This window comes from Ascaphus truei, chromosome 7 (genome assembly GCF_040206685.1).
Source record: "Ascaphus truei isolate aAscTru1 chromosome 7, aAscTru1.hap1, whole genome shotgun sequence".
Classification (NCBI taxonomy): Eukaryota; Metazoa; Chordata; class Amphibia; order Anura; family Ascaphidae; genus Ascaphus; species Ascaphus truei.
Window position 1 is genome coordinate 6255663 of NC_134489.1, and position 131834 is coordinate 6387496.

The following is a 131834-nucleotide window of genomic DNA, read 5'->3' on the forward strand; positions in this document are numbered from 1 at the left end:
CTTCTCGGCAGAGAGTAGCTGTACTCACGTTACTGCCCTGATTCCGGTGTGCTGCAATGGGGAGGAAACTCAGCTGCTCCTTTGCGTCCCGTCCCGGCGGCAGGATACAAAAAGGTAGGTGAAGGGACTCTGAGCACTGCTCGATAGTATCAGGCTGGAGGCAACGTGCAATGAAAAGACTTTATTGTGGCATGACAGCCTAAATTAAAAGGACATGAAAGACAATCCTCTGACGCGTTTCGTCTTGCGACTTTATCAAAGAGTGATTGGTGGCAGCTAGATACACATTTTAAATAGTCCTGAGTTCCCGCGCGAGGGTGGGAGTACCCACCCCCCTATGACGTAGTCCCCACAGGTGATGCAGTACGTACATAATGAAGGAGTCAGCTCTCATAGCACAATGACGAGGATTAACTCATATGCTACTGGTGGACAATGAAAAAACCAAAATAAAGTGTAACACTGAAACTGAGTAATATACAGAAATGCTAATAGTGATATAACCACTCAGGCTCAAAATGGACACATTCATCTATTGGACAGTGTAACACTTATATAAAAAAGTAACAAAATATCAATAAAGATATTGTGTTCTCAGGACAGAGTTAAACATATTGTTCTATTTAAAAATAGCACTCTAGCTGCCACAGCAAACTCGCATATGGGAGACAAATAGTATTACAAAACAGATAAAAACATAACATATAAAGAAATAGATCAAAAATAGAATCTAATATAGAAATATATCTAACTATTATAAGTATACAATTCATAATAATATAAAAAAAAAGGTGAAAATACTAACTATAGACTAATCTATGACTACATTAAAAATCAATATACACCTAATGTGTTCATTGAATGACATATATAATGGCACCAAATATATACAGAATTCCATGTCTATTAAAACAGGAGTAGTAGATAGGAAACGATTTTAGGAGATATATAAAGTACTAGAATTGCAGTTTTGGAGGTTTCAAGCATAACCTTATATACCACCAATGTATATTAGATACTGCAGATATAGATATGTGTATTTAATAACCTATAATTATGTTCATTAATCGCTTTGTATAGTAACATTAATAAAATATATTTAGCAACATTAATCCGCAGTGGTTTATTATAGTAGCAGTAAGAACCCATTCATGATTTTGAAAGATACACAATCTAGTATAAAGTATATATGATATCTTGTAAATATTCATTTAAAATTATGGGGTCTTTGAATTATGGCGAAGTCTACAAAAAATGGGCCAGCTCCCAATCCACATTGATACCTTGTGGGTGGATGCTGTCCGTACAAAAGATCCAAGACATCTCTTTCTGATTTAGAATTTTAAGTCTATCTCCGCCTCTTTTTATAACGGGCACATGTTCAAGGCCAGTAAAGGAAAAGCCATTTATGCCCCCTAGGTGACATGAGGAAAAGTGTCGAGGAACCGGATGTAATAAATCCTTTTTCTTTATCAGGCGCACATGTTCTTGAATTCTTATTTTTAAATGTCTTATTGTGCGCCCAATATAAGTCTTATTACACCCACATCTAATCATATAGACTACATAGCTGCTGTTGCAATTAATGAACGTCTGTATTGTCTTTGATGTTTTGGGTTTAAGGCATTCAATCTTTTTGGAGGGTTTAGCGTATTTACAAATATTGCATTGTCCACACTGGAAAAAGCCTTTAGGAATATTACTTATCCCCCCTAGACTTTGAGACGAGAAAAGACTAGGTGACAAATGTGTCGCAAGTGATTTGGCTCTGCGAAAGACCAATTTTGGCCTTTTTTCTGTAATGTTTTTTAAATCAGGGTCCAGCTTGAGGGTGCCCCAGTGTTTCTCAATGATTGTCCGAATATTTTTTGATTGGCCACTCTGTTGTGTGAGGAACAGTGGTGCAGGTTTGTGTTTGTCCCTCCTCCACTTGTCCTTCTCGCTAATGTTAATGGAAAGAAGATCTTCTCTTGACATAGTTTTTACCAGGGTGTAGGTCTCTATAAGATCTTTTTCTAAATAACCCCTATTCTTAAACCTGGTAATCAATTTATGGGCCGCTCTTCAAAGTTGTCGTCAGTTGAGCAGAGCCTCCTAAGGCGCATGAATTGTCCCTTGGGTATTCCTTTTTTTAGAGGTAATGCATGGTTGCTGTTAGCCATAAGGTAAGTATTCCTAGAGTTGGGCTTTCTGTACACATCAGTCTGTATCTCTCCCTTAATGTCGATATAAATAAGAAGGTCTAAGTAATGAATATGGTGAATATTGTGCTCATAGGTGAAGTGTAGATTATAATCATTAGAATTTAGAGTCTGGATGAAAAGATCCAGAGTACGTGCATCACCCTCCCAAATAAAAAACAGATCATCGATATAGCGTCGATAAAACAGAATGTGTTGCCTAAACAAATTCAAATCACCATACATAAAACGTGATTCCCAAAATCCCATAAACAGATTCGCATAGGAAGGTGCAAAAGATGTGCCCATAGCGGTGCCTGCGAGTTGTAAATAATATTGTGCATCATAGCAGAAGTAGTTATGTGTGAGTAAAAAAGTGATAGCTTCAATGAGAAAGACACACAGTGCAGGGGAGAGATCAGATCTATTCAAAAAATGTTGAGCAGCCTCGATGCCTTGTCTATGGTCAATGATGGAGTACAAAGATTGCACATCCATCGTTACCCATATACAATTGGTATTCCATTTAATCGTTTTAAGGTCTTCAATCAAATTTCTGGAGTCTTTAATGAACGATGGTAGACTTAGCACCAGGGGCTGCAAAAAGAAATCAACATAACGTGATAAAGCATCTCCCAAAGATCCAATACCCGACACAATTGGCCTACCTGGAGACTGTGTCAGGGATTTATGGATCTTTGGGAGATGATAAAAAATGGGTATAACTGGATTTGGTGTGTACAGAAAGCCCAACTCTTTAGGATCAAGGAAATAGAGAACTTCCCCCAATTCAAGATGGGATTTTAATTGTTCAAGGAACTTACGTGTGGGATCAGCCTTTAGTTTTTTTATAAGAAGACTCATCTCCCAGTTGCCTTAGTGATTCTTTATTATAATCCTCAGAGGACTGAACGACAATCGCCCCCCCTTTATCTGCTTTTTTGATAATAAGGGATTTGTCTTTTTGGAGCTTTGTAAGTTCTTGTCTTTCAGACCTCGTCAGATTATCCACCCATGGGCGATCAATGACAATTTGTTTTTTTCATTGTCCACCAGCAGCATATGAGTTAATCCTCGTCATTGTGCTATATGAGAGCTGACTCCTTCATTATGTACGTACTGCATCACCTGTGGGGACTACGTCATAGGGGGGTGGGTACTCCCACCCTCGCGCGGGAACTCAGGACTATTTAAAATGTGTAACTAGTTGCCACCAATCACTCTTTGATAGAGTCGCAAGACGAAACGTGTCAGAGGATTGTCTTTCATGTCCTTTCAATTTAGGCTCTCATGCCACAATAAAGTCTTTTCATTACACGTTGCCTCCAGCCTGATACTATGAGCAGTGCTCAGAGTCCCTTCACCTACCTTTTGGTAGTTAGTACCCTGTAGACGGACGTTCACAGAGGTACACAATTGGAGACTTTATAAGGGGAAATTATAATAGGCTTTATTGTGCCTTTTCCTTTTCATCAGGAAATCATCAAAACACACGGGGGGGGGACGACAAAGCTTCTATTCACTTGGGAGTATCTCTAGTGAATATACCATGCAATTAATTCACAACTCCATAAGTCAAGCATGTCTCACAGCCCCAAAATATATAGCATGAAATAAGCAGATATAAGCAGTCTCTTAATTATGAAAGTCTTATCTGTTTCTTGCTGTAGAGTAAGCTTCTATGCTCTCCTGGAACCGCACCCGTGCGTGCACAGAAAATATCAGCATCCAGGTTTAGAAGTCTTATTTGGTGTCTTGCAATCAGCTATGCTGGGCAGAGCTCAAGACCGGTCAGCTCCAGAGATGTGTGTTCTCTTGGTCAGACTCTCCTGGGAGTCTCAAGAACACTCCTCTGTCTCTCCAAAGGTCAGCTCTCATTGAGAGCTAAGGAGTCACTTCCTGTCTCAACAGACAGGCTTTTGTAAGCAATCAGGCAGGTGGTGTTTATTAATTGACTACCAGCAGTTAACCACCACACTGCCAGATTAGAGGCACATTACTTGAACAGGGATTACTCCCCTGTTACATACCTCCCCTATTTGTGGGAAGCTCGGGCTTGCCACGGCAAAGCCCATCCTTCCACTCTCATTCTAGATATCTCAGTGACTTGAATGAGAGTGGATGGAGGAAGACAACCCTCAGTCCTGTTGGGATTGGAGCCCTTTCTCCAGTTTATTTGTGTCTCCTCCTGAAGGTTTTTGAGATCAGCACCCCTCAGTCGCTCGAGGAGGACTTTCTCCAAGTATAGTCTTTTTTCTACGTGCGCGGTAATGAGATTTCCCTTGCGTCGGGTGCTCGTCTTATTGTAGGCATACTGTATGGCAGCAGTTGCAGAGCGTTTAAAAACAGCCCTTTTCCCACTCAATGGGGTTGCTAGTTCAGCCCCTTTTAGATTAAGTTACAATTCCACACCCACTTCCAGAGAATGTCCCATCTTTTCAGCTTCATCAGCTAAGGATTCTTCTGGTTTTAATTCAGCACGTGTACCTTCTTTTGTTGCCTGCTGGGTGGCTGAAGGTTTTGCTAGTGCTTGTTTAGGTGGTTCAAATTTTGCAACCTTGTCTTTCAGATGAGCGGTATTCCCAGTTCTCACTGTACCCTTGTCTTCATGGGTTTTTGAGGCTGTGGCACACTGACGCTTAGTCAGGGTCAAATATTGTCCTTGTAGGACTGTAATCTTATCCGCGAGAGATCCCTGTTTTTTGAGTGCGTCTTGCAAGTCTCTTCTCAGGGAATTTATCTGCATGCTTTGCTTTCTCTGAGCCTGCCTCCACATTTTTATTGCATTGTGGAGCACTATGAACATCTTTGCTTGGGCCGCAGTTACTTGTTTCAGTTTCTGGACCTTCTTGTGCTCCCTTTTGTGCCATGTCACCTGGGTTCTAAGCTTGGCTTTTAGCGTTGCTTTGGTGATGCTCAGGGTAGCCTTTAGTTTCTCATGCTGCTTTGCGGGGACATACTGGGTCATCAGATGTTCCTGCAGCACTTGAATTTCTTTAGCAGCCTGCAGCTTTTCTTCCTGCAGCGTTTGCTGCTTCTCCTCAACATACTGGAGGTGTGTACGCAGACCTTGCAGTTGGTTCTGCAGTCGGTGCTCTGCTTCAAACTTTTCCTTGACTTCTTCTGTCAACTGAAAATTTTCTTCTTTCAGTTTTAAGTTTTCACTTTTTAATCTTGAATTTTCTCTTTTTTTAGTCTCTGTATTCTTCAGGGCTTCTTTGCAGTCCTCCTTCCATTTACGCACATCTGCTTTGAGAATGACACTCTCCTGGCATGAGACTTCCTTCTCTAGGTTGAGGGTCTGAAGCTCCTTCTGAGGACTTTGAGATCTGTATCAAGATTACCAATAGTTTCTTTAGGAATGTCCAGCTCCTCAGTGAGACTGTGTAGTTCCTTTCTGGAAACTTCCAGGTCTGTGCGGCAGCTGTTGGTCTCATGATGTGAGGCATCAAGCTCTATACGAAGAGTGTGAACCTCTTGCTGGAAGACTGTCATCTGCTTCAGTGCCTCCTCATACTTCCGCTTTAGCGTAGCCACCATTTTATCCGATTGGCTCTGCTTTTCATCCATGGCGGAAATAGTAGCATTTGCAGTATCTAGCTCAGTCTTGAGATCCTCCAATTCGGTCTTGGCCGCAGAGTAAATTGCGAGCACAGTCTTCTGTAGCTCAGCATTATTTTTTCTCTCCCTTTCCAATTCTTCACAGAGCAGATCACAGTCATGCCTGGCAATTTTCAGGGCGTCTTCAGGGCTGGTCAAGGGATCGTCACTCACTGGTTCCGGCTCCACTTCCCTGGGATGGTTGGTTGAGGGTTCCTCACTGTTGGCACCGGACAGACACTTCTTTGGGGTACACGACTTCTGCCTTGGGCCCTCTGGATATTCGGTTAACCGCGGGACGAATTCTCCATTTTCTCTAGGCTGCAGGGCAACTCGGTCCCCCTTTTCCTCCACAGGATCTGCGGATGTGTCTGTTCCTTCCACGGTAAGTGAAGAACTGCTTTTCTTTTTCCGCCGTTTTGATTTGGATGACACCGTCCCTTCAGGGATATTGGGGTCTCCATCTTCATTTGAAAATTTAGCGGCTTCATTATATACGCCAGGCTTTTCTTGCAGTTGCTTTAGCTGACAGAAATATTGGGTGATCTGCTGCTCCCGCTCTGTCTCCTGCTGATCATATTCGTCAAAGGAAGCAGTCTTTTCTGTTCGTGCCGAGTTCAGGCACCCCCACCATTCTTGGGGTGTTTTGTGGGTGTGACTCAGTTTGGGTTCCCCGTAAGAGATGTCTTCCTCTTTATTGGACTGGATGGGCCACTCTTCCGTGGGGTAGGGTTCATTACAGGAACGCTGCATCTTGTCCTCCATTTTTAGGCAATCAGGTGTAATTTTCTTCCTGACCTCAGGAGGCACTATTGCAGCTGTTGCCACTGTATTTGCTAGAACCCCCAATTGTGGTAGTCCTACAGATGGGCATATTTTGCTTGTAGAGGTCGTAGCTCTCACAGGCATCTCTGTAGACTTTCTTTCTTGGGAATTTTTTTTTTTCAATATCAGCAGTACTGTGCATGCATTTTCTCTTTTCAGGTATACAATATGTGCAGTTGCTAGGTAAAAAAAAGTCTATTTGCTCTACACCATTTACTTGCTAGATGCAATTCCTCCGCTTCATCAACAGAATTTGGTTTTCTGCCTGAGTTCAGTAATTTTCAGTCTCATCTTTGGGTATTATGGCATTCACACTTCACACTTTGGGTGTCTATTTTTGCTCCCAAGCTATATATAGGCACACTTTTTTACTTGCAGAAAAGAAAACATTCTTTCATTCCAGGCAGGGTGACTCAACACTCAGCATTTGTTTGTTAAAAATTCCCCTGCTTCAGCACAGTCTTGTATCAATTTTCACACTTTTCTGCATATACTCCATTCACAGCTGGTAGCCCTATGTGGTGTGGCAACCTTTATTTGCAAAATCAGTACCACTCGTGGGTCACCATCTGTATTCACTGCTTCAGTGAAACTTTTGAAAACAACAAACACCTATCCCTTTTTAAGGGCCGACTCACTTCTTGAACCCTGACTATGGCTGGAAGGCAAAACCCCTATTTCAATGACCATATTACACTTTGTGATAGGCAAAATAAGGTTTAGCTACTTCAGCAGTCTTTCTCCTCTGGGATTGGGGCAAAGAGTCCATCTGTGGTTTTGTAAGTTTCAGTGCAGTGTGGTTTCAGTGGTGTGTCCCTTTAACTCTGATCTCTGCTGCATGAAGTTTTTTTTCCTAAGTTGCTTGTAGACAAAATGCATAAAAAAAAATTCACATAAAAATCTCCGGTCCTTTTTAACTACAAAGACACCTCTTGTCCCTCCTCAAACACCATATGTAGACAGACGTTCAAAGAGGTACACAATTGGAGACTTTATAAGGTGAAATTATAATAGGCTTTATTGTGCCTTTTCCTTTCCATCAGGAAATCATCCAAACACAGGGGGGGGGGGGGGGGGACAAAGCTTCTATTCACTTGGGAGTATCTCTAGTGAAAATACCATGCAATTAATTCACAACTCCATAAGTCAAGCATGTCTCGCAGTCCCAAAACATATAGCATGAAATAAGCAGATATAAGCAGTCTCTTAATTATGAAAGTCTTATCTGTTTCTTGCTGTAGAGTAAGCTTCTATGCTCTCCTGGAACCGCACCCGTGCGTGCACAGAAAATATCAGCATCCAGGTCTAGAAGTCTTATTTGGTGTCTTGCAATCAGCTATGCTGGGCAGAGCTCAAGACCGGTCAGCTCCAGAGATGTGTGTTCTCTTGGTCAGACTCTCCTGGGAGTCTCAAGAACACTCCTCTGTCTCTCCAAAGGTCAGCTCTCATTCAGAGCTAAGGAGTCACTTCCTATCTCAACAGACAGGCTTTTGTAAGCAATCAGGCAGGTGGTGTTTATTAATTGACTACCAGCAGTTAACCACCACACTGCCAGATTAGAGGCACATTACTTGAACAGGGATTACTCCCCTGTTACATACCCCCTATGTCTCTGGAGTGAGCAGTGATGTAGGGCAGCGAGGAAATTCTCCCTCTGCCCCTTACTCCCAGCTGATCGCTCTCTATGCATCACTTAACGTGATGTCAGACTTCTTCTGAGGTTCGGGCACTACCCCACTTGGATAATATGGGCTGGGAGTATGAGAGAAGAAAAGGCCACCATAGGAGAGTGCAGCCACTGTAGCAGAGTCAGAATCAGAAAGCCAGGTTTCAGTTTGAGCAAGGAAATTTAAAGAGAGGTATAGAGGTCATGCAGAAAAAGGACTTTGTAATATTTGATTTAACTATAGTACACTAATCTTGGCATGATCTCAATTTTTAACCATCTCTTTCTGCTGAGGTTTTATTTGGAAATGTAACCCCTTCATGACTGAAGTATTCGGATATTAAATTAATAGACAAATAAAATCTGGGGCAGATTTTAGTAACTCATGATAAAGTCTTTCCCGGTAAGAGCAGTGAATACATGAGTTTCTCAGTGAAGGTCGTGGAGGAAAATATATTAAGAGCAAATAAAGCATGTTGTATGTTCTGGGGAACCTTCTGTGACAAAAAGAAAATAAACTCGCAGATCAAGAAGTGTTCACTGTATTAGTACACAGTAAACCTTATTTTATAGTTGATAGTCGTGGGTGCACGCTGACCCTGCAGTCAAAATGTATATTTTGTTTTATGTATTTTTTAAATGCTTTTCAATGGACAAAAGTCCAATTAGGCACATTTGGCTGAGGACTATTGCCTATTACCGTAGGGGCGGGGACTCTTGTTTGGGGTATGGAGGGAAGGTGGGTGAGGGGGTTATGCAGTGTGGGTGATGGGGGCACTCTCCCCAACATGGTTGATTAGGCCTCCCGGGGATAGAGGGGCGGTGGGAGGGGTTAACCTTTTCATTACCTTAGCGGTTAACCACTAAGGTAATAAGTGCTCATACCAGTAGTAGCTCCCTCCCCCTGGCTTTCTTTAAAAGCAGACCACTTCTAGTTCTTGGTTGACAGTTTTATGTTCCTTGTGAAGCACATTTGAGATACCTGTGAGATGCTAATAGCTAGATTAGGTACATGTGTGAGCAGTGTGCAGCTCAAAGGTATGATGTGACAGCACTTCTACCAATCAGCTGTTCTAGCTCACACTGCCAGAGCTGTGGCCTAGAAAAGCAGTGGCTGTGGGCACCTCAGGTGCGCTTCTTTTTCAGCAGAGGCATGTGTCTCTAATTTATTTGGAGGGATGTTTGAAGGGGTATACTGTATATACAACTGGAGGTACTGCTAAATTTGAAAGTCTTTCTCTCTCGGATTTGGTCAAAACAATCCATGGAATTCCGGGGAACAATTTTGAACAGTTATGCACAGCTCTACTAACCAGATACTAATGTGTTAATATATGTGAAGTATGTCGGGTGGTATGGTCAAAAGGAACAGGGGCAAATAAGGATTACACCTGTCAAGGAAGACCTAGAGCCATAAGAACAAGAGGGACTTGAGCGTGGGTCCAAATGATCTGTAGCCAGGCCAAAATGGAGTATGTTTAATAGGAAAAAAATGATAGATCAGATGCGGCTGGAGAAGTAGAAAGCATGGTGTTAAGTGAGGAGAAAGCTGTATGAGGGAGTTGGAGCAAAAGGAGAAAAAGAGATGGAAGGAAGTGAAATATTTTACTGTTCCTGGATGTTAGTGTGATGGTAGGGGGTAGCTGGCCTTCATTAATAAAGGTCATGCCTGGCTGGCTGCCTCGGTGAAAGCCTTTGTTCCAGCTAGACATTGAGGAACATACCCAGCAGGGGGTATGAGGCTAGCCAGGAAAATGGTTGCTGGGTTTCAAACTCATAGGCATGATTCCCATTGGCTGCACGATCACAATCCATGCTCTAATTGGCTGCCAGTCCCCTCAATGTAATAGATATGCATCAAGCCCTATATAAGGGAGAGCAGTGTTGTAGATAAGGCCTTTTTGTTGGAGATTTGAAAAGATAAGGAGAGAGAGGCTATGTGAGCCTGTGTGGACCATGCTGGAACTGCTAGCGGGCTTTCTAAAGGTGCTACACAAACGCAGATAGGCACTGGAGAAGGTCAGCCAGCATGGAAAGCTAGAGTCTTACGGAGGCTGGAAATAGAAGGCTCAGGGTAAGCTCATCCAAGCGGACGCCCTGCACCTAGGAAAGCCTAGATTTTTCCTGCAGACCCAAAGTAAGTGTGTATTTCTATGTATTTTGTATTTCATTGTGTGTACGTGGGTTTATCCGAATAAACCTAATTTTATTCCACCATCTTGTTTTGTTTATTGAATGATCCCAAAATATAAATGTGTTAAATGTCCTGGTCTCCTGTGACAGGTAGTCCTTAAAATTCTAGATTAAAGATTGGGTAGCAAGCAGTGTCTGATTTCCCATTAGGCCCGTTGGGACTGGGCTGGCCAAATTTTGGGGCACAAAAATTTCTGCCCCCATATGCTATTGCCGCACTCTCGGATCTATCGGACCTAATGGGTATGCACATGTCTGTGTCAGCCACCACCTTTCTGCCGCCCTCCTGCTCTTTTGGAATCCCAGCGTGAAATAACGCAGCGGACGTCACAAACGTTGCGTCAAACTGCGTCTCATTGCCATGGCAACGTGAGATTTCCACTCCAAATCGCTTCGCCACAAAACGTTGGCAAGAAGATGCTGAGAAGCTGACGATGAGTGGCGAGACAGCACTTTTCAGGCTTAGTGTGGGTAGTGGGGTTGGGTGAAGGTGGTATTTTGCCTTTGGTGGAGGTTTAGGCCTTGTGGGGGTGTGTGCGGGTGGAGTTAACGTTAGCGTTTAATACCGCTAAGGTAATGAAGAGGTTAACCTCTCCCACTACCCACCCGGTAGATCTAAACACCCATCCTTGGGGCTACTTCCACCTCCACTATCCACAATACACAAAAATACAAACAACAGCCCTACTACCCACCTCCTAGGCCCACAATAACCATAACAATATTTAATAAACACCAATAAACAACCCACCCCGTGCCCCCACATAAAACCATGATTTAACTTTTTAAACACAGGATTAATACCCCAGGCCCGCGGGGGTCCCTGGGTAGTCCCCACAGGTGTCCGCAGGCCCCACAGTGCACCCCGGGGGGTTCCCATGGGTGTCTGGGGGCTCTTGGGTGGTCTCCGCTAGGCTCCGTGGGCCTCCAGGTGGTCCCTGTGGGTGTCTGGGAGTCCCCAGGTCATCCCTACGGGTGTCTGGAGGCCTTCTGGTGGTCCCCGTGGGTCCCCTGGCCCCCCACAGTGGTGGGGCCCCCGGTTCTTCCCCGCAGGTGTCTGTGGGTCCTCAGGTCATCCCCATGGGCATCCAGGGGTCCTCGGGCGGTCCCCATGGGTCACCGCTGGCCTGCGGTACCATTCCTATGTATAAAACATATAAACATGGCCTACATTTCAATAAATACACCTCCCCCCCAACAAACACATACAGTATAGTAATGGGCAAAATAACTATTATCCAGATATGGATAATAGATTAATTGCACATTATTAAACACAAGATTAATCAGCCAGCATAAATAAAGTAAATAAAAACAATTCTCATCCAAATCTGAATATGGACATGGGACATCAGGGGAACAAAGATATATACCCTCACTTTTTGGTCAAAAAAACCACCAAGGACAAGGCACCCAAAGAGACGAGGGCGCTGTCTCAAAAAGAAAGAAATATACCTAGATTCACCAGATAATGTGATCAATATTTCTGGGGTTCCTCTTTCAGGGAGTGAGATATTATTATTAAACAAAGGATTAAACTTTGCTCCCTTTGAAAATTTCAAATTGTTTAATACAATTATTGATTTACAATGTTTTGTTAGAAAGTTGGTATTAAAAATGTTTTTTCACAGAGATGTACAAATTGAGGATCCAGAGTCAGACAACTCTCTCTCACATACTCCTTCTGAGGTTTTACAGATCTTGGATCAATCCACTTTGGAATCTCATTCCACAGCGGATGAGCTAACTTCATTTCGTGAACTATGCACGTTACATGACATGAATAGTCTATTGGACGAGCAAACCACAGATGAGGGGGCTGACTCTGTTTCTTCATTTTTGGTTGGATCTAGAGATTCAGGATTAAAGAGTAGATCAAATTTTTATCCTTCCTATATGAAGGGTCCCCATATAGTGACATTTGAAAAGTTGGTTGAGAGGGATCTGTTACTGTTAGCTAAGGGTTACAATTTCACCCCCAATTCCGGCTATAATTTGACAAAGGAAGAACAGTGTAGTATTAAAAGTTTGATGAAAAATAAAAACTTGGTCATAAACAATGCCGACAAAGGGGGTGCCATTGTCATCCAGAATAATGTGAAGTACAGAACTGAAGCCCTTAGACAATTACAAGATAAGGGTTCATATATGGTATTGAAATCTGATCCTACAGAGATATTTTTGTCACAAATTAAAAACATTCTAGATTTCGGAGTAATTCTGCAGGTGCTGAGTGAGAAAGAAAGAAGCTTTCTCTATGTTGATCATCCAATTATCCCCATTTTTCACCATCTCCCAAAGATCCATAAATCTCTAGTTGACCCTCCCGATCGACCGATAATTTCGGGAATTGGATCTTTGGGAGATGGTTTGTCCAGATACATTGATATTTTTTACAGCCACAGGTCAACATACTTCCGTCATACCTTCGGGACTCCACTGATTTGCTTAATTCACATTCAGGTTTCACTTGGTCTCCTAATTTATTATGGGTTACCTTAGATGTCACTTCTCTTTACACAATCATTGATCACGCACTTGGTATCACAGCAGTCCAACACTTTTTAAATCATTCACATTTGTCACTTGCTCAATCCACTTTTATCATTGAATCTATTTTATTTTTATTAACACATAATTATTTCCTTTTTGATACACTTTTTTACTTACAGACACGCGGCACAGCAATGGGCACTTCATTCGCACCATCATATGCAAATTTATTCATGGGATATTGGGAATTTATTCACATTTTTAGTTCTGTTAATCCTTTCCGTAATAACTTAATTTTTTATCGTAGATTTATAGATGACCTGTTTATGATTTGGGAAGGTGACACAAGGTCACTGACGGAGTTTGTGGACCATATAAATAATAATGATTATAATTTACATTTTATATTCTCTTACGATGCTCACAAAATTGAATATCTGGACTTATTATTATATATTGACTCCAATCAGTGTATACAATCAGATATACTTAGGAAAATTAATTCAAGAAATACATTCTTAAAAGCAAATACAGTAGTGGTCACCCAAAGCCTTTAAATAGAGGCCTTCCAAAAGCACAATTTTTAAGACTTAGACGTATATGTTCAGAAGAAGATCATTATATAGAACAATCTAAGAAATTGGCCTCTAGCTTCCGATTTAGGGGATACAATGAGTGTGATCTCCAGAAGGTTTTGAATATGCTTATCATACCCCACGTACAGAATTATTAAAAAAACGTAAAAAAAACAAAGAAAGTATTGGTAAAACACCTTTATACTTTGTCACTCAGCACAGCAGACAAGCAAACTCAATTCGTACTATTGTGTCTAGACATTGGGATGTCTTGAGTTTGGACAACAAGTTAAAACCATATATTGAAAACCTGCCCAAATTTGTTTTTAAGAAAGCAAAGACTTTGTCAGGCTATGTTTCACCAAGCATATATGCTAATCCCTTGAAAAAAACCAGAGGTTTTACTTCGCCCAGAGGTTTCTTTAAATGTGGTTTTTGCAAGGTATGTACCTTTGCAAAACCCATTAAAGCAATACAATCTAAAGTCAACAAAGACAAAATAAAGATCAAGAGCTTCATTACATGTAATACCAATTTTGTAATCTACATTTTAACATGTGGTTGCAGAAAGAGCTACATAGGAAGAACAATACGCCCATTAAAAAATCGTATAATGGAGCATATTAGAAGTATAAAAAATAAAGACCAGAGATTGCCGGTAGCTAGACACTTTATAGAATGCCCAATGGGCAATTTAGATCTGTTTACTTTTAGTGGGATAGATCATATCCCACTTTCAATTCGACGAGGTAACCGACAGAACATCCTTAATCAAAGGGAAATGTTCTGGATATTTACAATGGACACCATGTCATGAAAAAAGGAATTAATGTAGACTGGGAGATAAAGCATTTTCTTTAAAGTATCTCCCTATGGTGTCTTCCTCCAGGCATTCTCTGTTCTGCTATTTCTGTATATCACTACTGTTATTTTGACTTTGTTATGATACTTTGACTTCGATATGAAATCTGTGGTTTAAGATCATTATTCATCCATGATCAAATGTATATATAAGTTTATTCCATCTCTGTAAAATGTAGCTCTTACCTTATGTGAAACAACGTAAAAACTTATTAAGAGCAATTTACCAACATACTAACATAAGGTCCTAATCCTTATAAACTAATGTTAAAATGTTATAGTTTAGATACTAATTGGATACATTCTTCTAGTGGTTCTGTTTTCAAAGCATGAATAGCTAAACATTGGTTAACATAAATATGTAGATACAATTTGATTTTTTTGATTTTGGGTCAATATGTTTAACCCATTGGACATTGAAAGAAGAAACAAAACCCATATTGTTGTATATTACTATTTTATTGATCATTATTTTTTGTTCCTTTTTGTCCCTTGTCTGTGTATTTTTCTTGTCTTTTCCCAAACTTTCTCTTTGGAATAATCTCATTGAATCTGTAATAACGACAAAAAACTGTACAATTTAAGATCATTAGATAACTAGCAATTATGTTATGTTGGGTACAAGTATACATATATGCTGTCCAAATTGTCCAACTACACTTGTGTTTAAATACATGAATGTTTGATTTGATCTAGTCAGTATAGAACCTTAAAATTATATGTGATATTTAATTATTTGACAGAAACATTTATGAGATTTGTTGTTCTATACATTTCATCCCCCTGCTATTACTTGGTTTTAACTAATCATTGCATCTTTTTTGCAATAGTTTTATACATTTTTCTTTTGTATTTTTTTCGCTTCCTTAGTAGGTAGAGGTTAATTATGCCTCTTTTAGCATATAATATTGTTAACCTACCTCCCTCTAAGGTTCATGTGATTATAGTTTACAGTGTTAATTAGTTATGTAATTGATAATAAATGTTTGTTTTTACATGTGTCATTAGTGCCTTTGCTCCTAGCAGTGAATCATCATGGGTGCGTTCATTCTCACCAGGTGTGCAGACCCCCGTCTCACATCATGGGAGGTTGAGCAGGCACCGGGAGAATGACGTCACTTCCGGGTGAATCCACTACTTTAGGATGCACGGCAGCTAGTAATCCTCACTCTTTGAAAAAGCCCTCAGGGTGAAACGCGTAAGAGTTGCGGGGGGTGCCTTCCCCTCTCTCTTTTTTAACTTCCATGATGCAATAAAGAATTTTCTATGCCCAGCCTCTGCTATTTGTTGTGTGGCCATGCCCGCTGTTTTTTTCCTCCCCGGTGAGGATTCCCTGTTTGTACTTTCATACAGCCTGGTGCACGCAAGAACCAAGATAAAGCCGGATGAACTGTGAAGACACGTGTGAGTTATTTCATTTATTACCTTTGGAGCATCCCAGGTATTGTGGGTCATATAGCAGCGGGACTTGTATGGGGTCTGGGTGGGTTTCAGGACCTCTCCCAGACAACCCTTCAAAGTCACCGCTAGAACCACATTCCAACTAGGGGTTTATTTATTCATATGCTCCTGTATACAGTTGTTCTTCCGGATAAAGCAACATATGTTTATTATTCAGGTGGAAATCAGCTCTGCAGCACTGGTTAATTGGGGAAGCAGTACCCCCTAATATTCTCTCCAGTATGTAAATATGCTAAGGGTGAATGAGCTGCGGGTATTTTCCATCCTGTACTTCAAAGAGCCCCTGCTAAGTGGGATACTCTGAGTCTAGTGAAGTACAGGGTTGAAAATCCTCAGAGATTCCAAGTGTGAAAATCCCATGAAATAAACCCCTTTATTAAACAGTATGCAATGTAAATACAATACAAATATGTCTAAATACTCGCGCTTGCAAAATTAGGCTGCGTCCACGCTGCTGCTGAGAGGGGTGACATCACTAACTCTCCAAGCAAGAGCACAGGGTATCCTGCATAATTTTGCGAGCACGAGAGGGAGGGGGGGGAGGGGGAGGGGGAGGCATGGATTGGGGCTATTTTTGTGTGTGTTTGTGTGGCTGTGTGTGTGTATTGACTGCTGCTGAGCGCGCTTCAAAGTCAATTTTCTTCCCACCTCAAGCGCCACACACACACACACACACACACAATCCCAACACACACACACTCAATCAATCAAAAGTCACACCCAATCAATCACAACACACACACACACACACACACAATCACAGCACACACAGACACAACACATAATCATAAGTCACACACTTTCATCTGGGGGAGGAAGTACTACTGTAAGCCTGCTCCGGTCCCCCATGCTGCTGAAAACTGTGGCGGGTAACACAGGAGGAGGAGGAGATGTCTGTGTGCAGGGAAGGAAAGCCCCACCTCCGCAGCAAGGTCCCGCTCCCGCAGCGAGCCACAGCACAGAAAAGCAGCAGCACAGAGCTTTTGCCCACCAGGGCACAATTCTGTCTGCCCCCAGCTTTCACCGCACGCAGCCTGCGCCCCCTAAATAATCTTGCGCCCCCCAGTTTGCGCATCGCTGGCCTAGGAGGTGGGTAGTGGGGCTGTTGTGAGTGTTTGTGTTTATTGTGTGAGCAGCGGTGGGTGAAGGGGTTATTAGCCCCAAGGATGGGTGTTTAGGCCTTCTGGGTAGTAGCGGGATGGGTTAACCCCTTAGTTACCTTAGCGGTATTAATAAAGGGGTAAGTCTACCCGCAAGCCCCCCGCAAGGCCTAAACACCCATCAAGGACCAAATCCCACCTTCACCCACCCCCGCTACCCACAATAAACATGGCACTGGTGGTTAACCCCTTAACTTCCTAATGAAGCTACTTTAATGTAATTTTTATTAATAGTGTGTGGGGGCAGGGGGTCTCCACAGCTGAACAACTTTGATTTGGGCCTCAGGTACCCCCTGCTTTCTGAGATACAGGCCCCGTTATGGGGTACCTTTATCTCCTATGCATTTATATGTCCCGTGTCACGTGACCGTGGAAATCAAATGCATAGTAGATACCGGCACCCCATAAAGGGGCCTGTATCTCGGGAAGCAGGGGGTCCCCGGACCTGAAATCAAAGCGGCTCTGCTCCAGAGACCCCCTGCTCATCTATACTAGTCATACAATTTAAATTAAAAATATTTTTTTACGCAGAGATTTACGTCTCTCTCTCTCTCTGCAGAGAAACAACTCGCCGGGCTAGCCCTTTTCGGAGGGCAGATCATCTCGGCGCCGGCTACTTTCCATTTGTTGAAATGTTGCTATCACTGGTATTCGGGGTTTCTGCATACCGTGATAGCAACGCTGTCAAAAATGGCGATTAAAAAACCATAGTGATTTTTTTTATGGGACTTCAGTGCCTGAGGCCCACATTACTTAAAATCTATGTTTTTGGTGCCTGAGACACAGGGAGATAAGGTGATTTACCCAAGGTCACAAGGAGCCAACGCTGGGAATTGAACCAGGTTCCCCTGCTCCAAACTCAGTGTCAGTTAGTCTTTACTCACTGAGCTGCTCCTTCTCCTTGAAATGCTGCATTAGGGCTTACAGCTTGAAAAAGTATCGGGAACCACTAACCTCATTTCTATCACCAACACATTGTTCCAAATATTATTATATGGCTGCACCCTGTATTAGGGATAAGGTGAAATGCCACTCTTACACTCTTCCTGACTAGGATTTTCAGCAAACCTCAGCTGGGTCTGGCATCGCTTTTTAGGTCAACATATCTGATTTAAGGCAAACTGGATTTAAAGGGTTTGTTTTCTTATTAATGTCTGTTTAATCTCCAGATGGAGGCTGTAAAACACTAATCCTCTTCAATTATTATCAACAGGTTCCACACAGTGATGTAACTGCATCGCCGGATGAGGGATGAACCCTTATACTGCCAGTGGAGCTGGCAATGCATTGCACAGTATCTGTTAAATTACTCCATTGCCGAACGTGACGTACAGTATACACAGCACAGTTCAAGCATGGGCAGCACACGTACAGTACAGGCAAGAGCAGTGCCAACCTCCCCATCACACACACACACACACACACACACACACACACACACACACACACACACACACACACACACACACACACACACACACACATATTTCTATATAGCCATGACTGGTCTTGGCTATCTTTCTGCCTCCCTGTCATGTAAGCCCTAGTAGATACAGGCAGTGACAGGCTATCCTGATGGGTTACCCCCTCTCATGCTGCCTCTCTGAGTGACTGGGGTGGGGGTGAATTGGGTCTGTGTATAACCAATCATGGTGCAGACTCTGTGTCTTCCTCCTTTGTGACTTTTGGGAGGAAGTGTTCCAAATTGTATTCAGTCCAGCTCAGCCCCTCCTGGGGTTGAGTCATGCCTTCAGCTTCTCCTGGAGCTGAGTGCAGCCCAAGATCTGTGCAGAGCACAAGGCTCCAATATTGCAAGAAGGCCAGCACCATCCAGAGGACTGGAACTCATTCTCAAATATGGCTCTTGGTGGTCTAGGACCAGACCACCCCCACGGAAGAGACTGTCCTTGAGGTGGACATCCTATGCGGATCATTGTTGGGTCTGTGTACCCCATCGCAGGATGCAGTGCACCCGGGTGGGGCACACGGCAGGTACCTCAGGCACAAGTGCACCAATATACACTATAGTGGCAGTGCTGACCACATATAAGGGTGAGGGGTTATATCCTTGTGGACACTAAAGTGGTTGGGTGCCCGAGGGCCCCATTAAGTACTGTGGGGACTGTGAAGAAGTGTGTGGGACACTGGGCGAGTGGTTACGGCCATGCGAGGCCTGGTGGGTTGGCTGTAACCAGTAGCCATATTATCATTCTGTAGTAAAGTTGTTATTTTATGTTTTACCCATTTGTGTGGTTATTATATAAGTATATGTATATAGGTCCTGTAACGGGTAATTCCACACAGTAGAATCCGTTACAGGTGGAGGCGCTGAAGAACACCATAGCAGTTACACCCCAGGCTCCCTGCAGCGGAGGCTCAGACCTCCTGTGAGCCACAGGTATTGCACCACACACACCATAGCCACACATTCTCCTAGGAGGTGGGGGAAAGTGTGCTACACACGCATCACAACACTTGTAGCTTAGGCAAGATCTTCCAGAGGGGGGGGAAAGCAGCACTACATCTACATAATGACATGCATACACCACGCAGGTACAGCGAAGACAGTGGCAGTGCCAGCCTCCCCCTCACACACAGGAAGGGGAGGAGCTGAGAGCCAAGATATCGGCAGACCCTGGAGGAGGGAGAGGAGTGGGAACCAGGTCTCAAGCTAATCTGAATGCGGATAAGAAAGTTTCCCTGGAAGCTAAAGTGCAGAAATGTTTGCAAAAGAAAGAGTCAGAAAATATGGAAAAAGAGATGAATGAAAATGTTGGACAGAAAGAGGCTGAAATGGAGAATACTGAAAGTACTCAGAACCAGACGGGTAAGAGAACTGCGGCTAAACCCTGCTCAAGGTCTAATGAAGCCAGGAGTAAAAGGCAGGCAGAACATGAGAAAAGGAGACTTGGGGTCACAGAAATTGTTATCCCACAAATTTGTAAGGACGTACACACTAATGCACAGACAACTGCAGCTACACCTGAGACGGAGACCCCGCAAGCAACTGCACCTGACACAGTGACCCCGCAAACATCTGCACCTGAGACAGTGACCCCGCAAACATCTGCACCTGAGACAGTGACCCCGCAAACATCTGCACCTGACACAGTGACCCTCCTGCATACAACTGTACCTGACGCAGTAACCCTGTATACAACTGTACCTGACACAGTGGCCCTGTATGCAACTACCTGATACAGAAACTCTGCATGACACGGAGACACTACAAGCAGCTGAGGGGAGCAGACAGGTGCAGGAATTAGCAGCCACACCCAAGGTAGACACGCAGCAAACAGCCCAGGTTGAGAGCCTGAATAATGCTTTTTTGCTAAGGAGGATACCAGGAGGCTTTTCCTCACCCTCAACCAAATACAGCTACATAAAGAAAAGAGTACAAGAATTCAAGATACTAGACACTCTGATGTAAGTGTGTCTCCTTTCATTCAGCAGTATTTTTCATCTCTCCATTGATCTCCTACCACCCCCAATCACCCCCCCCCTCACAAATCAAACGAAGAGTTGTGTATAATCACTGTGTTGGTCCCTTACTGTGGTCCCCTCTCTTCTCTCCTTTACCTATATATCTAAAACGCCGTGGAGCCACAAGCAGAACAACGCGCCGGAGGACCCCCCTTTTTCTACACCTGAGACAGAGCAGCAAACAGCCCAGGCACAGGAAGAAGTGTCTGAAGTCGAAATGGCTGAAGCAGTGGAGAACGCTGAAGCAGTAGAGGCATTTGAGGCACAAGAAATGGAGATTCCTAAAATGGGAGAAAAATCCATACAGCCTGCAGCAGCAGCAGCAGCATCAAAACCCTTAGCAGAAACAGGAGCGGCAAAGGCAAAGTCCTTAGATGAAGCAGGAACTGCAGCAAAACCAACAGGAGCGGCTGAGCCAGCTCCCCAACAGCAGTCAGCATGGAGTACAAGACGCCCAGGTACATCTTATTTGTCATTTGATGATGCCAGAAAGCGCAGGAACGTAGTCAGACTGCATTATTGGGGGGATATGGTTCTTATACCGGACAGATTTGTTGTAGGAAAAGACTTGATAAAAGTTTCTCTTGGCTTCCAACCCAGTGAGGTGTATGCTTTGTTACATGCTCCTAATAGCAGAAACTATGAAGTCAGCTTTAAGACACCAGAAGGGCTAGAAAAATTCTGGTTTCGTTACAGAGAAGTGAAGGATAATCCTGAATGGGAATTCTTTAAAGTTATTCAAGTATCTCGCCCTGTGACCGTGGAAGTGAATATTATCTTTGATATTGAGACTGTAGCGGTAGAAGATATATGTTTTTGGCTACAAAGACAGTGCGATGTTCTGTCCGGTCCAGTGAAAAATATGGATGCTGAAGGTTTCTGGAATGGGGGCTACAAGTTTAAAGTTAAGCTCAGATACACACACAATGTGGCATGTCACCTCCCAAACGCCATATATATTGGAAGGGATCGCGGGCGATGTTTTATTGGGGACAGCCTAAAAAGTGTTTCAAATGTGATTCCCCAAGGCACTTAAGCTCAGCGTGACAAAATCAGGTGCACTTTATGTGGTTCTATTGGTCATCACAGCTTTGAGTGTGACAAGAAAGATTGCCCAGAAGCCGAACACAACCATTATGGGCAGAATGACAGAGTCATCAGAAAGTCTTCAACTTACACCTGTAGAAGAGGTTTTAAAGTCTCTGGGTCTAAGATATGCGCTTCCAGCCCAAAGGGGGTCAGACGGAGAACACAGGAGCGATCTGAGTTTTGTACCAAACACAGAGAATTCTACTCAGGAAGGTGATGTAGCCCGCAAGGATGGCGGCGAACCCTGAAAAGATGGCGGCGAACCCTGCAAAGATGGCGGCGAACCCTGCAAAGATGGCGGTGAACCCTGCAAAGATGGCGGCAAACCGTGCAAAGATGGCGGCGAACCCTGCAAAGATGGCGGTGAACCGCGCAAAGATGGCGGCGAACCTCGCAAAGATGGCGATAATGAATGGGAAACAATAACAAGTAAAAACAAGACTGCCCTAACCAGCTCAGCTAGAAAGAAAACTACAGAAACTGTCCAAGAAGAGATCTCGCAGCACAATACCTATGAGGTATTGGAGGAAAAGAGTTGGGGTGAAAAGATGGATTACGCAGACCCCGATATGTCAGACAGTCAGACCTCGCATCGGTCTGGATCTATTCAGGACATTGAGATGGCCGGACCATCAAATAAGAGAAATCTGCCATCAGAGAGTCCCCCCGGGAGAAAGAAAATGGTCAAAAAGAAAAATGGTGCAAAAAAGAAAAAAAAAAGGGGGGTGGTGATTCACTAAATGTGCCAAAGTGCCCCTCTCCGCTGAAGGCGGCAACTAATTAATGTGTATAGTATTAAGGGAAAAAGATACAGACTCAAGTCTTTTCTAGTCTAAAGGACATTAAGAATTAGATTTTCTTTTTGCAGGAAACTTGCTTGATTACTTTGTGTTATTTATCTATCAGTAAAGTGTATATTGTTTATCTATCAGATGTAAAGTGTATATAGCAGGGGGAATCTGAGAGGTTGGAGAGATGCATTTAGATATCTTTGAAAAGGGAATCTCTGTAAGATAAATGTATTGTTTATGTCATTTTCTGGATGCTATTCTGTAAGTATTGTGTGTATTTGTAAATATTTGTATTTTGTATTTAAAATAAAAAAGATTCCCCTCACACAGATTGCTACACAATGTATACACTTCACAAATACTGGGCACACAGCTGCAGGGCAAATTATTCATACTGTACATTTAGCAAAATGTAGGAATTTTTGAATTTCTTGAAACAGGAAAAATATGCAAATATCTGACAGTTTTGTCCAAAATGTACAGTAGTTACCTGTACACCACATGGAGAGATACCTGTGAATACACCTGCCATACTGTGGAAATAATGTAATTGTAATAATTTTGTATATTTCACAGATTGTACTGTGCTTAGGAATTTGTTGGCAGTGTAGTAATAATTGATAATAATACAGGTGTAATCCTCCCTGCCCGGCTCCTAAGGCCTTTACATCAGTTGACTATGTACATGGCTTTGCTCATTTTCTCATACCTTTTCATGGTGCTGGTTCTACGCAGGCTGGGTGTAAATATGCAGATGTTATAAGGAAAGGCACCAGGAACTTTTATAGCACAAACAGAAGTTTTATTAACAGTCATTGATAATGCTTTTCACATGAAGACATTCGTTACAATATACACTTTAACTGATGAACCACCATGTGTGTACTCTTGAATTCTTCCCTAGGTAATTCTTACTCTCTCATGCTAGGGAGGTGCGTTGTTGCTGTTATCTTAAGTGGCCATCTTCTGCGTAGCTTTCGTGACTCTGTCTCAATTGGGTCCCATTTTAGGATTCCTTTATTATCATTAACTGTGGGATCTCTATCCTGGTGCAAGGTACTTCATGCCTCTTTTAAGTACTCTGTTTTGGAGACAACAGGAGGCCTCTCAGCAGGGCTGCTCCGATTAGGTCTCAGGGCTAAAATTTGGATAACTCTGAATAGAACATAGGCTTCCCCTTTGGGAACCTGTAAGCTTTGGTATTTCCATGGCCATGGATGCTAACTTGATGAGACACTTTCCCAAAATACAGTACAAAGCAACAAACAGGGATGGACTTCACATAGACATTAACTGGTGGGTCTAACTCATTCGCTAGGGAAGTACTTATGCTTGTTTCCCTTAGTACTGGTTAGATTGGCAATCTCCTGCATAGCTTCAGTAATTCCCTACATCAAGTGGACCTATGGTGGAATCCCACTCTATCTTCAGGGATCAGTATCCTATCACTCTGTATACTGCCTACCTAATCCACACACATGGGATCGGGAGTTTGCTGAGGTCCTTCCAGTTGAGCCTATCCAATTATGTTCTTTAGCTTCAACTCTGAGAACTCCCTCCTGAGAGCTTGTTTACTCCTTTTCTGGCAAGAGAACAATCTTGGGCCATTGCTATGGGCTCTAACTATGTATGGTATGTTCCTTAACAGAAAACAATAAAGGTGACAGGATATTTTTACTGCACATATCTATACACAGGAACATATTTGCATTACTAACAGTGAGGCTCCTCCCACTGTCACTCCCAGGAACCTGAATTCTAGAACTTCCGGTCTCCTTACTGCATATGTAGCTTGATAGTGATGTCACTAGTTACCACCCATAATGTGGGCTTGGCTTATTTTCCCCGAAGTCACTCTATGACATGCGATGGAAGAGGGGCATTACTTGCATGAGCCACACTGTTAACCCCCCTTATGGCCGTTAACTTACATAGTGGTCCATAGGGGGTGGTGGGTGGTCTAGAAAGGTAGTAACAAAACTGTCAAATTAAACTTTCCTTGCAGAAAGATCACAGGGAAACAAAGAAAAAATATAAAAAAAATAGTCAGCACTTTTTGTTTTATTTTAATCAACTTCTAGTTAAATACAATAATGGTACAATATTTATTTCACCCCATCTGACAGTGAAGGGGTTAAGCGAATATCCTTATCTCCCTTCATTTAGTAATATCGCAGAAGATCTCTCTCCGGAGTGGTACAGAAGGGTAAGAATAACTGCTAAGGTGTTAGTGGCGGGGAAGGGCGGACAGACAGTACTTGCGAGGGAGGTGACCAGCGCTGCTGGGCTGGGGAGTTAGGTCAATTTCCTCGGAGGGTCCAGTGCAGGTCAGGTTAAACTTCTGCAGAATGGAGGTGAAGAAGATGAAGAGCTCCATACGAGCCAGACCCTCACCAAGACACATGCGCTTCCCTGAAGGAGGTGGAGAGAGGGTAAGGCTCAGATTGGATAATTTGCTAGGCCGATCTCCATAAAAGCAATCATATTGGCTTATTAATTATTGCAGGCAGTAAAAGCGATTTGATTTACTGATTTGACATACTGAAAGCAGCAAAAGATATCTGATTGAATGCTTGCTCAGGTAAAATGCACTATGTGATCATATTGTCTGAATAAAGATAGAACACAGTAAAAGCAATGTGATTGGCTGATATAGCAGACTAATGCACAGAGAGTGATCTGATGGACTGAATCAGCAGATACACGGCAGGAGAAGAGATAGGCAGAAACGAGCTCCTGCTGACATATATTAAATAAAGTTAAAGGAATCTGAAAGGCCAATTCAGCAAACAATGCAATTCTACCACGCTAGATGACAGTAGAGTCACAGAATATAACAATTTACATGTACTGTAGGCTATAACACCTTCTAATGCTACATTAAAACATATCACAAGCTATTATTAACCTACACATTATATATAATATAAAATACATACTGTACTTATACAAAATATACTGGTACAACATATTATAAGATATACTTGTACAATATATTATAAGATATACCTGTAAAACATACATATATATATACATATATATACATATTTTGCCCCCCCCGCCCTGCCCTTTGCCTCCCCTGCCCCTCCCTGCCCTTTGCCCCTCCCTGCCCTTTGCCCCCCCCGCCCCTCCCTGCCCTTTGCCCCCCTGCCCTTTGCCCTCCCCGCCCCTCCCCCCCGCCCTTCCACTCCATGCCCCCTGCCCTTCCACGCCCGGGCAACGCCGGGTATATCAGCTAGTATATATATATATATATATACATATATATATATATAAATGTAAATACAACTGTATGCTCATCTGCATGTCTTAGGCAGGTCTGCAACCCCGCCTTTCCTCATTATCACCTAGCACACAGCACTTCCACTGCAGCAATGGATTCTGGGAAATGACATGCAAATGAGCACACAGTGCCTATATATATATATATATATATATATATATATATATATATATACACACAACTGTATGCTCATCTGCATGTCTTAGGCAGGTCTGCAACCCCGCCTTTCCCCATTATCACCCAGCACACAGCACTTCCACTGCAGCAAGGGATTCTGGGAAATGACATGCAAATGAGCACACAGTGCATATATATATATATATATATATATATATATATATATATATATATATATATATATATATATATATATGTAGCCAGGTCCCCGGTTGGTCTTTCCCCTGCCGCGCTCACCTCGCTGTGGTCAGGAGCAGGCAAGCCGGTTGCGGCTGCTAGCGGTGCACTCGAATTGCGGGGGCCGCCATGTTGGAATTGCGCACGCATGCGCATTGTGTCAGGCGATGCGGGGGCCCTCAGAGAAGTCGCGCATGCGCAGAAGCAAGCGCGCAAACGCCAGCCTATCAGACAGAGGCTCTAGGAGGGAACTACAATTCCCATGAGCCTTAGCTGAGTCACATGACAGTAGATAGCCAATAGGGCTGAAGAGTTGCCTGCTAACAGGATAGGAATGTGAGTCACTGGGAGCACGTTGGCAGTCAGGACCAGGAAGAGCTAGGGGTAGGAGGTGAGTGCACGGGTCCATGACCCACTGCATTAGGCCAGCAGCCCCTAGGCCCCAGTTAGGCCCTGAGCCACCATATAGGTTGTTGTGCTTCAGGGACAGGCCCCAAGTTAGGGACTCTGCCCCTTCAGTATTGCACAGTGATAGTGAGGGACACAGCAGACGCTGTGCTTCCCGTGCTGAGGCTTGCGATCAGGCCTACTCCACTGAGGGAGCAGGACTGTACTCCGGGTGGACTGCCCTGACGGAGCACCGTCGTATTGGTACCGGACGTCGCCAGAAGGTCGTCGTCGGATCCTTTTTGAAGATCTTTGAACGCCCAGGTGCCGTCGCACTGGGCAGGTATTGTTACGCACGTGCACCACACGAGTACTCGCACATAGTGGCAGCGCTGACCACGTGACAAGGGGGGTTATGCTGTGGACACGGTGTGGGGGTACACGGTGGTGGGTGCGGGGTTACGTTATATTTTACCCCAGTGATAGTATTGAATGTGATATGTATAGAGTATAAGTTATGCGCGCATGTTTAGTAAAGCCAGTCCTGTTTTACACAAGTGTGTTTATCATGATTGTTTCCTGTGAGGGACTCCTCCCACTCTGTTGGGATCCCTCTCAGGTGGAGGCGCTGCACCATATTCGTAAGTGTGACACCCCAGGGCTCTCTGTGGCAGAGGCTCAGGCTCCTGTGAGCCGACAGGTGACACGAGCATTAGTAGTTACTGTATTTCTAGGACACACACACACACACACACACACACACACACACACACACACACACACACACACACACACACACACACACACACACACACACACACACACACACACACACACACACATACACACACACATCCATACATTTCAGGGACGGTAGCGGTGGGAAATCTTTGTTTTCCCCGTCTCCCCCGCTGTCGGCCAGATGCACGCTCACTGCTAGCGTGGTCCTATTATAGAAAGGCTGAGTAACCTCAGCCATCTATAACTGCCGTGTGCGCGCACGGCGCAGCAAGCGCTCCCTCTATAGAACAGCCCTTAGACAGGTCTGCACACCTGCCTTTCAACCATTATCAAACAGCATACAGTGCTCCCACTGCAGCAAGGGATTTTGGGAAATGACATGCAAATGAGCACACGTGTCACCTTTTGCCGGGAAAATCCATACACATGGAGCCCATTTAAGCAGATGCATTGGCGTTCACACAGCTTTTAAGCACAGCGTGGGACTAGCAAAGCCAGTCAAACCACTCACAAACATGTTTCAACCTTGATGGGTATCATCAGTGTGAGGTTGGTTTATATTTGCTTTGCAATATTTCCAGGCAGGGTAGGTTTACCATTACATTTTAAGTTATAGTAGGTGAAAAAGGCAACAACAACAAAATTTCACCGTTAGCATATAGCCAATAAAAAATATCACTTGTGAGCACATTCACATGTCTTAGACAGGTCTGCAACCCTGCCTTTCAACCATTATCGCCTAGCATACAGTGCTCCCACTGCAGCATGGGAATATATATATATATATATATATATATATATATATATATATATATATATAATAAAAAAATGAATAGATGATACCGTTCTGTGGCTAACGAAATGCTTTTATTTGTGCGAGCTTTCGAGATACACTGATCTCTTCTTCCGGCGATGGTACATTGAATAAAGCAAGCAAGGATAAACATAAAAACAGTGCATATACTGTAGGAATATATATACAGCCCAACTCCATTATAGCGCGGTCCTCGGGAGCCACCCGATCCGACCGCGCATTTACTGGGGTCGAGCTAATTTTAAAAAAAATGGCCGCCGGGTGCCCTTTCGGGGGGAGGGGGGAGGAGGGAGGAAGAGGTGGAGTGAGGCGCCGGCAGCCCTACACGTCCCCAAGCAGCCACCGTAACTCCCCTGCACTTGAATAAGCAGCCTCACTTCCCCCCCCCCAGCCCCGCTCCAATCCCCCCCAGCCCCGCTCTCATCCCCCCCTCCCACTAGCCCGCTCCGCTCACAGCTCCGATCACAGCCCCGCTCCTATCACAGCTCCGCTCTGATCACAGCCCTGCTCGCCCCGCTCCAATCACCCCCCCACCAGCCCACTCTAATCACCCCCTGCAAGCCCCGTTCCGATGCCAGCCCCGCTCCGATCCCCCTCCCCGCCAGCCCCGCTCCGATCTCAGGAGCCGACACCAAAGGTAGGGAGAGGTAGGGGGGGCTGTGTGTGTTGTGAGTGTGGTGTGTGCAGTGTGCTGTGTGCTTGGAGTGTGTGTTGTGAGTGTGTGCAGTGTGCTTGGAGTGTGTGTGTGCAGTGTGCTGTGAGTGTGTGCAGTGAGTGTGTGCAGTGTGCTGTGAGTGTATGCAGTGTGCTGTGAGTGCATGCAGTGTGCTGTGAGTGCATGCAGTGCGCTGTGAGTGTGTGCAGGGTGCTGGTGCTGTGAATGTGTGCAGTGGGCAGTGAGTGTATGCAGTATGCAGTGTGTGTGCTGTGAGTGTGTGCAGTGAGTGCTTGCAGTGTGCAGTGTGCAGTGTGCAGTGTGCAGTAAAAAATTATTTAAAATTTTTTTTATTATTTTTATTTTTATATTTGGGGTCCATGCTCAAACCACGTTATAAGCGATCTGCGTTATAGCGGATCGCGCTATAACGGGGTTGAGCTGTACAAAGGGGCCCCAGCACGCAAATAGATACAATAGACAATTGTCAATTTGAATAAGTCAATAAAGGTGTATTTGGCTAAATTTGTAGCAGCTGTACAATATACCCAAATGCAGGTTCTGGAGATCACATCTCGTGAAACAACAACTACAGGCCTCTATATCCTGTTGAACAAGGGAGATATAGGTCTCAATGGCATGATTATTGGTACGAGGATTAAAAGTACTCCGGTTCTTGCATTCTGTGGTGAGAGTGTGAAATAACATGTTCTCCTCATTGTCCATAGCCTGACCTACGCTCGCTGGAGGGTGTGAGGCAAAAAATCCTTTAATACGTAGTGATCTAAAAAAAACTTTGCAAGGTCTATATTCAGGTCTAGTGGATCAGTTTGGGCAATAGGAACACAGGATAGTCCCTTATTTAATACTCTATTCTGATCAGGGGAGAGGATGGTATCAGAAATATTTACCACATGTTCTGGGAGCGGGTCTGCATGCCACTCCTTGGCTGTCCTCTTGTGGTGGTGCTTCCTCCCTGCCCTCCTCCTCGGCCTCGTGTTCCCCTTGGTCTCCTTTGTTCTAAAGAAGGGGGGACCCTGCCTATGGAGGAGTCGGTCTCCATGGAGTCTGTGGCTTTCTGTGTTTGGTATGATCTTGTGGCTGAGGAAGGACCGTGAGGTCCGAAACGTCGCTTCTTTTTTCCTATGATTACCCCTGATGCTTGTGTTGCTTTATTAAATTTAAAATTTTGAACTGGTGAGTGCTGCAGATTTTTTGTGTTAGGAGCCTTTCTATTTCTGCTGCTGGATGGTGTTCCTGACCGCACCGCGAGCACCATGATCAGATAAGTTGATTTCCATTTTATTTCCCCTGTTGAGTGCCCTGAATATTTTTATATATATATATATATATATATATATATATATATATATATATATATATATAGTGCAGAATAAATTAGTTCTTCAGTATTCGGTGATACCTTTTTTAATTGGACTAACAATTTATGTCATAGGACAAGCTTTCGAGAGTTATCCTCTCTTCTTCAGGTAAAGCAATACTGATATACAAAGGGTTCAATGGCTAAAACAGTGTGGAGAGAGGGAAAAAAAAAACAACAGATATTTACTATAGATAAGGTGGGGTGTTAAGTGTTGATATCAAAAACGTAGAAGAGGAGTAGAGCACTGCCAGAAATATAAAAAAATCAAAAAAAGGGCCGGTTGCAAAATAGATTATTTATTAGGCATATAAGCCAAAAAAAGAACAAACACACTAACGTTTAAAAACTCTAACGCGTTTCCCGCCGTGGAGGCGCTTTATCAAAGAGTACTTAGGCTCTGTTCACGTCGGATTATATAATGGTCAGAGGTAAGTATACGCCCACAATTAAGTGAATGTTAATGGTATATGCAATCAGCTGATACCCCATGTAAGCAAAAGATCTCAATTTAGAAAGGCGCCCTAACCTCTGCACATGATACAAATCCGGTGGAGCTCAACAATATATCACAGTTGACATGTAAACAAATATAAAAACAGAAGACTAATGCCTATACAAAAACAAAACGATCTCCAAAAGAATCAAACATATCTATTGATGAAAATACTATATCTACTTAAAGAATGTGTATATATATGTATAAAAAATGTGTATAACAAATTATGAGTATAAAATAATAAATATTTTGCCTTATTTTAAAGAAAGCCAAGTATAAGTGTAATATGTTATCTAATTAGAGAAAAACGAAAATGTTAATGTATATGTGTAATAAATGTGCCAATAACAAAATAATAAAATATATATATATATAATGAAATACTATGTGTATAAATATGTAATATATGTATGTGAGATAATATGAAAAAAATCATAAATAATAAACATTAGTCTTAGAAGTATATAACAAAAAATGTGCAATAAAACCAAAAGATTAAAAAACCCTGATGTAACATATGATGTATTATATAATAGTCACCAATGTGTAGTGGTAATATACCAAAATAAACGATAAATGCTAATAATATTTAATCATAATGTAATAATTATTCAGATTGAAAAAATATATATAAAAAGTATATATATATATAAAAAGTATATGTAAATATATATATTAGTAGAAAAATGAATCCACCAAAAGTACAGTACAATAGAAGAAAAAAATGTGTGATGCTCTCAAGACAATTATGTAGTTTGAAAATTGTTATAATGAAATGGAAGACAACCTGTTGATATATATGTCCTATTGGATCAGGTAAACAGCTATCCCACAAGGCAATGAGGTAAGGATAGTTACCGGTTGATGATCCCTGGAAATGTGATTGAGGCAAAGCTGGAACGGACTCACTTGGGAAAGCAGATTCCACGATGAAAAGAAAGTCCTTGTAGATGTCCAGCACCTCCAGGTTGCATGTGCCTCCGTTGTGGAAATCTTCACAGACAGGGAGAGGGAAAAAAACGGAGCACTATCTCCAATGCTGTAAAAAACAGCCAATAAACCACAGGGTATGCGTTCCCAAAATAAAGCTATTTAATGGCTCAAGAATCAGTTACAAAACACACCAACGCGTTTCAGACCTTAGTGGTCCTTTATCAAGGTGAATACACAATTTCTAAAGAGAGTGTGATTTATACTTACCCCAAAGCCGCGCGGACCAGTCGCGAAGACTTCCGGGTGCGTCACGTGTCTCGGGTGCTAACCCCGCGACCTGCGACGTCATCCCGTCGGTTGCTGCAGTGGGGGTGCATAGCCGCATCAGGCGCGCGACGTCACTACGCATAGGCTCGTGTGGGGGGAGCAAGGCGTCTGTGTAACTGTCCACAAGAACTGCCAGTGCTCCTCCTCCCTCCGCCTAGATGTTACGGTGCGCGTGACGTCACCACGCCGCGCGCGTGACGTAAACACGTCACAATGCATCCCATTGCTAAGCAACTAGGTCCCCTCGGCTCTGGGGAGGCACAATACAATAGAAACAACTTTATTAACATAGACAATAACACTCTCCAATCTACAGTGAAAATAAAAACAAGAAAAGACAATAAAAAATGATTAAAACATAATGATAATTTAAAAAAAAAAAAAAAACAGCATATCATGAAGGCAATTGATCCATATATGATCAATCCATGACTGAGTGACAACCTTGGAGAAAATAATTTCAATTCGATCTTAATGAATTTGTGTAATGTTTGTAGTGTAGGTGTCAGAAACTTTTGTGGTTAATAGTATGTCTTGGCATAAGCAGCTTAACATTACCATAATATAAGTTCTGAACCTATGAGAGAATGAGACTGAATTAAGGATTGCAAACCAGTTACATAACGAATGATTATTTAAATACACATATAGAGATGAAATCTTTTACGGCTATATATTCTATATTGTATATGTAATTGCGATATCCATGGTTTGCAACTAGATGAACTTCATAATCTGTGCACGTGCTGCTAACAAATATTCAAACACACAATATGTTAGAAAGAGGGGTACATCTCCAGTGGGCAAACAGAACTTAAGTATCGAATAGAAGAGAACCTATATCCCAGTCTGAATTTAGACCATGCGGGATACGGGTTTGAAGGGTAAATATCCAGTAAAGCTCTCTTCTATTCAAAATACTTAATCTGTTGCCCCCTCTAATTGGGTTCGGCACATGCTCAATGCCCATGAAGGACATGTTGCTAGAATCGCCCATGCTACAATTACTAAAATGTAGGGATACAGGATGGTTAATATCTTTTTTTATAATCAACCTTAAGTGTTCAAGGATGCGAACCTTGAGATTTCTTATAGTCCTTCCTATATATTGTTTGCCGCACCCGCAGCTTAACAAATACACTACATAAGTGGTATCGCAATTAATGAATGAATTTATATGATATCTTTTACCTGTTTGTTTAGAACAAAAATCTGTCTTGCTATTCATATGTTTACATATCTTACATTTAGAGCAAACATAACTGCCCTTAGGTAATTTAACCGTTGGATTCTTGGTGGATTCAAATAGGCTTCTAGAGACATGGTTGGCAATAGTTTTGGCCTTCCTGAAGACTATTCGTGGTCCTTCCTCGTAGATGGATTGTAACATTGGATCTGCTGCTAAGACCCCCCAATGTTTCTTAACTATAGCTTTGATATTATTGGCTTGGTTATTGTGTTGTAGTACAAGAAACGGGGAGTTTGGATATATTTTTGATTTCTTGGGGACCCTGTCCAATAAATTGGACCTTTCCATGTTAACAACCTCTATAAAGGCTTTGTCTAAATCCTTTAACTGGTAGCCCCTGGCTTCAAACCTCTGCATCAGATCCTGGGATTGTTTGATAAAATCATCGTGATTGGTACAAATTCTTCTCAGTCTAATGAGTTGACTTTTTGGTATGCTTTTGATCAACGATTTTGGGTGGCAGCTGTCAGCACGCAAAAATGTGTTACGTGAATTTAATTTGCGATAAACCGTAGTGATAATATTTTTGTGCATATCAACAGAAAGTAATAAATCTAAAAAGTGAATGTGATAAAGATTGTGATTGGAGGTGAAATTTAAATTAAATTCATTTTTGTTGAGATAATCAATGAATAAAGTGAGAGAGTGCTCATCCCCATTCCAAATGAAAATCAGGTCATCAATATAACGCCTGTAAAAAGTGATAAAGTGTCTAAAGGGATTTCTATCTCCAAACACATGGATCGCCTCCCACCAACCTAAAAATAGATTCGCGTAGGAGGGGGCAAAACTTGTACCCATAGCGGTACCACGTGTTTGGAGATAGAAATCCCCATCAAACATAAAATAATTATGAGTGAGTAAAAATTGAATAGCATTAAGAATAAATGTGCTCTGTGCTGGTGAAAGATCTGATTGCTGTAAATAAAACCTGACAGCTGCCAACCCATGATCGTGTGCTATAACTGTGTAAAGGGACGTAATGTCCAAACTTACCCAGATGAAATTTGTTTCCCATCTGATGGAGTTGAGTTGAACCATGAGGTCCCCACTGTCTTTAATGTATGACGGTAACTGTTGCACGATTACCTGCAAAAAATGATTAACATATTTAGAAACACCATCTCCCAAAGATCCAATACTGGAGACAATTGGCCTCCCAGGAGGGGAGACCAATGTCTTGTGGATCTTTGGGAGATGGTGAAAGATGGGGATGATAGGATACGGACGGAATAAGAATTCCAACTCGTTGGCATCGAGGGCGCCGAGAATGGAACCTTCATCGAGGAGGTTCCTAAGTTCTTTAATGAACATTGTTGTAGGATCTCCTCGTAGCTGAATATAGGAGGTATTATCATTTAATTGGCGAAGTGCCTCTGTCCTATAATCTGACTTATTTAATACAACAATTGCCCCTCCTTTATCTGCCCCCTTGATGACCAAGGAGTTGTTAGCCCTCAGTGCCTTAATAGCCAATCTTTCACCCTGGGAGAGATTGTCTAACTGGTGATAGAGTGGCATGATTGAAAAAGAATAACCCTTGGCTAAAAGAGTTAAGTCACGTTCAATGAGTTGCTCAAATGTATTTAGGCAATTGCCCTTCATATGTAGAGGATAAAACACAGATTTTTTCTTTAACCCTGAAGGCCGTCTACCTAAAAAGGTGGATGGATCATCAGAGTCATCCATATTTTCAACAATTAGTTCTTTCATATCCTGTACACAACAGTTCTCATAGAAACTTAAAGACTTATTCTTAGCAAAAAAAAAAAAAATAAAAAAAAAATATATCCAAACTCCCCGTTTCTTGTACTACAACACAATAACCAAGCCAATAATATCAAAGCTATAGTTAAGAAACATTGGGGGGTCTTAGCAGCAGATCCAATGTTACAATCCATCTACGAGGAAGGACCACGAATAGTCTTCAGGAAGGCCAAAACTATTGCCAACCATGTCTCTAGAAGCCTATTTGAATCCACCAAGAATCCAACGGTTAAATTACCTAAGGGCAGTTATGTTTGCTCTAAATGTAAGATATGTAAACATATGAATAGCAAGACAGATTTTTGTTCTAAACAAACAGGTAAAAGATATCATATAAATTCATTCATTAATTGCGATACCACTTATGTAGTGTATTTGTTAAGCTGCGGGTGCGGCAAACAATATATAGGAAGGACTATAAGAAATCTCAAGGTTCGCATCCTTGAACACTTAAGGTTGATTATAAAAAAAGATATTAACCATCCTGTATCCCTACATTTTAGTAATTGTAGCATGGGCGATTCTAGCAACATGTCCTTCATGGGCATTGAGCATGTGCCGAACCCAATTAGAGGGGGCAACAGATTAAGTATTTTGAATAGAAGAGAGCTTTACTGGATATTTACCCTTCAAACCCGTATCCCGCATGGTCTAAATTCAGACTGGGATATAGGTTCTCTTCTATTCGATACTTAAGTTCTGTTTGCCCACTGGAGATGTACCCCTCTTTCTAACATATTGTGTGTTTGAATATTTGTTAGCAGCACGTGCACAGATTATGAAGTTCATCTAGTTGCAAACCATGGATATCGCAATTACATATACAATATAGAATATATAGCCGTAAAAGATTTCATCTCTATATGTGTATTTAAATAATCATTCGTTATGTAACTGGTTTGCAATCCTTAATTCAGTCTCATTCTCTCATAGGTTCAGAACTTATATTATGGTAATGTTAAGCTGCTTATGCCAAGACATACTATTAACCACAAAAGTTTCTGACACCTACACTACAAACATTACACAAATTCATTAAGATCGAATTGAAATTATTTTCTCCAAGGTTGTCACTCAGTCATGGATTGATCATATATGGATCAATTGCCTTCATGATATGCTGTTTTTTTTTTTTTTAAATTATCATTATGTTTTAATCATTTTTTATTGTCTTTTCTTGTTTTTATTTTCACTGTAGATTGGAGAGTGTTATTGTCTATGTTAATAAAGTTGTTTCTATTGTATTGTGCCTCCCCAGAGCCGAGGGGACCTAGTTGCTTAGCAATGGGATGCATTGTGACGTGTTTACGTCACGCGCGCGGCGTGGTGACGTCACGCGCACCGTAACATCTAGGCGGAGGGAGGAGGAGCACTGGCAGTTCTTGTGGACAGTTACACAGACGCCTTGCTCCCCCCACACGAGCCTATGCGTAGTGACGTCGCGCGCCTGATGCGGCTATGCACCCCCACTGCAGCAACCGACGGGATGACGTCGCAGGTCGCGGGGTTAGCACCCGAGACACGTGACGCACCCAGAAGTCTTCGCGACTGGTCCGCGCGGCTTTGGGGTAAGTATAAATCACACTCTCTTTAGAAATTGTGTATTCACCTTGATAAAGGACCACTAAGGTCTGAAACGCGTTGGTGTGTTTTGTAACTGATTCTTGAGCCATTAAATAGCTTTATTTTGGGAACGCATACCCTGTGGTTTATTGGCTGTTTTTTACAGCATTGGAGATAGTGCTCCGTTTTTTTCCCTCTCCCTGTCTGAAAAGTACAGTACATAAAGAACTGATATCATGATATGATGACATATCTTTAAGTATAAATCAGAGACAATAAATGGTAAAGGATATGTAGATATAAACAGCCATATAGGCAAAATATACAATTATAATTATATTCAAATGAAAACATAATAAAACATTTAAATGAGAACATAAACATAGAACAAATCTTCAAACAGATACATTAAAGATATATATAAACTAAATACATGTATAAAAAAAATAATGAATTTGAATAACAAAGAAAACAAAAACTATTATATATGCATAATATTATAAAAAATGCTTCAATTCCCAGTCAACGTTGATGCCTGAGGGTTGCATAGTGTCTAAACTATACATCCAGAACATTTCTTTCCTGTTCAACATGCCCAACCTATCTCCTCCCCTAGTTGGGGCATGTATATGGTCTATCCCTGAGAACGTGAAGTTTTTAATAGTCCCCTGTGGGCAATTGGAAAAATGTCTAGAGACCGGATGTAATTGGTCTTTTTTATTTATCGCACGGACATGTTCCATAATTCTGTTCTTGAGGGGTCTTATGATGCGACCCACATAACCCTTCTCACACCCACATCTTAGAAATTGATATTTAGGAAGGCTAAATCGCTGGGTACATTCCTCTCCCCTAGTTTGTTTGACTCAAAAACAAATTTCAATAGGATAAAAAATATACCAAAGGGTTTTTACCCATGTGGACACTGTGGGATTTGTAAGTTTGCTAAAAAAAGAAAAAAACTTAATTGTATAAACCTCAAAAGAGAGCAAACTATACACACCTTCATCAATTGTAATTCTAGTTACACTGTATATCTTCTAAGATGTGGGTGTGAGAAGGGTTATGTGGGTCGCACCATAAGACCCCTCAAGAACAGAATTATGGAACATGTCCGTGCGATAAATAAAAAAGACCAATTACATCCGGTCTCTAGACATTTTTCCAATTGCCCACAGGGGACTATTAAAAACTTCACGTTCTCAGGGATAGACCATATACATGCCCCAACTAGGGGAGGAGATAGGTTGGGCATGTTGAACAGGAAAGAAATGTTCTAGATGTATAGTTTAGACACTATGCAACCCTCAGGCATCAACGTTGACTGGGAATTGAAGCATTTTTTTATAATATTATGCATATATAATAGTTTTTGTTTTCTTTGTTATTCAAATTCATTATTTTTTTTATACATGTATTTAGTTTATATATATCTTTAATGTATCTGTTTGAAGATTTGTTCTATGTTTATGTTCTCATTTAAATGTTTTATTATTATGTTTTTATTTGAATATAATTATAATTGTATATTTTGCCTATATGGCTGTTTATATCTACATATCCTTTACCATTTATTGTCTCTGATTTATACTTAAAGATATGTCATCATATCATGATATCAGTTCTTTATGTACTGTACTTTTGGTGGATTAGTTTTTCTACTAATATATATATTTACATATACTTTTTATATATATATATACTTTTTATATATATTTTTTCAATCTGAATAATTATTACTTAATGATTAAATATTATTAGCATTTATCGTTTATTTTGGTATATTACCACTACACATTGGTGACTATTATATAATACATCATGGGGCCTATGCAGAGAGCAGCGCTATTTCGAAATTCGCCATTTTTTGGAGAAAATCGTGCAGAAAACAGCAGAAAATGGAGATTTCCGAAAAACGCGCCAATTTTTCTTTTCTATTTGTAAAACTCGCCTCGCGGCTGGCGAGAACCTCAATCTCGCCAGTTTTAAAAATATCCTAATGCAGAGAGCCGCTAAAATGGCGCGATTGTCTCCTTTTTGCCTCGCCAGAAAAAATTGGCAAGAAGCGGCCGCTCGCGGCCATTACAAAGGGAAAAAAAAGGCGCGAATTTGTGTTTTCACGTTTCTGAAGCGCGCATCTCGCCAATTTAAACTCGCCACACGCATCCATGTTAAACATAGCAGAATTCGCACTTTTCTGCATATGGAGAATAAAACTCTCCAAAAAAGCTACTTTTTAATAAATTCGCCATTTTTCAAATTCGCTGCTCTCTGCATAGGCCCCCATATGTTACATCAGGGTTTTTTAATCTTTTGGTTTTATTGCACATTTTTTGTTATATACTTCTAAGACTAATGTTTATTATTTATGATTTTTTTCATATTATCTCACATACATATATTACATATTTATACACATAGTATTTCATTATATATATATATATTTTTTATTATTTTGTTATTGGCACATTTATTACACATATACATTAACATTTTCGTTTTTCTCTAATTAGATAACATATTACACTTATACTTGGCTTTCTTTAAAATAAGGCAAAATATTTATTATTTTATACTCATAATTTGTTATACACATTTTTTATACATATATATACACATTCTTTTAGTAAATATAGTATTTTCATCAATAGATATGTTTGATTCTTTTGGATATCGTTTTGTTTTTGTATAGGCATTAGTCTTCTGTTTTTATATTTGTTTACATGTCAACTGTGATATATTGTTGAGCTCCACCGGATTTGTATCATGTGCAGAGGTTAGGGCGCCTTTCTAAATTGAGATCTTTTGCTTACATGGGGTATCAGCTGATTGCATATACCATTAACATTCACTTAATTGTGGGCGTATACTTACCTCTGACCATTATATAATCCGACGTGAACAGAGCCTAAGTACTCTTTGATAAAGCGCCTCCACGGCGGGAAACGCGTCAGAGTTTTTAAACGTTAGTGTGTTTGTTCTTTTTTTGGCTTATATGCCTAATAAATAATCTATTTTGCAACCGGCCCTTTTTTTGATTTTTTATATTTCTGGCAGTGCTCTACTCCTCTTCTACGTTTTTGATTTCTTACCCTAGTATTGCAGCACGCCACGGCATTCTTATTGCGGATCAGCTGTGAACACCAAGAGGATTTCCTCTCTCCTAGCTGCGGAGAGTCTGGGGATTAGCCAGTGTGTAGCCGATAACCGTTCCCCTCACCTGCACCGGGAAGTAACTCCACTGACGGACATCTGACGGAGGAGTGGATAGTCCTGTCTTCTCTACCATCAGCCATCACCTACCCCTCCGACAGCTACGGCCCGGTACTCCGGAGGACATCCATCTGGCACCCGGCAAGACGGCGGGAGACTCTGCTTGCAGGTCTCCATTTCCATCTGCCAGTCCCCACATACCGGGTTGCCGCACGTACGGCTGAGGAGGTTTTTACCCCATCATACATCTTCGGGGGGGGTGTGTTCGATCGGCGCGGTGAGATCTTTCCTACGGCTTCATACAGGTGAGGTGGGGGTATTCAGGCACACACACACCATCGGCATACCCACCAGACACTCGGATACAACGCTTTATTCTTCTATGTTTTATGCCGTTTTTCTAAATATACTGATATATATTTTTTGAATTATTTATGGACTTCCTTGCATAGTTAGAGCATCACCAGAGGGTTCTCTCCCTAATTTTTTCACTCATTAAGTGTTGATATGCATAGCAATCCGGTCTTTCAGCATCCTGGAGGTTTTACCCACATAGCATAATCCACATTATCATCTGATGATGTACACACGTATCTAGATTCACAATTTAAAAAATAGTTAATTTTGATGGGGGTACCTCTATGTGGATGAGCAAAAGATTTCCCCAAGAGGAGATACTGGCAATTAATGCAACCCTTACATTTTTGTACGCCGTGTACTTTTGTCAACCAAGTTGTAGGTGACATATATGTTTCCACAGGATGCAATAAGGACAGTGAATCTCCCAAACTTGGTCCTCTCTTATAACAGAAAAGGGGTGGTGCTGAAAAATATTTCCCAATTTTTCTGTCATTGGCTAAGATGCCAATTACTTCTGATACTGTTCTGTATCAATCTCGACGATGTACTGTAAGTAGAGACCACATTAAATCGATCCAGCTCCTGTTGTCTAATAGACGGCGTCAGAAGTTCTTCCCGGGTTGGAATTTTTGCCTTCTTAAGGGCCTGTTGAGAATCGGTCTGCCATCTCTATTAGTGCAGTGTCCACCTCCAATGGATTACTTGTGATGCGTCTTGCCCTCAGCATTTGGGAATATGGAAGACCTTTCTTCAAAATTGACGGGTGGTGGCTACCTGCATCCAGTAAGGTGTTCCTGTCCGTCGGTTTATTAAAAACACGTGTGCCAGGGGGCGTGGCTAAGAGGCGGAGCGTGCTGGTCGCAGTCTGCTCTGCTCCTCAGTAATCCACAAACAAACCAGGGAAAGACCCTCGAGATCGGGGGGAAAAGCACCCCAAAACACTTCCCAAAGACTGGTACAACCTATAGTACCTTTGGGCTCCCTCGATTGAAGCCGGATCTGGCTCCGTGACCGCTAGATCGTTCGCGGGTCCCCCCTCTGCCTCCAAGAAAAATCCAAGATGGCCGCCGGGACCAGGAGGCGGCACTAGTATCTGCCGATACAAACTCCCAAACAGAAGGATGTAAGGGGGATCCCGTGCTATACTGCACCGGAGGTGCGCTGCGGTAGGCGAGGGGGTCGTTGCTCCTCTCAAATCATCCCGGCATGCCCATGCTCTGCCGGGGCCGGATGCCGGCAGCCATCTTGGTCCACCCAGCCTGCATAAACAGTGCTGAGGGGCGGCCGGCGGCAATCTCGGTCCAGTCACAGCACACAAACTGCATTTGATTAAAGAAAAGTCAGACAAACTGAAAGCAAAAGAGCTAGAAGAAAGTGTCAATAAAATCACTCACCCTCCCCTACAACTTACCCTTATTGTGAGCACCAATATCTTTTATAAACTTCCCACTGGGCCTAGTACAGTCTATAAAATCTGCCCATATAAGAGGGGGTTGATCAAAGTGTCAAGGAACAAAGGCTCAACTAAATCAAGCAAAGATCTGCTAACAATCTTTCCTCCAAGTAAACCCTACTCTGAGCCCTGCTACCCCCTTTAAATTGCCCACTGGGCCCAGTGCAGGCTTAGCCCAGATGAGAAAGAAGGGACCAAATTATCAAGGAATAAAGGCTCAACCCAAAATCAAATAAAGAAATGTAAACAATGTGTGTGTGATCGGGACATTTTAAGAATGAGGGGGCTCATCTCAATTTAACATCCTTCTGTTTATACCACTCCAACAAACCCTGCTCTACTTTTAGCAAAAATTGACTGACTAACAACAAATATGCTGCCCTCTAAACAACAAAAAAAAACAGCGGTCCAACGCGAGGCATCCCTCTTCTTCAAAAAACAAAGCTCCAAAGACCAAGAAGCATCTACCGCAGGCGGAGACGCAGATTCAGAACCAGATTCTGGAGAAGAGACGGACGCTCCACTTACCCGCAAAAAAAATATGGTGTTTGTTCAAGAAATAAAAAGCTCTTTCCACTCTGAGATGCAGAGTTTCCGCCGCAGCATCAGGGAGGAGATTGCCTCCATAGGAGACCACATCGTGGACCTGGAGGAGAAGGTGGATAACACCGCCCATGCACAAGAGACCCAAGCGCAAGAAATTGAAGAATTAAAAACTCAAGTTAAAACAATTTTTGAAAAACTGGAAGATACGGAGAACCGGTCAAGACGCAATAACCTGTGGATCAGAGGTATCCCGGAAGAAGTGGACAACACCCAATTGGACGCATACCTCACTTGGCTTTTCATGTCCCTGTTACCCGAAACATCGGATGAAAAACTTCAGATGGACAGAGCACATAGGCTTCCTAGACCGAAAGGCCTAGACCCAGCAAAGCCACGAGACGTGATCACACGCCTACACTACTTCCGTATTAAAGAGGAAATATTGAGAGCCGCTAGAACCACCCCAAAGATAGAGCAGATAGACCACTCCTCATCTTTCTGGACTTGGCTGAAATCACGCTGAATAAGCGGAGAATGTTTGCGCAGATCACCAACTCTCTGCGGAACAATAAAATCCGCTATCGCTGGGGTTTCCCGTGCAAAATATTGTTCACTTACCAAGAGACGATGTACATTCTACTCTCACCAGAAGAAGGTGAGGAAAAACTACGATCATTGGGCCTACTCGAACCAGAGGATCCGGAGGCCTCTCAAAGGCCTCGTCATTCACCTATGACACAACGCCAGGCATGGGTGAAAACACCAACCTCTAGGCAAACAAAGACCCAACCCACTTGAAGAACTAGAGCTGGACACTTACTTAACACCCATTTAAGATGGCAGATAAGCCAAAACAAGGTCTGGACTTAAGGTACTAATCGAGGCATGGCCCACTCCAGTAACCCACCTAAAAACTAGCCAACGGTTGCGGTACCTGGAACACATCGACCAACTCGATCAAGCCACAACGACCACGACAACCTGCACATCAAGAAGTTACCGAGTTTTTAGTTTCTACGTTTCTAGAACGTACAAGTCCCAAAATCTAGGTTATTTCCTTGTTCATTGTGAAACTGTTCTCCCAAGTTACCCACAAGTTTGAGACATTCAAAGTTTGATAATCAGTTTGAACTAACCCGAACACTTAAAGGGACTGATTTACAATGTTTGTTTGGAACTGTTTTCTAGATAAAAGTGTACTTGTAATATAAGTCTATATGTTGTCTATAATAGAATTAGGCTCCCAAAGTTCAGCTACTAATTCTTTATTACAGGCTAAAATTTTAAAGGTTACGTTTTAGGTAACTTTTTCCATATTATTTATCCCTCTCCCCCTTTAGACTACGAATGCAGAGTCTGCTAAACTATAGCTGCCAGCCAACCCTACTTAATGCTTCTAAAATTGAGAAAGGATATGTTGATGTAAACAGTTATAACGTTCAATGCCCCCCATTCTTGCTTTTATTTCCCTGATGTGTAAGATCTAAACAAAGGAGCACTGCGGCGTCGAGCCGCTGGGCCACCACCCGCCCCCGTCATGTTCATTTAACCTGTGAGTGTGAGAGACTCGCACCATGGGTCCCACTATGGCTGGTCTCCCCAAACAATGTTTGGATGCCGGGGTCCTCGGTTTACCCCTCCCCTCCCTCTCTATCCCTCCCCTCCTTCTCTATCCCTCCCCTCCTCCAAGTTTTGCAAGCATTTGCCACTACTATGTAATAACATGTATATCTCTCGTTGTATATGTTCTCATACCAGATCGTTTCCGAAGACGGATGTACCGACTCTTCAACTATATGTAAGTTATCACTCTGTTCATTTGTATTATAGAAACTTGAACCACCACCATGCCGATTAATATAATATCCCAAAACACCAAGGGCTTAAACACCCCCCGAAAGAGACGTATTGCCCTTTCGGAAGCCAAAAGACTGGCAGGAGATATAATTTTGCTACAAGAAACTCATTTGAAAAAGGAGGATCAGTCACTGCTGTTCAGCAATGACTACCCCCTAGTCTACCACTCATCAGCTCCCACGAAAAAAAATGGCGTAGCTACACTTTTCCATAAAAATTTAAACTTCAAAATAGATAAAATTAAAACTGATCTCGCTGGGAGAATTCAAATTATCACAGGGTCACTGGACTCCACTGATATAACAATATTCAACACTTATGCCCCTAATGAAAATCAAGAATCCTTTTTCCAGGAACTAACAAATTTAATTCTCTCTGTCCAGAAAGGCCTTTTAATTTTAGCAGGAGATCTAAATGTAATTATGGACCCAAATTTAGATAAATCTCCCAGTCCCGCCCCGCCACAAAAAATAGTTCCCTCTACTCGGGGACTTTTATCTATGACCAAGGATCTATTGTTGGTAGACTCCTGGAGATTAGTTACTAGCAATGTAAAGGATTTCTCCTTTTTCTCTCACCCCCATAATAGCTATTCTCGAATTGACTATATCCTAATAGACCAACAAATTAGCGATAATATTTCCTCAGCAGTAATTGCCCCCTCTGCTTGGTCAGACCACTCTACGCTTATAACCAAATTGGCTGGCCTCACTTCCAAAAATAAATCAAGGTCGTGGTCCTTGAATGAATCCCTACTACTGAACCCACAAAATCTCCAACTAATAGAAAAAGAACTGGCCCAATACTTTGAATTAAACAATACCCCAGAGGTTTCCTCTTTTACCGTTTGGGAGGCCCACAAATCAGTGATAAAAGGCAAACTGATTGCCCTGGCTTCTCAGAAAAAAAAAAGAAAAAACAAAACAAATTGAAACACTAACACAAAAACTATCAGAACTAGAATTTATTCACAAATCAAATCCATCTCGGAAAAATTACAGGCAGATAATCTCAGTGAGGGGAGAACTAAACCTTTTGTTGGTGTCAAACGCAGAAAGAGCTATAAGATGGAGCCAACAGAAATACTATGAAAAAAGTAATAAAGCAGATAGAATGCTGGCACGCAACTAAAGCAAAAACAAGCTAAAGCTAAAATCCATAACATCCACACTAAAAATGGTTCAGTATCCCACAATCCCAAAATTATAAGCGACGCATTTAAGGACTATTACACATCCCTATACAACTTACCAGGCCCAATGGGAGACTCGGCTAAAAACAAAAGAGCAATAAAGATCCGAAATTATCTTAGCAGAATGCCGACTCCCCACTCTAGATCCGAACGATATTATAAACCTCGAAAAAACTATAGAGCCCCTGGAAATTATGGAAGCCATAAAATCCCTGAAAATTGGGAAGGCCCCTGGTCCGGATGGATTTTCTAATTTTTATTACAAGAAATATTCCACAATGCTCCTCCCATTTCTTACCAAAGTATTTAATGAGATGCTACTAGGCCTTCCCCCTCCTAGGGATATGCTTCGCGCTACAATAGTGGTAATACCAAAAGAGGGGAAAGATCCTCTGCTGTGCTCTGGCTACAGACCTATTTCATTGTTAAATACTGATCTAAAACTTTATGCAAAGATCTTAGCCAACAGATTCAATAATATCCTCCCTAAACTGGTTCATCCGGACCAGGTGGGGTTCGTCCTGGGCAGACAAGCCCTTGACAACACTAGGAGGTCAGTGAATCTAATACACGTAGCACAAAACACAAAGTGCCCATCTCTATTACTCTCTTTAGACGCAGAAAAAGCGTTCGATCGATTAGACTGGCAGTTTATGTCAGCCACGCTTTCGCAGATGGGATTCACAGCCAAAATACTAAATAGCATAAACACACTATACTCCACTCCAAAGGCCACGGTGAGGACTAACAACTCCTTATCTGATCCCTTTTCAATATCAAATGGAACTAGACAGGGTTGTCCGCTCTCACCTCTGTTGTTTGCCTTAGCCATAGAACCATTAGCATACCGGATAAGGATGAACCCCAATATTGCGGGTATTCCTGTTGGCCAGGAAGAATTCAAAATAGCTCTTTTTGCAGGTGATATACTATTGACGCTCTCAAAGCCTCTCACATCCCTCCCTAACCTTTTTCATGATCTATCAGAATTCGGCTCCCTTTCAGGTTATAAAATTAATCATTCCAAATCCATGGCCCTTAGCTTAAATCTCCCTAAAGAATTAGTAAAATTACTCCAACTAAATTTCGACTTTAAATGGAATTCGAACCATATTAAATATCTAGGGGTCCAATTAACAAAAGATTACTCGACTTTATACAACGCAAATTTTAAACCCTTTTTCGACCAGATAGCTAAGGATTTAACCACTTGGAATCCATATATAATATCCTGATTTGGGAGAATAACCACCATTAAAATGAATATTCTACCTAGACTCCTCTATCTCTTCCAAACTCTCCTGGTTAAAATCTGTCAGAAAGACCTAAATAATATACAGAAGAAAATTTTGAAGTTTTTCTGGCAAAATAGGCGACCCAGAGTTCGTAAAGATATTCTTTATAAATCCAAATCAGAAGGAGGCTGTTACGCCGGTGCTGCCCGCAGACCAGACCCGTCCCTTGAGCTGAAGGGGGAAGTGGTAATACACGCACCCGCAGCAAAGGGAGCGTGTCCGGAGTGTGGTATGAAGCGTTGCCAGACCAGGTGTAGTAAGGTAATACTAGTAGTAATACTTGCCGGTACCGGTTGTAGAGATAGAGTGAAGGATGCCTTACCGAAGTCAGGGAGTGGAGAGTAGAGATAGGTCGTAGTCCAAGCCGTGTTCAAGGGGTTACCAGAGTGAGCGTTATCCAAGGAGTGCCGAGATCGAGAGCCAGAGGGGGTAGTCGTACAAGCCGCGTCAGAACCTGTGAAAACACTGAGAGAATCCCGAAGTACTTCCATACAGAGACTATGTCGAGCAAAGACTGAGAGCAGAGAGGTCCAATTAGGAACGGAGGTGGGACAGGAAGAGCTACAGGGAGACACTGCAGATTGGTGCAGGCATAACAGGCCAGGTGGGTCTCCCGAACTTACAAAACTACTATAGATCTGCACAGCTAGGGCAACTCATTAGCTGGCATTCAAACCCTACCAAAAGGAGGTGGGTCGAGATAGAGGACCTGATTTGTTCCCCATGTAAAATAAAAAGGCTTCTCTGGCTCAACAAAAAGTCTAGACCACCTGAGATCTACAAGAACCAGGTGATATCCTTTACCTGTAATCTCTGGGATTCCCTCAAAACCAAATTCCAACTAGCCGATTCCCCTTCCCTTATGCAACCACTTTTCTCGGACCCCTCCCTTCCTTTTTACACAGGAAACCCGCACTCCCATACCTGGATTCAAAAAGGACTCACAAGAGTCAAGGATATCCTCACTCAAGGGAAAGTCCCCCCCATTTGCTTCACTACAAACAAACCATGATATCCCCTTCTCTGAATTCTTCAGATTTCTTCAGGTTAGGCACTATATCCAATCAATTTACAAGCCAAGTCAACCCCATACTTTAACTCTGTATGAGGACTGGTGTCTACACCAGCCCCACACAAAGGGCATTATCTCCAGAATTTATCACAGTTTACCCCCGATAACTATATGGTATCCTGGGAAAAGGATCTTAACGTCTGTATAGATCTCGATACCTGGACAGACATCTGGGAAGCTGCTTCCAAAAATTCATTTTGCGTTGTAATTAATGAGAATATTTACAAGTTAATATTCAGATGGTATATGACTCCTGCCAGGTTGCACTCTTTTCTTCCAGGCGTTTCCCCTCTGTGCTGGCGTGGTTGTGCTGAAGAGGGGAATATACTGCACATATTCTGGTCATGCCCCAAAATCCAACAAACATGGATGGAAATGTTCACCTTAATACACAAGATACTAGAAATCTCTGTCCCACACGACCCAGTATATATGTTACTAGGAAAACCAATGGCTAATATCTCCAAAAAAAAAGCTAGAGTAATATCCTAAATTTTAAACGCTACACGGTGTACAATCGCCAAAAATTGGAAACAACCGGCCCCCCCATCCTTAAATCAAATAAACAACAACATTTGGCATACAGTCTATATGGAAAAACTCTCAGCCTATCTGAACGGCTTTACCTCACAATTCTCTGATATTTGGGCTCCTTGGTTCCGCCATGCAGGTATAGCCCCATATATAGACTAGAATACTTTGAACAGTGATACATGTGGTATTTAAATTGTTGAATACAGTGCGATATTGGTACAAATGCTATCCCTTCCCCCCCCCTCCCCGATCTCCCTCTTCTCTATTGTTCCACAACCAGTTTATTTGTATTACTGTATCCCCCTATTCTTTTGTGTAGTATGTTGTGTTTATCTTATTTTGTATGTTTGAAAATGCTCAATAAAAAATTTAAGTAACAAAAAAAAAAAAAAAACACGTGTGCCAAGTTTGCCATTATTAAGAAAAACGACAGTGTCCAAGAATGTGATTTGTATAGGGCTATGGCATTCCATGAACCTAATGGTAGACGGTATCTCCTTAATATGGGCTACAAACTCTAGTAAATTTTTCTCAGATCCCTCCCAAAGCATGAATATTTCATCAATGTATCTCTTATAGTGTATAATACATGAGGAGTGTGGTGCATCAGTGAGAAGGTGAGTTTTTTCATAAGCATCCATAAAGAGATTTGCGTACGATGGGGCCATATTTGACCCCATCGCCGTCCCCATTAGTTGTAGATAGTATGACCTCTCAAACTTAAAGAAGTTTTTGTGTAGAATCAATTCTATTAAGACCACAAGAAATTCTGCAGGTGGTCCAAGCGGAATGGGATGTGTTCCAAGTAAATCCCTGATAACATCAACTCCATCCTGGTGGGGAATATTTGTGTATAAACTCGAGACGTCTAGAGTGACCAATAGAATGCCTGTCAGATCATGTTTGATCTCTGCCTGTTGGTTGATGAAGCTGGTGGTATCCTGCGTATATGATGTCATCTCATGTACTAATGGCTGCAGTAAATAATCCACATATTGTGAGAGAGGGTGGCATAGGGATCCCCATGCTGAAATTATAGGTCTCCCAGGCGGTGAAGTCAAGGACTTGTGTGTCTTCGGTAATGAGTACATAACAGGTATTTTCGGAAAATCCTGTGTGAGAAATTTTGCAGTTTCTTCTGAAATCCAAACATTATTGGTACCCATCCTAATGATTGAATCTATTTAATTTTTATAGATGTTAGTGGGGTCTGAAGGCAATTTCTTATAATGTCTTGTGTTGTTCAGGTGCATTCAAATTTAATCTCTATAGTTTTTGTAAGACATCACTACTATACCATCCCCCTTGTCAGCGGCTTTTATGATGATGTCTTTATTTGATTTGAGTGATCTTAAAGCATTCTTTTCTTCTCTAGACAAGTTGTAAAAGCTAGTCTTATGACTTTTGACCGCTTGTCTAGTCTCTTTCTCAGCAAACCCATAAAAGTTGTGATGTTTATGATTAACCACATGTGGGTCAAAGTTACTACAGTACTAGGTTTGAATTTATTAATTTTCCAACTCCAAAGGTTGATACGTGGATTCCAGCCTTGCATCAGTTTGACTAAAGAAATCCTTAAGCCTCAAGCGACGATTTAACTTATATATCCACCTCCCAACTGAAGGACTCCTGTATATAAGTGGGAACGTATGAAAGGCCTTTATTAAGTACTGATGTTTCTGCTGGGGTCAGTGTATATGAGGAAATATTGTGTATCACTGTTTCTGACCCTTCGCCACTGTAGTCGCTGTCTTTGACTTGCTCGAGCGTGGCAGGAATCTTTGGTTTCCGCCACCCCCTCCTGGTCTGTCTCCAATGTGTGAGTCGGGTATCAGGGGGTTTTGATGACTGACACTGGCGGGCCCTAACAAAGTGCTAGTGGTGGCGGTATTATCTTGCGAATCTGATGTGTCGCTAGTATTATATCTAGCCCCACCTGCTGCTGCTTTCCTAGAACGTGAGACTTTCCTCCTCTGTCTAGATTCACCGGTGTCATTAATACCCAAGAACCATTTATAGACCTTATTCTCTTTGTAGAATAGTTTAACTTGTTGCAACTTATCCCTCTTGTACTTAATGAGACCTTCACGGTAATTATCCGTAATAGTTTGAATTTTATCCAACCAATTAGTGGTTGTATCTGCAGCCATGATATCCCCACTTCTGTCTTCAATGTCTTTCATATACTTTTTAATTTTAGTCAGTTCTTTAGTGGATTGTTCTATAACCAAAATTGTTAAGTCGAATGAGCATTTGTTTAAAATAGCCACCCATTTTCTACAAAAATCCGGGCCGCTCCGGCCAATAGTTGGTTGGTTTTTGATGCAGAAGCCATGGGGTAACAGTTTTTCTTTATGGTAATGCGATAGTGTCACGGCATGTAAATAAAAATCAATTTCTCTTTTTTTAAGCTTAGTGAGGTCATTAAACACATCTACTGGTTTGTCCGGGCCGAAAATAGTATCCACAGTCTCATTGTATCTAATATGTGAAATCTCTTCTTCAGTATAGCCCATAGTCTCTGAGATATTAGCAAAAATATTAGACATATCTGCATATTCCTCCATGTCTGTATTTGTCAACGTTATACAGTATCAATCCAAGATGCATAAAAAACTAATATTCCAAAATAAGCAGCCAAGTGATTCCATTGCCAATTCCAAGAATCCAATTCCAAGGATCAGGCTATATCTTGCAAAGAGATTGTTAGTTTAAGTCTCAATAGTTAAGTCAGCTGTAGTTTCTCTACACATTTTGCAGTTCTTTGATCTGCTTCATCAGGAGTGACTGAGACGGAAACTAACAAAGCTGTTTGTAAGAGCTCGCCTGCTCCTTGGAGAGACTAGGTCCTGCAGTAAGGCTCTGCCCAGTGACATCATCAAACTGCGCCGCAGACGAGACCAGGCAGGGTGGAGAGGCACCGACACTGGCGAATACAGGACTCCCTCCACTCTGCAAAAGTGCCCCTGATGGACCCCACAACAAGCTCCAACACGGGTGCACCCAATAGTGAGGAGTGACACCGTCATTGAAGGATCCAAGTTTTCCCTTCAAGCTCCAGACAAGCGAACAAAGCAAGCAGTAACTGCGGCTCAAATACCTAGATTCTTGCACAAAGAAGTCACCATTTAAGACTCTCCCTTGAGTGCATTACTTTTCAACCCTACATACTTTTACATGTTTTTACCTCTACTGAGATTAAAAACTGTTCTATTTTATGATGCCTTTGTTTTCTGCGCTTCTATGGTCCAATATATACAGTAGATTCCTCCCATTGAGGTGACACAGAAGATCCCTCACATAAGATGCTGCAACTTCGGACCAAGCAGACACTTTTATCTCCTTGTTTGGACTTGATTCTTTACTGGACATTTTCAGTACACACTCCACTGAAGCTCATTCTATTAATGATATATATTAATTATATATTATATATATATATATATATAACATAAAGCAAGGAACAGCAGGCACTCTGTCAAGATAGTCAATAAAGTGGGTGAAAATCCTATATTGTATGATAGGCAATACGATACCGTGGTGAGAAGAAATCACAGGCAGCACTCCAATGGGTGGTCAAAATAATATATTGTAGTTTTACAAGAAACCATACAATGGTGTCTTGTTCAACTACAATATATTATTTTGACCACCCATTGGAGTGCTGCCTGTGATTTTGTCTCACCACAGTATCGTATCGTATTGTATATATATATATACACATATACATAAAGTTGGATGACAACTAGCACACATACTGCAAAAAATCCAGATGTTTGTTCCATAGAAAATAATATATACAGTTTACCAGATGGTGATCCAGCAAAAAGAAACAGCACTCAAGGGATGACTTCAGATGTTGTATTAGAGATGTAGACACTCAGAACGCCAACATTTCGATTCCACAAACGGAACCTTCCTCAGCCCTCAGCCCTCAGGAAGGTTCCGTTTGTGGAAACGAAACGTTAGCGTTCTGAGTGTCTACATCTCTAATACTGAAGTCATCCCTTGTGTGCTGTTTCTTTTTGCTGGATCACCATCTGGTATAATATATATATATATATATATATAAATATATATATCTATATCTATATATATAAACATACAATACCGATACGATATTATTGATAATAAAATTAAAGTTCCATTTATTACTGAATTTAATTCAGTTAGTATGAATATTCCAAAAATTATTAGTAAAAATTGGAATATTTTATGTAATGACCCTATCCTTGGTCCCTCCAGCCGCAAGCCAGCTTCATTTACCGCAGAGCAAAAAATTTAAAACATTATTTGGCACCATAGGCAGGAAAGTCAATCCGCGCTCATGCTTCCTAGAAGGGATCTTGAAGTAGATCAACTCTCCCCTCTTGCTGCTACTGTGATGTGGAGGCACCCCTCCTCCACTGGTAACTTCCGTAGGAAGACTCCGACGTCAGAAGATATTGAAAAAGACACAGAAGCGCACCAAGGGTTAAGGAAGATGTGTTAAACAATGAATGTAATAAAAAGTAAAAACTTACACATCATAATAAAAATGTCCAGTAGCGGCCAGTGCATGAATGGTGAATCCAGGGGGATGGGTAGGCGCAGGAGGTATTGCCTGATGTTTGCAGTTCAGTCCCGCGCGCTGGGGCTGGCTTGCCCGGCAAGGCTCAGATCTTTCTTCCGGGTTGCGGCTGTCGCAGGACCCGTATGGAGCTGCCCTCCGATCGCCTGTGTACTGTACTTCACGTTCCACTCGAGCAGGTAAAACCATACCTACTCGAGTGGGATGTGAAGTAAACAGGCGATCAGAGGGCAGCTCCATACGGGTCCTGCGACAGCCGCAACCCGGAAGAAAGATCTGAGCCTTGCCGGGCAAGCCAGCCCCAGCGCGCGGGACTGAACTGCAAACATCAGGCAATACCTCCTGCGCCTACCCATCCCCCTGGATTCACCATTCATGCACTGGCCGCTACTGGACATTTTTATTATGATGTGTAAGTTTTTACTTTTTATTACATTCATTGTTTAATACATCTTCCTTAACCCTTGGTGCGCTTCTGTGTCTTTTTCATTATTTGGCACCAAGTGATATTGGACCTCCAATAAATACATCGTCGGAGATCCCCTGGATGTCTAAAAAACCTAACGGTAATTTTAGCTGTGGTAAGTGTAAAGCCTGTAAAATGCTCAATTTAGATCGTAAACAACTTCACTCCAACACCACTAAAGAGAGTTTTACAGTTAAAGATTGTATATCCTGTAAATCTTTATACCACATCCACTTTTAATTATTTAGATACATATCAAGTAAGATTATTGTAGTTTTTATTATTACTATCACTATTAATTTATTAATTTATTGTCCCTTCCCTCCATGATCCTATCTTGGTATAAGTTATCACTCTGTTCTATATTCCTATTCCTTCTCAAGATATAAAGAATAATAGATAGTAATGTCTGCCGTTTTTCAGTCTGTACTAACTTTTGTTTCTTTATTTTTTAGAGATATTCCATTATGTTTTTAATAAAGTTGTCCTAATAAATCAATGTAATGTATATGTATTCACTTTAAACATAGGTGTTTAAATATGTATAAGTTCAGTGCAGGATAACATATATTTTTTGCCTTCCCTGATTGAGGTGCTGGATTATCCACCAACAGCCAATCACAGGAGGAGTATAGGTATAAAGAGCGCCCATGTATTAACCTCCGATATTCCCTGACGAAGTATATTTCATATACGAAACGCGTTGGAAAGACGAGGGCGCGTTCCTATTACTACCTATTAAGGTTTATTTGTATTGCCAGTATTGACTTTTTACGGGACATTCTCTGGCTGCTTTCACCGTTCACCTGCAAAAGACGCGACGTGAGAAACTCCATCGGCGCCATCTGATGACGTCACCAGCGTGGGTGCGGTGAGCTGATGCCGGGAATCAGCAAGGGAGCCCTTCTCTACGTGACAGCGGCGGCTGTACCCTTCCTATACAGCGAGGGGCCTTGATTCACTCGAGTGGAAGGTGCACAAAGACTGCCAAAAGATTCCCCCAAAAGGAATGGCAGTACCCGGTAATAATTCAATGGGGCAGTCGTAAGAACTATGTGGGTGAATGGTTCTTGGTGAATTCTATGTCCATAAAATTCCCTGCCGCCCCTGAGTCGACCATTACTGTGGTTGAAAAACGATGTATTCCTTCCTCGATTATTATAGGAACCAGGAGGTGTGGGTGTAGAGAAGGAGGGTTATCTTTACTTTGAGAAGCAGAGAAAACAGTCTTTGAAATGGCATGCAGCTGATTTCTCCAAGGGCTCGGGAAAGAAGACCGCCTGGACTTGTTTGGGTAATCGGAGAGATAGTGTCCATTGTTTCCGCAATACAAACAGAGATCTTCTGTTCAGCGTCTATTCCTTTCCCCAGTTGATATAGGTCCCCGTAATGTGTTTACTTGCATCGGCTCCTCCTCAGTCTCCCTGGAGCGTCTTGGGGTGCTGACATAGCTAACCCCGGGGTTGCTTAGCATGAACCCTCTGTCTCTCCAATCGCCTTTCCGTAAGCCTGCAATCGATTTGGATGCATAAACGGACAAATTCCTCAAATCTCTCTGGAGGCACCATCCATGCTAATTTGTCTTTCATTTGCTCAGAGACCCTGCCGAAAATTATATATCTGCGCGGCCTCATTCCACTCAATATCGGTAACCCATCTGCGGAATTCAGCGGTGTACTCAGCTGCCGAGCGTTTTCTTTGACGAAGATTGTTCAGAGTTGCCCCAGCGGTTGAACCACAGTTTGGGTCATCAAAAATCAGACTCATGGCTTCGATGAATCCCTCCAGATCCCTTAGTAGTGGGCTTTGCTGTTATAACATAGGGGAGACCCATGCAAGGGCCTCATCCTTGAGCAGGGTTATGATCAATCCAACCTTGGCTTCGTTGGTATTATAGATGGTGGGCTGAAGCTTAAACATAAGTCTGCTTTAATTAAGGAAATACCGGAATGATTGTTTTTTCCCCCAATTTTTTTCTAGAAGGCGTACACGGGGCGTGGTTTCCACAGGCACAGTGTTTTGAACAGACACAGCGATTAAGCTGCACGTAATTCTCGGTTTTCAGCTTCTGCGGTGGAGGCTTGTTTGTCCAAGCGGGCTGCCTGTTCGTCTGGGCTGAGGGCCCATTCTTTCAAACGGATGACATGTTCTTCCCAGCATGCACCATGTTCTTCCACACAACAAGACGATTGTAAACAAGTCCTTGTTGTTCTTTGAAACCAATCATGGCACGTTGCAAGTAAATGAGTGTCTGAGCCTGGGTCAGGGCTGGGTCAGGTCTGTTCCAGCAGAATAAACAGAATAAACAGGCCCAACCAAGGATTCCGCCCCCTCCCAACCCCTTCGACCTTAATGGGTCTCATCAGTGTGGGGTTATGTAGACGGACATTCACAGAGGTACACAATTGGAGACTTTTATAAGGTGAAATTATAATAAGGCTTTATTGTGCCTTTTCCTTTTCATCAGGAAATCCATCCAAACACAGGGGGGTGGGAACAAAGCTTATATTCACTTGGGAGTATTTCTAGTGAAACACTATGCAATTAATTCACATCTCCCTTAGTCAAGCATTTCTCCCAGCCCCAAACACATAGCATGAAATAAGCAGATATAAGAAGTCTCTTAAGAATGAAAGTCTTATCTGTTTCTTGGAGGGAAAATCTTCTCAGTTCCTGGTTCAGCTCCCTTCCCTCAGGGTGTGTCAGCTTCAGGTTTAGTAGTTTTCCCTGTGTCTTGAAATCAGCTCTGCTGTGTCTTCTGGCAGAGCTCAAGACATGGTCAGCTCCAGAGATATGTGTTCTCTTTGTCAGTCTCTCCTGGGAGACTCAAGAACCCCTGCTCTATCTCCAAAGGTCAGCTCACAAGTGAGCTAAGGAGTCACTTCCTGTCTCAACAGACAGGCTTTTGTAAGCAATCTAAATCAGGCAGGTGGTGTTTATTAATTGACTACCAGCAGTTAACCACCACACTGCTATCTTAAAGGCACATTACTTGAACAGGGATTACTCCCCTGTTACAGGTTGGTTATACTGGCTTTGCAAAATGAAGCAGGGATAGGTTTCACCACACTTAGTTAAGTTATGGTTGGTAGAAAAAGTGACAAAAACCCTCCACTGTAAAGCATATAGCAAATGGAAATATTACTGTATGCTCATTTGCATGTCTTAGACAGGTCTGCAACCCTGCCTTTCACCATTATCACCCAGCAAACAGTGCTTCCACTGCAGCAAGGGATTATGGGAATGTATATATATATATATATATATATATATATATATATATATATATATATATATAAAAAAGCTGATATTCCCGGCATTGCCCAGGATTTAATTTTCGGGGGGCGGGTGACAGGCTTGGGCTTCCCCCCCCTTCACAGCTAGGTGGTGGCAGTTCACTTTATGGTTCTAATCCCTCCCCCTTCAGAGCTCAGCAGCGGTGGCTTACTGGGGGGGCGGGAGGGTAGTGATTTCCCCCCACCCCCCCCTTCAGAGCTTGGCGGTGGCGGCTCACTTTTGGGTTGTGCGGTGGCGGCTCACTGCAAGTGCGGGCGGAGGGTTTACTGACGGGGCGGCGCGCTGCGGGGGTGGGTGGGTATCTCTGCATCAGCTGACTGGGTGCGGTGTGTGATAGGGGTGGGTGGCAGCTGCTGACTTACTGTGGGGTGGGCTGTCCGCTGCGGTGGCGGGCGGGAGCAGGGCCGCCAACAGAAATCATGGGGCCCAGGGCAAATGAAAGGAGCAGGGCACCCCCCCCCCTAATCCATATCGCACCTACCACGAAAAAATATATTTTAGAGCGCAACTTTTTCTTAACTGTTTTCTTATTGTGATACAGAAAAAAACATTACAAAGCAACCTGTTTATTTTTATATTTTCAACAAAAGACAGGTGACTGCCTGCCTGGCTGACTGAGTGGGTGACAGTGACTTGACAGTGACTGGGTGGGTAATTGACTGGGTGGGTGGGTGGGTAACTGACTGGGTGGGTCAGTGGTTAAGTGACTTTAACAGACTGGGTGGGTAACTGACTTGGTTGGTGGGTAACTGAGTGAGTGGGTGGGTGACTGAGTTAGTGGGTGGGTGACTGGGTGGGTGGGTTAGTGACTGGGTGGGTTAGTGACTGGGTGGGTGGGTTAGTGACTTTAGTGACTGGATGGGTGGGTTAGTGACTCTGAGCGACTGGGTGGGTTAGTTACTGGGTGGGTTGGGTTACTGAGTGGGTGGGTGGGTGGTTTACTGAATGGGTGGGTAACTGAATGGGTGGGTAACTGAATGGGTGGGTAACTGAATGGGTGGGTAACTGAATGGGTGGGTAACTGAATGGGTGGGTTACTGAATGGGTGGGTTACTGAATTTAGTGAATTTACTGAATCGGTGGGTGGGTTACTGAATTTTACTGAATGGGGGGGTGGGTGGGTTACTGAATGTTCGGCTGGGTGGATTACTGAATGGGTGGGTGGGTAACTGAATGGGTGGGTGTAGACGGACGTTCACAGAGGTACACAATTGGAGACTTTATAAGGTGAAATTATAATAGGCTTTATTGTGCCTTTTTCTTTTCATCAGGAAATCATCCAAACACAAGGGGGGAACAAAGCTTCTATTCACTTGGGAGTATTTCTAGTGAATTCCTATGCAATTAATTCACATCTCCGTTAGTTAAGCATTTCTCCCAGCCCCAAATATATAGCATGAAATAAGCAGATATAAGCAGTCTCTTAATTATGAAAGTCTTATCTGTTTCTTGCTGTAGAGTAAGCTTCTCTGCACTCCTGGAACCGCACCCGTGCGTGCACAGAAAATATCAGCATCCAGGTTTAGAAGTCTTATTTGGTGTCTTGCAATCAGCTATGCTGGGCAGAGCTCAAGACAGGTCAGCTCCAGAGATGTGTGTTCTCTTGGTCAGTCTCTCCTGGGAGTCTCAAGAACACACCTCTGTCTCTCGGTTTTCAGCTTCTGCGGTGGAGGCTTGTTTGTCCAAGCGGGCTGCCTGTTCGTCTGGGCTGAGGGCCCATTCTTTCAAACGGATGACATGTTCTTCCCAGCATGCACCATGTTCTTCCACACAACAAGACGATTGTAAACAAGTCCTTGTTGTTCTTTGAAACCAATCATGGCACGTTGCAAGTAAATGAGTGTCTGAGCCTGGGTCAGGGCTGGGTCAGGTCTGTTCCAGCAGAATAAACAGAATAAACAGGCCCAACCAAGGATTCCGCCCCCTCCCAACCCCTTCGACCTTAATGGGTCTCATCAGTGTGGGGTTATGTAGACGGACATTCACAGAGGTACACAATTGGAGACTTTTATAAGGTGAAATTATAATAAGGCTTTATTGTGCCTTTTCCTTTTCATCAGGAAATCCATCCAAACACAGGGGGGTGGGAACAAAGCTTATATTCACTTGGGAGTATTTCTAGTGAAACACTATGCAATTAATTCACATCTCCCTTAGTCAAGCATTTCTCCCAGCCCCAAACACATAGCATGAAATAAGCAGATATAAGAAGTCTCTTAAGAATGAAAGTCTTATCTGTTTCTTGGAGGGAAAATCTTCTCAGTTCCTGGTTCAGCTCCCTTCCCTCAGGGTGTGTCAGCTTCAGGTTTAGTAGTTTTCCCTGTGTCTTGAAATCAGCTCTGCTGTGTCTTCTGGCAGAGCTCAAGACATGGTCAGCTCCAGAGATATGTGTTCTCTTTGTCAGTCTCTCCTGGGAGACTCAAGAACCCCTGCTCTGTCTCCAAAGGTCAGCTCTCATTCAGAGCTAAGGAGTCACTTCCTGTCTCAACAGACAGGCTTTTGTAAGCAAACTAGATCAGGCAGGTGGTGTTTATTAATTGACTGCCAGCAGTTAACCCCCACACTGCTAGATTAAAGGCACATTACTTGAACAGGGATTACTCCCCTGTTACAGTGGGTAAGTGAATGGATGGGTGGGTGGGTAACTGAATTTGGGTGGGTAACTGACTGGGTGGGTTAACTTACTGAGTGGGTGGGTGGGTAACTGACTAGGTGGGTGGATAACTGACTCTGGGTAACTGACACTTAATTGACTGGGTTGGTGGGTGGGTAACTGACTGGGTGGGTCAGTGGTTAAGTGACTTTAACTGACTGGGTGGGTAACTGACTGGTGGGTAGGTAACTGACTGGGTGGGTAACTGACTGGATGGGTAACAGACATTAACTGACTTGGTGGGTGTGTATCTGACTGGGTGGGTGACTGGGTGGGTGGGAGACAGTGGGTGACAGTGACTGGGTGACATTGAGTTGGTGTGTTGAGTGACTGGGTGGGGTGGGTGACTTACCTTGACTGGGTGGGTGGTGCTTCCTGCCGCCAGATGCTTTCCCTCCTGCCCCTGATATCCCAGCGGCAGGTGCCTGGGGCAGGAGGTGGGCTCGGGAAGTTGGCGGTGGGGAGGGGGACAATGACGAGAGTGTCGGGCTGGGGCAGGAGGCGTCCACAGCGCTTCCCCTCCGTTCCTCGTTGGGAGCGGGGGGAGGCTGGGGGGGGAGAGTGGCGCTCTGGGCAAGAGGCACGTGCCACGCTTCCCCTCCATTCCTCGTTGGGAGCGGGGGGGTGGAGGGGAGTGGTGGTCTTGGGCAGGAGGCACACGCAGCGCTTCCCCTCCGTTCCTCGTTGGGAGCGAGGGGGGGAGGAGCAAGAGGTTGGCAGCTGGGGGGGCCAGAGTGGTGGGCTGGGGCAGGAGGCGCACTCAGCGCTTCCCCTCTGTCCGGGAGCTGGTAGGAGGGTGCAGTGGCGGCGCACGTGAGGGTAAGTGAGGCTGATGGGGCGGCTGTAGAGGTTGCGGAGTGGCTGGGTTTGGGTGAGGGGGGGGTAGTTGTGCTGATGGGGCGGAGAGAAGTGCTGGCTTTTGGCTGAGGCATGCCGGGGGTAGTTTGGGTGAGGGGGCGGCGGGTGGAGGTGAGGCGGCTTTGGCTGAGGTAGGTCAGGCGTGTGGCTCTCACGCGGTGTGAGGAGGCTGATGACAGCCGTGGGGGAGGGGCGAGACACACGGGGGGGTTATCCTATGGGGTTTTCCCCCTCCTCATGCTGATTTTCTGAGTGAGAGTTGAGATGACATAGGGATCTGTGATAGCCAATGGTGGTACAGATACGGGGCCCAACCTCTTTGAGCTTCAGGAAGGAAGGGAACAAATTATTGATTTAAGTTCAGCCCCTTAGGGGTGAGACCTTCAGTCTTTTTCCAGCCTGCCCCTGCATGGGATAGAAGAGTGTTGGAGACGTTTCCTCCCGGCTGGGAGGCAGACATGTGCTCAGCCTCATGGGCCGAGGGCAACAAGCTACTCTAGCCAGGCCTCAATATTACCCGCAGGCCAGTACCATCCGAAACCAGCGATCTATCCTATCAACAGAAGCATACGCTGTAATGATACCGGCAGTGGCTGCTATAATAAAGATCACCTCATTTATACTTCTGGCTCGGCGGCAGTCTGTTGGACAGAGGTATTGGGGGTAAAGGTTGTCATGGTTGGACTGCCTTCGGCTCTGCTGAACCCACTATACCTGGAGGCACTGACACCAAGAGGAAAAGAACCAGCGGATAACCAAAAAGACTGTCCTTTTCCCCCACACCATTGCGGGCAACTCATCTTTCCTGTTCCCTTGCAGGTAACCAGCACTACATCAGCAGTAGCCTACCCAAGTTCTCCCAGAGGGGGTGGGAGGTGGGGGGGGAGTAGGTGCTATATATATACAGGTATATATATATTTAAAAAAAAACACAAAAATTAAGTAGCGCTGAAGAGGATTAAAATAACATTAATATTAAATTACATTAATGAAATTAAAAAATGGCAAATTAAATTATTAATCACAATTTAACCTAATAATATCTGCAAATCATAACGTGATAGTGAACAAGGAAAAAAGTCCAAAATAAATGTTCCACTCAAACAAAAATCCAGAGAGAAAAATAGTTCCAATTGAGGATCCAGGGAGCGTGTTTGCAGCTTTAAAGAGAGTGGTATAGCCAACCACTTTTGGAATCTATGGACAAAAAACAAACAAAAGCGCAAGCTCCATAGCACGTAACTGAGTAAAAAATAGGTTACATTTATTTAAAAAATCAACAACCCATAAGAATGTGCACTGACAGGATTTAAAACAGATTTGCAGATGACCACATGAGATTTCTCTCCCACGAATGGTTCTGTTTTAAATCCTGTCAGTGCACATTCTCACGGGTTGTTGATTTTTTAAATAAATGTACCTTATTTTTTATTCAGTTACGTGCGATAGAGCTTGCGCTTTTGTTTGTTTTTAGTCCACAGATATATATATAGTGCTTTTTCTGTAAAAAAAATAAGTGCCAGTATTCAGGGCTTCTGGCAGTTTTCCTGAGGTGCAGGACTAGAGTGTCCACTGGGCCATGGCCAACACTGAGGGGGGCCTTGCAAGGACCCTCCCACTACACACTCGCCTCTCTTTCCTCCCCCCACACCCCTATCTCTCTTTCACTCCCCCACACCATACCCACACCTCTCTTTAACTCCCATACCTCAACCTCTCTCCCAAACTCCCACCTTTCGCTCTCCCACAACCCCACCTCTCCCCCCAAACTCAATAACCGCTCATCCTCAATACACTAGGCCTACCAATACACATAATAAACACCCCATCTCCCAATACACATACTAACCTCCCAATACACACAGCTCCCCCAATACACATAATAACTCACTATACATATACAGTAACACACCTCCCCCAATAACTAACACGTACACAGCAGTCACTTATTGTAGAAGATATGGAGACAAAAAAACAGCGCACAACGCAAATAGTGAAGTATGAAAGTAACAAGTGTATATTAAAATAGGGGATAAATAATCTGCGTACATCAAGATATTAGGACATAAACATTGAGTGTGTTAAACACACAAGTTACCACTCGGCGGCCGCTCATACAGGAGTCAGGAGTATGTTTCCCTTGGCAGGCGTCTGGGACAGCAGCTGCGATGCTTTTCCTTCCTAGGAACACCTCTGCATTCGGTCACCGTCTCTGTGGGACCAATTATATCCTACATGTTTCGTAGTCACAACTACTTCATCAGTGACTACGAAACATGTAGGATATAATTGGTCCAAGTATTTTATTGCTACTCTATCCTATGTGTGTAATTTTGGCACTTTAGAGACTTTATTCCGTCTTTGCTGTGTACTTTTGAAATCGCTACTGTGACGTCACTCCGCAGCGTCCCGCAACGGAGCAACAGCGCGACATATTGGAGTTTCATTCCCAGCCAGCCAGTTCACCCCTGCTTGTGGCTGCACTAAACGGAGAGCTCTGTGAACCACCCAGGTCCTCACTGACCAATCTGGGGACCCTCCCAGTGCGTCTGCAGGCTGCAGATTGCTCGATCCGTCTGGAGCCCAGCTGACCAGAGGGGAGTTTCCCACAGAGACGGTGACCGAATGCAGAGGTGTTCCTAGGAAGGAAAAGCATCGCAGCTGCTGTCCCAGACGCCTGCCAAGGGAAACATACTCCTGACTCCTGTATGAGCGGCCGCCGAGTGGTAACTTGTGTGTTTTACACACTCAATGTTTATGTCCTAATATCTTGATGTACGCAGAATATTTATCCCCTATTTTAATATACACTTGTTACTTTCATACTTCACTATTTGCGTTGTGCGCTGTTTTTTTGTCTCCATATCTTCCCCCGTGTTTGGGGGGTGCCGAGCCAACCCCTGTTTAATAGCAGCAGATGCTTTCTACATCACATAACACGGTTATGTAAAAAAATTTTTATTTTTTCACACTGTGGTTTTTTTTTGTGGTTTTACCAGTTGAGTAAAAATTAGAAGGGTATATGTTAATACACATTGTATCACTGATAATATTAGAGGTTTATTAGTTGCGCACAATATATTTTGTTTATACTTATTGTAGAAACCTGTTGCTTGACACATGCGTAAACTTTTCTGTTCTCTACTGCCTCATTTTATTACTACAGCCACTACCAGCCTCAGGAAGTAAAGGGATGCTCATTATTCTGCCAATAGCTTATTCTTTATAAAGTCCATTACTAATGGGGATGTTTACTGCTGTTAATAACTGTAATAGCTATGCTTATTAAACTAAAAATCTATCACCTTTTTCACATAGAAGTCTATTTTCTACCTATAGTTTAAAATATATATATACTGTATATATAGCTTAGCCTCCCGGCCGCGATGTCTTTTCCTGGGCCGTACCACTGTAAGCCCTGTTAAGTGCAGGCAATGGATGGGACAATTCCTGCATAAGGCCTGTGTGTTTTTGCAGACATGGATAAGTATCCAAGGGCGAGCCTTAGCATCAGCCAGCGAGTGCCAACCTGAAGGGGTGGGTACTGGACCACACACTGGATGTGAGGGCCTATCAGTATCCAGATCTGGCTTGTTATGAGTCTGAATTATAGCCACTCCCCAAAGAATATAAATATTGGCACTGTGACAGGATGAATGAACGTCACCAGCCATATGCCTGGGAAACCTATGTTTAGGCTTGCAGTGCAGCAGTGAGGAGGTTAAGTTGAGAAGGGCTGCTTAATTAGTCTGACCCCAGCTGCATAATAAAGGTGTTAAAACCCCAGGCTGTACACACATGCGGGAGAGCTGGTGAGGAGACAGGACTGAAAATGCTGAAGAGATTACTGCTGTAAGGTCTGTGTTGCAAAGTACATGTGTGATGAACTGTCTGTCTCCTGCATACTAAAGAGAAGCTATTTTGTTCTGTCTGCTAAAAAGAAGCTATTTTGTTTTGTCTGCTGAAGAAGAAGCTATTTTCTTTTGTTTGCTGATGAGAAGCTATTTGTTTTTTGCTATTTGTTTTTGGTATGCTGTATGTTTTAAGGCTCAAATAAATAAGCCCTATCCAAAGAACCCACGTGTGTGGTTGCATGTACCCTGCAACATGCACTTTCCCAAATTGTGGGTGGTCCTTGTCATTCTCTCTCCTCCCTCTGTGGAGTGAGGAAAATCAGCCCTCAATCTCACAAGGAGATTTGAAGAGAGGTCCAACAGGCCTGACCTGGGACTAAAGCCTGAGTCAGGGCACAGCAAGGAGGGAAGGATGTAATTGTTCTGTAATAAGATCTACATGCAATAAAGACCAAGAAAATATAAAGCAGTGCGGTTTACTGTCTGCTACAAGAAGTAGAGGTGTCAGTATGGGCTATCACAGAGGATCCATACTGACTGGAGGCGCTCCCAAGCAAGAACAAAGGTAACCTGTGATCCTTTCCTGTTTCTCCCCAAGCGCAAGATATCCACTAAGGCAGGCGACATCCAGAGGAACACACAAACACAAAGCATAGAGTGTGTAGTCTTCAATATGTCCAAATATACACTTAAACCCGCTGAACTCAGCCTTCTCAATAAAGTCCTCTCTTTTGGTCCCACATTCAAACAAGATCCCTTTGAATAGGAAATTGATTTATACCATCTCAATCAACAACATAAACTTAAAGATTTTTTCAGCAGATCCACTGGGAGTAGAACCAATGCTGATCCTGTTGATCTCACTGGCAAATTCAAACCACGCAGCACTTTTGACCCTCAGACACATAATCATTGTATTCATACCTTGATGCACATGATAGAACTAGATACCAGGGAGAAATTGAAAAATTACAAAACCAGTTATTCTAATCTGTCCAGAGAAGAATAGAAAGCACTCAAATCCCTCAGCACAAATACTGACATTATCATCAGATCAGCTGATAAAGGCAGTGGAGTGGTAGTAATGCCGTATACTTACTACAAACAAGAGATTGAGAACAAACTAGAGGTCAACACATAACAAACTTCTTAACTCAGACCCCACAATTGGCTACAAAAGGGAGATAGATACCATTATAGATCTTGGTCTTACTAATAGATGGATTTCGGAGGAGACTAGTGCACCTACATCGTGATCGAGCTCTTCTCCTGCAGACGCATTAATTATTTATTTCCTTCCCTCTCGAGAGGCTCGCGCATGCGCAGTTCGCGCTCCATTGGCCTGTCATGCGTTCCATTCGCCTCAGGCGCCTCTCAGATTGAGGTTCACGCGACGGAGGTTCTTGCTGTTCACCTCTGAACCGCGCATGCGCAGTGGGTGCGTTTAACCACACGGGCGGGTCCTTGCGTTTCAGGCAACGCTGGAGGCTGGGCAGGTATGTGAGAGACAATCATATTGTATGTTAAGTACTGCTTAATCATTGATATATGTTGCACCTGTTTGTTATAGGTCTTTGTAGGTATTTATATGTGTTCATGTTCACTTTGGAAGCACATCACCTTGATAAAGGTCCCGCACGCGGACTGAAACGTTGGAATGATGTTTTGTTAAATACAATATATTTTTTGACCAACCTTTGGAGTGCTGTCTTTGATATTCATCAACACTGTATCATATTGCCTTTATATATATATAGAATCCAATGCACAGTCGACACACCATTTGCAAGTAAATAAGTTTTGGTGCTTATCCCACAAAGCAATAACGGACCATACGATACCGGTTGCAACACGACATCAAGGGACAGCACGCAGGTAAGTAAATCATAAATTTTCTAAATTTGATAGAATACACAAAACCCGAAGTTTCGGTCCCCAATTGGGACCTTTCTCAAGGTGGTGAACCGAAACGTCGTTTTTTGTGTCTTCTATCAAATTTAGAAAATTTATGATTTAGTTACCTGCGTGCTGTCCCTTGATGTCGTGTTGCAACCGGTATCGCATGGTATATATATATATATATATATACAGCTGAACCCCGTTATAACACGGTGCCTCGGGTCCACGAGAATGAGACCACGTTATAACCGGGGTCGCGTAAATTTTGGCAGGAGGACTTACTGGCATCTGTCTGTGGCTGCTCTCTCTCTCCTCTCCATCTTGAGCGCAGAGGAGGGTCACATGACACACACACCACGTGAAATTGTGTGTCTGAAAGCAATAAAGTATTGAATGTTTAAAGAACAAATTTTTTTTTCAAATTCCACATGGTGTGTGTCTGCGCAGCAGGGCAGAGCAGAGGAGAGAAATGCAACAGAGATGAGAGAAATTCAGATGCCGGTAAGAAAGGAGGTGTTTTAAATCGTGAGCCAAGTTTAGACCGCGTTATAAGCGATCCGCGTTGTAGCGTTATAACGGGGTTGAGCTATAAGAAAGATAAATACTTCACTCACACACCAGATGCGAAGAAAAAGACTCTGAATGAGCGATGGAGTGAGAAGGAGTGGCTCAATAAGTAAGGACACTGACTGGCTCCGAGTTTGAAGCAGGAAAACTTGATTAAATTCCTGGTGTCGGCTCCTTGTGACCTTGGGCAAGTCACTTTATCTCCCTGTGCCTCAGGCACCAAAAACATAGATTGTAAGCTCCACGAGGCAGGACTTGTGCCTGCAAAATGTCTCTGTAAAGCGCTACTTAAAACTAGCAGCGCTATACAAGGACATGCTATTATTATTATTATTTGGTATATGGGTGAAATATAACCACAGCTCTAGGGGCTTCTAGACACATGAGCGCAGGAGCCAATAGGACTCACAGGATTACGTCCGGCGATTGACACATTTGGTGCGCTTCAGAAGAACCACACCTGTTGGGAGCAGGACAGAGAAGGGTGAGGTGTAGTGTCTCAGGTGCCCGTGGCCCTGAGCCTAGGCCTAGATTCCCCCTGGTCCCAGCTTGGCCCAACTCCCCAACGATTGTGGTTGCTTCGGTGAAGGCCCCTAGATAGTTATCATCCACGACAAGTGCACCACCGGCCACACGCACACACTCTGTGGGTAGCGCTACTCCACACACTTTGGGATTGGCTTGGCTCCTGTGGACACCAGGTGGTTAGGTGCCCAGGGCACCCCAGTACTTTGGGGGAACCACACCAAGGTGTGGACAAGGTGGTGGTTGGACAGTGGGGCACTGTGTGAGTATGGCCGTGCGAGGCCTGTATAGTATTGCGTTATTAGTTCTGTGTTGCCAGGAAAGATAAGCTGTTATATCACTGTGTGCATATTCATTCTTTGCTGCATGTTCCTGGGAAGGGGTTATCCAATTGCACTTGGATCCCTCCCAAGTGGAGGCGCCACCATGATACATACCACGACCACCCCAGGCTCCTTGCAGCGGAGGATCAGGCCTCCTGTGAGACACTCAGGTAAAATACCACAAGTAGTTTCCCTTAGACACGGGGGAAAGGGGGCTACAATTACATATTATATATTTCTCCTACAATAGTTGTGAAGATGTTAAGCACGATTCCCTCCTATAGGTGGCCATATTTTAAATAGCCCAAAGAGAATCAGATACCTCTGCAGTGCTACAGGAAGGTAAGGATCACTGCAGGCCGCATATATCACAAAACAGAATTAGGTGAGTTCAGACTCGCCTATAACAGAATGTATCAGTAACACTATATAAATCAATACCTTTATGGAGTATGCAACAAAAAATTATTGGGCTTACATTTATGGAAAACAAATACACATACTGTATACAGTATATGAAGTGTTTTGTATACGTTCAACCAATGATCCCTCATATGTTCTTATGGTTATGGAATGAATTCTGTTATTTTCCTCGCACTGTATGAGAGGTTTTGTACACATGGTACCTGCAGAGAATGGCATGAAAGCCTCGCTCTTTCTGATGCAGCCAAACTCATCAAGGAATCGTCCCGGGTTAAATTCTGCAGGGTTGGTAAACTCGTTGGGATCCTGCAGTACTGTCGTCAGCAAGGGGTAAACATCGGTGCCCTTAAATACAAAGAGTATCTGCTTAGAATTATTAGGAAAGTATTTAATCGCAATTAAAAAAGTGTTTTACTACTGATCATTTAAATAACATTGATATTACAAAATAGTTCCAGTACTACATTTTTTTATTTAGGTTAAAAATATTTTGCATCTAGAAAGCGCTTTTAATCCAATTCCCAGGTGAAACTCTCTATGTAACTGATACAGTGTAGACATGGGTAGTTCTCAGCTGTGGCAAACTCATAATACTTCATATTTGCTAATTACATTTCAGCAGAGTAAAAAGTAATCTCTTCTATTTATATATGATCTTTAAATCCCAAAGTGCTTTTCAAACATGATTTATTCAGCCACCACTAGGTGCAATTCTGATCAATATCTTATTATATGCATTTAAATTCCCACTGCAGGGTGACAGTGACACAGACAGAAGGTACCTACCATATGCAAGGTGATACAGAAAGTAAAGACTGAGGACCCATTGAACTTGTCCCTGGCACCTCAGGGTGATGCAATGACATAAACAAAAGAAACCCATGATCCATCACATCTGTCTCTCCGACTGCTGGATGACACTGAACTATGGATCTTGTTTCTCCCCCTACATAGTAACACAAACTCTTTACCTTGGGAATAAGGTAGCCTCTGAAGGAGATAGCTCGTGTTGCTGAGTGGGGCAGCCCTGTGGGGATAATGTCGCTGAATCTCTGAATCTCGTGAATCACTGCATCAGTATAGGGCATCCTACTCCTATCTTCCACTGTCGGAAGACGCTTACGTCCAATCACACTGTCAATCTCCTTTTGGACCATTCCTGCCAAAACACCATCCTGGGCTTAAGCAAGATGTAGGATTATATGAGGGGAAGGTGAGAGGTACAATTAGCCCACCCTGACAATGAGGCAGAGATGAGGGTTACAAGGGGAGCACATTTGCTATAAGGGGAAATGAAAGGTACGAGTTGGCACCTCACAGGGAAGGGGTGGTGAAATGTATGAGGAAGGCAGGATTATCAATGCCCCGGTACCTTGTATCTCTTGGTATCTGATCAGGATAAGGAAGCCGTATCGTAGAGTTGTATTTACAGTCTCAGTTCCAGCGAAGAACAGATTAATAGTGGAGGCGACTAGGTTTTGTAGGTGAAACTCTGTGTTGGGATTTTGGTGCTCCTATGGCAAGTAAAATAAGAGAAGTATAGGGTTGAAAAAGGGAAGAAGAAGAGTTGAAAAGTAGTCGTACTGTGTCTGAAAGAAGGAAGGTAGAAAACTTTGCAGGAACAGGGTACAGTATACACAGACATATATAAATACATGTACATTTACACATTTATCCTACATGAGACTGACCCTTTAACTCATTAAACATGTCACTCTCATTAGGTCACTTTGGTCCTATGTAGGACTGACCCATTAAACGTCACTGACATTACAGTAGGTCACTTTGGTCTACAACCTTCTGCATCTTGATCAGGAAGCATTCTATATAGTTCTCTGGGGAGCAGGGATTCAGTGTCTCCTGACTGACTCTGACTTTCTCCTGGACAAAGTCTTTCAGGTCTGACAGATGCTTCATCTCTCGGTGGTGGGGTCCAGGGATGTGACGAAGGAGCTTATGGAAGTTGAAAAACACCTACATGGGAAAGAGCAGGTCAGAGAGGGAGGAGAAGTGGGAGAGATGATTGGGAGAGGGGATACTGCAACTGTGAAGGAGAGAGGGAGGGAAAGAGAAAGAAATACAGAAATAGAAGGTCAGAGATTGAGGGGTGGAGGAGTGGGAGAGAGACAAAGAGAGGGGGAAGAGTGTTAGGCTGTGGCCCCGCTGCCCGTGTTGCACGTGCCTGCAAGGCTGGTGGCATGTACAGCCAAATTCCCCGGTCTGCAGCGAGCTGCAGGGGGAAAGACAGGGGTGGGGGGCGTGATGGGGTAGTGATGGGGACGCGGCCGTGATGTCACCGGGGACCTGGCCTTAGGAAGATAGGGAAGAGAGGGGAAGAGAGGGGAAGAGAGGGGGAGAGGGGGGTGGGGGGAAATGAAAGAGATTCATTGAGAGAAGGGGGAGTGTAAAGAGGGAAGGAGAGGGAGAGGCAAATAACGTGATTGGGGAGGGAGAGAGAGGGATGGGTAAAAAGAGAGAGGGAAATAAAGGAAGAAAGGCATAAAGAAGGAGAGTATAATAGGAAAGAACAGAATAAAAAGTGGGGAAGTGGAAAGTGGAGGAGGGACAAAAGAAGGGATATACGTATAAGAATGTCTGATGCATATGAGGATGTTTGAGGATATACTGTACAGTACAGTATATAAGGAAGTCTGATTTGATGATGTATTGGGATGTCAGCTGTATATTGGGATCTATGAGGATATATACAGACATACCCCGGTTTAAGGACACTCACTTTAAGTACACTCGCGAGTAAGGACATATCGCCCAATAGGCAAACAGCAGCTCGCGCATGCGCCTGTCAGCACGTCCTGAACAGCAATACCGGCTCCCTACCTGTACCGAAGCTGTGCGCAAGCGGGGAGACTATAGAGCCTGTTACACATGCGTTATTTACATCAGTTATGCACGTATATGACGATTGCAGTACAGTACATGCATCGATAAGTGGGAAAAAGGTAGTGCCTCACTTTAAATACATTTTTGCTTTACATACATGCTCCGGTCCCATTGTGTACATTAATGCGGGGTATGCCTGTATAAGGAAGTCTGAGGGTGGATGTATTGCGATGGCAGATGCATATTAGGATGTATGAGGATGTCTGAAGATGTACTGTATGAGGCATATGTCGATATCTGAAGATGTTTATAAAATGTTTTACTAGTAATTAATACATTGAGAGTTACCTCTCAATATCAAGCATGTCCTGTGCACAGAGTTATGACAATGCATGATTACATTAAATGAACAGAGGTTACACATTTAATTTACAGACATTTCATGGACAGTTAGAGATAATATGACTATGGGCATATAAAAAAATTACAGACAAGATTAAAATGAGAGACAGCTGAAGTCTTGAAATTACTTCCATTTATATGAGGTTGTTTGAGGATGTATGAGGAATATGAGGGTACTGGAGGATGTATGAGGAATATGAGGGTACTGGAGGATGTATGAGGAATATGAGGGTACTGGAAGATGTATGAGGAATATGAGGGTACTGGAGGATGTATGAGGAATATGAGGGTACTGGAGGATGTATGAGGAATATGAGGGTACTGGAAGATGTATGAGGAATATGAGGGTACTGGAGGATGTATGAGGAATATGAGGGTACTGGAGGATGTATGCAGCATATTGGGATGTCTGAGGACATACTGTATGAGCCATACAAGACTGTCTAGAATATATAAGGCATATGAGGATGCCTAAGATTATATCATTATATATATATATATATACATATGTGTGAGTGTGTGTGTGTGTGTCTCAGGACCTCACCAGTACCAGGTGAGTTGCAGGATCCAGTTGATATTATTGAGTAAGGGCAGGAACGTCTCATCCTTACAGTATAATAAAATCACTGGAAGTCTGGGGATGTCAGGCATACAGTACTGTACATGGGGATGTCTGAAGATGTATAAGGCATATGAGGAATGCGAGGATGTATGATGCATATGAGGATTTATTAGGATACATGTATGAGGTTGTTTTTGCATGCATTAGGCATATGAGGTTGTTAGATATTGTATGAGGGATTTGAGGCTGTATGTGGCATTAGGAGATGTCTGAAGATATAAAAGGCCTATAGGAATGTCTGAGGTTGTATAAGGCATATGAGGATGTCTGAAACATATACGGAATGTTCAGGACCTTACCAGTCCCAAGGTGGAGTTCATGAAGAGCAGGATTTTGTTGATATTATTGAGTAAGGACAAGAATCTCTCATCCTTATAATCAAATCGCTGCCCAAACACGATGGAGCAGATGACGTTGGACACGGCACAAGCAAGTAAGAAGGTGGGGTCAAATGGCATACCTATCCGGAGATACAAGACATAGGATTTATACCTAGAGTGCAGTATGTCTCCCCATTGCAGGGTGAAAGTGACAAAGACAGAAGAGACCTTGGGACATGCAAGCTTTCCCTCTTTCTACAGAATGATAACAGTGGCACAGACAAGGTTGAGCTATGGGACATGGAGTCTGTCCCTACTATATATATGGTGTTGCATATCCCTAGTGCGGCAGTCCTACTACTTGTTTATGTGACATGGAGTCTGTCCATCTCAGCACAGGTTGACACAGTGACACTTGCAGAAAGGACATGATGTTCAGTTATTCTTATCTAGAAGGGCTTTAACATGATTACACACAGATGCACCTTGCGTTTTATGAAACTCCTCCACAAGGCATTTTGCCTCCTCCTGGATCCTTTCCTCAATGCTTCTTTTTCCCATCCCAAAATCTCTCAGCGTCAAAAGAGAGAAGCGTCGCAGCTGCTTCGAGCGCTCTCCGTTGCCTGCTGTGATGCCTGAGGAAGATAACCCCATTGTGGTTATGTACTGTGAATGCGCTGACTAGCTTCTGAACTGAATGATTAGGGACCAAATGAAAGAGCTCACCAAACCCTTTCAGTATGTGCTCAGCCACTGGAATTTTCCCCCGGGCACTGAAGGCGTCTCTGTGATCCACCAAGGCCTCCTTCACCACCTCATACCCACACAGCATCACCACTGGCCGTGATCCAAAATACACTGTAAACACAGGGCCGTATTCCTTTCTGAGCTGAGAAAGGGGAAGAGCAGGAGTGAGTATGACCTAGGACCTGTAGAACTGGATTCCTTAGTGAACTTGAAACCTCTGGATGTTTGAGAGCATGAAGAAGAACTTAGAACCCATACTGTAGATCTGGATATTTCAGAGAATGAATAGGATAAAGAGCCCCATTCCTCTAGGTCAGGATGCAACAGGGAATGAATAGTATACTAATCTAGAACCGCTAAGACTGACGTATAAAATCTTTTGCTGGGACCATTTGTTCAAACCGTGACTTATATAACTGCAACATTGATACAGTACTTAAATTGTGCCCAAAGCAGATGGTATACCACTTCAAAGGTTAATATTATTGGCATTGTACTCTACTGACTCTTGAAGCGGATCTCCCTCTACAAGAAATGGTTTGTCCTCAGACATTTATGAGATCCCGTTCTACAAGAAATTATTTTTTATTCATAGACTATTATGGGATTTCTCTCTATAAGAAATTATGTCTCCATAGACTTTCATGGGATTCTTCTATCAAATAATAAGATATGTAATTCACTTACCTTATTGAGTGACTGCAGGAACGTTTTGGGGTTCACTTGTAGTATGTTGCCTAACAGTGGCAAAGGGGCAGGTCCTGGGGGCAGCTCAGACTGCCCTTTGCGGGTCCTCTTCCACCATGTCAGCAAGCCAAAAATGACAAGGAGCAGTATGATGTGGGCAGCACTAGCAGGTAGCATGATTATCAACTGGGATCTACAAACTCTTGCAGGGCTTCCCTTGTCTCTGTCTTTTGTGATTAGTGAGTCCTCCTTTATATATCCTACGGTTGTGTCCAAAGAGGGAAGAACTTGGACAGTGTTGGGTAATTCCAACTCCATGTCCATTGCGATGCAGGGTCTGACATTGATCGAGGGCTGACAGATTAGACTTGCAATGTGTGTTTAAGACTCGTAGTGATTTTTTTTAGTGTGAATCATATTAATCATCAGCTCTTTCGAAACTTCATAGCGTGACCTTAAAAGTTCCAACGGCTTTAACTGTTTGCATTACACAATACGCAGATGAGCTGTTTTGTGAATGACCTGATATTTGCTTTGAAATGACATTTGAGAGAAGTGAGCGAATTGTTAATATCTGCTTCAAGGAGACATTTAAGCACATTCAAATGATTACCTTTGATGACCTGTTGAATTTCAGCTATCACCGTCTGCCTGTATGTGTCACAGGGCACTCACTGGTACACAGAAGCTTCTTTTTATTTATAAACTCAGATGCTTATCGGTTCCATTCCTAAATAACCACATAACAGCCCCAAATAGTATAATTAACTCCTTAGGAATATTCTACGAGTGGGTAACATGAGAGGTGTTAGGAAACGTTGGAAATGTAATGTCTCTTACAGTGGTGCACAAGCTCATCCTTACAGACCACAAACAGTCCAGGTTATCCAGAGTTCTCTAATTGACTATTAATTAGCTTATCTAAATATACCACATGGACAATTGCTTAGGTGAGTGCTACCCGGAAATCCTGGCCTGTTGGTAGCACTTGAGGACTTGTACATCGTTGGTCAGTTATAACTATTAACCAGCACCAGAGAGAATCTGATGCGTTCAATCCATCCACCTATAACCAAAAAAAAAAACCCCACTGGAAATGAAGGGATTCTTAAAAATATTCAGAATCTTTAATATAAAGCAGATTTGTAAAAGGAATTTCAAAGGCAGACATTTAAAAAAAAACAACTGTTTGTTTGGCAGTTTTTATGGGATATAGAAAAAAAGGAAAAGGGAACCTTATGGCAATAAAATAATAATTAGTGGGGAACAATATTACATAATACATGAGTACATATTGGTAACTAACGAGGAAAAAAATAAGGGGGAGCAAAAAGCAAGAGAATTAAAAAAAAAAATCAATAAATAAAAGGACTTGTCACCATCCACGGAGGCCGACATTGCCAGTGATGTCATGTGTTACCCCACCTTCCCCGCGCTAAAAGTGGCAGCTATACCGTGGAGGCAGTCAGACTATTGAAGAGCTGCATCCATGTTAAAGTTCCCTCTCCCCTCTGAATCCAACCATGGGCTCCATATCATAGCAAACTGATTACAGTGTTCCCATAGAAAGACAGTCATTGTCTCCATTGTCATGACATGCCAAATTTTTGTCTTGACCAGGTTCAGGTCCGAGGCATTAGGTTTTCCAGCACACGGCAACACAGCATCTGGTGGACGTGAAAATGCCACCAATGAAATTCGGCCTTCCTCTTAAGGAGAGAGGAGGCCATTTTTGAAGGTCTGTAAATAGAAATGAAATGCTCTTTAATTTATTGTGAATCCTGAAATGTCCCTCAATTATTATCTCCTCCCTTAGCCATGCCCCCATATTGATGTCATGCCCTGCCCCCTTGATTAAATCAAAGTTGACTCTGCCCCTGTAATGACAGCTCTATAGTTAAGCACCATTGTCTCTGTTTCATATGACCTGGTAGTAGAAGTGAAGGTATCTTTGCATGTGAAAGGGAAGGGCAGAAACTAAACAATTCCTTATGTAGTGGGGTACCCTTCCTTGCCTTCTCCCTGACAGGGAGAAGTAGTGTCCAGGGAGCCAGTCAAGCCCCTTGGACTAGGTCAGACCTATTCCCTGCAGGCCCCAGCTAGTTTCCCCAACACCTTATTGGAGTATTGTAGGCATGCCAGTAGTAAGGGACCTGCCCCTTAGTGTGTGTGTCAGTATGTAACAACCAGTGATGCAGATGTAACCGCAGCGTAGGATTCCCCAGGCCTGGTGGAATGGCTGCGCGGTGCTACCGGACGTAAGGAGAGAGGGGATTGTGTAGGAGGCTGTGCATCGTGGGATCACAGATGCGGTCTATCTGAGGAAATACCCTGGTGTACATGAGTAACCAGGAACGTGCATGAACACTATACATGGGAGGGTAGCGCTGCCCTCACACTAACTTTAGGTGTTGCCTTGACGGACACATTGCACCTTTAGGTGCCCAAGGGATATTGTGCACCAATATACATTGGGGGGGACTGTTATTGCTATTATTTTGACTGTTACTGTTATTATTGTGTGAGTACTGTGGGACCTGTAAGGATTCTGCTTGAACCATGCCAGGTTTTCACTACGGTTCAGGTTTTCTGTATCTCCTGCTCTTTCTTCTCTCTGTGGCCAATATGGGTACTGGCAGCCTGCTTCATAAGGCTACAGTTACCATAGGGAGTCGCCGAGCAAAGTTCTGTGTGTTTGCAGCTCCTGTCGGTCTTTGCAGTTACGCCTTACCCTCTTGCCTTGTTTGGATTCCCTGTTGCTGACCCCGGACCATGACCCCGACCTCGCTGCCTTCCGCCTGCTCTGACCTCTGCTTGCCTCCTTGACTTTGCACTTTGCAATTCTGTCGCCAGCTCTGACCCCTGCTTCCATACCGACTATGAATACTCTTACAGGACTCTGTGCCTGGGTTGTGGTCGGTTTATTTGCATCCCTACCTAAGCCCTGTGGGTCTGCCTCCTGGTTTGAGAGGATCACAGTTAGAGTGTTGCATATACCTGGTTCTGATTATTTGGGGTATACCCTATAGGTTTATCGGTTCCCTTGAGGGGCTATCCTGCCAACACTGGGATCCTCATGGGTGGAGGCGCTGTACCAGCCACCCCAGGCTCCCCAGGAGAGGAGTCTTAGGCTTTCTGTAAGCCTAACAGGTTATCACCGTAACACTTAGTCTGCTGTTTCCCTCTGGGGTAGGGAAAGGGTGTTACATTTGGAGGCACTGCTGAGATTCAGACCTTGGGTGCTCAAAAAGAAAAAAAAAGTTATACTAATAAAATTTACATTTTGCAATTTAAAATGTTGCTACCGTCCAGGCAGAAGGTCAGCAGTGGGCCTTGGCAGTCCCGGAACCTCCAAGCCGCATGGTAGCCATTGGCCACATGACAAAATTGACTATTGTGATATATAGCAGGACCCCACTCATACCGCAGGATCCGTTCAAGGTCGTGGCCAGAAAGCAAAAATCACCAAAAAGCGGAACATAGCATTTGCTATGTCCACTGGTGAATTTCCATCTCTACTACCTCTTCTGCTCATGCGCAGACTCGGCGGCCCCCCTCCTGCACATGCACGGACTCTGTGCGCATGCGTGGACATGGGGATCCCCCTTCTCGTACCACCATTTTGGTGGATCGCAGAGAAGCAAAATGCCGTGAAGCAGGGCCCTACTGTATGCCTTGCCTTAATGCAATATCCAGGGTTTACTAAAATTTGGGAAGTGGCCCGAATATCCGATTCAAATTACGCCTGGGATTCGTGCTGTGTTCTACTTCGGCCATTTTGGATGGAAAAGGGGCCTTCACTGAGTTATGAGTGGCGGATTCTCTGGGATGTCAGTCCAATGCGCTACCGGCTGCGTATTGCTACCCAGAGGCACTATCAACGGTGGAAGGATCCAAAATAAGATGAAAGGATATCATAGAAGCACAGATGGCTGTTTCTGTGTGCGGTCCCCTGAAGGGGGCAGTACAAAAGAAGAACCCTAACTTAATTAAATGTGCTCCTGACATTCCAGCTGGACAATGGGTTGCTATACGAGTGGTCTCTTACCATAATCATCCGGATAGGAGGCGGCTAGTGCTTCCAAGAAAGATGCAGTACATGACATTAAGGTCCTTACATGATGACCATGGACATTTGGGCGTAGACAAAATGTTTGGACTCCCAAAGGGATAGGTTCTACTGGTCGAAAATGAAAGAGGATGTGGAACATCATTGCCGAAGATGCTTGAGGTACATTCAGAGGAAAACACTGCAGCCCCAATGTGCAATCTGAAGAGTTATGGTTCTATGGACCTAGAATGTATGGTCTTCCTGTGCATAGAACAAGATTCCGGGGGTATCGGGAATGTCCTAGTAAAAATGATTACTACACCCACTATGCCCAAGCCTTTCCCACTAAAGACAAAAAGGTTCTCTCGAAAGCTAAGGTATTGTGGGAGAAATAACTTAATGCCAACCCTTATGCACTCAGACCAGTGCCGTAATTTAGAGAGCAGGCTCATAAAGGAGCTGCTGAAGTTACTTAATGTTTAGGTCCCGTACAACACCCTACCACCCTGAGGGTTGCTTTGCCCAAACGGTTCAATTGGACTCTGCTCAATATGCTGCTGTAACGAACCGGGGAATGCGTCCTCTGCGACGCGCTCCCTCCTTACCTGCAGGTTCAAGCAACTATGCGGATTTCACTACGCGCGCAAGCACAGAGAGGTTCTAATAACACCATGGGGCTGTCCCCACCTCCCGTTCACGTCACGTGACGGCGCCGCTCGGTGCACACATGTGACGCGTGTGCACCGCTCCCCAGCTACATGTCAGCTACCTATAATCTTTTCATCACTTCCACCTGTCTCCTGTACCGCTCCACCTATCCCTACCTCTGATGTGACTGCACCTCCACTCCTCCCCTCTATCTTATTGGTTCTCTTCTCTTACATATGCTCAGCTGTGCCACTGGCACTTTGGCTGAGTTCGTTCCTTGTAGCCTTGCTGTTCCCATGTCCCTGTTCCTAGCCTTGTTTGCCTTGCCTCACCTTGTTTGCTGTTTTGACTTCCTGTGTACGACCCGGCTTGACGCTTTGACTCCGCTTCTCTGGATTACTGACCCCGGCTTACCTCTGACCTTCAGCATATCTCTATCCCTGACCATGGCACCCGGACATCAACTATTCTTCTGGCTCCAACCCCTGACCACGGCACCATGGATATCGACTATTCTACTGGTTCCGACCTCTGACCTCAGCAAGTATCAGAACTATTCTCATTTCTCCAATCCCGACCCGGCTACCTTTACCACCCACTCTCCAGATGTGCCCTTCCTGCTGTGGGTGGCGTTTATACCCTTTCCCACCTCAGTACCGAGATCCCGTCTTGTACATGGTGAGCACAAGCGTTACAGCTGGGCACCTTGAAAGACACCGAGAAGGTTAGTTGGAGCAAGCATGTGGAACACCTGGTGCATGCCTACAACTGCACCCAGCATGAGTCCACTAGGTTCTCTCCATATTTTTTGATGTTCGGCAGAGAAGCAAGGCTACCGGTGGACATCTGTTTGGGAATCTCTACTGATGGAGTGCCCAATGTGGCACACTACCAATATGTCAAATGACTGAAAATCAACCTACACAGATCCTATCAGTTATCAGAAGAGACCACTGCTAAGCTGAATCATAATAACAAACGACAATACGACTGCAAGGTACGTGTCGGGAGCTTTGCCCTGGAGGCAACTGTCATGGGAGACCAGAACTAATACAAGGGATCAATAATCGCAAGACAGAACACAAGAGTTTATAAAATTAATTTATTGGAAAAACATATCCACAACTCTACAAAAGACACAAACATCACACATGCCCAACTGGGGACACTGGGGGATACCCTGCCTAACATGTCGCAGGGACCTACTGGCAGAGATTTCCCCTGTTCTCTCTTTGCCCAATGCCTACAGGACTGGTTTTCAGGCCTGAGACCAGCACGGGATTGGACACTGCAGGTTCTCTCTGTCACAGCAACACCTCTGTAACTCTCTGCAGGCTCTGTCTGCTAGGGGTCTCCCGCCCTGTCTGCTAGGGGTCTCCCTCCCCACCTTTTTATAAACTTTAAACATAATTTTGCAACACTCCGGGCCAGGAGCTGCCTACCTGCCCGGCCCTGATTGGGTGGGTAGGATTGCAGCATAACATTTGCAACAATTCTATGCAAACATATTAACCCCTGATTCCTCAGGTGCTGGAACCAAGCAACGACATACATATATACATAACATATAATACAATATCAATGTATTACTGACAGGTAGGGGTAATGGCAGACTTAACCTTTATTAACAGCAGCCATATTTCCCCCTACCGTCACAGCAACGTCCTTCTGAGAAATCTGGGAGTGCCAGGAAAATATAAACTGGCAAAACGATGGAGAGAGACCCCTTTCCAGGTGGATTCCCAGCCACCTGGGATTCCTCTGTACCGAATAAAATACTCTAAAGGATGGATAAAAGTTTGGCACAGGAACCATCTACTGCCCATTCCTCAAAGTGATGAGTCTGATCAATCAGATTCTTCTCCCAATGTGCAGGAGGTAATTGAAGATGAACCTATTGCATGTCCTAGCGATCCCCTGCCTACTTCATCTGGTACTGCTACCCAAAGGGTGACAATAACAATGACATTTGCTCTATGAGAGGGCCAGGGCCTCAAGCCGCTGGGAACCTCTCCAAATAAGAAGATAAAGAAGAGCTTTCAGGGTTATCAAACGTACCGGCTCCCGAATTGAGGAGGAGTCAAAGAGTTATGCGCCCCCCCCCCAGTTAGAAGGGCGTATGACTCAATAGGGAAACCCCACTATGAGTCTCAGCAGATATCTAGGGACAGGTTTGCCTCTATTATCACTGTCCTGACTGAGGTATTTAATGTCATTTAAGAAGTACTGTATAAAGTTGTATTAGGCTGTATATTTTCCATTATACAAGTTCTGTGTAATGTGCATTGTTGTGAATATGAGGTCTTTACAAGGGGAGAGTGTAGCAGGGTACCCTCCCTTGCCTCCTCCCCGGCAGTGGTCCCGTTGCTCGGGAGGGTATGTGTGAATTGCATCGGCCATGTTGTGGTTGGCGCAGCAACATGCAAATGGACTGTATGTAAGGCAGCAGCCATCTTGGAGTTGGCGCTGCAGGAAGAGAAGGTCCTGTCATTCAGGATTTCCTCTGTGGACTGGAGGCAGTGTGCTCAGTCCTGATGGAGCCAGCGAAGGGAGAGGTACTGTCCAGAGAGTTAGTCAAGCCCCCTGGACTAGGCCAGACCCATTCCCTGTAGGCCCCAGCTAGTTTCCCATACACCGTAGTGGAGTATTGTAGGGCTGGCCAGTAGTAAGGGACCTGCCCCTTAGAGTGAGTGTGTGTGTGTGTGTGTGTGTAAGAACCAGTGAAGCAGACGGAACTGCAGCAGAGGAATGTCCAGGCCTGGTGGAACGGCTGCGCGGTGCTACCGGACGTAAGGAGAGAGGGGATTGTGTAGGAGGCCGTGCATCCTGGAATCATGGATTCGGCCTATCTGAGGAAATATCCTGGTGAACATGAGTAACCAGGAAGGTACCCACGTGCACCAACACTATACGCGGGAGGGTAGCGTTACCCTCACACTGACTTTTAGGTGTTGCCTTGATGGACACCTTGCACCTTTAGGTGCCCAAGGGATATTGTGCGCCAATATACATTGAGGGGACTGTTATTGCTATTATTGTGATTGACTGTTACTGTTATTATTGTGTGAGTACTGTGGCACCCCAGTAAAGCATATACAGTACTGTAAGGGATCGGGGTCCCTGTCACCCCAGCTCCCAGCAATGCCGCGTGGCACAGGCCCCCTCCCCGTCGGCTCCTTACCCGCTCCGGTCGGGCGCTGCTCCTGTCCTCCGCGGCGCACGCCGCCGCCACCCACACACTGCCGGGACGCGCGCGCGCAGGACTGTTATAGGGCGTGCGCACACCCTTTCTTCTCTACACTCCTCCTGCAGCCTGGGCTCCACCTCCCATCAGCTGGAGGCTATTCCCACTGATGAACATCACACTAGGCATCTAAGCCTATCCCTGGCTCCGCTCAGGAATGCCCCCGCTCCACCTCTTGATCCCATTGGCTCTCCCACATATATAGTTCCTGTCTGCCCTCTCCTTCCTTGCTCTGCATAGTTTTCTTGTGGCTCTAGTAGTACGGAGGTCTATGTCTGGCTCTCTTGTATTTTGCAGCTCACGCTCCAGTCCCTGCCCTCGTTTGATACCCTTGGATTTGATCTCGGCTCTCTGTCACGCCTGTATGCCCGCAGACCAAGCTAGACCCCAGTACTGAGGTGGGAACGGTATGATACCACACACCCACAGCAGTGGGAGCAAGCCCGGAGTGTGGTATAGCGTTGCTGGGCCTGTTGAAAGAGTTGTTAGTGTATACTTGCAATGCTTGGGGAATGTCCGTGAGAATAGTCGTGTCCGTTGCCAATGTCCAGGGATCCAGAGGGTAGAGTCGTCAGAGGGCAAGCCAGGTCCTAGGAAGCCAGAGGTCAGCGGAGTCGTATGTGTAGCAGGGTTCAAAGGGATACCAGAGAGCAGAGTAGTCCAGGGTAAGCAGGGGTCAAAGCCAGGGATATCCAAAGTAACACAGGAGCACAACATAGGTCAGGTACACACAGCGAAACAGGAACTATGCAGAGCGAGGAAGAGGTGGACAGACAGGGATTATAAAGGAAGGTGCACCAATGACAGAGAGGGGAGGAGCAGAGAGAGAAGTGGGTCTATTTTGATCTGGTTTAAAACTGATTGGCCGGGAGTGCACCAGCGCCCGGAAGAGTGCACCAGCGCCCGGAACATGACCACGATGTTCGTTGGGACCACCCCCTCCAAACACTGCTTCCTGGTTTTACAAATGGCTACCTTAGCCAATGCCAGGAGCAGGTTGACTAGGAGATCCCTAGGCTTATTGTCTCGGGACACTGGGAACCCAAAAATAAAAAGATGAGGGGAAAAATGCAGCCAGAACTGCAGGAGAAGGCTCCTCAAGGTGGATAAGAGGGGCTGCAGTCTGGCGCAGTTCAATTAAATGTGATACACGGACTCCCGCTCGCCACAGAAGGGACAGGCGGCGGAGGAGTCCGTGAAATGTGCCAAATACTCTCCTGTGCTCAGTGCACTGTGGAGGACCCTCCAACTCAAATCCCCGGCGGGACGGGGAACCAAACCTGAATAGAGTTCCTTCCACCGGGGTCTCTCGCCCTCGTTCGCAGGAAATACCCGCCTCCAGAGAGTATTGGGGCGGGTGACAAGGGCGAGGTAGTGCATTATATGGAGCACTAGAGAATACAGGACTTTCCTCGGCATGCCGCGGAAACATGCCGGGGACATATTCCCCAACCTGCTGAGGTTGGGGGAGAGAGGAGCCCGAGGGGGTTGCCGTGGCTTTGGTTCCACGCAAAGATCTGGAGAGCTGAAGTTGATAGGTTGAGAAGGCTCTCCAGTCTGCAATACCCCCTCAATGAAGGTGTGTGAGTCGGGGTGGATGGCATCTTTAATCTCCCGGATCAAACGATGAGGGACGCGGGCAGTACGCAGACCCATGCGGGGCGCGAGCACCTCTGCCCTTACCCAGTCTCTCCGCTCATAGTCCAGGAGATCCCCGACTCTGGTCACCTGCGCCAGGATTAGCCGGCGGCAAATAGAGGGTGAATCCAACATCCGAGCCCCCACTGCCGGATTATACAGCAGGGGCTCGGCGAGGAAATCAACCCCCACCGCCTGTTCCTTCCTGGTCGCAGAGACCAGTTTCCAGGCCTTAAGTAAGCCCCGGTAGTATGCCGACAGCACCGAGAGGTCTCTACCTAAACCCTCGTGCCTGATGATAAACAGTTGCCGGTCATACCTCATATTGCGCAGCTGGCGAAAGAAACTGGTTGCCAGCTGGCACCACTGCGGAGATGGATCTGCGAATAGGTATCTCTGCAGGTATTGGAGGCGGAAAGTGTGTAACTGGGAGTGGACACACACAACTCCCTGTCCACCCTCCTCCAAAGGAAGGCACGCAACTCCCGCAGAGACCCAATGCTTCCCCATCCAGAGAAAATCCATCAACCTCCTCTGGATCTTGTTGATAAATTCGGGGGTCGGACCCATGGCTATCAGCCGGTGCCATAGCTGACTGGCCACCAGCTGGTTGATCACCAGGGTTCTTCCCCTGAGGGAAAGCATTCTCGACAGATACACCCAAGACCCCAGACGAGCAATGACTCGTTCCTCAAGATCACTGAAGTTTTCTGGGGCCGGGTTCTTCGCAGCAGACAGGTAGACTCCCAGATATTTGAGAGTATCGCTCCCCCACGAGACATTACGAAATGTGGGGGGCAAAGAGTCCACCTGTAAGGGACCCACCAAAATGCCGGAGCACTTGGACCAGTTGATCCGAGCAGAAGAGGCCGCGGTGTAGACCTCTTGGCACGCTTGCGCCTGCTCTAGATCATCTAGGTCCTGGGCCACGAGGAGCACGTCATCGGCATAAGCCGACAGGACTACCCGCATGTCGGGCTCCCGCAGCACCAGCCCGGTGAGCCTCCTCCTCAGTAGGCAGAGGAAGGGCTCAATGGCCAGCGCGAACAGTTGCCCAGAAAGGGGGCACCCTTGACGTACTCCCCAACCAAACACAAAAGGTGCCGTCAGGGACCAATTGATCTTCACCAGACACTCTGCAGAGGCGTACAGCATCTGGAGAAAGTCCACAAATTGTGGGCCAAAGCCAAACTCCCGCAGGGTCTGCATGAGGTAACGGTGATCCACCCTGTCAAACGCCTTCTCCTGATCTAGGGACAGGAGGGCGAGTGACAGACCAGTCCTCTGCGCGTGATGTAGCAGGTCCCGGACCAGAAAAATGTTGTCATGAATGCTCCGGCCCGGGACAGTATAGGACTGGTCGGGGTGAATCACCTCTGCCAGCACTGACTTGAGCCTCAGCGAGAGCGCTTTGGCTACGATCTTATAGTCCGTGCTTAGCAGTGAGACCGGTCGCCAGTAAGAGATCTGGCGGAGATCCCCCTTCTTCGGCAGCAAAGACAGTTTTGCCCGCCGACACGAAAGGGGCATCTCACCGGTCTCCAGGGCTTCGGCCAGGACCTCGGTGAAATCAGGTCCCAGCATCTCCCAGAAAAACCGGAAGAACTCCACAGTCAGCCCGTCTTGCCCCGGTGTCTTTCCGCGGGACATGAGACTGAGGGCTTCAGAGAGCTCGGCCAGAGTCAATGGTAACTCGAGCCGCTCCCTTCCATCCTCACCGACCGTGGGAAGCCCCTCCCATAAGACCCTGCATGAATCTGGCTGGATGGACTCCGGAGAGAAAAGATCTACGTAGAACCTCAGGGTTCTGTCCCGGATGCTCTCCGGGTCAGTCAGAGGGGTACCGTCCTCCGCTAGCAAGCAGGTGATGTGTTTACGGTTTCCCCTCTTTTTTTCCAGCGCGTAGAAGAGGCGCGACCTGCGACCCATCTCCCGAAGGAAGTGGATGCGGGATCGCACATACGCCCCCCGAGCTCTCCGATCTTCCAAGTCCCGGAGATCGCACTTCCTCTCCACATACGCACTCTGCAGGTATTGGTCTCCCGCCACAGACAGCTGCTTCTCGAGATCGAGCACCTCTTCTCTAAGGGCCTCGATCTCAGCATCGCGCTGCCTGCTGGCACCTCTGGTGTACTCCTGACAAACGAGGCGCAGATGAACCTTGCCCCCATCCCTCCACTGCTCTAACGTGGCAAGGTCTGACCTGCAACCTCTCCAGGCCATCCAAAAGTCTCGGACCGACGTCGCAAACCTTTGTCCTCCAACAACGTATTGTTGAAGTGCCAATAAGCGGCCAAGGGCGCTGCTGGTAGTAGCGCCACCGTCACGGACGCACAGTTGTGGTCCGTAAACGGCGCCAGCCTAATGGCACTGGACTGGGCTCGCGACAGGCTGTGGCTAGATATATACAGCCTGTCGATCCGGGACCAGGACATCCGTTCACCCCTAAACACCCTAACATGGGCGAACTCAGTGGATGCCTTGGGATGTTGTTCTCGCCAGACATCTACCAAGGAGTAGCGGGTGATGACCTCCCGCAAGGCCGACGCAGAACACGGGTGTGGCTCCGGACCATTCCGGTCTTTCAGAGCCTCGAGGGTGCAGTTAAAATCACCCCCGAGCACCACGTATTCGTCCGAGTCGACTGTCTCCAGGTATTCAAACATTCTGACGAAGAACTGCCTTCTCAGGGGTCCGGTGGCAGGAGCATACACATTCAAGAAATTAAATGTGTAGTCCTCGTGCCGGACCCTGAGATGCAACAGGCGACCTGGAACAACAGCTTTGGCAAGCAGCAGCTCTGGTTGAAAGGACTCAGAGAACAGGGTCACCACCCCACTAGATGATGAAGTGAGGTGGCTGAAGAAGACCTTGCCTCGCCACTCCAGATGCCAGCTGGCTTCAGCCTCTTGAGTGGTATGAGTTTCCTGCAGGAAACTCACAGAATACTTTCCCTTCTGTAAAAAGGAGAGTACCTGGAACCTGCGAAACCCGTCCTTACAGCCATTCACGTTAAGTGTACCGATGCTCAAAGCCATTTGTAATCAGGAGTTTTTCTTATGCTTTCCACAGGCGCTCAGGGTGCTACACCCCGAGAAGCCTTTATGTGGTCTCGCATCAATTTATGAAATTTCAGGACACGAAGATGGATAGGCCCAGAGATTTTGGCCTTGTGGTTAGCCCTGATGTATACTAAGAGAGAGTAGAGAATGACCGAGGCATCCTTCCACCTTCCAAGGGCCAACTGCACCTTCGTGGTTCCGTGTTTGCAGAGGGTATCCTCCAGGAAACCATCTAGCTCCTGGGCAGGGATAACAGGGGTCAAAGAGTCCACCAACTCCGCGGTGCCAGAGGACTCCTCACTGAGCCCCAACTCCCCGAGCTCCTCTTTACTGAAAAACTCAAGACCCCCGCTCTTCCCTGCGGGGGCCTTTCTCAGCCTTAGAGTGGGTCCCCTCTTCGGTGTTTCCACGAGGGGGTCCACTATATCCTCCACATCCAACCCCGGGGTAGGATGTTCATGGGTAGCTGGTGGCGGTATGGCGGAGGTAGCGGTCTCCCTAATGTCCTCGGGGGCCAACGAGGCACACAGTGCCCTCCTGGTCTCCTCTACCGCCATGCGAACAAACGGGATGCCACGGGTGTTCGTATTAATTGCGGGAGGGCACTTTTCAGCAAGTACCACATAGGGAGGGTCCAGCCCAGCAGTCGCCTCCAACAAAGTGACCGACCAAAACTTCTCACCAAGAGAGTTCACAACTGGCATCTCCCAGATGCAAAGTGATGTGCTCGCTAAAACACCCTCACCCACACCCGCCTCCCCCGCTCCATCCTCCAAACCCCCAACCATGGGGTCAGCCCTAGCCCATCTCTTCACTCCGGTGACACAAACCGGGGCTTTTTAGCCCGAGGTGTGCCACCCGAAGGCGGTACAGCCGGAGGGGGATTCTGGTCGACCCCCAAGTCTCCGAAGACAGCTACTTTCGGTGTGACAGGTTCACCGAAGCACAAGTCCCCGGGGGATGTTCTCCAACTGGGAGGGGTGTTGGAAGGCTCCCCAACGTCCATTTCTAGGGGCAAAGCCTCATGTTGTTGAGCACTTTGATCTTCCACCCCAGGGACGCCGGGTACCTCCTCTTCCCATTGCATTGTTTCCAGATCTTCAAGGGGGGGGGGGGGCTGCATATTTATGGGGTCCGGCTCACACTGGCTAGTCCTAACCTGTGGGCCGGACAGGGCCACCCTGTGCGGAATTGATGTTGCATTCCGCTTTGGAGACTTCTGAGGGTGAACGTAATACGGTTCACCCTCCTCGCCCTCCTCAATCACCCTCTTGTTCTTAGTTTTTGATTTCCTCTTCCTGGGGATTGATTCCCCAAAAAAGGGTACCGCTACCTCTACAGCAGGAGCCTCCCACCGCTCCCCCGCACCCTGTATGGTGCTTACATTGGGGGTAGGGTGCTCCTGGGGGGAGACAGCGACAACAGAGGGTGACTTCTTCAGGGTAACTTTTTTCTTTTCCCTTTTTTTTTGGGGAGAAGTGCAGACATCACCGCCCGAGATGGGGCAGCGACATCTCCTGCGGTCCCAGGGAGGGCCCCGCCCCAGTGAGCACAGCGGCACAGGGTGTCTCCTCCCGGGGGGGACAGTGACAACAGAGGGTGGCCGCTCCAGGGCGACCCCCTCCCCCTCTCTCCGCTCCCCGGGGAGAGGTGCAGATGTCACTGCTCGAGACGGGGCAGTGACATCTCCTGCAGTACCAGGGGGGACCTGGGCCCCCGAGGGCTCCGCCGCGGTGGGCGCAGCGGCACAGGGTGTCCTCTCCCGGGGGGAGACAGCGACAACAGAGGGTGGCCACTCCAGGGCGACCCCCTCCCTCCGACCTTATTGGAGGTCCAATGCGGCTACAAGAACCGGTACCCAGGAACGTTCCTCAGGACCGTAGCCCTTCCAGTGTACTAAAAACTGAAGTCCTTTTTTGGAGACACGAGAGTCGATGAGAGGCTATTTCGTACTCCTGTTGACCCAGGGTGGACACTGGACTAGGTCTCCGAGAGGGATCTGGGAAATGAGGGCTGGACACAAAATCCTTAAGGAGAGAAACGTGAAAGACTGATGGAATTTTCATTGAGGGGGGAAGCTCGAGGCGATAGGCTACAGGATTAACCTTCTCTAGTATCTTGAATGGTCCCAAGAATCTTGGGGACAGTTTGGGTGAAGGAGTCTTGAGCCTAATATTCTTGGACGACAGCCAGACCAGATCACCAGGTTTGAATGAAGGACCTTTTTGGCGGTGACAACCAGCTTTGGTCTTTTGCTTGGCCACCGCAGACCGTAAGAACTTGAGAATCTTTTTCCAGGATTCTTGCAAATTAGTGATATGAGAGTCGGCTGCAGGAACTCCAGAAGGAGAAGGTGAAAGAGGGAGACTACTGGGGTGAAAGCCACAGTTGATGAAGAAAGGAGACTCCTGAGTAGACTCGTTCTTTAAGGAATTAATGGCAAATTCGGCCCATGGTAGAAGATCCACCCAGTTATCTTGTGAGTCAGAAATGAAGCATCTTAGATACTGTTCGAGAGTTTGGTTCATCCTTTCAGTTTGACCGTTGGTTTGTGGATGATATCCAGAGGAGAACAAGAGGGAGATACCCAATCTTTCAGAGAAAGCTCGCTAGAAGTTCGAGATGAACTGGGACCACCGGTCTGAGACGATAGAAATGGGAACGCCATGCAGCCTAAAGATTTCTTTGGAGAAGACATCCGCCAAGGTGGCCGAGTTGGGAAGACCCTTGAGGGGAATAAAGTGAGCCTGCTTTGAAAATCTATCAACTATGACCAAAATAGTGTTCATCGCTTTGGACACTGGCAGTTCAACGATAAAGTCCATCGAAATGTGTTTCCAGGGTTGTTCAGGGATGGGAAGGGGTAGCAGAAGTCCAGAAGGCTTATGATGAAGGGTTTTACTCTGGGCACAAACAGGACAGGCGGAAGTAAAATTGAGAATATCTTGATTCATCTTAGGCCACCAAAAAGTCCGTTTAATGAGATCAGCTGTCCTCTTGAAGCCTGGATAACCAACTGCTCTGGGGGAATGACCCCAAAGTAAGACTTTATGGCGGAAACGTGGAGCCGTGTAGAGACGTCCTTCTGGTACCCTGAACCTGCTGGGAATATGCGCTTGTGCCTTGTGGATCTCGTCCAATACATCAAAGTTGTTAGCAGAGACTATGCACTTGGCCGGGAGAATAGGTTCTGAGATTTCTTTAGCCTCGGTCTCAGAGGCAAACTGACGAGAAAGGGCGTCCGCTTTAACATTTTTGGTACCCGGGATATAGGAGATGGTGTAGTTGAAGCGGGAAAAGAAGAGTGCCTAGCGAGCCTGGCGGGAGCCCAAGCGACGAGCACCCTCAATATATAACAAATTTTTGGGGTCAGTGAGAATGGCGATTGATTCCTTGGAACCCTCTAGAAGATGTTTCCATTCCTGGAGAGCCAACTTAATGGCCAAAAGCTCACAATTACCGACATCATAATTCTTTTCTGCTGCTGAAAATTTCCATGAAAAAAAACCACAAGGATGGAGTTTCTCTTGGGGAGAAGTCCTCTGGGACAGAACTACGCCAGCTCCTACGTCTGAGGCGTCAACCTCCAAAGCAAAGGGGAGGGGAGGTATCCGGGTGATGCAGGATGGGGGCAGACATGAACGCCTTCTTGAGAGTCTCAAAGGCAGTGATGGCCTCTGGTGACCAGGATGAGACGTCGGCACCCTTCTTGGTCAAGGCGGTGATGGGAAGGGCAATGGAAGAATTTTTTTTGATAAAATTCCTGTAATAATTGGCGAAGCCAAGACAACGTTGCACAGCTTTGAGCGAATTAGGGAGTGGCCAATCGAGGACCGCCTTCAGCTTCTCTGGGTCCATGGAGAAACCTTGGCTGGAGATGATATAGCCTAGGAAGGCCGTGGAAGCCTGGTGAAACAAACACTTCTCCATCTTGGCGTAAAGATGGTTAGAACGAAGCCTGGAGAGCACAAGTTTGGTATGTTGAATGTGTTCCTCCATATTTTTAGAAAAAATAAGGATGTCGTCTAGATAGACAATGACAAAAGTTCCCAAAACGTCACGGAAGATGTCGTTCATAAATTCCTGAAACACGGCCGGGGCGTTAGACAGCCCAAAGGGCATAAGAAGGTATTCATAGTGTCCAGAACGTGTGTTAAATGCTGTTTTCCACTCGTCTCCCTCCCTTATGCGAATGAGATTATAGGCACCCCTTAAGTCCAGTTTTGAAAAAATAGAGGACCCTTGGAGACGATCGAACAGTTCAGAAATGAGCGGAAGCGGATACCTGTTTTTCACCATGATCTTATTGAGTCCGCGGAAGTATATGCAAGGCCTTAGAGATCCATCCTTATTCTTCACAAAAAAAAACCCAGCACCAGCAGGAGAGGTGGAGTTGCGGATGAAACCCTTTTCCAGGTTTTCTTGAATATAAGTAGTCATGGCCTCAGTCTCTGGGATGGAGAGTGGGTAAGACTTAGACTTCGGCAGAACAGTCCCAGGAATGAGGTTGATTGGCCAATCGTACGGGCGATGAGGAGGGAGGACCTCTGCTTGTACCTTGTTGAACACGTCCAGGTACTCATGGTACATGGCAGGCAGGGACAAATGATTGGCAAGTACGGAGTCCAGACTAGCCAGCACAACCACGGGAGGATCTGCTGGCGTAGTATCTGCGGGCGAGGGCCACTGGATGGGCAAGGTACCGGACCAATCAATGCGCGGATTGTGGAGTTAAAGCCAAGGCAATCCTAATATAATTTGTACGGAAAGGGACTGGAAAACGTCAAAGACAATTACCTCCTTGTGACAATCAGCCAGGGTCAAGGTAAGAGGAATAGACTCCCAGATGATGAAAGCCAGCTGGAGTGGTCGTCCGTCGATGGCCTCAAGGCCAACTGGGCTCTTCCTTCTGACTATGGGGATTTGATTCTCTACTGCAAACTGCTGGTCCAGGAAATTACCGCCCGATCCGGAATCTATGAACGCTTCGACCTTTACGACAAGGTTGGGACCCTCCAGTGTGGCTAGTAGCATCAGCTTTTTTGGGAGAGCTTTGGTAGGAGAGGGGTTAGGAGAGACAGTACCCAGTAGATGCCCCTCTACCTTTACTGGGTGTGCCCATTTCCCGGCTTCAAGGGACAATTCTGGAGACGATGTTCCGAGGAAGCACAGTAGAAACACAGCCTGTTCTGGCGCCGCCACGCTCTCTCGGTTGCCTGGAGTTGTTGACTGCCGACCTGCATAGGTTCCGAGGCCTCCAGGGCCAGGAGAGGAGTAGTGACTGACCTGTGAGAAACAACAGAGGGAGAAGAACAGGAACAGTGTCTCAAGTGTCGTCACTCCTGCGTGCACTGATCCATGCGTACGCTCAGGGTGATGAGTTCCTCCAGGGACGTAGGTCGGGCGTGAGTAGCCAGATCGTCTTTCAACGTATCTGAGAGTCCGTGCCAGTACGCAGCTGTGAGTGCCTCTTCATTCCATTGAACTTCGGCGGCCAGCGTACGGAACACGATGGCGTATTTGGCAGCTGAATTTTGACCCTGAGAAACATGGAAGAGGGAGAAGGCAGCTGTCTCGTGCCGTGCAGGGGTATCAAACACAAGTTGGAATTCACGTCTGAATAAAGTATAATCTTGCGTTATTTCGCTTCCACGCTCCCATAGGGGAGTGACCCAGGCAAGGGCGTCTCCAGTGAGTAGGGCATAAATATACGCAATCTTAGCACGGCCAGTAGGAAACAGGGAGGGAGACATCTCAAACTGCATCTCACATTGGTTTAAGAACCCGCGGCAGTTGAGGGGGTTCCCATCATAGCGATTCGGAGAGGGAATCCGTGGGCCAGGGCTGGCGTAGGTATTCGCCATTTTTGGTGCAGAAGCCGTGGAACCCTCCTGACAGGCGAAGGTGGCTAATTGCTGGGAAACTGTGGACAGCTGATCGCTAACAAAGCGTAAGGCCTCTATGGTAATACTTGTACCCACCTCAGGGGTGTCTGCGTTTGTTGGGCTCTGCATAATGTCACGCCTGTATGCCCGCAGACCAAGCTAGACCCCAGTACTGAGGTGGAAACGGTATGATACCTCAAACCCACAGCAGTGGGAGCAAGCCTGGAGTGTGGTATAGTGTTGCTGGGCCTGTTGAAAGAGTTGTTAGTGTATACTTGCAATGCTTGGGGAATGTCCGTGAGAATAGTCGTGTCCGTTGCCAATGTCCAGGGATCCAGAGGGTAGAGTCGTCAGAGGGCAAGCCAGGTCCTAGGAAGCCAGAGGTCAGTGGAGTCGTATGTGTAGCAGGGTTCAAAAGGATACCAGAGAGCAGAATAGTCCAGGGTAAGCAGGGGTCAAAGCCAGGGAAATCCAAAGTAACACAGGAGCAGGTAATCACAGGAGCACAGAGGGAGCACAACATAGGTCAGGTACACACAGGGAAACAGGAACTATGCAGAGCGAGGAAGAGGTGGACAGATAGGGATTATAAAGGAAGGTGCACCAATGACAGAGAGGGGAGGAGTAGAGAGAGAAGTGGGAGAAGCTAGAGATAGGTCAGAGGGAGAAGAGGAGGAGACAGAAGGGGCAGTCAGGGGAATGGCCTGTACAGCTTGGGAGGCGGAGACAGAGGGAACCTGATAAGAAGAGTCTGTGTGCACGCCCCCTGTAAGCTGGGGATGCGCGCACACAGGTTGCAACACAGGCACGGACCGCACGGAGCAGGGGAAGACCGCAGGAGGGGGACGGAGCCAAGAGGAGGGGAACGCGCGCGAGGCCTGTGCTCGCGCGATGGTCAGCAAAGGCAGAGAGGAGCATGCACATGCGTCCTCCGTGGGCTTTGAGGGTGCATGCACCGGACGTGTCACCAGGCGCGCAGAACGCCGTGCCGTGGGCACCACGCGAGGAGGAAGCAACGGGACGGATGGCACCACAGGGGAAGGTAAAGGAGCTATCGCGGGGAGAGGGAGCGTGGAGGATCAAAGCAGGGGCTAAGGGAGCGCGTGGGTATGCGGGACCTGCGGGGAATGCGCTGTGGCAAGGGGAGAGAGGTAGAAGGTGAAGGAGAGGAGTGGGAAGGAGTAGAAAGGGTGACAGGAGATGGGAGAGAGGGACAAGGAGAGGAAGGAATCTCCTGAGTCGTCACACTCTCGTTAGACTTCGTGTACCTCGCTACCCCCTGGACTCGGCTTTGGACCTCACTACGCTGCTCTCTCCTGCCCTTGACCTACAGCTTTCGGATTTATACCTTTGGACCTCTGGCACGGCAAGTATCTGGCTAACCCTTTCCTCACCAGACATGGCAATGCATCTTACCACACTCCGGGCATGGAGGAAAAGGAATGGAGTTCCATGCCAATGATGACGTCAACACGGTAGTACTCTCACGTGAACAAAGAGTCAAAACCAGGATCTGGTTGTGATTATTTGGGGTATACCGGTTCCCATGACGGGCTATCCCGCCAACGCTGGGATCCTCACAGGTGGAGGCGCTGCACCAGCCACCCTAGGCTCCCCTGGAGCGGAGGCTTAGGCCTTCAGTAAGCCTAACAGGTTAGCACTGTAACACTTTGCTGTTTCTCTCGGGGGTAGGGAAAGGGTGCTACACTTATAACATCACAAAAAAGGTAAGTAGCCAGAGGTTGAGACACCCCCCAAGTTTAGAAGCTAGCATTAAGTATGCAAAGAAGGAAGAGTGAGGAAGGAAGAGAGAGAAATAAAAAAAAATAGGGGTTAAGGAGACAAAAAGGAAGGGGAGGAAGAGAAGGGAAAAATAACAATAGAGAAGAGAAAGAGGGATGGAAAGAAACAGAGTTGGAAAGAGAGAAGGGGAAAACCCTGAAAGAGAGGAGGAATTCGGTGACGGAGTGGCCTGTAGGCGAGATCAGATCAGATTCTACACATGCAATCTTTAGGGTAAACCAAACAGTGAGTGATTTTATTCTCCACAAAACAGCAACCACACAGTAGGGCTACTGCTCCTTTAAGGCAAAACACAAAACCATTAAACCAACACCTACTCCTTTCAGGAGACTGACTAAATATTACAGTGGCCCTTCTATCTGATTGGCTGGGTAAGCCAGGTACCAGTCCAAAACTTATAACCACAATATTAGCAAGACAGGAAACAATATAGAAAGTCTTATCTGTGGTTCTGGTCCAGGCACCTTAAGACACAGGCGGTGAAGTCCTGCTACTCCCAGTAAGTCCTTTTGCCATAGCTGTGCAGGTTTCTCTGCTGTGTAGGGCATTAGGTTCCCCCACAGTTGCCAGGCAAAATCCTCTGGTTAACAAGCCTGGATCCCTGCAAGCGGGAGCTCTGTGATCCTCTCACAGAACCTCCAACAGGAACACTGACAGATTCTCATTTCCTGCCTTTTATGAACAAACAAAAATAAACTGTGCGCTACTATCTAACTCCTACTTATAACTAATTAAAGTGCAGTGACTAAACCATATATAGACTATATAAACCACAATACCAAGTGAATAAGTGATTATATAATAATTTATATCATAACCGTGTGGTTGATAAGGGCGTCTGCTGCTATAAACATTGGGGGTGGCTCAGCACCCCACACACTCTAGGAAATGGAAACAAAAAGAAAACAGCGCACAACGCCAAATAGTGAAGCAAGTAATAAAAATGTATTACAATAATATTGGGGTATAAAATCTGCGTACAGTACCGACACACTTTATTCGAGTGTGGTCGGTACCGCAAGCCGGGAAATCTCCCGGCTTGCTAGTGGCCGCCCCTCGGCGTGCCGCGCGTCATAGACGCGCGGTCACGCGTCTTCGGGAGCGTGCGCCCCCTGCACGCGCGTCCAGGGGCTCCCCGAGGGAGCCCTGGTGTCCCGCGATCGCGGGACAGCGGCAGGGGGTTCCGGGGGACCCGGCGGACCCGGCAGCGGTAGGGAGAGCGCCCCGATCGGAGGGCGCTCTTCCGCTGCTTCGGCGCGCGCCCGTCACTCTCGGGCGCGCGCCAGGCAACTGCTGCGGCAGAGAACGGGCAAATGCTCGAATAAACTCTGCCGCAGCAGTACATCAAATAAAGAATACATAAGCATTTAGTGTATATAACACTTGTTACCACTCCAGGATTGTAGACAGGGGAATCAGCTTTCTCTGCAGGAGCCTCTGTGGTGGTTGTGGGGCACAGGATCCCTCATACACTCTTTGTCCAGCTGGAAGCTGCTTTCAAGGGAGTTCCTTAGCAGCAGTCTGGCTCAACTGCAGGTTCAAGCACTCACTGAAACAAAGTCTCAGGCGGCAGTATGCCTCTTCCAGGGGTTTTTCTTCTTTTCTTACAATCCTCCGTTTGCAGCAGTGACAGGGCAGTTCAGAGCCGATGGAGAGGCTCAGCAGACACTTCCGCAATTAGATGCACCTGCACAGCGTGCCACGATGTCGCTCCGTCACGTGATGTAGCGGGGTGACGTCACAGTTCCCGTGGCAATAAGGAAGGAGCAGAAGATAGTCCTTCAGAGTCTCTACAGCGGCGCAATAACCGCTTCAATCAGCAAAAAAAAACCAAATGGTATTGAATATGATGCAGATACAGGGGATAATAAAAAACAATAAATTGGCATAAACTAAATACATCCAACGCATTTCGTACATCTAAAGAAGTACTTAGAAGTCCCTGAAGAAGTACTTAGATGTACGAAACAATCCTGACTCCGGCTACATACCCCAATGATCCGCTACTCTACACTCCTAGACCTGTTTACGCTGTCCTCTATTACTCTGACCCGGCCGGCAAGATTATCCTACATGCTAGATGTGCCCTCGCGGTTGTAGTCAGTGCTCTATACCAATCCCTACCTCAGCCCCGCGGTCGCGCCTCGTTTGTGGTGAGCTACGCGTTACATAGAAGATACAACCTTGTAATCTTATTCAACCCTGTATACTAACTTGTAGCCTTGCTTACATTTTCAGAAAAGAGAGAAAAAATATAATATTGCAATATTCACACCACACACTGCATACTCGAGGCATAATATACGATATAATAGCACTAGCAAATTATGTTACAATGCTAAACTGTCCATGGGGTTCATGCAGTAAGTGGCAGAAAAAAGCATTAGCCAGTTTAGCAAATCGCCATGTTTTTGGCGTGTTAAAGTCACTGTATGCTGTAAGTGGCGAAACTGCGGCGAATCAATGCGCCACCACCATTTGCAAATATGGCGACTCGCTTGGCGGGAATGGTGAAATGGCGTGCACGCACCGCCAATGGCGTTCTGTTTCTGAATCGCGCGATTAAACAACCAATGGCGTGATTGTGCGGCCTATTTAAAGGTAACATTTGTTTATATTCTTTCTCTGTGTTGTTGGGAGAGAGAGAGAGAGAGGGAGTGACGGAGTGACGGACAGAGCTGTGCATTGTGAGAGTAATTGATAGACGTGTTGATTGATTTGTTTTGTGCTGTTATATTTTGTTTAGCATTTGTTGTTAGTGTGTATTATAATTTGTGTAGTGAGTTTGAGGTTTTTTTTTTTGTGTTGCTTGTGAGAGGTATGGCCGGGAGGCGTGGGAGTCAGAGGACTGATGCTGGGGTGAGTGATCTGAGTCAGGAGAGTGATGTTGCTGACAGTGTTGATGCTGAGTTAAGTACTGTGAGTCAGGAGAGTGATGCTGCTGTGAGTGTTGCTCCTGTGAGAAGTCGTGTGAGAGAGGGGAGTGATGCAAGGGTGAGTGCTGCTTCTCGTGTGAGTAGCCGTGTGAGAGAGGGGAGTGATGCAAGGTTGAGTGCTGCTTCTCGTGTGAGTAGCCGTGTGAGAGAGGGGAGTGATGCTAGGGTGAGTGTTGCTCGTGTGAGTAAGGGGACTGGTGGTGGTGTTGCACGTGGTGGTGTTGCACGTGGTGGTGTTGCACGTGGTGGTGGTGTGCGTCATGGTGTTGCACGTGGTGGTGTGGCGTCTGATGGTGCATTGCTTCTGGATTCTCTTCCATTGGAAGAAGGGGAGTCCAGTCAGCATCAGGCAGCACGTGCTCCAACGAGAAAGCAAACAGTGAAAAGAAATAAAAGATTTAATAGTGCTGAAATGACAGCCCTTGTGACGGGCATTGTGGCAAAATATGATCAGCTCTGTGGTCATTTAGTAGGTAAGATATTGTAATCCTTGATTATGTATTTATTTATATTCCTATGATTATGCTTAAATATCTTGTATTACATGTGATTTCATGCCCTTTATGTATGTCATATGTAATACATGGTATATATGACAGTATGTAAAGGAGGTTAAGGATGTATGTGAAAGTCATTGATGTATTTCTAAAAATAATGCATGTAATAGATCCGAGTACATAATTATTGTATGCACATGATCAGTTACTCTTACAATTTTAAATTGCATTTAGATATTGTAATGGATGTCATCTTCATTATTGAATAATTTCCTTGTAACACTAGTTGAAGGCAGCATGCAAAGTACCTATACTTTAAGATTATTATTTTTAATGCATTGGCTACTCTGCATAGGTTATTACTATTCATGTATAGCGGTATAAATGTTACATGTGAACAATTACTTTATGTATATGTTTTATAATGTCAACATCTTTGTACATATGATATACTATATATTTCCCCATACACAGCATATATAAATATTCATACTGTTACTCTCCCTCTGTGTACACACACAACACATTTGCTATACACACACAAAATTGTGGTACACACAACATAAAAAACGCACACAATACACCTCACATTCAACATGGAGTTGGACCAGTTATCCTAACCATGAACCCCATCCCCCCACCCCACCCACACATCAACATAATGTTAGACTCAAATGTTGCATTAATGGAGGGGAGGAGTCCAATAGTGTCTAAGTTATTGTCCAATCCCCTGTTGTGTAAGTGTTAGGCCTCGTTTAGGGTGCTTCCTTTGGAGGCACTGCGTGCGAACAAGAGGTACAATGTATTTAATCTGAACTGTGGTTGTCATGGTAGCCGGTGTGCTGTCTCCGAACTATGGAGTTTATGTAGGCTAAAGTTAAATGAAGCAAACCATACGTTTATTTAAGCTGCTGCAGCGTCACTGTGACCTAGGCAGCCAATTGCATCATTCTTGAGAATGAGTTCAATAGTGCAACTTCTATCCCTAACCTGGCATCTGTATCCCCTCCCCCTCTCTGCCTCCTCAACACGTGATTAAATCTGCTGACAGAATCAACACACATTACCCATCACACTGTCGCCCTCCCTCAGTAACGCACTCACTGCAACTCGTGGTTTTACACCATGAACGAGGCATAATGCTGAATGTATTAATTTTAAATCACTTTTAAATGTTCTTGAACGTGCCACATTCAAGCATGATTACAACACATAACATTTTGTAATCCGACTTCAGTGCTGCTCAAATACTGTAGAAGTTACCCACAATAATGACATGTTACAAAAAAATTAAATGTTCACGTCAGATGCATAAATTCCTGCCAGAATTGTATGATTTTCTTATTTGAGGCAGCTGTGCTTTGTTTTCTTGTGAATCAAAACATGCAGTGTTTGCTGCCTTATCACCCAGGGGTTCTGCATGTCTGTGAAAGCATTCTTAGTAAATATGGGTGTAGCATGACATCTTCTGACTATCATTCTACATTAACACCATGATGTCAATAATTTCATGTACATCCATGTATGTATTATTTAATGTGCCACAGTTGTATAAAGTTTTTGTCATATTCTATAATTTAACACTATTGCATGCATTGTTGAGAACAGAATTATAAAGATTCTTGATTGTACTACATTATTCTATTTAAAGGCAGGACCAGTTCTACAATTAAACGTCATTTATGGGAGGAAATTCGTGTGTCGGTCTCAGCCTGTGGAAATCAAGTTCGGACAGTGAAGAATTGTAAAAAAAATTTTGATGATGTACGGAGAAATTTGAAAAATGCCATTCAATTTGGCCGCAGGCATCCCCTATTACATTCACCCCTTTGGAGGAGATGTTGAGGGAAAAATTATTACCTGTTTCCATCTCTGGATTATCTGGAGACAGAGATATAGGGATTACTCCCCTAATTAGTCCACAAGGTGATTAATCTATATATATTTCATGTTCTTTATAATAGTGTTTATTATAATGTGACAGTTGAGAAAAAAGTAGATTCATGTTTAATTTCAAGTAACATCTAGGGTATTCACAATCTGAAGAATAACGTTTATTGTTTAGTTTCTTGTGATAAAATTATGTTGTGAAATCATTATCTAGTAATTTGTCAGTAACTTAACTAGTTAGGTTTTGTTATGTAACTCTCTAGGTGCATTATTGTGTGCCATTACACATTAACTTGTTCACAAAGTGAATAGTTACAGTAATGCTTTCTGCTATCTTCCAAAAACTTATTATTCTATTATATTTCTCATGAACATTGTAACTTTCAAAATGTTAATCTTAATGTTTGCTCTATTTTTACATTCATATAGTTACACCTGTGTCTCAGAACAACCAAGAAGAGGTGGACACATCTGATTCATCTTTTGCATCAGCACTTTTGGAAGGTGAGCCTATCCTGTTAGCATTTTGGAATGTTTTTTTTTTCCAGTAACCACAAAAATATGTTTGACCATAGTTAAGATCCACATGTTACAGATATGATCATGCTCATAATTATTAGTATAGTAAAAACAAGAAAACAAATCCTGCGCTCCTACCAATTAGGCACAGAAAAATTATTATTCTCATGAAAGAGTGTATTTGTTTAAAACCTTTGGCCAAACCATTAGTAAGCCTGCATGCCACGTCAAGGCAACCCCTTTAATGCAGGTACCTACACTATACTGTATATATATGTTATTATTGTCCCATGGACTAGTGAAAAAATAGTTAAATCCCTGAAGGGGTTAAACAAAGCATGATCTTATAGTAGTGCAATGAAAATGTGGTTGAAGCCAGTATCATACTTATATTAATATAAAGATGACTTATATATTTGCACTCAAATTGCAACACCACATAACATGGTTTGTGAATTGATGTCTCACTAATAATGCCTGAAATATTATAACTGTTGCTATTATGTAAGTTCAGTATGAATTGTCAACATGTCAAAAACATATATAGGTACATATTTGTGTCTATTCAGTTTACATACAGTAACGTTAGTATTGTATGTTCAACATCACATACACACAAGTAAGTATGTTACTATGACATACTAGTAGAATTTGTATAGTAACATGTCATTGAACATTTTGTATTTCTGATGTTCTTCTAAATAGGAAGTGTGTTTCTGTAGTGTGTATGTTGTCCCTTGCACTTTTTATCCTTCTATGAAAAGAACACACATAAAAATGTAATCAGACACTTACATAATACATTGCAGCACTGGTGTTTAGGAAATTATGCTGTAGAGGCTGGGTTAATGTTTTCATACATCGTTATGTCACAAGTAACATAAGATAATGTTGCTAATGCTATATTTCAGTACTATGTGTACACTTCAAACTAACTGCTATTACCTTTCAACATATGTTCATAATGTAGGTTGCAGGGTGTGTGAGAACCACTATTTGTAATAGTGTTGTTGTGCATAATTAATAAAATCATCACACATGTCACCATTGAGTCTAACAATTATGTGTAAGTAACAACATCCAGGATCACTCCTAAGAAAAACTGATGCTGCTAAAAGATAACTAATCAGTCCTGCACAAAAAAAGCCAATTCCATAAAACATAATGTGTTAGTCCATAAACTTCTCCTCCGTTCACTGCACCACACGTGTACTGATAGTAAACTGGTAACACCCCTTAGGAGTACATGGCTATAGACTAACACGGATAGGGGCTAGTTGTGGTAAGGAGGAATAAATAGCAGTGATACCACTGTGTCTCCTAACCAGGAAGCACAGGCTAAGTACACCGCTACCCTCCACCACTGCCCTCCTACACCCGGTGTCAGCCACGTATTCAGGAGACCTCACACGGAGGTAGGGGAAGGGAGATTACTCACGGGCTTGACTCGCCGAGCTCCGATCTGCGATGACGTCACTGGTTGAATGAACCGGAAGAGGAAACAGTGTGCTCCAGCCCAAATGTAAATAGTACAAAAATAGAAAGTTGCGAGGCAGTTCACTGCTGCCGCTGGGGTATGAATGTAGACACACAATAAATAATAAAAAGTATTTATTAGTGCATATTTACACAAGAAAAAGCTACAGAGCCAAACTCTGACGCGTTTCGTTCCTAGCAGGAACTTTGACAAAGTTCCTGCTAGGAACGAAACGCGTCAGAGTTTGGCTCTGTAGCTTTTTCTTGTGTAAATATGCACTAATAAATACTTTTTATTATTTATTGTGTGTCTACATTCATACCCCAGCGGCAGCAGTGAACCGCCTCGCAACTTTCTATTTTTTTAACAATTATGTGTAACTGGTGATTAATAATGCAACCTCCAATCAAATATAAGTAAATAGTAATGTTTTATTTTGTAAGATGTCAAAAAGGTACATTTTTTACATACACATGGAGACATGAAACCATGTTAAGAATATGTAAGTAACAACATCCAGGATCACTCCTAAGAAAAACTGATGCTGCTAAAAGATAACTAATCAGTCCTGCACAAAAAAAGCCAATTCCATAAAACATAATGTGTTAGTCCATAAACTTCTCCTCCGTTCACTGCACCACACGTGTACTGATAGTAAACTGGTAACACCCCTTAGGAGTACATGGCTATAGACTAACACGGATAGGGGCTAGTTGTGGTAAGGAGGAATAAATAGCAGTGATACCGCTGTGTCTCCTAACCAGGAAGCACAGGCTAAGTACACCGCTACCCTCCACCACTGCCCTCCTACACCCGGTGTCAGCCACGTATTCAGGAGACCTCACACGGAGGTAGGGGAAGGGAGATTACTCACGGGCTTGACTCGCCGAGCTCCGATCTGCGATGACGTCACTGGTTGAATGAACCGGAAGAGGAAACAGTGTGCTCCAGCCCAAATGTAAATAGTACAAAAATAGAAAGTTGCGAGGCAGTTCACTGCTGCCGCTGGGGTATGAATGTAGACACACAATAAATAATAAAAAGTATTTATTAGTGCATATTTACACAAGAAAAAGCTACAGAGCCAAACTCTGACGCGTTTCGTTCCTAGCAGGAACTTTGACAAAGTTCCTGCTAGGAACGAAACGCGTCAGAGTTTGGCTCTGTAGCTTTTTCTTGTGTAAATATGCACTAATAAATACTTTTTATTATTTATTGTGTGTCTACATTCATACCCCAGCGGCAGCAGTGAACCGCCTCGCAACTTTCTATTTTTTTAACAATTATGTGTAACTGGTGATTAATAATGCAACCTCCAATCAAATATAAGTAAATAGTAATGTTTTATTTTGTAAGATGTCAAAAAGGTACATTTTTTACATACACATGGAGACATGAAACCATGTTAAGAATAACAAATGTTAATGTGTTTTATTATTCCTAAAATAGGCATTGCATCTGAACAACATCAGACTCCAATAAGAACAGAAACACGTCCATTACCACCTGCAAATACTACACTAGAAAGTTTGACATCAATTAATGCGTCCGAATCCAGGATTACCTTACTCCAAATAAAACACCATCAGGAATTAATGGGAGTACACCAAGGTATGGCATTAGAAATGCACCGAATTCAAGAGATAATAAGTAAAATCCCTGAAGAATTGTATGTACTGAATCAGACATTCAGGACACTTGTGACCACTCTACAGCAAGTGAATCATCTTCTTCCACACTCTGCAAGAAATGAAGGACATTTCAGTGGCAACACTGAAGGTCTTTTCCATGGAGGCATTTTGTCTTCACAAACAGAGGTGTTAAATTTTTCTAGTGATGAGATATCCCAAGTACCACGCTTTCATCTGGAATCACCAACGACAGCTGAACAAATGCAGACATCCAGTACAGATGATAATGTTCCACACGCACCTAAAAGGACCAAAAAAAGGAAAAGGTCAAAAACAGAAATACGACATCCACTTGCCTGGAACACATTGTCCAATACTGCTAAAGAATGTACCCACCAAAAGGTATCCATGTCTATAACCAGCCTCAAAGTGTTAGTGTGTCTACCCAGGCCCAAACTGAGGTCTATTTTCACAGGCCCACACTGCACCTGTTTTTAGCATGGCCCAAACTGCACCATTGTTTACCCTTGCCCAAACTGCACCTGTATGTACCATGGCACTAAGTTCACCTGTATCTACCTTACAACAAATAACACCTGTATATAGGGATACACAATTTCACCCACTGTCTACACAGGCACAAAGTGGACTTGCCTGTAACCAGACTCAATTTGTTCCAATGTATAGCCACACACAAACTGGACTTGACTCTAACCATCCTCCACATCTTCCAATGTCTACACAGACACAAAGCGGATTTTGTACAACCATACCCAACATGGTACAGTGCCAACCCAGGGGCAGAGCGGATTTTACTACAACCATCCTGAACATCTTCCAGTGTCTACCCAGGGACAAAGGCAATTTTTATTTAGCCATCCTCAACTTCTTACCGTGTCCAACCAGGGACAAGCAACAGGTGTGTCTACCCATCCTCAACTTCTTACCATGTCCAACCAGGGACAAGAAACAGGTGTGCCTACCCATCCTCAACTTCTTACCGTGTCCAACCAGGGACAAGCAACAGGTGTGTCTACCCATCCTCAACTTCTTACCGTGTCCAACCAGGGACAAGCAACAGGTGTGCCTACCCATCCTCAACTTCTTACCGTGTCCAACCAGGGACAAGCAACAGGTGTGCCTACCCATCCTCAACTTCTTACCGTGTCCTACCAGGGACAAGCAACAGGTGTGTCTACCCATCCTCAACTTCTTACCGTGTCCAACCAGGGACAAGCAACAGGTGTGTCTACCGATCCTCAACTTCTTTCAGTGTCCAACCAGGGCCAGAGTGCTGCAGCAATTGTTCAGACACAAACTGCAGCAGTGATTATTCCAAAGTAAAAAGGGAAAAAAAGAGGTGTTAATGCAGAAACAAAATTATGTCAACCATCACAAAGGCCACTTACCCGTTCCCAAACTAAATAGAAATAAATATGATTAAATTGTCAAACGTTTATTGTGTGTTTTTTAACGTATATCAATGTAATATTCATTTAATGCTACAGAAAAGTGTGTGAATGTTTGATATTTTAAGATGGTTTTTTTGTTGGTGTTACACATAATAGCATTTTGACAGAGTACTTTTGTACTGTTGTCAATATCACAGTTAATCACAATGTACACAAACACTCATGAGCACATATAATAGGATAATGACGTACATCTTATACAGTCTTTATACATTATTGACATACATTATACGTCAAATCATAATGTTGTCATTACACATGCTACAACATTGTTTAAAACTACATATATGTTAGTTCACATTAGATAATTGTCATATTTGTGGCTGCCATTAAAATTTCATATGTACATTCATTACTAGTACACTTTATGGCATATGTATGTAATTGTGTAGAATATTTATTTAATACTTACAACTATTTACCTAAAAATTATGTCACATAGTTTGTGTAAGAAATGTATTCATTTACTTACATTTTCAAAGAATGTGTGTGTGTGTGTGTATATATGTTATATATATATATATATATATATATATATATATATATATATATATATATATATATATATATAAATATGTTATATATATATATATATATATATAAAAACATCTAAATATATCAATATCTACATATCATACTTTTATACATCTCTCTCTCTATATATATATACACACATATATTGTTATATATATGTCATGTACATATATATAGATATTATATATATATATAATTATATATATATATATATATATATATATAATTATATATATATATATATATATATATATATAAATATATATATATATATATATATATATAATGTGTTTACAGAGACATTTACCAAATATAAACTTATTAGAAATATATGTGTATATAAAAATAAATTCCTGCACACATAAAATGTAACATGTGTGAGTTGTACAATTACTTAGTGTCTACTGACCTTCAATATCTGTAACTACAATAAGTATGCCTCAAATATTCATTATTTCAGTTATAATGGCTAGTAGAAAACATGGTTCTTAGTTCACACGCTCATGAAAATGTCATATAACTAATAAAAATATGTAATACAACATTATTTTTGACAACATAACAGAACTAATCGTCATTATTTACATAAATATGTGTTAGTGTAAATAGTTAGCATGGTGGCTATTTTTTGAACACCTGCTTGTGGGAGTTTTTAATGGCTAAAAACTGGGTTCTGTTTTTTAACCTTCAAATTTACGTCACATTGATAAAAAGTATCAACTTCAGTGTTTGCTACAGAACATTATAATGTCTCATTACTCTCAGCAATTTACAACGGTCAAGACATGGCATCAAGTGTTAGTGATGAAATGACATTTTTTATATTTCAAGCCATAGAATTACAGGCAGAAAAAAAGCTACTTTGCAGCAAATTTATGATTTCATAGAAGACAAATTTAATGAAAATCAACAAACAAGAGACCCGAAAAAAATGGAAATTATCTGTACGCTACTACTTAACAACAAATGAATGTTTTCAAAGAGACAACCCCCGGCCTGGTGACAGAGTAACGTACTTGAAAGTTGCAGATTCAAAGAAGATTACTTTAGAACATGGAACAAATCTCCTGATAAAGAGTTATTTTTTGCCGAATCCCAATTACAATCAACGGCCACAGACTGGTGTCTCTTACACAAACCAACAGCAGAGCCTAACAGAATCGCAAATGGTATGTGAAGGGAACTACAATGCTATGCTGCCTACTGTACATGGTACAAACATGTGTGCATTTGAAACAACTGAACCGGTGTACCTGCCTCAATCCGTGTCCTGGCAAAGGAATGGTGAGATAACTGATGACGGCGTAACAGACAAGTATCTGCCTCAGCATACCAGGATTCATACTGCGAATCCCAATCAGTTTCTGTGTAACATCAGCCACGGTGAGGGACACAGCGGCGGCAGCAGCAGCTGCAGATTCCAGCAATCTCATTTCTAAATACAAAGACAAAGGTAAACATTGTTAATATTAGCCCATTATTAAAGTATGACTAATTTTCTATAACACCATCATGTACAACATTTCATTAACCCACGCTGAAGAATAGCATTTAGTGAAAACAAACACAATTTTTATAATGTGTATATATAATTTAGGATTTATGTGCAAATTAAACGTGCATTCAAAGGACACACATGCAACGTGATGTTACATATCAGTGATGCGGTACTTGATAACATTACACATATATATGTACACACACAAATATGTTAATAAAGTTGCTTACAATTACACATTGTCTATGTTATTAGTCGCGGTCACCTGTGATTATGTGACAATGCTGACTCATAACTATGAGGTTAAGCATGTATTTGACAATATCATGGCAAAACGCTGTCACTTGCGTGTGCACACGCATTATATAAACATGCTGAAACACACAACAGTATAGTGAAACCGTAGGACTTTGCTAAACTACATTCCTAACATGCAACAGTGTGTTACGCGTTGAGTTGTGCGCGTGCACATTGGTAACCGCTATGTTACTTTACCGGACATAGGGTGAGCTTGTGAGGTGAGGGGGCGTGTTCAGATGTTAAGGGGGGCGTGTCCAATGATACCTGTCTACGGAAACACATAACAAGGCAGCGGGGACACTAATGTGTGTGTTACATGCGCGTGGGGGGGGGTGTGTGGTTGTTTATTGCGTGATAACCGAGTGCTGCAGTATGTGAGTGAGATAGTGATATAGCAACGGGAGGGGGCGTGATCTTGCATGTCCGTGGCCGTGGCCATAACATTACGCGACAGAGTCGCAATTAGTGTGTGTGATGACGATGGAGGCGTGGCCACGCATCAGTATCACACACCCAGTCACCATCCCAGTGCACGTCTCTGCGTGCGCTGTGCTTTCAAGCCCCGGCCCCGGGCCGCCCCCCCCCCCTCGGGACGGTCCAAGTCCCTACCTTGTAGCGCAACTTTCCCAGCGGTGCGCACACAGCAGGGGAATTGTAATTAGAGTTCTGCGACGGAGGCGTGGCCACGCCCCCGGCGGAGGTTGAGCCAATAAGGGCAACCCAGCATCGACATGTCATGGCCACGCCCCCGGCGGAGGTTGAGCCAATAAGGGCAACCCAGCATCGGCATGTCATGGCCACGCCCCCGCAAACCAACAGCTACACCCACTCCCGTCCTAAACCTTCCCTGTCCCCGCAGATCGCGGTGTAGCGCTGTGCACACGCCGCCCCCCCGCCGGCCGCGCGTGTCACATTGAAAACTGGGGACTCAGCCTTAAAAAAAAAATATTCAACACTTTTAATAAACAGCTGCGCATGCACATTCAGTGTGACGGTCCATGATGTGCGTAGCAACATTGAGTTGCGGTGTTCAGAACAATGTCTTATAACATGCGAACACACAAGACAATTTATATGTGTGCGTACGCATGTACATGTCCATAAGTCACTGGTGCCATGTGCTACAGAGCCCTATGCACACACATGCGAGCGTTATGCAAGTCCGTGTAATTGCACCATACCAGTACTTGTTATGGAACAATATGTGTACCTTATGCGTGCACATGGACAGTGATGAACATGATAATACAACATATTCACAATCTAATTAAAATTGTGATGCAAATTTACACACTTATGTCCTTTGTATTTCAGATACATCACTATTACATGGAGTCACAATCAATGCATGTTCCAGTCAAGACTAACAGAGTGTGCTGATTTTGGACGTGTCACATTTTATAACAATGGTCCTATGTTTGAAAACAATGATGCTTATGTAATTGTGAACATTGTTTCTGCTTTTAGTAATTGTAACATCATGAAATGCGTATTATTTTATTAACCTGTAGTTCTTCCTAACAATCATGACATTTGAAATCTAAACACATATACATGTATTACTAACTTTTTATAGTTTTCTGTTCATTGATGTTGACAAAATGTATTAGTAAAGCTTACATGACGTATATAATTAGTATACGTTGCACATATAGCATTAACTTTAAGTAATCATTATTATATATTATTATTAACATTATGTTTATTCATAAATCTATAGAATAAGGATAGAATTACCTTTGAACATGCATATTTGATTACTACATAAATGTTGCTACAATTATGCGGAAGGTTTTGCTTATGTTGAGCCATACACATGACAGAATGTAACATTTGCCACATGACATTATACAACACAAATTAGGAATAATGATTGACTATTTGAAGTTACTTAATAGACCTTTTTATATTTGCTTACAAACACATACATTATATGTAATGTTACAACACATATGGATACCTAATAGATGAATGGAATCATAGCATTTGATAGTAATGAAAATTACAATTAGTTCACGTATGGACAACTAAGAATAAGCAGTGTACAGCACACGTTAAGAGAATGATGCTGAATATGAGATACATATAGTGTGGCTACATTGTGATCAATTAACTTGCCATTTAGTTAATTTTACTCACATACAGCAGCAAATGAGATAAATAAAGGCTACACACATGAAATGTGATCATTATCAATAAACATACACACAAGGAGGTTAAATGATGTTGAAATTGGAAACAACACACTACTCATGTAACCTCATGTGTTTCTGTATCCACTGATTTGTTCATATATGCATACGTTAAGCATGGAATCATTTTGTGTCCAGTTATCGCTTTTTAGAGCACACATGATCATGAATGTTGTCATGTCAAGTATACACATCTTGACAGAAAATTCTGACGGATAACATTTACACATTAGAACTTATTGAAGCTTGATAATTAATGCATACATGATATAACCAATTACAGTGAAATTACTTAAATATTACATATTAAGAATATACATACCATATCAAGATGTTGTTGACCGAAATACACAGATGTTTTATGTGAGTAGGAGGGTCAGAAACACTATCCTATGATGATAACAAGGTCACACGTTATGAAAACACACTTTCATGGCAAAATTTAATAAAATCCATACATATGTTGTTGGTTACCTGAGAAATAGGTGTCGATCACATTCTGACGTGTTTCGACACCACTGGCTGTCTGCTCATTGTCACCTGCAGCAATTATGGGATGTTGTTCGTCAAGCCCCTCCCCTATGTCGCCTTCTAGGTTATGACTCAAAGCAATATTGTGCAGAATGCAACAACAAATGACAATGTCAGAAACCTTCTCAGGCTTATACTTTAATGCACCGCCACTTTTATCTAAACACCGGAACCTACTTTTTAACAGTCCAAAAGTACGCTCGATAACTGACCGAGTTATATGTGTGCAACATTATATCTGTCCTCTGCAGGTGATTGCGGATTAGCCAATGGTGTCAAAAGCCACGGACGGATACCGTACCCTGAGTCACCTAAAAGACAACATCACAATTAATATACAGATTAAATATTTTGATTATGTTGTCACATATGTTTGAACCTCAATTTTAAATAGTATTGTAGGCTAAAATCCAAATATATAAAATTTGATGTAACATGTGTGAGATGATATGTAATCATGGACTTATATCATGTTCACACAAACAATTTGTTACACAATCATAACTACTGACACAATCATATGTAGTATATGTTAAATTTGCATAGACTATATAAATAAATTTATTATTGTAATATGTGAAATCATATATTTACAACAACACATGTATTGATGGCCACTTGTGCTGTACTGTTATTGTGGGTGTGGTTGTAGGTTGACATATTATCACATATATATACCATGCATTATTATGCGAATTTGCCAATTAAAACAGCACAATCATTATGTGAAATGTAAGTTTACATTATCCTACCAAAATTATCTCACATTCAAGAATTATAAACAGAAGCAATTAAAATAGATGACATATATGTTAGCACTTCACATTATGTACTCACCCACCAGCCAACCATGCCCAAAATGCCCATTTTCAAAGGCATGGAAAACTGATGAGTTTCTAAGGATATATGAATCATGGCTGGAACCACAGAATCTGGCTACAACATTCATTATCTTCATCGTTGCATCGCATACCACCTGCACATTCAGGGAATGGTAGTGTTTCCTATTACGGTATGCATGCTCACTCTGACTAGGCGGGATCACAACATGTGTGCAATCGATGGCACCCATCACACATGGCATCCCTGCTATGTTATAGAAGCCATTTCTGACTTCCAGCCACTCTGTCTGGTCACTAGGAAACTGAATATAATTCCTAGCGCGTCTAGTCAGTGCACATAGAAACTGGCCAAAGGCCCGCGAGAATGATGACTGCGAGACCCCGCCCACTATGCCCACAGTTGTTTGAAAAGACGCAGAAGCCAAAAAATGTAATGAGCACAGCATTTTAACAAGACCAGGGACTGCACGACCTCTGCTTGTTACATTATCCAAATCTGATCTTAGTTCTTCGTAAAGAGCTAAGATTGCTGCTGAACTCAATCTATAACGACTTCTTATCTCCTCCTCACTCAACCCATCTAAAAGTGTTCTTTCACGGTACACACGTGGACGGGGTACCAACACGTGTCTCCTCTGTCTTCCCCTCCTATCCCTCTCCTATCACTATCACATACTGTCTATTTTGAGCCTCCTGCAAAACAAGCATGCGCCTTCTCATCAGCAAATGTCTGGTTTGCATATCCATGTCGACGTCACAAGGAGGGTTGATTGTTCCTCCTTTAAATACATATGTGATTAGGTCACGTGTCAGATGTCAATTAACCTGTTAATTACATATAATTGCAGAAGCAAAAATAATTAGTGTTGTTAAACAATGAGTAACTGTTAATATGCACATAAACACATGCAACAAAAATAATGATCCATGTTTGATAATGACTACACAAAATGTTGAAGTGCAACCTTACAACACAATCACAATCCATTCAATTGCTATGTACACAAGTGTGTGCAATGAAATGTGTAAACAATAATTTGGACACATATATGACAGCACTTAGCCCGATGAAGGTGTTTATTAGCAATCATTTCAACCATGAACACACTTGATGTTGCTTAACATAACATGAAGTACTACAAAAACATTAACATATCCATATCCATATGTCGTTAATGATTTTATTGGTGTGTGAAGAACAGTAGGAACATAGAAGTGTAGCAGTACATTGTGTAAAAAAAAATAATGGAAGTTTCTTGCGTGAACATAATTGGTAACAACATTATTTAAGTACTAAAGAGAGTTATTCAACATAAAACATGTAAATATTATAACCATGCATAATGTGTGAGTGCAAACATGCTTTGCACATTACAATCATAATGAAATAGAAGCAAACATTCAGTAATATGTCATTGCTATTACTATAATGTATTTCATGTGTATTAACTATATAATGTATTTTCTTGACACACATGAAGCATATTATATGAAGTGTTCTTTTAAAGTTGCAGTTCACTCAATATCCTGCATGTGTATTTTTTTAATAAATCAGTTCTGTAGTAAGAAAAAATCTTTTAACATTTAAAAAAAAAAAAAAAAACCACTTTGAAAGACCAATTTTCTTGTATTCTATTTTAACAGCCATTTGCTAAGGCACTGCCCCTTCATGTCCTGTCACAAGCTCTGGCACACAACCCTTTGTCAGCCCTGCCCTCCCTCTAGCACTTGTCAGTGCAGGATTGCTCATGAATATTCATGAGCTTCCACTGACAGACAAGCAGAATATAAACAGATCCCTTCACTAATTATGTCACCACATTAATACCTATCAATACATGTATAACGAATTGACTGGCAGCTATACAGTTGTTTAGGTAATTAGAGATTGCACACATAAAAATATTGAAGGAATTTTTTTTATCAAACTAGACAAAAAACAAACAAAAACTACCTGCAGCTTTAAGACACTAGCCAAATAATTAACATGAATAAGACATTGATCTATTCTTTACTTATTCATACTGTAGCAGTTAACAATCTCATCTTTAAAACATTATACACGTAAAAGGTTACACTAGTCTGACAATTACTTGAAGTACTTAATGTAACTAATGATGTTTTTATAACACAGAACAATTAAAAATACAAAGTAATATGTGTTAGCCCCATTGACATCATGCTACCAAAATATATATCAACAAGCATTTTTTTTCTAAGTGCCCATCCGCTGCCTCTGAGCAGCAACTAGCCATCTTTTTCTGGCGTGGCTGATCCGCCAGCAAAACGCCATTCTAGAGAGGCGAATAGCTCCGCTTAGCTTCTCGCCTCTACTAGAATACAGCGTGGCGGAAAAAGTTGGATTTTTTGGCGGAAAGTGCCTTCTCGCCCCGCCACCGGCGGAAAAAAATAAACCGCCACCCAAACTGGCATTTTTTTAGCATCTCGCCACTTTCTCGCCCGTTACTGAATACGGATAGGCTTTTTAGGCGGGAAAGTGGCGAGAATTGCCTTTTCGCTGCTTACTGCATGAACCCCCATGACACAGTCCGCATTTATAACCTAATCGGTTAGTTCCAACATGTTTTTTTTCCTTGACTTCCAGTCCCTTCCATCCATAGACTTCATTTCAATGCCTGCTGCATCCTGCTGCATTCTGCACATGACTATACTGTTTTATCAGCCTCTGACGAGACACTCTGTGGTCTAGAGTGGCGAAATCTGGAACTATTCAAGCGCAGAATTGCCCTTCAACGCCTCTGCGTTCCTGTCTTTCAACCTTCTAGGCTCTTCTTACTGAAATGTCTCATCTCAAGAACATTTCCACTCATCAGAAATTTTTGATTTCCCTTTTGGGGCAATTACTAGGCCTTTGGGTTTTGGAGACCAAATTGCTTCTGTATAAACGCAACCAATATTAATAAAGTTAACAGGATTTTCCGTCCACTGTGTTTTTAGGAAGTGCCACCCACTTGGCTAAAACATTACTATGGTGGCCTAGGTGTCTTCACTAGTTTGATAATCATCTGAACACAGCAAATGAAATTGAGGATCTGGATTTTTTAATTCAAGTTCAAGGAGTTAATTCTCAGTATTCTCAGGAGGGTGCCTATCTGCTTCTGGAATAACAGCAGCACTATCAAAACACATTGTTTCTGCTTCCGCTTTGTCATCAGTGAGGGCATTGAGTTCATCTTCCATGGTCTCCTTTTGTATCTCTTTTAGCATTGGAATCTTTCTCCAAGTTAGTACTTAGGGGGTCATGCATTAAACAGCGAAAAATTGCATTTGCCAGGGGTTTGAACTCGCCATGTTTTGAGCATGTTGCCCTCGCAGTATGCAGGAAGGGCCGACTTCCTGGCGAATAACTGCGAGAGCAACATTTCAAAACATAGCGATTAGCCGGTGGCGAGACAGTCTGCCTCTGTCTGCAGCAGAGAGAGATCCGCCACTCTCTAGGCGCAAACCTCGGCCCAAATAAAAATAATTGTAATAACATTTTATTCATAGTGTACTGTACATGTGCAGGGGGGCTCTGGAGCTGAACCGCATTGGTTTCAGGTCCGGGGAACCCCTGCTTCCCGAGATACAGGCCCCGTTATGAGGTGCAGGTATCCCTCTGCATTTAAATGTCCCGATCACGTAACCACGGAATGTAAACAAACAGAGGGATACCGGCACCCTATAAAGGGGTCTGTATCTCGGGAAGCAGGGGGTTCCCGGACCTAAAACCAAAGCGGTTCAGCTCCGGAGACCCTCTGCACATCTACACTATGAGTAAAACACATATATAAAGAAACAATCATTCCTTACCTTAGCGTCTATCTGCTATGGTAATGAAGCAGCATTAATGTATTTTTAATAATAGTGTGCGGAAGCAGGGGGTCCCCTGAGCTGAACCACATTGATTTCTGGCTCAGGGACCCCTTGTTTCCCGAGTAACAGGCCCCGGTTTGGGGCATCGGGTGCCAGTGTCGCCGCGATCTTTATAGCGTCCAAGATGTGACGTGCCCGTTATAAAGATGGCGGTGACACTGGCACCGATGCCCCAAACTGGGGCCTGTTACTCGGGAAGCAGGGGGTCCCTGAGCCAGAAATCAATGCGGTTCAGATCAGGAGACCCCCTGCTCCGGCACAATATTATTAAAATACATGAATGCTGCTTCATTACCATAGCGGTTAATACGGTCATGAAGGGGTTAAGCCCTCCCGCTACCCTCCCGCAAGGCCTAAACACCCACCGTTGGGGCTAATACCCACAATGAAAACAATACACACTACAGCCCCACAATATATATATTAATATATATATATATATATACAGTGCTCGACAAATAATAATAACCACTCGCCCGTGGCGAGTGGATTTAGGCCGCTGGTGAGCCTTGCTGCAGCTCTATTAATTCCCCTGCTCGCGCCAAAATTTTCAAATTAAAAATAAATAAATAAATAATTCCTCTCCTTGATTGGTCTGACGCGGGGAAGAGGGCCGGCTGGCAGCTCTGGGTCAGCCTCTCTCTCCCTCCTCCCCTGCCCCCGATCCCCGCTTACTGCCAGGGGCTCTGACTTCCGTCCCCATGGATGCAGCCGGTGGGGGTGAGGGTGGGGGTGGGGCGCGCGCTAGCAAAGTTAGCTGCTGGATCCAGCGCATCCCTGTCCGGCCACGTTTCCCATCGGGGAGGATGTCCCCCGCATGCCCCCACATACTTAATTCCCCCCCGCAGGCCCACCGATGTTCCCCACAGGCCCCCCAATGTCACCCGCAGACCTCGATGTCACCCGCAGGCCCCAGATACCCACATACCTCTGGTGAGTGGGACTCCCGGCTCTGTTTCGTGTGTGTGTTTGTTCCGTTCCTTGTAGTGTGTGTGTGTGTGTGTGTGTGTGTGTGTGTTTGTTCCGTTCCTTGTAGTGTGTGTGTGTTATTGAGCTGGGGCTGCAGTTCCGCGGGAGACTACGGTGTGCTGGGCCCGAGCAGGTACCGGGGTGGGGACACACACACACCATCCCCTGCAGAGCTGGGGCCGCTATTCCGGGAGGCTGCAGTGGGCCGGGCCCGAGCAGGTACCAGGGGGGGGGGGGGGGGGGGGGGGACAACGACGTGGACTCACACTACCCACTGCAGAGCTGGAGCGGGAGGCTGCGGTGGACCGAACCCGGCGCCACCAGCGCCATGTCGGGCTTCCGGGTCCCAGATCTATTCCCCCCTGCAGCAGGCACCTCGCTCCGGAGGTGTGGGGAGGGGGGGTGAACGGAGGTGTGTGGGGGGGGGGGGGTGAACGGAGGTGTGGGGGGGGGGGGGGGGTGAACAGAGGTGTGGGGGGGGTGAACAGAGGTGGGGGGGTGGAACGAACAGAGGTGGGGGGGGAACAGAGATGCAAGGGGGAGACAAGCTGGACTGGGGAGAAAGCAGAGAGGGAGACAGGCTGGAGTAGGGAGAGGACTGAGAGACAGGCTGGGGGGGGGGGGGCTAAATGCTCACAGGCAGTCAGTCGCCCAGTCAGTCACCCACCCAGTCAGTCACCCACCTACCCACCCACCCTGTCAGTCACCTACCCACCCACCCAGTCAGTCACCTACCTAAAGTCAGTCACACACCCACCCAGTCAGTCAGGCACCACCCCACCCAGTCAGTCATAAAGTCAATCATACCCTCCACCCGTCGCCAAGTCACCCAGTCACCCCACCCAGTCAGACACCCCGTCACCCCACACAATCACCCAGTCAGTCACCCCACCCAGTCAACCCATCCCCCCACAGTCACCCTCTCTCCGTCTCTCACCCTCTTTCCGTCTCTCACCCTCTCTCCGTCTCTCATCCTCTCTCCGTCTCTCACCCTCTCTCCGTCTCTCACCCTCTCTCTGTCTCTCACCCTCTCTCTGTCTCTCACCCTCTCTCTGTCTCTCACCCTCTCTCTGTCTCTCACCCTCTCTCCGTCTCTCACCCTCTCTCCGTCTCTCACTCTCTCTCCGTCTCTCACCCTCTCTCTGTCTCTCACCCTCTCTCTGTCTCTCACCCTCTCTCCGTCTCTCACCCTCTCTCCGTCTCTCATCCTCTCTCCGTCTCTCACCCTCTCTTCGTCTCTCACCCTCTCTCCGTCTTTCACCCTCTCTCTGTCTCTCACCCTCTCTCCGTCTCTCTCCGTCTCTCACCCTCTCTCTGTCTCTCACCCTCTCTCACCCTCTCTCCCTATCTCCGTCTCTCACCCTCTCTCCGTCTCTCACCCTCTCTCCGTCTCTCACCCTCTCTCCCATCTCTCACCCTCTCTCCCGTCTCTCTCATCCTCTCTCCCATCTCTCACCCTCTCTCCCATCTCTCACCCTCTCTCCCATCTCTCACCCTCTCTCCGTCTCACCCTCTCTCTCCGTTTCACCCTCTCTCTCCGTCTCACCCTCTCTCTCCGTCTCTCTCTCCCTGTCTAACCCTCTCCCTGTCTCACCCTCTCCCTGCCTCACCCTCTCCCTGTCTCACCCTCTCCCTGTCTCATCCTCTCCCTGTCTCATCCTCTCCCTGTCTCATCCTCTCCCTGTCTCATCCTCTCCCTGTCTCACCCTCTCCCTGTCTCACCCTCTCCCTGTCTCACCCTCTCCCTGTCTCACCCTCTCCCTGTCTCACCCTCTCCCTGTCTCACCCTCTCCCTGCCTCACGATCTGGATATTTTGTTTACCTTGTATATCTTAACTGCCCTAGACTACAACGAAATAGCTTATACTGCTTTCTTCCAGATCTGACTCAAGCTTCACACAGAAGACATCGGAATCCCCCCTAACGCAGGTAGGGAACACATCCCCTCCAATGTATAACATTGCGGGAATGAGGTACCTGGACATTGATGGTCTGCGGATCAGGTAAGATCCCAGGCGGGATTGCTGCTTTAAATATTGTTAAGCGGGGGCATTCACATCTGGCTTTTTTTTCTAGATTCGACATTTATACACACACACAAGGACTAATTGTAGTATCATGTAATACAATAAATAAACTTATGTCAAAAACAAATGTTCTTACTAGGAATTTATTCAATTTATTTAATTTCTAGTTTTTTTTAAATGCGGGGCTGGGGGTGGGATTAGAGGCGGGGTTGGGGGCGGGACTAGAGGCAGGGTTGGGGCGGGACTAGGTGGCGAGTAGATTTTTTGGTTCGGCGAGTAGAATTTTGGTGATTTGTCAAGCACTGTATATATATATATATATATATATATATACAATGAGGGTCTGCGCTTGTGTGTGGAAAACCAGAAATATAGGATATATACAATTGAATTAACTGATTAAAAATCATAAATATATAAACATATTATTAATAAATCAATATAATGAATACTACTATAATAAATCCTGAATAGTGAAATCAATTCATATACCAAAAGTGCACTGTGATGTCTGATATAGAAAAAAAAAAAAACTAAAACATACAATTATACAAAAAAATATGTGTGGTGCTGTGAACTTTGCCTTAATCTGCTAATTGCAGATAGTCCTCTAGAGTCCAACAAATAGGTCCAATAATGGGGAGTGACAGAAGCACTATTAGGATCAACCGGCAGCTTCTTAAAAGGGCACAACGACCTCCCTCTCCACCTGCATAGAAAAATATAAGAAAAAAAAAACCCGCCAAATCCTAGTGCATTACTGTGCAAAAATCGATATATTTAATTCCCAAAAATCTCAATAAAAATAAACTCACAAACATAAAACAATTAAAAGCATTGTATGAGTAATACTCATGCTCCTAGGACCAGGAAACGCTGCTTTGCTGTTGAAGTCCCTCCGTGGCTCCACTGGAACAGATTGCTGCCTCCGTTGTTCACTGCCTGCAGGAACTGACGAATCAGGCACTCCACGATGGTCTCTCCCCCGGTGCACACCAACCAGTTGCTTTTTAGTTCCCACCGGGGACGGTTGAAGTCGCGGACCAGCGGATGACGTCACGGGAACCGTTCTTAATACCGGACCGGTATAGATACTCAGCAGTTCAATTGCAAGCGTTGAAAAGTCCACTGCACACCTTCCCTACGCGTTTCATCTGATTAACAGACTTCTTCAGGGGATCGTCCTGTTAATCAGATGAAACGCGTAGGGAAGGTGTGCAGTGGGGGGAGTTCCCCGGTGGGAACTAAAAAGCAACTGGTTGGTGTGCACCGGGGGAGAGACCATCGTGGAGTGCCTGATTCGTCAGTTCCTGCAGGCAGTGAACAACGGAGGCAGCAATCTGTTCCAGTGGAGCCACGGAGGGACTTCAACAGCAAAGCAGCGTTTCCTGGTCCTAGGAGCATGAGTATTACTCATACAATGCTTTTAATTGTTTTATGTTTGTGAGTTTATTTTTATTGAGATTTTTGGGAATTAAATATATCGATTTTTGCACAGTAATGCACTAGGATTTGGCGCTTTTTTTTCCTTATATATATATATATATATATATATATATATATATATATATATATATATATTTAAAAAATGGAAATATTACTGTATGTTCATTTTCATGTCTTAGACAGGTCTGCAGCCCTGTCTTTCACCATTATCGCCAGCACACAGCACTTCCACTGTAGCAAGGGATTCTGGGAAATTACATGGAAATGAGCACACAGTGCCACCTTTTGTCTTAAACCCATATTACATGAGCTTAAGGGTTGCTCGTGTAATATGAGCTTGAGACAGAAGGTGGCACTGTGTGCTCATTTTCATGTAATTTTACCAGAATCCCTTGCTGCAGTGGAAGTTCTGTGTGCTGGGCGATAATGGTGAAGACAGGGTTGCAGACATGTCTAAGACATGCAAATGAACACACAGTAATATTTCCAGTAGCAATGAGAGGAATGAACCTCAGTGTGTGGCGCTACTAACCAGTAGACACACGTGCATCACGTGGAGGCATCCACATTAACCCTTGATGTACCGGCATCCTGAGTCCTGAGTATAAAGCGGAAAGCTGTAGCTCTAGCAAATGAAGCCCATAAGCAATCACAGGTATAGGGAAAAGCTGACCACGGCGATCATGAGGTCCCCTGACGGGAACCAGCAGACCCCCGCAATGCCAGACCAAATCCCCTAGTGACGGACAATAACGCAGCATACAGTTCAGTGACTGGGGTACTCACAAAATCAACCGCTGGTGAATCGAAGACATCCGGTAGCAGCAGCGGCACCGTGCATCCACAGGTAAGTGCAGGATAAGGAAAAAGGGAAACTGAGAGCAGAGAAAAAGCGTGGAACTGGCGGCCAATAGAAAAAAATAACAAAAACTTTATTGAAATATGCCTAGCTTAAAGAGAAACCTCTAACGCGTTTCTCGCCAAGGGCACTTTATCAAAGAGTAGTTTCAGTGGTCTTAATTCAGCTCTTTATAGCCCTCACTCTCAAATGCACCACCCACCTGTGTCCAGGTAAAAAACATCCCCTGGAATACAAACCCTTGGTGAGAATGAAAACACGGAGGAGAGGTGGTGCACCCGAGAAGAGAGAGGAACAAAGACATAACAACATATACAGTTTAATACAAAGACCAACATCCATAAACAACATCATAAAATAACTAAACACTGTGGAGCAATGTAAAGCAAATCTATATCTATAAGTTTCAAATAATGTTTGTGTGTGTATGTCAGTCCCACAGCTCATTGGCCTGCGGGGTGGGGTGACGTTACTGCCACGCCTACGCAGGCCGTAACAGTCACACCACACTCACACCGCGTGCGCCTCTGGACCGACCCGCACTCACCGCCTCCCGCCTCTCACTCCTGCGCCGCACTCACCACCCCGCCGCACTCACTCATGCTGACCGACGCACTAACCGTACTCACGCCGACACTGCCTCTCACATCACGCCGCCGCCTTCCACCCGCCCACTCGGCTCTTCTCCGCCGGGAGCACCGGGGGCGGGGGGGACAAGAAGCCAGCACCCGCCTCCCACCTCTCACCCCTGCACCGCACTCACCACCCGGCCGCACTCACACCCGGCCGCACTCACCACCCGGCCGCACTCACCACCCGGCTGCATTCCGGCCCGTCGCACTCACACCACCGCCTCCCGCCCGCTGACATGCCATCGGACTCACGCCGACGCCACCTCTGACATCACGCCGCTGCTTTCCACCCTCCCACTCAGCTCATCTCCGCTGGGAGTGCCGGGGAGGGGGGGGGGGAATAAGAAGCCAGCGGTGATGCAATGCTGGTGGACCTTCGACCGGGTAGCACACCCCCTCCCTTCCCCCCGATCAGCAGCTCTGTGTGGGGTGTGGGGGAGGGAAGAGTCAGGACAAACACAGCCTCCCTGTGTCCCCCTTCCTCCACACACACACTGACTGCCCCACACACACACTGACTGCCCCACACACACACTGACTGCCTCACACACACACTGACTGCCCCACACACACACTGACTGCCCCACACACACACTGACTGCCCCACACACACACTGACTGCCCCACACACACACTGACTGCCCCACACACACACTGACTGCCTCACACACACACTGACTGCCCCACACACACACTGACTGCCCCACACACACACTGACTGCCCCACACACACACTGACTGCCCCACACACACACTGACTGCCCCACACACACAGACTGCTTGACACACACACTGACTGCCCCACACACACACTGACTGCCCCACACACACACTGACTGCCCCACACACACACTGACTGCCCCACACACACAGACTGCTTGACACACACACTGACTGCTTGACACACACACTGACTGCCTGACACACACACTGACTGCCTGACACACCTGACACACACACACTGACTGCCTGACACACACCGACTGCCTGACACACACACACACACACACACACACACACACACACACACACACACACACACACACACACACATACACACACACACACACACACACTGACTGACACACACACTGACTGACTGACGCACACACACTGACTGACACACATACACACACTGACTGGCGCACACACACACTGACTGGACGACGCACACACACACACTGATGTACACACACACACACACTGACTGGCTGACGCACACACACACTGACTGGCATGCTCACACTGACTGACACGCACACATACTCACACTGACTAACGGGCACACACACACACACACTGACTGACATGCACACACACACACACACACACACACTCAATGACGTGCACACACACACACTCAATGACGCGCACACACACTGACTAACGCGCACACACACACACCTGCCTGATGCACACACACACTTACTGACACACACACTTTGTCTGACACACAAACACACACACACTGCATGAAGATGTAAAGGGGAAGAGCTGTAAAGGGTGGGGGGGAATGGATTGATATGAATGGGGGACAAACAGAGAGGGGGGAGATGGGAAGAGAGCGAGAGAGGGGAGGGGATAGAGGAGAGAGAGAGAGGGGGGGGGGCAGAGAGAGGGGGGAAGGGGAGGGGGGAGAGAGAGAGGGAGGGGAGAGTGGCGAGGGGACACAGAGAGGGGGAAGGAGGGGAGAGAGAAGGGGGAAGGGGTAAAGAGGGGTGGCAGGGAGAGAAATAGAGAGGGGGAGGGAGGGGAGAGTGAGGGGAGCGGCAACATTGCATCCCGGGCAACGCCGGGTATATAAGCTAGTATAGGATATTATATAATGCAAAAGCCATTCAGTAATATCAAATGACCTGACACAAGAAGAAAGCTGACACAAATGTATCCACCAGAGGGCAGGAAAAACTAGCAACAGAAAATAAGAACATTTTAAATGCAATAATTGGTTAAACCTTAATATGTTAGTTGAATAACCATGAAAAAAAAATATTAAATACGGCATAAATCAAATCAAAGGATATGTTTCAGATCCCACTCTGTATTAATTCCTGAAGGAAACAGTGTGTCTAATGAATGTATCTCACGTTGATTTAAAAGTTCCAATCTGTCCCCACCTCTCACAGGCATGGGAACTGACTCTATAGCTGAAAACTGGAAACTTCATAATTTGCCAGATGGACAATTGGTAAAATGTTTTGAAACAGGTAACATCAAGTCTGACCTCTTAATAGATCGAATATGTTCCATAATCCTGTTCTTCACAGGACGTACAGTATGGTACGGCCAACATAGCCCTTACCACAGCCACGGGTGATATAGTATACCACAAATCACAATTTGTGAATCACAATTAATAAAGCATGGGATCCTCACCCTCCTTTTAGGATAAATAATCTCACCACTTTTGATAGGTTTTGCATAGCAACCGATACAACATTTGCTACATTTGAAAAAGCCCCCTATTTTTCTTAGTCTATTATCCTCTGTAATGGAGGAATTAAATAGACTAGGGGACAAAAAGCTGGACAAAGTTTTGGCTTTCCTAAATGTAATAGCTGGCCCCTGTTTTATTGAGCTATATAAATCCCTATCTAAGGTTAGGGTGCCCCAATGTTTATAAATGATAGAACGTATTTGTTCTGCCTGGCGACTAAACTGGGTCTCAAACAGAAGTGATTTACCTCCATCTATCTCTTGATCTTTTTAATGTCTAGATTTTGCTCTCTTTGAAAGCTGCGATAGCAACTCCGCCCTTGTATATGATTTTGCGTTCCTGTATGCTACCTCAATATCCTCTTGTTTGTATCTCCTAGAGATAAATCTATTTTTTAGGACCTCAGCTTGCTGATCAAATAGCTCTTCATTTGAACAGAGATGTCTAAGCCGTAGAAATTGGGCCTTCGGTATACCGCGGATCAAAGATCTTGGATGACTACTATCTGCCTCTAGCAATGTATTTCTTGAATTAGGCTTTCTAAAAATGTCTGTTTGAATATTCCCTAACGTATCAATGAATAGGGTAATATCTAGATAATTGATGTGATTAAAGTGCTCTTCATATGTAAACTTAAGGTTTAATTCATTAATATTTATTGTTTTAATAAAAGTGTTCAGTGACAACAAATCCCCGTCCCAAATCATAATAAGGTCGTCAATTTAGCGCTTATAAAAAATAATATGATGACGAAAATAATTATTATCCCCGAAAATGTGAGTGGATTCCCAAAGACCCATAAACAAATTAGCATAAGAGGGGGCAAAAGACATCCCCATAGCTGTCCCCTGTGTTTGTAAGTAAAACTGTGCATCAAAAGAAAAATAGTTGTGAGTGAGAAGAAACGTGATGGAATCTAAAAGAAACGCACACAGTGAAATAGATAATGTGGAAGCCTCAAGAAAAAATGGTACTGCTTGTAAACCTTGATCATGGTTAATGATAGAATAGAGTGACATCACGTCCATCGTGACCCATCTAAAATTTCTTTGCTCGCGAATATTTTTAATAGCAGATAACAAATCCATAGAATCTCTCAGAAAAGAGGGCAAGCTCTTAACTAAAGGCTGTAAAAAGCCATTGATATAGCGTGACAACCCATATCCCAAAGATCCAATACTAGCCACAATGGGCCGCCCCAGGGGGCAGACCAGTGACTTATGGATCTTTGGGAGATGGTGGAATATGGGCACAATGGGTGAGGCATTATAGAGAAACTCATACTCCTTAGAATGTAAAACAAATAAGATTTTACCCACGTCCAGCAACTCTTTCAAAAGAATTAATTACTCTGACGGAGGGTCTTGAGTCAATTTCCTATATGAGTCAATATCTCCCAGTATCCTTAGCACCTCTTCCTGATAATCTGAAGGGGAAAGAACCACAATGGCCCCTCCCTTATCCGCCTTCTTAATGGTTATGGATTTATCATCTCTAAGAGCAAGCATCTCTTGGAATTCACCATCTGTAAGATTAGTTCTATCACAAAAGGGGACACCTGAAGGTATGACACCCCTAGCTAGTAACCTGAGATCCCTCTCAACTAGCTTCTCAAAGGTCTTAATATTATTGTATGTAGTTATGGGGCAAGAGTCCCAAAAACAGTGCTCAATCTCGTTCAGAACTTCAGTAGATAATAAAAATCCTTATTTTGTTGTGGAGTCAGCCTATAACCATAACTTTTTAGGTATTGGACCCAGTGCTTAGTACATGAATCTATCACATATGACAAATAACATGAATGAGGGTTAACGTACCGTTACTTTGTAGGATTGCGCCCTACATGACCCTTGTGTTGCCGCACTGTTACCGGTCATCCAGTCTCAATGAAGGGAGACATACAATACTCACATATGGCTGTTCTCCTGTGCGTGCATCCACGCTCGGTGTGCAATATAACAGTAGGAAGGATCCGAAGATTCCAGCGGTGCACAGCTTGTAGAGATAAGAGACCAGCAAGGTGTAGATTAAAAATGAAATTTTATTGAAAAAACATATGGTATGGGGGACACACTCTGACGCGTTTCGGACCTGCGTGGTCCTTAATCATAGAGCTCATGATTAAGGACCACGCAGGTCCGAAACGCGTCAGAGTGTGTCCCCCATACCATATGTTTTTTCAATAAAATTTCATTTTTAATCTACACCTTGCTGGTCTCTCATCTCTACAAGCTGTGCACCGCTGGAATCTTCGGATCCTTCCTACGGTCTTAATATTATGATTCTTAAAAATTTGAGGACAAAAGATGATTTCCTCTTAAGACCGAGTGTAATTGACCAAAGAAGCTAGATGATGAAGGGATCTCAGCATCTAACTCCTGATATTGTTCAGCATAAAGATCTGTAAGATCAGACAAAACACACAGGACGGATTATTTTAATATGTGTAGATATTAAAGAATGTATTGTATTTTTGGTCCAGGGTAAAAGCCCGGGAAGGCTACAGCCCATATGTTATGTTAATGCTCAGGGGGGAGACAAGTGTTCGACAATAAACCCCCTGATCAAAGGCTCCCCTACCCTGCTTGTGTATGCTGGAACAAAACAGAGCAGGACGTGGGTACTTGGGATAAGTGTTGTGTTTCACACTGTAGACGGACGTTCACAGAGGTATGCAAGAGAAACTGATTATTGTGAAATTAAAGAAGGCTTTTTATTGCGCCTGTTTCCTCATCATCAGGAAACCATCCAAACAAGGGGTAAACAAAGCTTCTATTCATTTGGGAGTATTTCTAGTGAAACACTATGCAGTTCACCACTCCCCTAGATAAGCATGTCTCCTAGCCCCAAAACATATAGCATGAAATAAGCAGATATACAAAGTCTCTTAAGAATGAAAGTCTTATCTGTTCCTTGGAGGGAAAATCTTCTCTGTTCCTGGTTCAGCTCCCTTCCCTCAGGGTGTGTTAGCATTCAGGTTTAGAAGTTTTCCCTGTCTCTTGAAAGCAGCTATGCTGTGTCTTCTGGCAGAGCTCAAGACAGGTTGTGAGAGTAAAGACAATCTCTCCTCTCTCTCCAAAGTTCAGCTCAGGTATGAGCTAAGGACTCATTTCCTGTCTCACAAGACAGGCTTTTGTAAGCAATCTAAATCAGGCAGGTGGTGTTTATTACAAATACAATAATAGATATAAAACCTGGCGTATGTGATATTATAGTGAAGTGATAATAAAGTCCAGTAAAGGATATATAAACTAATTGTCCCAATCCTGATAGGTCAGCCGATGACAGATGGATTCAAAATCACAGTTCACAGAGTAAAAAGCACACAGTCCTCTTCACGATATATATTCAACCTGCAGATGTATGACATGAAACAGAAAAACAGGACATTGCACAGTATATTTGATGGCCAATGATGCCCTTAGTTTCTGAGCTCAATAAAATGCCTACTTACTAGAAGTAGATAGAACGCATGCAGGGGAGAGAAACTGTACTTGGAGCCTTCTGGGTCCTGGTCGCCTTCGGTATAGCACGAACCCCTCGTGGTGTCCTCTGCTTCCGTGGATGTTTAGAAGGTGTCCCTTTCAGGAAAGATGTCTCCTGGATCTGTTTTGGGAATTCCTGCAGCCCTTTTTAAGCAGGACAGGAAAGGAGGAAGAGAGCAGTGAGGCAGATGCCGCCCAGCATGTTCCAGCAGAGCAGTCCCTATCTGTCAATGCAATCCCGGGAGCGTCTTTTTGCAGCTGCTACAGAATGTTGCTTGTAAGGACACGAGCAGTCACCAGGCTCAGGAGGATGCAGCACAAAGGTGCTGCGGCTCACACATCCCAACAGCGGTGCACACACCACAGCTACTCCTCAGCTACCTGGGAAGACCTTCTCCTGTGGGCAGAGTTTGCCCATAATTCCCTGAGGAACGAATCTACACAGGTCTCGCCCTTCTACGTAAACTACGGTTTAAATCCGGCATGACTGCCCATCTCTTCCCCTCCTTCTGGGGTTCCTGTAGCGGACGACTGGATCCAAGCACTGCAAAATTCATGGACTAAGATCCAGAGTAACCTAAAAGAGGCTTCCACCAGACAGAAGACCCAGGCAGACCGCCACCGTCGCGAAACTCCTGAGCTGAGACCGGGAGACAAAGTATGGCTGTCCTCACAGAACATACGTCTAAGAGTCCCCACACTCAAACTGGCCCCAAGATTCTTGGGTCCATTCAAGATCTTGGAGAAAATCAATCCGGTGACATACCGCCTGCAACTTCCCTCTTCAATGAGGCTTCCTTCCGTATTCCATATTTCACTACTGAAACCTGCATACCGCAGCCTCCGCTTTCCAGATCCATCTCCTGCACCACCGGGTCCTCAAATCGTACAGCAGGAGTACGAAGTTCAGGCCATCCTAGACTCCAGGTTATCAAAAGGGACAATCCAGTATCTCATCCACTGGAGAGGATACGGTCCCGAGGAACGATCCTGGATTCCACACATCCGAACTCAAAGATTTCCACCTGAAATACCCTCTGAAGCCTCGCAGGGTTCGGCCAGAGGTCTCCTCTGAAGGGGGGGGGTACTGTAAGATCTATGGACTTGCAACCACCCCGCGCATCCTGCCAAGCACCACCACACACGCACGGGATGCCAACGGACTGCACTCCTTACCCGATGCGTGCAGCGCGCATGCGCACCAGGGTGGCGTCATGCAACACCGCGGACTTAGGCTCCGCCTCTGGATCACTACGCACTCTACCTGTGCACGGCGTTTGCATGTATCACGTGCACCACGCCCCCAAGCTCCGTGTCAACATTCTTTAGCTGCACAAACAGCTACACCTGCTCGTTGAGCCCTGGACATATCACAGCCGCCGCGGAGGCCGCGCCCCGCTCCAACTCCCATGTGGGTTGGCTGATCCAGCCTATATATGCTCACCAATGTCATAGGCACATTGGCTGAGCATAGATACTTGTTATCTGTGTTTACCCTTGCTGTTCCTGCCTTGTCCCTGTCCTGTTGCTTAGTTCCAGTTTTGATCTTCTGTGTACCGTACCGGCTTGCTTTGACTACGCTGACCTCTGGCTCCTGATCTTGGCTATCTCAGACTCCTCGCTCCTCTCCAATCCTGACCCCGGCATTGTACCTCGACGACTCTCCACTCTCCAACCCTGACCTCGGCAAAAGTACCTTCTCCAGATTTCTCCTTCGTTGAACTCGGCAAGTATAAAGACTACTCTGATCTCTATATCCCTGACCCGGCTGCCAAGACAAACCTACACTCCGGACATGGCCCCCGTGCCTGTGGCTGGTGTTTGTTACTAGTCAAATCTCAGTACCGGGGCCTCGTCTTGTTTGTGGTGAGCACAGCGTGACACAAAGGGAGTCACATGGTCTACTACAGCCAGATTGGGGATATAGTTCCCACGATCTGATTTGCTCAAATTCCATGTGATGGCAGCCATGTTGCTTTTGATGACATCATGTTAAAGGGAAAGGAAGCACAGCCATTCTGATTGGCTGCCGTCAATTCCTTTGCATGACGTCACAAAAAAAAGGAAAAGCACATGGTTTTCACTGGCCAATCAGAGCCGTGGGAACCATATGCCGAAAATGTGACGTCATAGGCCTATATAAGCCTATGCAGCCTCATTTTACGACAAGAAGCTGAGGAGGAATGATCTTCTCTACAAAGAAGACCTCAAGGGCATGCCTACAGAAGAAGAAAGAAGATACAGTTGAAGAAGAAGAAGACACCCGAAGACCCGAAAGACCCCAAAATTGGATTATAATTTACAGGTGAAGAAAAAGAAAGAAGAACAAGACTTTGGATTGTTTTTTTTGGTTCGGGAGCTCACGGTTTCCCGGGATTTGGTGGATGAACATCTAAATATAAGTAAAAAAATGGAATGTATGTTATTTTTCTTTTACAGGTTTTTTATTTTTATTGTGATTTTTTTTGGATGCACATTCATTGCCACTGTATTTATGTATGTTTCTATGGATATACGTACATACAGGAGACAATCAATGGTTGTTTTTGCAAATGCTTGTTTTTATGTATTTTAAATGTATTTGGCTTCTTTGTTTAGAAATGTTTGGGCAATTTAATTTTTATTTTTATTTAATAAGATGTATTTTTTAATGGTGTTTTAAATAGTTTATTTCAGGGGGGGGTGCTTGCTTTTTAATAGTGGCTTCTTTTTGGTAGTTAGATAATGGTTTGGTTTTGGTGTTTTAATTGTGAATTTATTTTGGATTGGATTAATTGATTGTTGGTAATTTATTTCTGTTTACTTCTTGATTTGTTTTTAGTTTCTGATTGTTTTGATGGCATTGGATTTTGTTTGTGATTGTTTCTTGTACTGTAGTTTGACCATTGACTGGCATAGTGTTAAATGATGCACAGATTATGTGGGCATCATGTACCCACTGTGCCATTTAATTGGTTTATTGGCATTTATTATCTTTTTAATTGGCTATGTGATGTATTTTATTTTACTATATGGTATGTTTTATTTTGCTATGTGGTGTATTTGATTTTGATATGTGCTGTATTTGATTTTGATATGTGCTGTGTTTGATTTGGCAATGTAATATTTTTTATTTGGGCCTGTTTTTTTAATCCTTCCCCATTTCTTGCTATAGTGGTAAATGATGCCCATATTATATGGGCATGATGTACCCACTGTACCAATGAATGGGTGAAGGGTGGGGGTAGTTGCCTCGTGAGGGTGGTTAGGCGTCCTGGTTGGGTAGTGGCAGAGGGTGGGTTAACCCCTTAATTACTTTCATGGTTATTAACTGCTAAACTGATTAAGGGGCTAGAAGACAGATTGTATTTTGCTATATATTCTTTCTGGCAATGGACCTGCAGTAAGCTGACAAGGACACCCTTCATAATGCCAGGGCTAAGTAGAATGGTTTTATTTACTTTATTTATACTTCCTGGTTAATGTTGTGTTTAATATTGGGAAATAATCTATTATCCATATCTGGGTAATAGTTATTTTGCCCATTACTGTATGTGTTTTGATAGGGGGAGGTGTATGTATTGAAATGTAGGACATGTTTTATTTTTTACATACAGGAATGGTACCGCATGGCAACGGGGACCCACAGAGACCACCTGAGGACCCTCTGACGCCCATGGGTACCACCCGAGGACACTGGGACACCCACGGGTACCACCTGAGGACCCACAGGGGACACCTGTGGGGAAGAACCAGGAGCCCCACAGTCGTGTGCGCCCCGGGGACCTGCAGGAACCACCCAAGTGCCCCCAGACCCCCATGGGAACCACCTGAGGGCACCCAGACACCGGGGGCCCCCATACACCCGCAGGGACCACCCGTGGACCCCATTGGGGCACACAGGCACCCGGAGGCCCACGGAGCCTAGCAGGGACAACCCGAGGGCCCCCATACACCTGTGGGCTCCCTCCCACGAGGGGCACTGTTGGGACTGCAGACACACATCTGGTCCCCTGGGGACCCCCGCTGGCCTGTGGTACTAATCCTGTGTGTAAAAAAATACATTTTGGTTTTATGTGGGGGCCCAGGGGATGGGTTGTGTATTGTGTTTACTAAATATTGTAATGATTATTGGGGGCCAAAGAGGTGGGTAGTAGGGCTGTTGTGTGTATTGTTTTTATTATGGTAGCGGGGGTGGGTGAAGGGGGCATTGTCCCAAGGATGGGTGGTTAGACCTAACAGGTGGGTAGTGGGGCAGGGTGGGTTAACCCTTTAATTACTATAGTGGTTACTAACCACTATGGTGATTAAGGGGTTAGGAGACATTAGATTGCCTTTTTTTATTCTTCTGTATTGTTTGTAGCAATGTAGGACATGGGCGGCGATGAGGATGGACTTCATCGTGGCAGCCTGGCAGGGGTGATTGCACGATTTATTTACTTTTTATGCTGCTTAATGTTGTATTATAAATGGCCAAATGCACTATTATCCATATCTGGATATAGTAATTTGTCCCATTACTGTACTTTATGTGTTAGGAGGGGGGGGGGGGGTGTATTTATTTAAAAGTATTGTTTCTTTTTTTGGGGCACACCATTGGTACCACAGGCCAGCGGGGACCCCCGGACTCCCGCGGGGATCACCCGATAGCCACGACACCCACGTGGATCACCCGGGGACACCCGCTGGCCTGTTGTATGAATGGTGTGCCTGAAAAAAAGGTAAACAAAGCTTTTTTATCTATCTCTAGCTACATTTGCGCCAGCGTGTTTTTCTGGTGTGCTGTTAAAGCACGATAGAGTTATTCCTGTTTAGTGAATCCCGCTGACTGGCAAAAAAACGGCGCGTTTGCCGTTTTTTGCCTGATCGGCCAGATTTTTTTCACAGGAAAAAAAGGAAAAATGCCTTTTAAGGTCGATAAAGCGCTGTTCTCACTACTTAGTGAATTGCGCAGCAGCCTGTATTGGCCTTAAAAGCCAATTTGCGGTCTTAAAAGCAGTTATCACAGCTTACTGCATAGCCCCCATAATGTTAATAACATCTGTGGATTCTTCAAATGTGGTAACTTTATTATGTGCCGCTCTGCGGTACCGACCAAGTCTTTGGAACTTGAGAACAACAGATATCACCACAGAATCTCAACATTTATAAATTGCAAATCTACCCATGGAGTTTATAATCTTACATGCAGTTGTGGAAAAGGTTACGTAGGCAGGACCATTCGACCTTAAAAGAAACAAGATCTGATACTGCCAGTGTCTAAACATTTTACCAATTGCCATCTAGGTGATATCTCTCAGTTTAAATTTGTAGGTATTGAGTGTGTATTGACTCCAATACGTGGAGGAGATAGACTTACGTAGGCACTTAAGTAGACGCAAAATGTATTGGATACATACACTAGATACACTATATCCCTGTGGTATCAATACCGAACGGGATTTGAAACATTTTTTTATAATACAACCTTCTGGTGATATCTGTGTTCTTTCAAATCCTCTGACAAAGTTTATTTTGTGTTGGAATATGATTCTTTAGTTGGTCGAAATCTTTGGAGGTTTATATAGTGGATCATAGGATTTATATGTAGAAGGCATCAAAACACGGTCTCGTTCTGTGGACCCCAAGGACTGATTTATAACAGGGTTCAGCTGTATAACCTCATATACTATCTTATAATCAGATAATTTGGATAATATTTTAATTTATCATAAGAAAGAGCATAATTACATTTACACTCATAAAGTAGCTATATAGCTATGAGTGTAAATGTAATTATGCTCTTTCTTATGATAAATTAAAATATTATCCAAATTATCTGATTATAAGATAGTATATGAGGTTATACAGCTGAACCCTGTTATAAATCGGTCTTTGGGGTCCACAGAACGAGACCGTGTTTTGATGCCTTCTCCATTTGCAAAAGTATTTTAGCTTCCTCAGTCTCACAGATATTTAGTGGTTTATAGCATATCCCTACAAACATTTTCTTTATACTTTTGCCTCCACTGCTAATTTCTATCACATGGTCTCTACATTTTCATAATTCCCTTCATAAACATCTTCCCATATAATAGGTTTTAGATCCAGTTTAACATATAAGCATACTCCACCTCCTCTTTTATTTGTTCGATCCTTCCGAAAAAGGGAATAACCCTCTAAATTAACTGCCCAGATATGAGTTTGATCCCACCACGTTTCAGTAATGCCTATGATATCATACTGCTCGCTTGCAGCTATTAATTCAAGCTCCCCCATTTTATCTGTCAGGCTTCTAGCATTAGCAAGCATGCATTTAAGTTTTTTCAGCCTGTACTATTATCTTATCTGCTCCTTCCTTTCTGCTCCCACTTGGTTTAATCTTTAGAAGTTTTCTAGTATTATCTGTATTTACTATGGGTGTCTCACTGCTTGTCAAACTTGCACTTGTCCCCATTCTACCTCCATAACCCCTTGTTTCCTCATCTATTCTATTTAGTTTATCTGTTTCTTTCCCCTCCCCCCTCCATCCTAGTTTAAAATCGCCTCCAACCTTTTTAACATTCTCCCCCCTAGCACAGAAGATCCC

General features: G+C 44.2%; 2 protein-coding genes and 1 long non-coding RNA gene across 6 annotated transcripts; 1 reads left to right on the forward strand and 2 right to left on the reverse strand.

The window, feature by feature from the left end:
- Positions 1-14834: 14834 nt before the first annotated feature.
- Positions 14835-73235, reverse strand: LOC142498665 (cytochrome P450 2A4-like). Of its 4 annotated transcripts, XM_075606917.1 has the most exons (10): positions 72907-73235; positions 72199-72361; positions 71958-72107; positions 71452-71612; positions 69085-69261; positions 68660-68801; positions 68259-68446; positions 67491-67632; positions 46569-46700; positions 24011-24789 (listed from the first exon to the last, which is right to left on the reverse strand). In XM_075606917.1, the coding sequence occupies exons 1-10, from the start codon at positions 73228-73230 to the stop codon at positions 24605-24607; spliced, it is 1764 nt and encodes a 587-aa protein (XP_075463032.1). In that variant the 5' UTR covers positions 73231-73235; the 3' UTR covers positions 24011-24604. The 4 variants fall into 4 exon arrangements, with proteins under 4 accessions (XP_075463034.1, XP_075463032.1, XP_075463033.1 ...); XM_075606919.1 differs by lacking the exons at positions 24011-24789; positions 46569-46700 and adding an exon at positions 14835-14964; XM_075606918.1 differs by lacking the exon at positions 46569-46700.
- Positions 73236-96131: 22896 nt separating this feature from the next.
- LOC142498667 (uncharacterized) lies at positions 96132-103592 on the forward strand. The gene is made up of 4 exons (XM_075606925.1): positions 96132-96646; positions 98322-98596; positions 98990-99064; positions 102006-103592. The coding sequence occupies exons 2-4, from the start codon at positions 98509-98511 to the stop codon at positions 102683-102685; spliced, it is 843 nt and encodes a 280-aa protein (XP_075463040.1). The 5' UTR covers positions 96132-96646; positions 98322-98508; the 3' UTR covers positions 102686-103592.
- Positions 102011-109002, reverse strand: LOC142498669 (uncharacterized). The gene is made up of 4 exons (XR_012802521.1): positions 108506-109002; positions 105447-105628; positions 103405-103505; positions 102011-102488 (listed from the first exon to the last, which is right to left on the reverse strand). It is a non-coding gene; the product is annotated as an uncharacterized LOC142498669 (long non-coding RNA).
- Positions 109003-131834: the final 22832 nt, after the last annotated feature.

What these genes read in the sequence shown, in the direction of transcription:
- LOC142498665 (XM_075606917.1), bottom strand. Translation starts at nt 73,230, where the DNA reads ATGGACATGGAGTTGGAATTACCCAACACTGTCCAAGTTCTTCCCTCT. An exon ending in TCCTGCAGTCACTCAATAAG is followed by an intron (nt 72,362 to 72,906) that starts GTAAGTGAATTA and finishes CCCCTTTCTCAG; the next exon opens with CTCAGAAAGGAATACGGCCC. An exon ending in TTTCATGCCATTCTCTGCAG is followed by an intron (nt 46,701 to 67,490) that starts GTACCATGTGTA and finishes GTGTTTTCACAG; the next exon opens with GTTCTGACGCGGCTTGTACG.
- LOC142498667 (XM_075606925.1), top strand. Translation starts at nt 98,509, where the DNA reads ATGTTGAGGGAAAAATTATTACCTGTTTCCATCTCTGGATTATCTGGA. An exon ending in TCCCCTAATTAGTCCACAAG is followed by an intron (nt 98,597 to 98,989) that starts GTGATTAATCTA and finishes ACATTCATATAG; the next exon opens with TTACACCTGTGTCTCAGAAC. An exon ending in TGCATCAGCACTTTTGGAAG is followed by an intron (nt 99,065 to 102,005) that starts GTGAGCCTATCC and finishes TTCCTAAAATAG; the next exon opens with GCATTGCATCTGAACAACAT.